This window comes from Vigna umbellata, chromosome 11 (genome assembly GCF_029865625.1).
Source record: "Vigna umbellata cultivar VRB3 chromosome 11, Vumbellata_1.0, whole genome shotgun sequence".
NCBI classification, from domain to species: Eukaryota; Viridiplantae; Streptophyta; class Magnoliopsida; order Fabales; family Fabaceae; genus Vigna; species Vigna umbellata.
Genome location: NC_142175.1, coordinates 26,941,436 through 27,085,614, shown reverse-complemented (window position 1 = coordinate 27,085,614; position 144,179 = coordinate 26,941,436). Strand labels below are relative to the sequence as shown.

The following is a 144,179-nucleotide window of genomic DNA, read 5'->3' as shown; positions in this document are numbered from 1 at the left end:
TAAAGTTAAGAGAATTATTATTTTTTAACCTACTTAAAAACATACCAGGCTCATTTCCTATAAAAGAAATATCAGACATAATTTGCAATTCTTAATAAATTTTAATTTACAATAAATATGATCTAGTAGATAATTAGACATCGTTAAAATTTCATGCCCCTTTTTATCTAAACAAAAAACAAAATTTAAAAGAACTAATTCGGACCGTCGTTTTAAAAATTAATGACATTTTTATTTTTTTAATTAGACATTTAGGTATTTTTTATTTTAAAGTCTAAAACTCCGAGATGATTTTATTTTTAAAAACGTTAAAAATGAAAGAAAAAAAAATATTTAAACTATATTTGAAAAATGTTGAACTATTAAATGTGGTAGAACTAGTTTTTTTATATATATTTGAGAAAAAAAATCGACTTCACCATCATGGGTGTGGTAAAAAAAAGTTAATTTAAAAGTAAAGCAACTTTCTGGGATGTAATATTTGACACCAATTTTCAACATCTGTCTATAAAATAATCATTTTAGTATTGTATCTATGAAAATGTTCTTTTCACACAGAAAAAAGACCAAGTGGCTGGTACACATAGTGCATTATGCGAAAAAAAACAAGTGATTCAATAACTATTGTGCATGTTTTTTGTCATTGTTGGAATAGTAAGAGTTTGAGTACATGGCATGCTTCCTATAATGGAGACAAATCTTATATAAACAAATAGTAATGTGGTTATATATACGATCCATTTTGTTTTGTAGGGTGCTAAACCATATGACAATGAGCATAAGTTGAAACATTAGGATTTATTTTATATGACCGAAAAAGGTTGATAATGGATACAAATCATTGAGTATTAGTTTTACATTGGATTCTCTAGAATCATAGTTAAAAAAGAGTGATTGATGTAATTAATATTATTCACTTTCTGCTTGTTAATTATAAGTTTGTGTTTAAATTTAAAACTAAATGAGTTAACATAAATCTCCAAGCATACACTCAAGACAGTATTTGAAATAAACGTTGTTTGAGTTTTTGACTCAATTTTCGGTTACTTTTGAGTTTGGAGTGAAGGGATTTATAAAGGTTTAATTTCTCCTTAGGTTTTTATTTTCGCCCAAAATCTCGTATAAGTTCCTTTTTTTTCGGCGTTTAAATTGAGTCTTTATTTTTGTAAATTGAATCAAATAAAGATTTTTCATCAAATTGATCAAACGTTGTTAAGGAGGGTGTGACGTGACAGTGTAATTTTTTATTACGTTGGCATGCTGACACCCTGGTGGTCGGTCACTCAGTCTGGTGATCGGCCACTCACCAAACCGACCATCCAGCCGACTGATCGACCACCAAACTGAGTGGTCGACCACCAGGCTGACTGACCATCAAACCGAGTGGCCAACCACAAAACCGAGTGGCCGACCACAAAACCGAATGGCCGACCATCAGGCTGGTCGACCCACCAGGCCGACCACCCACCAGGGTATCAGCATGTCACGTCAGCATGTCAACTTCCCTTCCACATGTATATTGTCAGCATGTAACACTCTCCTTAACAACGTTTGATCAATTTAACGAAAAATCTTTATTTGATTTAGTTTTACAAAAATAAAAATCCAATTGAAACGTCGAAAAAAAAAAAGAGATCTATTTAAAATTTTGAACAAAAATACAAATTTAAAGAGAAATTAAATCGATTTATAAATAATGTTTGAGTTTAAGGCATGTTATTCTTAGTATTTTGTGTCACCAAAGTGATGTCACTGTCGAGAAAAAACTTTGTTGAGACACAGCGTAATTAAAGGGATGTGCTAAAATTCTTGATTGAGATATCTCTATCTTTTCAGTTCATAAGTTATGTTAAAATACATTAAGTTCACACTTGTCAAATATCATACAACCTCCTCTTTATTCACACCAACTTTATGTACTGCTATGACTTAGACATTTATCATTGTCGATATGAATACGAAATCAACCTGAGTCATAAGTCAATTGATTTCGTACATTCTAATCTTAAGATTCTAATTGTAATTCCTATATTCTAATGAAAATTCACAAGCTGCTTTTATAGAAGATACTTATGTAAGAATTATTTTAACATGAAGTTAGTAATTCAATTGATAAGATATTATCATGATAAAAATTACTAGTTTAAAATTTAAGAAGATATCTAATTATGATATTAATGTGTAAAATTTTTAATATCTTTTATATTTATTTTATTAGAAAAAAAAACATTCATATTAGTAATGGAAGTTTTGTTTTGTTAGTATTTATATTTGATTGATGAGATATGGTACAGGTTTGTAGTCATAGTTTAATTTGATTTTATTTTTAGTTTATGTGATGTCTTCAGGACACTTCTCATACAAAGTAGACGAAGTTTTGTGTAGGTTGGGAGTTTTGTTTTCTCCAATTTTTCATTGTATATTTATATATTTATATATAAATAAAAATAATTTAATTTAATTTTAATATATATATTTTATTTGGTATTCTTAAAATTTTGTATATTAATCTTGTTTTTCACAAAATATTTTCTAAAGATATGTTGGTGACATGAAGAACTAGACATCAATTACGAGATTTCATAGCAACTTAAAAGGAACATATACAAAAAATTAGTATAAATATATATATATATATTAAGTTTTAGTATATTTGACTCCCTCAAATTTGTATATACTTATAAAAAAGAATTGGCACTTTAAAATATTTTTTAAAATTCCGTCACAATATCTCCAACATAAAATTAGATATTTGTGAGTGGTCGGAACAATAATATATCTAATAAATTTTGCTAGAGATGCACACTAGATTGATTGGAATGATTACTCATTTTGGATGAAAAAAAAATCTTCACAAAGGTTTCAAATATATCACAAAATACAATTATAGAGGTTTTCACAAATTATTTTATAGAAGGAAATTTCTAAAAATAAAATATGTTTAAAGTTATACCAGTCTTCTCATATTAAAGAGAAGTGATTTATAAGTGTACAAACTTAATTGTTTTAGTCAAAGTTTGCCCTAACCACTTTCGTAAACTTTCACAATAAAAACCTCAAAAATATTTTTGGAAGTGTGTGAATTTGCAAAGACTCTAAAGGACCAAAGGAAGGTCTATATTGGAATTTAGGGAAACTCTCCAATTTGTCACAAGAGTTAGAGAAGAAAAATAAAGGAAAGCTTTTAAGAAAAACAATAAAAGTGAAAAAAAAAAAAGTAAACTAGACGTGATCCTAACTTGAACTTCAAGTGAAACTTACAATTCTTGGAACATTTTCACAAGTCTAACGCACAAATTATTACAATGTTTAGTTTAAGAGATTAGATTGCACCAAATATATTTTTCCAATACAATGCAAAATTTATAAAATAAAAATGGCAACACAATGTGTTTGTTTGGTCTTCTTAGTGCAGGCTTCACAAGTTTCTTTTTCTCTCAAATGTTTGAAATCTTCACAAGGAATTCTTCTTACTATCCAAAGTCTTCAAATATGAGAGAGGTCAAAATCTTCTTTTAATCTTGCTCCAACACCTAAAATACTACTCTAAAGAGATAAGTACTTTAAGAAAAAAATTATAATCAATTTCAACAAAGAATAAGAAAAATACAATTAAGAATAGACATAAATCAAATGATGGGAATAATGACAAAACTCAAAAAGTAAAAATAATAATAAAAAGAATTATTGAGAAAAAAAGGAAGTTAAAAAAACTAATGAATAGTTCAAGATCAAGAATACTAATTAATACAAAACCAAAGCTAAATTGAACCAAAAACATTTGAATACACCATGACAATTGCAATATAATGATTAATTTCACTTTTAAAACTTTGAATTTAACTTAACCTAACAAAACTAATTTAAAATATGATATTTTCACTTAGTATAGTTTGATCTCTATTCTTACAAGGTCTAGTGTATCCTGTGAAGACTCTTCAAATACTTTCTAGCAAAGACTCTTTAATCTTCAAATCGAGATGTTAAAAGTCCACACCTCTTCAAGACGGAGAGGGGGTGTGCCTACAGAAGATAATTTGACATCCAAGTTAGTCGAGTGCATTAGATAAATGAACACAAACTGTTTACCTCAATGATTGTGCTATTTATAGGATAATTAAAATGTTTGTGAGTCATCACTTATATGGGCCTAGGTAGGTCTAATGACTCATTTATCTCATGAGTTAGTTGTTTGATCTAGATTATGCTAAGTTACATAGTAATATGCCATTAACTTTGTTAGTTTGAAAGGTAGTTAGACAGGTCAACTGGTGGTCGAGTAGATCACCATTAGCTTCGGTAGACGATACATGATACTGGTAGAAGACATGCAGTCCGACAGGTGGCACCTAGTTATCAACATACAACACTCAGTCCTGGTTGGTAACACATAGTCCTTAGCAAGTGACACATGACACTCAGTAGGCAACACATAACCTTCGACATGTAACAATCGTCCTTTGACATGCAACACATTACCCTTAGTAGGCAGTGCTTAACCTTTGGCATGTGACACATGACCCTTAACAAACAATGCTTAACTTTTGGCAAGTAACACTCGACCCTCGACAAGTGGTATACAAGCCTCAATACGCAATATATAGGTCTCGACAAGCGACATGTAAGCTCGACAAGCGATATATAAGTCTTGGTAAATAACATATAGATGAGACATGATATATTTTGTACTAAGTCATCTTAGAACAAGATCAAATTTAGACTGAAGAATAATTCACCTATAGTAAAATCTTATTTAAAATCAGTTATATATATTTGATGAACTAGTTTTTTCTCCCATAAAATCAACTCTGTGAAAAGAAAAACATATTCAAACATAACCCACACTTAAAAAAGAAATAGTAGAATCAATTAAAGTAAATAACCAAGAACGAAACCATTCTCATTGATCTTATGGACGGTCGAATTTGGAGCTATTAGATGCTTTGGTGCATGGAATGGGAATCTATATTATCTTTCTCTTAGCTCCTGAAAAAACCAACTTTCTAGGATGCCCCAAAAGTGCAAAAAGAAAAGAAATCAAGATAAAAAAAAGCTGAAAATAATTATTGGTCCCTATAACAAATCTTCTGGCGTAAAAGCTACGAAATAAACTATATAACTTGGGCCAAAGTGTCTCATCTAAAGCTGAAATTAAATTCCCAGAAATTCCACGATTCATCAATTTATCATAAGTAGGGTTATCATGTGGGTGTTTATTTCTTCAAAAAAACAAAGGTAAGGCATACCAATTAATAAATATGTATTATTAATATTATTTTTTTATTCTTATTAATTACTAATTTGAATAATCAATTGTCCACCAAAATCAACCAACAAAAAGCAGATTTTTTTCTTGGTGCCATGACCTACTTTTCATTGTGCAGCATAATGGTCCCTTTCCTACTCTAAAATTCCATTTTTTTTATAAAATTATTATATTACATAAGTGGTGTTTGCCAAAAGAAAAAAAAAATCTACACTTTTCTCAACAGCTGGCCCTTATATCTTTATAATTTGTCCTATACATTAGAACATCACTCTTGTGAGGGAAAAACCACATGGAAAGAGATGGCGAACAATGCCTAATTATTTTTGCATTATGCAGCAAAAGACAATTGTTTTCAAGGATTCAATACACATCTTTTGTCATCACCTGCACCGTTAGATTTAGATACATGCAAGAAAAGGGTCAAACTAATTTTATATTCTATTAATCCAACACACCGTTAACATGAATGAATAATTACTCTATTTTCTTACTATTATTATTAAATAAGAAAATGAGATACAACTTTGGTAAGATTAAAGTTAAACAACAAAATAAACCAGCTTTACTTATTTCTAGAATGAAATACACATTAAAGAACATTTGGGCAAAAAACTTATTCAATGTTATAAAAACTTTTTGTTAAAGGGTGAAGGAAAGCAAAGGTAAGTAAGTATATTGTTTGCCTCAAACATCCAAAAGCACACAATTGACAGAATATTCTATATCCCAAAATCACCCACTTGCCACATGCAAAACCAAGTGCCAACATTTCTCAAAAGGGTAGCTTTAAGAGGAGCATGGGCAAAGATAATGCTTGTAGAAAAATTAAAAAAACATAAATTGTTCACAAAAGATATACTGATTTATCACATGAATTCAATACCAATTAGATATGAGTCAAATAGACTGAAAAAACCAATTATTCTTAATCCAAAACTTTAACATAAAAGATTTATGAGTTATATATATATATATTTTTTAATTCTTATGAGATTTAAACTCATTTGAATTCTTAATAATATTTCTGAAAAATAAATTTTGAATTTAAAATGAACCGTACATGAACATTTAAAAACACAGGTTGTTCTAAACAAAGTTACTTCTAGAATTGGATAAAATTGCATACACTTTTTCATGCTCATTATTAAGGGTTCAAACTAATCATAAGTTCTCAACTACCAATTCTTCACATATGATGCAAAATCTTGAGCACTTTACTTGCTAAATAATTCAACTTTGGAATCATTTGGATTATAGTGAACATTACTAACCTATGAAATTATGATGCCTAATATACCCACCAGAAAAAGTATGATGCCTAGGGTTATTAGCATGAGTTATGTTTTGGTAGCCTTGGTTAGTCAAATGTCTGTATTTCAATTTCAAGACAAGTGTGTTAGGGAAGATCTTAAACAAATTATTTTTTTATTAATTCATTTTGATTCAATTATTTCAAAAAAATCATAAATTGAACCAAATGAATCGAATCAAGAGAGGGTTGATTTGATTTACAAAATTGAATCCTTGTTCTCATATAAATGTATGAAATAATATGTTAAAAAATGAATTTATTAAAAACAATATATTATGCTAAAATTCTTTTATATCTGCTTAATAATGACAAAATAATTTTGAAAAATAATTATTAAATCGTAAAACTCCGTATATAATAGTTAATAATAAAATTAATTAATATAATTGATTTAGCGTATACTCATCTGTTAGATACAAACCTAATTTTCAAACCCACACGTTTTATTGATTTTATTAAAATTTTAATCGATTTAACTAATTTTATTTGAATTTTTAAATTAACTATACTAATTCAAATTGATAAATATTCTAATTATAGTCTCACACCTAAAAAAATACATTAAAAAACATCAAGTTAAAAATCTTTGAAATGGGCACTGTCCATCCAATTTGGTCTTTGTCATTAAGAACAAGCAAATTTAATCCTTAATTTTGATAACTAAAAGTTAGTTTAGTAAATGATGTTGTGAAAATTAGTTGTTAGAACAGTTAATGTAGCAGTTTAAAACTGAATTTTCTCCTTTTGAAACATTAAAGGCAGAAACAGTGCGGATTTCATTAGCCAATGTTTTACCCATGAGGGAGGTTTTGGGCCACTTAACAAGGCGAAGTCCATTAACTGAGAAAAGTAAGTTTAGGATTTCTATTAGCACACCCTCTTTCTCTATTTTTAAATTTTCATCCATCAAAATTACCCTTTCTATTTGTGCCATGTCAAGGTTAGTAGTAGTTTCTTTATTTACTTAGAAATTTGCTGCCTTTATTCATTCAATGACTTTTTTTTAATTAGATTGATTTTTTTTTATTTGATTAATTCGTGAATTTCAATTCCAATACATTTGATCCAACCTATTTAATATTTTCGTAAATAAGATAATGACATTTTTTTTATTTGACTATATTATGAACAATCACTTTTTTTTCAATTCCCAAAATGATAATTATATACAAAATAATACGTTACTGATAAAAGTGCAACATATATATATATATATATATATATATATATATATATATATATATATATATATATATATATATATATATTGTTTACAAATATGAAGTAATATTAAAAGGTATTTATCATGAAAAAAAATTACCTTTAAAAAGTATATTTTAAGATATTTTCAATTCAATAATTCAACTCGCCCCAGATAAAATTGCTAAATAAAAAAGATAAGTTAAACCCAACCCATTTGAATAGGTTTCTGAGTAAGCGTTATTGAATTTCTTTTTGTCACCCTTTGTTTATTCTGAAACCAAAAAATACAATTACAAAAATTCAACCCTAAATAATTAAGAAACGCCCCCAACAAATTTAATCTCGCATATCAGTTTTGATTTGCCAACAGCATTGTTCAATTAATCTGCCATTTGTTCACCAAATGTCCCAAAGCTAGTTTAGGCATATACAACAGTTTATACACAATTGTTTGTCTATCTTTCTCTACCATTCAAACATAACGAATTATGTGTAGCAAAGTGGTAGATAAACAAAATTATTGTCCGAATTGTTCCATAAATTGTTATAAACATAACATTTCTCAAAACTAAAAATGGTGAAGAGGTTGCTTTGAAGCAGTTGTCAGATAGTGCTGTCATAGGTACAGACTTAAAGAGACAAAAGGAGTGTGTTAACATTTGCCATTCTTTGGAAAGGCACATCCAATCTGATTCAAAGGTACTTAATGGATTAACCTTGTACTGTTGTACAATGATCAACATACACAATAGTGGATTTGCTAGAGGCTAAGGCAAAACATTCAAATGTACGTAACATTAGATTAGATACATGATATGGGGGAACGCAATCAATGTACGTAATCCCCATAGTTAATTCGTTATCCTAAACAAAAAGACTGAAAACTCTAGTTTGTTTGAACTACAGATTGATTAAGAACACTACTAAAATACTTTAAAAGACCAAAATAATGTATACATGTTGAGATATCCAGTGCTCCAATAGACTGGGAAAAGGAAGAGGAAAGTTTTGCAGAGTACTGGCAACTATATAAGGTAACTGTTATTGTACAAAAGAAAAAAGATTGTCTTCATAAAATTTTACCTGCACCCTTTTTCTTCATCAGGTGAATTCACCATCATGAAATCTTTAGTCAGATCACTAGCTACCCTGAAAGAAAATACAAGATATTATTACCAGATGCCACAGAGCTGTCAACTATGCCAGAAGATAAATTGAAGATTGTGGTAGATGTAATGAAGTACCTCATGAAATTTGATAATGTCAATTGAAGGCCCCTCCAACTTTTAACAAATGACAACAACCAATTGAGGAAAAGAAATGAACTACAGTATGACAACACTTAGCCAGCGACCTTAATTGCTCCCAATTCATCAATTTTTGAGCTCTTGTGCTGCAATGATATTAAGAAAATCAATAGAGAAGTTCACGTGAGATTGGACATGATCAACCACAGAGAAGAGATGGACATTTCAGAAATGTATAGAAAAGAAAAAGAAGAAAATAAAGGTTGAAAGCTTAATCTCCAGACAAAGTGTTTTCCTTTATTACCTTACTCCTTTTGTGTTTGTGCACATCATTAACATCATCATCTCCATCATGCTTCCTTTTCTGAAATATAGTGAGTTAAAAAAGATTAATAAATACAACCAAGTTTTTGCAACATGTCCAGGTAAAATGTGGAGCAAATCCCCTTTTAAAATGCTAACATCAGTTGAGACAGATGTCAATAATCAGATCGTAAATCACAAAACAATTTAATGACCTTTAATCATCACTATGAAAAATTGTTGAGTTAATTTGCAAGGTTATGGAAGGACTTTTAGAACCATTTTTATTCTCAATTTGAACACGAGGCCATCTAAAATTTCTCAACCTTTTCATGGTGTTTCTTTGAGTGATCAGCACTGGAATCACGATGTCCACTTTTATCTTTCTTTTTGTCCCTATCCTTGTCCTTGTCTTTGTCTTTGCTTCGGTCTTTATGACGATGCTTGTGCTTCTTATGCTCCTTGTCCTTATCTTTGTCCTTGTCTTTGTGCTTTTTATGCTTCTTCTCCTTGTCTTTGTTTTCACTTTTTGATTTTCCTGAAATAGTAGGAATCCCTTTCTCCGCCTATTAGGGGGAAAAACAAGGAATAAGTGCATGTATATGTCAATAAAGGACAAACTCAGCTGCTTTTTAGAAGAAGAAATGGTAGCATATCAATTAATTTTATGCAACAAAAGCAGATTAATTAGGATAAAAATCAGAGAAAACTTCTTACAGCGGGCAAGTCAACGGGAGCTGTTTCCCTTAGTTGAAAAGCCTCCTTGAGAACATCTAGGTCAAAAGGCTGAATACGAGCATTTGTATCTCTAAAGGAGGATGTATACTGAATAAGTTGATCCAATTGCATCCCATCTCCTTTTCTTATTTCTGTGTCTCCTACAACATTGTGAAGGTAGTGTGTGTCCGCAATAGGAACAGGGAGAGGCCTCTTGCAGAAAAACTCATAGTGGGGTAGTAATTTGAAATGACTTATAAGATCCACAGCACCTGTCAATTCTCTTGGTCCTAATGGTTCAAAAGACAATATTATAGGACAAAAAGAAACACATGAAAGCTTACGGTAAAAGTTGAAAACGGGATGCTTGCATGGTAATTTTTGTAAGACAACGGTACAAATTCTGAATAGATGTCTAGAGCATTATATGTCCACACTTTCTAATTTCTTTTCATCAAATAAATTCGGCCATAACAGTAAATAAACCCATTTGAGCACTTACAAAAAAACATGGCAAATTTTGGGTTCCTATAAACATAACATAGTTTTGGGTTCACAGATACAAAGTTGAAAATTAGAGTAGAAGAGTTTATCTTTCTTGGGAAAAAATATATAATCAATGTACATGCCGATTTCAGTTTTTATGCTATAAGAGAAAAACTTTTATGACAAATATATATCCATGTCCAAAAGTCCAAACCAAAAAGAAAAGCATACACCAATTTCACAAAAATTGAAGATGAAAATAATTCATCATCATCATACTATCCTTCAGCTGAACAGGAAATCAACCATCTCATCAGTCTGATTACTTAATGCATTCTACTTTTTCCTTTCAATTTCAAAACTGTCAACAAACACTAATTGACAAAATAAAAACTCTGTCAAATGGGCAAATGAATATACTGTTAAAAGTTATAAATACTAACTGTTTGAAATTTTACTTAAGTTTCATCAAATGGACAACTCTTACACTCAATGTTACATCAATAGGGTCTGCTTCGATAAACTTCTTCTTAAGCATTTCTAGGAGAAGAAAATAAGAAGGAAAAATGAAATAGACTTCCGTATAAGCTAAAACTAATTTATGCATGAGTTAAAGTTCATCTTTTAGAGAAGCTAATATGAGCGAGCTAATGCAAATTTAGCACACATAAAATAATTTCAGTTTAGGAGAAGCTCATTTAATTTCTTTCTTCATATTTTTCTTTCTTAAAAGTGATTATAGATGAGTTTTACCCAAATAAACCATACTAATATAATATTACACAACAAACAAAGATTTATATAAAATAATATAATGAATAACACTAATGTAACAAGCTTTTTACCTCCTCCAAACTTTTTGCCTTCAGGATCCATAATTCAATCTTGCATGAGTTGTTGAACCATTACCAACTGCAATTTATTATATGACACAAGGCATCTCATCCATAAATGTCAAAATAGGTTTCAATTGCAAGATATCAAAATGAATACAGGTTCTGCATACAAGGGCAGAGATTTTCTGATAAAGAGGTAACATTGTATTAAAGAAAAAAAAACTAGGGAAGTTAAATAAGAGTGTGAATAAGGTATCCGCAGAACCATTTAAAAGGTAAATTGCAATAACTACTTCTAAAGTTCATGAAATTACACAAACTCCCCATGTTTTCTTAACATTTACAACAGCCTCCCTTCATTGGGGAACAAAGTGAAATGTTCTTTAAGCAATTAAAAAAGGGGGTTAGTGTAACGTATAAGAAGAATCTAGGAAGTTACACAGTGTTCTTGCCTTGAAGGCAAAGATTATGGGAACCATGTTGGCAATTGAGTTAGCTGTGGTGAAAGGATGGTCATCCATTTGGTTGGAAGATTCTATGCTATTAGTTGAAGCCTTCAAGAAACCTGTTATTGTTCCCCGAACTTTGAGGGGGTGATGACATTGTTGTTTGATTATTTGTAGTATTTTTAAATTTTTTAAGGTAATAAGAGTGCTGACAAACTAGCAAATTTAGTGATTGATTCTAGGAAATATTTTGTTTGGTTTGAAGACTTGCCCACTAGTATTAGGCAAGATTAATTAGAAACTGGTTTGGACTTCCAGAGTTTAGGTTTTCATGATTGTATCATGGGTTTGGTTTGGTCAACCATGTTTGTACTATTTCTATTCCTTTCTTTCTTTTCAATAATACAATTTTCTTTAAGAGCAAATGATTGGTGAACTTTGGGGGGAGAACCTAATCGGGAGGCCAGAGTTTCGTAGTGATGCCTAGAAGAGAATAACCTTTCACAAAACGAAAAAATTATAGGAGGTTAGTGTAAAACAATATGGAGAATTTTTATAATTTCACAAAACCTCAAGGCTAGTTAGTGTAATTTACTCTTCAAAAAAAGGCAGAAATGAAAAAGCAGAAAACTAAAATTGCAACAAAGACACTGCAAACACGCTGTATTTTTATATTTGTATTGCGAAGTGGCCATTGGCAGAATAACTCATTGCATGGTTAGAATTTCAAATGATCTATAAGATCCAGAATTGTCATTTTAGTTAGAAACTGTGCACCCATCACCCAAAGTCAGTGTTTTCATGGCCAAAAATGACATAGAAACTGTGCACCCATCACCCATGCAGTACCAAACCGAATTATGTATATCTATGGAGGTGATCAACCATGAATTCCGCTGGCTATCATAGCTCTTTACCATCACAGAACTCTAAAACAGTTAACACAAAAGCTAAAAATGTATTGCAACTTATCAATATCATAAAGTAAAAGCACGTGTCTCTTCATATATCCTCAGTAACCATTCACCGCATTCACAGACATACCAAGCAAATATATATAAATCACTCTGCCTCAAATTACTTTCTGCTAAATTACTGTGAATAAGCTTCTGAGACATTTGAAAAAGCAATAGTATTCCGACAAAACATCATTTTACTTGCGCCATAAAACTTAATATTTATAATATGACTGAAAAAAACCCTAGCCAGTAAAAGTTTATTTAGAATGAACATTCTACACCAACATCTATTAAATATTAATGTGATTTAAATACTAAGGATTGCAACCTATTTCACCTAGCTTTCCCACAACACATCATTCGACCTGAGTCAAAATCCCCAATGTGTGTACAACATCAATTAACAAAAAGTAAAGATTATTCTTTGCCCACAGTCAAAAATCTGCACATAGAAAATGCACCTATATAATTTATTCTCCTTGTTAGTTTATTTTATATTTTTCCCTATTTACAGACATTTAATTTTCAAACCACATAGGTAAGAAAATCTTGCAAGAGAATTCCCTATGGCACAAAAAATCATCATCCAATAAGGGATCTTTAAAATTTTTAATGCAAAGAGAACTCTCACATTTACTCGTATCTCCCATCCCCAAATGCCATTCTGAGGGCATAAATAAGTTTATTTGAAAGGGGTGCTACACTGCTAGTCCAAATTTTGGAGCAGCCCTTGACGGATCTACACAACTATTGACAGCTATCTAAAAGAACAAAAAATTATGCGACTGGAAGTAACTTATATATTAGAGACAAATTCACTTGGATACTAGGCTCGTTTAAATCCAATTCTGAAATGAAGCAAAAACAATGAATTGTCAAAAACTAAACTAGGGTTCTAGAAAGCTGCACTTGAGCATCCAAATGAGTAGCTCGTATTTTTCAAAAAGATAATATGCAGATTTCTCATTTGCTCATTACATGGAAATAAATAACCTTAAAACTACAATTATCAATCTCTTATTGCATTTAACTCTGAAAATGGTATGGCAATGATGACCGTTATTTTAAATATTATATAAAGTAAATAATTTATACTACATATCTATATACTCAAAATCAACACAAAAAACATAAAACTGAAGAAATTTTGTGGAAAATAGTATGTAACAGTTTACACATACAATCACCATCAATCTAGGAGCAACAACATAGCAATGAAGAAGATGGTGAAAAATAAATGTCAAAACAGAGGCAACTTTTTGTGGAATAACAAATCTTGATGTACCAGGTTAAAAATTGGTTATTTTGGTGGTACCACTATAGCATGTGAAAAGCCGTCATCTCCGGTAATTACAACCCAAGGCTGCTCCATTCCACTATCCCACTATAGAGACACTATATGGCACCATTAACTACTAGGCTTAAGACTTGGATAATTAGCCATAATTACTTTAATTTTGTTGATACTAATAACCAAATTTGGCTATTTTGGTAGTGCCAGCATAACGCACCAAAATCCGTTGTCTTGGTAGCATTATTTTAGCACAAAAAAGGCGTTATATTGGTTGTTATAGCTGTTACCTTGGTAGCATTATTTTGGTCGTTATAGCTGTTATCTTAGCATTATTTTGGTCGTTATTTATAGCTGTTATGGGAAATCACTTTGTTATTTGAATCCCATAGCAAACCAAGGCTGCTCCACTTGGCATCACACTATGGTGGCCTATGAACTAATATGCTTAAAACTTAGAAAATTAGCTTAATTACTTTAATTTAGGCTATACTAATAACTATTTTGCAATTTTCTCTTCTGTTTTTTGAAGGCGACCTGATCTTGATTGGTTAGGCTTTGAAAAGATTAAGTCCCTGCTTTCAGAAAAGGGAAAGCTCAACCATGACCAGCATATGAAGTGGACAGTAACCCTACACGAATTTTACTAGAAGAAGCAAAAATTCAAACCCTAGAATCATCAATCTTAACCCCCACACCAGGTTAGTCCTCTAAGAGCACAAAAGCAAAGGGGGCAAGGGGATCCAAGAATGTAAACAGTTCAACGCACACAGCCTCATCTGAATTTTGAAATACTAACACTAATTTCTAATCGGTTTTCAATACTTAGCATCTCTTCAGTCAAAACCGCTTTCCAATTCCCCTTCTCCCAGTTTTCAAATTTTGGGATCACTAAATATTCAAACGTAACGTTCAAAAAAAAAAAACAATAACAAAAAATTAGAAGAACTTCTCAGACAGTATCGTTGAGCAGAATACTGGTAAAAATAAACACCACCACACACACCCCAGAAGAAACAAACCACCCTCCTCACCTGAGTTGATAATAACAATAATAAGAAGAAAAAATATGCAGGAATTGAAACAGTGAAGAAAACTCACATGAAGTGAGGCAATTTTGGCTTTGAAAGCAAACAAAAAACCCAATTCTGAAGAACCAGAGCAACGCCAATCTAGAACCTTCTCGCCCTTCGACCACCCGACAAATATCTCCGGAAAGCTGCGCAAAATTGGAATTGGTAAAGCGAAAAAAGCCAAAATCCGCAAAAGGGTACTCGAGTTTGCGAGGAAAAGAGGAACCTTTTTTCCGTGCAGGAAAAACCAGCGCGAGAATTAGAATTGACCCGTGAAGGAGTTGGCGTGCGAGAATGGAAGAAAGGCCGAAAAGTGCAGATCCAAGCAGTGGGAGAAGAAGAAGAAGATTTGGGTCCTCACAACAACACGTAAAGAGAAGATCTTTGGGTTCAGTTCTGGAACAAACTGTTTTTCCTTCGCAACTCGCTCGTGTTTGTGTTTCTCTGTTTTTTCTTTCTTCCTTCCTCTTTCTTTCAGTGTAAAAAAAACAGCAAAACCCAAAATTCTCTTCTATTGCCGATGCCAGTTGCCACCTCTGAATTTATATTTAGCCCTAAGTATGGGTAAATTATCGATCTTACCCTTGGCCAGTGCTTCTGCTATTGGATCAGGTCTTTATTTAATTACAGCAATTGCCACCTTATTTGGGAAAATAGAGTGAGTGCCATGAATGTGCATAGGAAAGATTTTCTCTTTTTTGTTTTTGGTACAATAGTATCATAGTAGACATGTTGAAATTGGGACATTATCCACCCAATTTTCTAAATGCCCTTATTCTTAAGGTACCAATCATTTCACACTAGGGTACATATCACCAAACTATGTAAAATTATCACAATAAAGTCCTTTCTCAATAAAATGGCATCATTTTTTCTCCTTTACAAACTTTGTTTTGTTTGAGTTGGTTTGATATGGAGTGAGAAAGAAATTCAATCAAATCATTCAAGCCTTTGTTTTATGTTCGTTTTGCTTGGATTGTTAAGTTTAAATCAAGTTGGTTAAAGAGTAATAATGTATTGGATTAGGCTCTTTTAATTACAATAACTATGGATAACCAAAATAGAATTTAAGGAAAACCCTAAACTTAGAAACTAAACACCATTGACATCAATCATCAATCATCATGAGAGTGATATTAATGTCATAATGCAAATTCCCGTTTATATTCTCTAACATGATAAGTTTTACATTTTGGAAATACTTGTATTTTTAATGGAATTTTTATTGCATTTTGTTTGTATGTGTAGTACTTAAATTTTTTTATATTTTTTAATTAATTTTTGTTGTTTAGTTTTGTTTGTTAATTAAGTGATGTAATTATTTTTTTCTTTTGTCATTTTATTTCATTGTCTTTATAAATTAAAAAATATAAGTTTTTTTTGTTAATAAAATAATATTAAAGTTAATATAAATAGATAAATCATTTTATTACTTTAACCACAAAACCTCACAAACTAAACCATAATTGTCCAATAAATTTGTAATGATAAATGATTTGTATATTTTCATATAATAATATCTAAATAAATTTAATAAAGACTCAATTGAAAATATATAAATTTATAAAAGATTCAAAACTTAATCAAGTCAAAAAAAATTATAAAATTAACTTAAAAAATTGGAAATCAAAAGTTGACCTAAATAGATTCAATAATCAAAATGTGATAATATATTATTTTAAATTTTTCTTATAAAATTTAAATTAATTTAATTTTTTACTTTACATGTAGATTTAATATTAACAATAAATATCAATTTATATTATTGAAAATTTAACTTAAGCATGAACAAATATTTTATTCTATATTTTTTATATGTATTTTAAATGCTAAAAATGTATAAATTTGTGTATAATATATATTAGTTGTTATAATTGTGATTTAATACTTTCTTTTATTAGCATGATTTAATTATTTATAATATTTTTTTAACATTCATTCAATTGTATTTTAATTACAATTGAGTTATATATTCTTGAATTAGTGTCTTGTCTAGCTTTTCTTCTTTAAAAACATTATATTTTTATTGTTAAAAAGGCTTCCATTAAAGATGAGATAAGTAGTGATTATGTATTAAAATAAACACTACTAAATAATATTAAAAAATAATATTAAAATAAACACATTATAATTAATTTTTTTAAGATTAATAAGTTTCACCGTTACAATAATATATTAAAAAAATAAATGGAAAGCATGGTCAATTAAAATGTTAAAGGGTTATATTACAATGTAGTATGTGACTTATATTACGTTACTATTATTATGAACTATTAAATTAATTTAATTTTTATAATACAATTATATGATATTTACATCATAATACAATTTTTCCTTCTTTCTTTTTTTCATGAGTCTATTCATCAACTATTATCCATAGTTGACGATTCTTTATTTTTTTTATATCGTTGTGTCTATTACATCATTTCTTTCCTCCTTGATAATCCTTATAAGATCATTCACCATCATCATAAAAAAGTCAAAAAAAACTTAGTGACTCATTTTTTTCATCTCAAACCAATAAATTATACTCAATAAATGCAATCACTTACTCTATCAACAAACAATAACCTAACTAAAAAACATATATATGAGAAAAAAAATGGAAAATCAAACTAACGGTGAAACATTCTCTAAAAAACCTGTGACTTTTATGACAAACTCTTTGTCATTCTAGTGAAAAGACTTTTAACTTTGAACATTATAAGAAAAAATTATAAAATAATGTAGGGGCTTGACGAGGTGATATCTCTAACGTATGTTTGTTTTGCCCTTGCTTGGCATGTATGTAATAGGTGAATCTTCCATGGTTCCTACAACAAAAGTGAACAACAAGCTAAAGCAAAGGATATTAACAAAACTCAAAGCAAAATTTTGACTTAAAAAAACAACTTTCTAGGTGTTTTGCCACTTTAATAAAAAATTGTTCTGAATTATTTTATATATTTTAATATTTTTTTAATAAAATTAAAACTTAAGTTTATGTTTTTATTCAAACTTTGCAAAGTGATAATGATTGTGAATATTTTTCTCATTCTTTTAAACAATTTATGACTTCTCATGATATTGTCTACCAAACTTATGTATTCATACAATCCAACAAAATGGGCTAACGGAAATAAAAATATATATCTTACTAAAACAACTTACATTCTTTTAATTCATGATGAGGTTTCTCAATATTTTTGGGGTGATGTTATTTTTACTTCATGTTATCTCATCAATCACATCTCTCTTTAGTTTTAGATAATAAAATACTTCATTCTATTTTATTTTTTCATGTACATCATCATCCCTTCCTTTAAAAGTTTTTGAGTCTTTATGTTTTGTTCATAATTTTAGTTCCCGTCTTGATAAGTTATCTCCTCGATTACACAAATGTGTTTTTTTATGATTTCCTATATCACAAAAGGGATGTAAGTGCTAATGCAAATGTCACATTCAACGAGTCTTCTTCTTTTTACCTTAAATGTTTTTCTTCTTCTTATATGTATATGTCTAATCCAATCAATATTCATAATACAATTCATATTCCTATTATTTGTGCTCCTAAAGTTGTGCCTAGTCCATTATAAGCCTCAACAACCATCAAGTGACTCAATTTAAGTGTCAACTACCATGTCTCCTTTGACTCTAACAACTAAGTCAGACCTCCCAATTTCTCTCTGTAAAGGTATACATTCTACTCGTAATCCATCTACCTTTTATACATGTCTTTTCATTTATTTTTATATTTAACCATTCCTAAACCTATCAGTGATGCCTTAGCTCATCTTGGTTGACATTATACCATGGTAGGTGAATTAAATGCTTTAAAAAATAGTAAAACTTGAGAGCTCACCCCATTACTGTTTGAAGAAATTTTTGTTTAGATGGACTTTTCTATCAAAGTTGGTCATAATATTACTATTGATCGCCTCAAAGCTCATCTTGTACTCAAAGGTTACACACAAAATTTTTGGTTGGACTATTGTGATACTTTTTCTCTAGTGGCAAAGATGACTTCTATTAGTTTATTTATACCCATGGTTGTTGTTCTTCAACAATGATCTCTTTGTCAATTGGATGACAAAAATGTGTTCCTTAATGGAGATTTGCAGGAAAAGATTTATATGGAGCAACCTCTAAGATTTGTCACTCAAGGGAAGTCTTTTGAATTGGTATGTCGTCTTCGTAAATCTATATATGGCCTAAAACAATCTCATATGGTCTGGTTTGGAAAATTTAACAATGTTGTTCAACAATTTGGTATGACGCAGTGTGAGGTAGACCATTTAGTCTTTCATTGTCACTCGAGTGTTGGATGTGTCTATTTGATAGTTTATGTTGATGACATTGTTCTTATAATAATTGATAACCATGACATCTCCTAGATGAAACAAAATCTTTGTCACCATTTTCAAACCAAAGATTATGGCAAACTCAGATATTTCTTGAGTATTGAGGTTGCACAATCCAACGATGATATTGTTATATCTCAAAGGAAATATGCATTGGATATTTTGGAAGAAATTGGGTTGATGAATTCAAAATTTGTTGACACAACCACGGATCATAATACCAAACTCCTACCAAATCAGAGGGAGCTTATGTAACACCCTGATCGGGGTGTCACTGTTTATTCATAAAACATTCATTTACTTTCCAAAATTTTGAAATTTCAATTTCTTCGATAAAAACTATTTTTAATACATCATAAATATTGAAAATCGAGTGCACATCCTAAAATAACATTGATTTAAAATTACAATCCTTAAGAAAATTCTCAAATATTTTACCCAGAATATCTCTCATATATACGTATGTCAAACTTCTTCTACGATATCATATGCTCTCGTATAACAACATGAGTTATACAATCATCGCACAAACACAAAATACAAACAAGCAAGGGTGAGCTAACTAGAAACACAGAAGAGTATACAACAAAACACACTCACCACGCTACTTAAAATAATTCATTTCAACATACATCATCAAATTTCATATACATGACCACATAATTGGCATCAATTTAATTTTGTTGTTATGTCTTTCATTTCCCCATATCATATCGTTACTCTGGCCTCTCTCAAAGCCACTCTATTTAAGCCCAAAGCCTTACTAAGGAAACCAACAACAATCACGGCTTTACAGTTACAACAATAAAGATATAACAAACAAAAATCATCTACCTCAATAGATCATCACTCAATCATGCTCATTCTTGATTTAACATCTAACATTAACCTAAATCATCCAACTTATCAATAACTCACAACTCAGTCAATACACATACTCATCATATAGATATATCCATCACATTCACATCATACTCAATCATGATTCCAACAATCAACATGATAACACATCATATAGAATCATTCCTCAATAACAACTGAAAAGACATTTCACTCTCATTGTCCTATTGTTAATCACAACAACATCCATAAACATAGTTTCACATAGGCATATATCATTGTCGCAACCGGAATTGCGACGGGACGACGATCCGAAAAAAATAATGTAACAAAAGATTTGAAAAAGAGATTTTGGAGTCGCCACCATAGTTTATTCTAGAAAAATACGGAAAAACCATAAAATGATAAGACATGGTCTATTAGAACCAGATTCTTGGTTCGGGAGTCGGTTACGTGTAGGGAAGGTATTAGCACCCTACAACGCCTGCCTTAAGGCAGTACCTTTAATTAAATATGCAAATATGATGTGGTTTTCAAAATGTTTAACTTTCCCTTGAAATAAAACTTGAAAGAAACAAACAATATTTTTTTAGTTTTTTTGGCCCGACAAGGATTGACCTTGCTCCTACGTATTCTCATTCAGAATGAGAAATTAGGGTTTCGTAGTTCTTTTTGAAATTGTTTGAGAAATTTGCTTGAAGAAATTGATTTTGGATTTTTGGGGAAATGAACCTGACAAGGACTGGCCTTGCTCCTACGTATCTCCACTTTTGATGGAGAATCAAGGATCACGTAGTTCTGACTAGGAAGATTGTTTGTTGTTTAAAAGTGTTGATGTTTTTGGTTTTTTGAAGATTTTATATTTTTTTGGTATTTTTGATGTAATATTTAGATTTTTTTGCGTAATGAGCACTAGGCTGATGCGTACGATCGCACGAGCACTCACACGGCTTTTTCTTTGTTTTTTATTGTTTTGCGTAATGAGCACTAGGCTGATGCGTACAATCGCACGAGTACTCATACAACTTTTTTTTGTTTATTTTATATTTTGGGTAATGAGTACTAGGCTGATGCGTACGATCGCACAAGTACTCATACCGATATTTATATCATTATATGTTTTTTAAAGTTTTATATTTTATATTTTCTTTTTATTAAGAAGAGAGGTGAGTTGAAATATCTATAACATAAATATGTGAAAAAAGCATAGGATAAAATTGTGGTAGAAAATAGGATAAATTTATAAACTAAAAAAAATTATCAAAATGCATATAAATAGAATGAAAAGAAAATGTGTACCTTGTTGAAGATTTGAATGATGAAGCAAGACTTTGCTTGTAATAAGTTGTGAGAAGAGATAGATTGATGGTGAAGAAGATGAATTTATAGTAAAAATGTGGTATGGGATTTACTATGTATAGAGGGATTAGGAAATTGTAAAATGTGAGAGAAAAATGAAGTAGAGTTTTGGGATGGAATGAAGAGGTTTTTGAGAGAGAAGAGATGGATATTAAGTAATTGTGTGTGTGTATGTGTGTAAAAATGGAGTGAAGATAATGTGGGTATTTATAGAGATGTGGATGGAGAAAGTTGATGAAGAAAAGTAATATAATAAGTGGGTGGAAAAATTAGATGAAATGAAATATAATAAAAAAAGTAAATAGTAAAAGTTGGTGTGGAAAATAAGTGAAAGAAATAATATAAAAAGTGGGTGGAAAAATTAAGTGAAGAAAGTGGATGGAGGAAATAATAAAAAATGTTAATGAGAAAATTATGTGGAGAAAGTTGGTAAAGAAAAATAATATAAAATGTGAGTGGAGAGAGTAGATGAAGAAAATAGATGAAAGAAATAATAAAATAAAGTTGGTGGAGAAGGTGGTGAAGAAAGTGGATGGAGGAAATAATAAAAAATGTTTAATGAGGAAATTATGTGGAGAAAGTTGGTAAAGAAAAATAATATAAAATGTGAGTGGAGAGAGTAGATGAAGAAAATAGATGAAACAAATAATAAAATAACGTTGGTGGAGAAGGTGGTGAAGAAAGTGGATGGAGGAAATAATAATAAAAAAAGTTAATGAGGAAATTATGTGGAGAAAGTTGGTAAAGAAAAATAATATAAAATATGAGTGGAGAGAGTAGATGAAGAAAATAGATGAAAGAAATAATAAAATAAAGTTGGTGGAGAAGGTGGTGGATAAAATATAATTTAGAAAAGTTGGTGGAATAAATAAAAGTTAGTAAGAGAAATTAATATAAAAGTGGGGTGGAAAAGTGGATGGAGAAAATGGATAAAGAATAATATAAAATATGAGTGGAGAGAGTAGATGAAGAAAATAGATGAAAGAAATAATAAAATAAAGTTGGTGGAGAAGGTGGTGGATAAAATATAATTTAGAAAAGTTGGAATAATTAGAAAAGTTGGTATATGAAAAATAAAATGGAAATGAGGTGGAAAAAGTGAATGAAAAAAGGTAAATGATGTGGAATGTGATGTGGAGGGTGATGTGGAGGGTGATGTGGAGAGTGGGGTGTGGTAAGAGAAAAAAGGTGGTGAGGAAGTAAAAAGTTTGGGATTATTTTGGGCCATTGGATTAAGTGCTTAAAAGAAAATTTGGAGGTGCAAAAAGTAAAATAAATAGTATTTTTTCATTTTTGTGTTTTTATGTTTTTTTTTATTTATTTTACCGGACGAAATTGGGTATTGACAATCATCTATAGTCATTTCCATGTTAATCCAAGATAATTGTCCAAATAACACACAAGTATTCTCAAAGAGTCCATTTTTATTAAAACATCCAACTTACCAAAGATTATTAACATTGGTTATGCCAAACATTCAACAGAAAACACTCAAGGTTGGAATCGTTTCCAACACCACAATAGATACATCACTTATTAAAAAAAATGAACAACTTTTCATTTAAATAACATACCAACAAGGAGATATTAGCCTCTCACTTACATATCTTCAATTCATGGACAAAGTAATAGGAATCTAACATTTATCACATAGAAAAATGTTTATTTAACATTACTACTTTGGCAAAGAAAAATACTTATCACATGAACACACCAAATCCACGACTCTCACAGGTAATTATTCAATCATTTAGTTGTTCAAAACACACTCATATTCAACATTTCTAACATCAATTGAAACTCATTCCTTCTTAAGCTTCTCATGAAAACATTATAATGACTTCATTCATTCATATTCATACTCATAATTGTCCAGGCATATATAAATAATCATTCAGTTTAACAAAGATGAAAGGTAATACACATTCTATAATTAAAATTTATAAACGCTCGAGAGTATATTTCAATCCATTAACAACCCAAATCCTCACTTTTCAAGTCTCTTATAATATACATGAATTGGGGACCAAAGACTTGACTTACTGACTTAATAAATGGCAACAAAAGTAACGTTACTAATAATCAATTTAATTTAGCTATATATTTCCTATTTCGAACTCATCTTGTATGACCATTACGTGACTAAGCTTCTACACAATTGCTTTTATTTATCAAACATACTACTTCCCTAAACTTATTTTTATACATTAAACCACCAAAAATTACTACATGAATACAATAAATATTCCTACTAAAAATATACACCAAAAACACCATATAACAATCTTTCAAAAACAAAATAGCAAGTCATAATACAACAAGTATTTATGCTCTAAAATCTGCACCAAAAAAGCATGTAACAATTATTTTTCTGAACAAAAGCAGCAAGTTAAATACAACAATCAACTTCACATTTAATTCTGCATCAAGACAACATGTACTCTTTATTTCTTGAAAAGATATAAGTTGAAATCATTTTGAGTAGACTTCCAAGAAAAAGAAGTGTGTCTTAATGGACAACTTAAGTACCTTATCTTTTCTTTTTCCTAACAAGTTTCACAAATCTGACATCCATTTGCACACATCATGTTTCTAACAAAACTTAATAACTTACACTTTAAAACACTCCATATATCATCACTATATTTGCCAACAATCAACAAAATTTCATACTTAACAGAACAACAATTGCTCAAGAAGTATATTTTCCAAACAACAATCAACATTCATGTCCAACCAACAAGTTCATATCATTATCTTTTCACAAAAATAAAGAGACATGGTTTAACTCCCTTTACCTTTTGATGAACTACTTTGATCCTTTCTTTACAAAATTTGAGCAGCACCTACCTTCTCTATCCTTCAAAACCTTCTACACTCACAAAGACAACCCCTATCTACAAACAACTTTATCTACAACTCAATCTAAACACCCTTTTAGAAGATCTCACAACCTTCTCTACAACTCAGATCCTAACCCTCAAATCTCCTTATCTGTTACTAAATTCTTGTTCTCTCTTCACAAATTTCACTCCAATGATGAAAAAATTCATTTTCTCACCCATATTTATAGTTGAAGTTATGGTTAGTGTAGCAGTAATGTAGATGTACTACATTGTTACTATAGCAGTATTGTAGTTGCACTACATTGTTATTGTAGTTGTACTACATTTTACTGTAGCAACACACTTTTCATGAGATATTTTCATTGTAGCACCATACGTATTTATTGTAGCTTAGTACGTATTTTATTCTAGCATTATATGTATTTTACTGTAGCATTATACATATTTTCTGTAGCATTGTACATAATTTTTTTGTATTTAAAAAAAAAAAATCTAACATCTCAAATGCAACTATTTTCAAGGGTCTTACAGCTTATGTCAGATCCTTAGCAGTATAGAAGATTAGTTGGAAAATTGAATTATCTTATAGTTACTCGTCCTGACATTTTCTTTATAGTTAGTGTGGTAAGCCAATTTCTTAGTTCCCCATGTGGAGATCATTGGAACGTAGTCATCCTTATATTAAAGTACATTAAAGGATCTTTTGGAAGAGGGTTGTTATATGGTTCCAATAATCATACAAGAGTCGTTAATTATTCAAATGTTAATTGGATAGAGTCTCTTTTTGATAAAAGATTACTTCTGAATATTGTGTCTCCATTTGAGGTAACTTGATTTATTGGAAAAGAAAGAAATAAAGTGTTGTGGCAAGATCTAGTGCAGAAGCATAATACAAAGTTGTGACATCAACCATTTGTGAACTTGTTTGACTTAAACAATTGATTATAAAGTTATAATTTAAAGATATCACTTAAATGACATTTTTATGTGTCAATCAGGTTGCTCTTCATATTGGTTATAATTATGTATTTCATGAGAGGATCAAACACATTGAGATTGATTGTCATTTCATTAGAGAAAAGATTGTATATGAAAATATTAAGATTGAGTTTGTTAACTCAAGTGACAAATTAGCAAATATTTTTACTAAGTTTTTACGGGGACCGATAATTGATTTTGTAACAAGCTTGATACATGCAATTTATATGCATTAGCTTGATAAGGAGTGTTAAATAACTTATTTTTATCTTTTATATTCAATTATTTATCTTTTGTTACTTTGTTATTATTTTTTAATTTGTATTTTGAATTTAATTCATATTTCCTTCATTATAAATAAAGTACCCTATTGTATTTTTTACAGAAGGAAGTTTAGTCTCATACATAGTTTTCCACTGTATTCAATGGTTTTTAAACACACATTTGACTCTTTTTTAATATTTTTATTTGTTTTTTATTTTTATCAGATAGAATATTGTTTTGATGTTTTTTATATAATTATTTTTATTTTTTAACTCATCATTATAAATGTAATTCTATCACTATAAATGTATAAAAAAATTATTTTGTTATAATATAATAATTTAATGTCATTGTCACATGAATCTTATTTATCATTATCTAATATATGTCAAAGTTCAAAAGATTTAGGTTAAATTTCAATCATTATTAGTTTATTATTTTTAGATAAAGAAATTTAATTAGAATTTAAAGTACGAGAGTAAAAAAATTTAAAATATTTTTATATTTAATTATCTAATTGTTTTTGTACTATTTTTATAATATTGTTAAATTTTATCAACTTTGTTTCATTAACTTTGCAAATTTAATAAATGTTTGGATCTCATGAATTTTATTTGATAATTTAATTTGAAATGTATACCATTATAATTTATTTTTATATGTTTGATATTGAAGAACGATAATACATCCTTTTAATATTAAATATTTGATAATATTATGGTCTTTTTGTAAGATGTTTTTTATTTTATAAAAATTATTAAAATAAAAAGAAAATAGGTATGAGTACAAATTCAGAGTGTATATCCGTTAATCGGTAAGGATAAGGATGAAACACAAATTTCATACCACTTAAGCTTAGATATGAGATAATGAAACTCATCTTCGTCTCTTCCATTATCATCTTTAAAGAGTACACCTAGGTTAGCTCCTACCTCCACTCCTATGGAGCTTTCTTTGAAGCGGATCAAATGACTGCTTGACCAAAACAAACATTGAGGAAACCGATTTCAATCAGTGATAAATGAAGAAAAAGGCAAAACAATTGGTCAAAAGGTGAGGAGATGAAGATATGAAGAAACCCTAGCAGGTAAGGGTGAAAGATACAAGTGAGAGGCTGAGAGGTATAAGAAATTGCTTACGACTTGAATTGTGATTCAACAAGATGATATTAGGGTGGAGACGAGAGAAACACTCTCGTGAAGCTACACGAATGAGAAATGTGGTGGATGAACGAATGATTGAATGATAGTGAACAAGAGTGAAGAAGAGAGGAAGAATGGTTCAATGGAGAGGAAGAGAGAAACGAGAGGGAGGGAAGAGACATTAGGGTAATGTGAAATTAGAGATAGTGGACTGAAGGGAAATGGGAAAATCAAAGAGAAAGAGATATTATGACTAGTTTCTAAAAACTAGTGAGAATACATTACAAAATTTTCCACCTTATGACATGTGTCCATAACTACATAATAATAGGTTTTCAACTTATTTGCAAGTTTGTCATCGCATTTCATATTATGATAGATGTCCATAACTACCTAATAATATGTTTTAAACTTATTTACAAGTCCAACGTTTCATATTATAATAGAGATACAAAATTACGTCATAATATTTCTTATTTTTATTACAATTATACCACTGGTCAACCTATTATGATGAATGGTTTTCACCCGTCATAATAAATCGTCATAATATGCTATTTTTCACTAGTGTTTAATGGCATCCATTAAATCATTCACAACTTTCTTAAATTATTATTTCAAATCTTTTTCATTTAAAACAAATAACATAACATGATAATCTTCTTTATTTTTCTTTATATACGTTCATTTATTCTCTCACAAATCTCATTAAAACAAAGTGTGTAAATCAATTATAAGATTAGAAAGAATAACTTATATATCGCAAGATTGAAACTTATCTTTAGTATTAGTTAAGCAAGACAAATAAAAAAAATATGTTTTAAAAAATAATATAAGTATGTCTTTTATAAAAAAATTTTTGTCTGAGAAAATTGAGAGGCAGGATGTTTATGATAAAAGTAACTTTAACGATCATAGTTAGTTGGATCATAGTTAGTTGTTTTATTTGTTGACAAATTTAAATATGTTTTTATTAAGTCAAGGAGTATTGTAATTTCATTTGGATATTTGATCTTCTACTTTGATATCATTATTCACTATGAGTATTTATGACACCTGTGATTTGTTGTTAGAAGTTATAAATTTCATATTACTAAAAAATATGTACTGACTTATTATTACTGTTATAAATATTATTATCATCACATATGTTCATGTCATTGTTGTGGAGCAATTAAAAAAAAACATGACTAGACATTACGTTAATTTGTTTTAACTGTTAAAGAAATTCAAAGTACAATATTATTTTTTGTCTATAACAAAACCATGCATTTGAAAACTTAGTGTAAATTGATAAATTATATCACAATTTTGTAAAAGACCTAAAATTTCACCTCAAAAAGTTTGAAACAAAAATTCGTATCAAAGTGTGTAACAAATCACAACTAAAATAAGTGTCATGGATTGAGACAGTATGAATTAAAATTTTTAGGTTGAAGATAATATCATTTCACATATACAAAGTTATTAAAATTTACCTTTTATCTTTGTACTTTATTTATTTATTTATCTTTAATTACTAATTATCTCCAAACTTACTGTATTATATGGACATTCGATTTTAATATACATATAGTTATAAATGTATATATATATATATATATATATATATATATATATATATATATATATATATATATATATATATATATATATATATATAAAAGTGGATGTTCTTTACTTTCAATAGTATGAGTAGTTGTATTTTTTATTATATTATTTTGAAATTTTGTTATTATTTATAAATGGATATATATTTTTTGTCATATACAATATTTCAAACTTATCTCTGGTGTTTGTATTTTTAAATAAACGAATTCAATCTTTAAAACTTACCATCATAAAATTTATAGAAAATGTTAGACTAATATAATATGTAATCTTTATATATAATTATAACATTTAATGATATTTATTTACCATAAAAATTTCATTAAAAAATTAAATTCGTATATATTTTAAATTGAAAGACTAGTTAACTAAATTTCAAGATAAAAATTTAAAATAAAATTTGATAGAATATTCAATAAAAGTTAACACTCTAATTTTTCTCTTACTAAAATATATAATTAACACTAATTAAATAATTAAAATAAAACTTCATTTTTCTCTTGTTTAAAATTTAATAAAAAATATGTTATATAAACATCTACTTTGTTGAAAGGAAAAACCTAATAGTGAAATATTCCAAACATTTGTTCATATTAACTATTTTTCCTATGCATCTTTCTTAACTTCTCTGTTATCATATACTTCTGTAGAGACCTATCATTTGAACCTCATGTCGATAGGTTGGTCCTAACCTCATTTAAAATTAAGCCCTTTATTTTTGGCCCATTCAATAAGGGGTTTTTCTGAAACCCTAACCCCCAAAGCCCATAAGAAATGGGTGGAGGTTGGGTTAGGGTGAGACTCACCCCTAAGTCTGAAATTTCTTCTTCTCACTCAACTATCTTTCGAGGATTCTCGTTCTTCCACGACTCAATCAAGTTTCTTCATTCTCTCCCTTCCACGAGGCCAAAGGGCTTACCTCTTCCATCATCTTCGAGGGCATTAACAACTAAAGAATTGGTTCGTGATTCACCGATGGTGTGTACTCCCTTTCCTTCTTCAACGTTCTTCACTTATGTTCTTCGTTGTTACAACAGGTTGGTCCTTTATTATCATCTTTACTCGTGTATTAAACTGTCACCTTATTTTATTTTTCCTCTAAAATTTTATATATCATTTTCTGATTTTGTATATACATTTGTACAAATTTAAAGTTTGTAGACATGATTTGTCTTCTTTGCAACTGACAGATTAGACGTTATCTAGGTTATTAATATTTGTATAATAAATATCAATTGTAAAGCTATCTTGTTTATATATATATATATATATATATATATATATATATATATATATATATATATATATATATATATATATATATATATCACCTTAAAAAAGAGTTATCTCGAGAGAAGGTTATCTAAGTATGACCTCACTAACAACATCAACCAAACATACAGAGTCACACATAAATAAAATAAATGTGAATTAACATACAAACAATCATCTTTATAGTCACAATTCACAATTAAACAATATAAAAATCATATCATATCACTTGACCAACATATGTTATCAAAGTAACTATGTAACCACTCGTGATCTCACACACCAATTCAACACACAAATGGGCAATGCAAGATATTGACTCATACAAAACTACTTGATAAACTACTTTCGTGTTACGTCCTTTCACAGAGTTTTCAACCATTCATTCTCCAAAATATTAGGTTCTCAACTACAAACTATAATTCCTTACTACTCCTAGAGTCTTATAAATAAAGTTCACTCCTCTATACTCTCTCAAAGAAACTTACACAATTCTTATATAAAGTCTACTAAGAACATAAGACGTCACCTGCTGTTGACAAAGACACATTCAAATATGTCAATAACCACTTCTTACCCATACAATGTTTCTCATGCAACATCATTACAACATCAAAACTCCTTACATATTCACAATTAACAAATAAGATACAAAACACAAACTAAAACATTAAAATATTTAAAAGAGTTAGCTCGAATTTACATTGAATTGTTTATTCCTACTCTCATCCTTAATATTTTTGTGTTTCCTTTTATCCTACCAATTTCTAAATACTTCCATATACTATCCAAATATTCTAATCAAATAAATTATTTAACTTGTTTTATCATTTTATTTATACCAAAAATTATAATTTAAACTTACTTCATATTTTCATTATTTAAATTTATTAATTTTTCTAAAGTTTTTCAGAATCAAAAGCCATCTTCAATCCTTAAATATTTTCAAGAAAAGTTCTCTTAAACTACAAGGAAAGGTAAATGTTGATCAAATTATCTCAGTAATTTTTTCTTATTCTTGAACAAGTGTGTAAATTGCAAAAAAATTTAAAAATATGATTTCTGTACTTTGCATTATTTGTTTGTTCAAAAATGATCATTTTGAATTATTTTTTTAGTCATATTCTAACACTGCACAAAAACTATTTAGTGATGAAGTTGTATTATTAATTGATTTATCTTAAATATTTAATAATTGTCTTAACAGTAATAAATAAACCGGACCGATCATTTAATAATTCTGTATTTTGCATCTGTGTTTGTTCAAACATGGTCATTTTGAATTATTTTTTTAGTCATATTCTAACACTGCATAAAACTATTTAGTGACTAAGTTGTATTATTAATTGATTTTTAGTAAATATTTAATAATTGTGTGAACAGAAATAAATAAACCGCACTCATGAATTAATAATTCTCGGCTCCTTATTATTGTATTAATTAATACGAAGTATACGTCTACTTAAAATTTGTTGACCACTGATCCATCCAGTTTGATAAGATACATCCAAATTTTCCTTTATTTATTTATTTATCATGATAATTAATTTGTGTTAATACTTTTACATAGAATAATAAATATATTAAATTAAAAACTGAATACAAAAAATAATATAAAGCAGTGATAGTATGATGCATGATTATTATATATTACAAAAAAATGGTATAAAACAATAAAATAGTAAAATATTAATTAAATATAAATATAAGTGCATTACTGTTTTTTTTTATAAATAAAATTAAGTTATTCTGGTAATTTATAAATTTTAGTTTTATATGTACTGGGAGTTAGACTTTAACTATAAAAATTAAACTTAACCAAATAATTAACACTGCACTTAATATTAAAATTGAATGTAATTATCGTAGTTAATGCTGTTCTGACAAACTAAAAAAAAACAAAACATTGCACATAATATTTAAATTACCATAATTTATAAGAGAACATTTTAAACAAAATATATTTTTAAATATGAATAGTTAGATTTTAAATTGGTGTGACACAAATTTAATCGTATTATTATCCAATAGTAACACCTGAATATTAATAGTAAAACCTATAAATATAATAAAAAAGAAAAAAAATCAATAAATTTTAAAAATATTTTACATAAAACATTTCAAAAAAAATTTTATATTTAAAAAATATATTTTTAAAAAATTCAGTTAATAATATATATTTTTTAGTATAAAATTATTTTTTTATATATAAATATAAATTTATATTTATATTTTTTATTTTTTAAAAACAACGCACATAGTCTTAAATAATGTCAGGTTAAAATAAAAAAAATAACTAATTTTGTTTTAAAAAGTATCTTAAAACATATTAAACCTATTAACATATATATTATTTCTTCAATCAGTAATATGTAAATTAAAATATATAGAAAATGTAAATAATATTTTTGTGTCTCTGCCAACCCTAACCCGAGATAATGTGGGTAACGGGTCCTATAAATCTGGATGCAACCCGTCAATAAACAAATTAAACAAACATAATAATACTATATATATATATAATATATATATATATATATATTATTATTTTTTCTTTCCTTTCCCTCTTTTCTTACAGAACGGAAGAGAAAAGGAGGAACTATCTTTTGACGCCGCAGCACACATAATTTTTTTTGAGGTTGCTTCTCTTCCGCCGCACCCGTGTTCACTGTCTCTGAGGTTGCAGGGTTTCACGACTCCAATGGCGGCTTTCGACCACTTCGGAAACATGTACGAAGTCGCATTCAAGCCCCGCCTGCTTCTCTCACTCATAAGAGACCATCTTCCCGACGAGAATAGTACCTTCTCCGACCCCTCTAAACTCTCAAAGGCCGTGTCACTCGTAAAAACGCACTCTCTTCTATCCGAGTCTTTCCTCGCAGACTCCACGTCCGCCAAAGTAATCGAAGCCTGGAAGTCCGCATTTTCTTCATGGCTCAACCGCATATTCTCCCTCCTCTCCACCTCCATGGTGTGAATCAAAAGCAGCAAGCTTTTAAATTTTCTTCATTTTTTTCTTTCTTGTTTTGAATGATTTTTGTAGTTGAAATGGGTGTGTTGTTCTTTTCTAGCCTGATAAATGCTGGGCGGGGATCTCTCTGCTCGGGGTGACATGTGAAGAGTGCAGCTCTGAGCGATTTCTGGAGTCTTACTCTGCGTGGTTCAACAAGTTGCTGGCTTTTCTACAGGTACAGAGATGTTTTGCCTTTCATGCTGATGATTATTGTCAGACTTTTTGGGTTTAGGAATACAAAGTGCTGTTCACTGTAGATATACAGTTGCCTAGGGTAGTAGTTGTTTGGATGAACATTTACATAAGTCTAGGAAAAGAAAGTAAGGCTTTAGGAAATAAATTTCTTCATTAGCCAAGATTAACTTATTTATTAGTTTAAAGTAATCTTTTAGAGAAATTGGAATGAGAGAATTTCTATAAATTAATGTATGCATAAACTAGTTTTAGTTTATAGAGAAACTCATTTAATTTTTTCTTATTCATCTTCTTTTTCTTTGTGTTTATGGAGAACTTTATCCTCATAGATCCTAGATGAATTTAGACCTCAGTGAAGCTCACATGTGGCTAGTACATTGGTTCTTTTAAGCATATGACACGGGTTTGATCTCTTATCTGTAGTCTGTAGTGAGAATATCTCTGGTCCAATTCTGGATCTAAAACATAATGATTCTTTTTAACTGTAATGCTTGGTATGCTATCCTGCACATATTTTAGCATACAAGCCAATGCTGGTGCTTGAAAGAGAAGTTAATGCATTTGATACCATTTATATCTAATCTGCTTGTACTACTCACCTTTACAGATTTCAGGCATCCCTCCTGTAAATTGTTGTAAATAGGCAGTCTATCTTTTGCGGATGCCTTTTGGAATTACAACATGTGCTTGTTCCTTCTGTATGTCATTAAAGAGCTCACAAAGCTTCCTTTCTTGTATTCTATGAGGATGCCATCTTTTTCTACATGATATGTTACTGATTAACACTATACATCATTTATGTTATACTGTCTATTTCCTTTGACTTTCTTATGAATCTTTTAAAGTACGAGCACACTCAAAAAGATGTCCTTGTTTGCATTCATCTTTGTACAAATCTCTGAAATGAATTTTGTATGGTCAAATGTGACGAGCTCCTTGATCTTTGTTTGAAACAGTCACCAGCAGATTCACATCTAGTGAGGGTAGCGGCTTGTGCTTCATTGTCTGATATATTTATAAGGTTAGATATTTTTTTTCCTACCTTGAGACTATTAGTTGGTACAAATATTGGTCTGCAATGTAGAGTGCTCATGCTTGATGCATCTGATTTCTCTCTCTCTCTCTCTCTCTCTCTCTCTCTCTCTTTCTGCATGCTACTGCATGGTTGTCACCTATGTCAGCAATAATTTTTTCTTTCTCTGTTATGCATAATACTCAATAGGACGAGGTCAAGGTTGTTGGACTTGAGCTTGCAAAAACTTGTCAAACAAACCTGCCAGAGTTTACTTGATTAAAAAACAGTATTAATCTGTTTTTTGCAGTATCTAAAATAAATGAATACCATAAATTAATAAAAAGAAATTCCATGCCCCAAGTTTCAATATATTACCAGTCTTATTTTTAGGGCATTCCTCCTTGTTTTGAAAATGAGCCTAGCAACTGTATTGCTTGAGCACCTCGACCACCCTCTAATGTGAGATATCTTTTGGACTACAAACCAAACAAATTGGTGATATTAATTACACAATCCACTCTTTAACAGTGATCTCAGTTCTCAACTAATACTGCAAGATCAGAAAGAAAAAAGAAACAGAGACACCTTGTTCACAATTTAGGCTTCATAATGGCAGTCAACCAACTAGATAGAGGCCAGTAGTAGTTGCTCAAGTCCAAGTGTGTTAGTGAGGTGACTTGATTGGTGAGCCCACTCGGGATTAAAACCAGAGAAATATAATTTTAGAGGGCTTAATAGACCCTTCTCATGTTCTACTATGTCCTAGACTGCCAGGTACCATAAATAGAGATAACCCACACACTCCTCCCTACTTTAGTGCTTTCGACTTCACTAACATAAAGAGACTTAATAATTATTCCAACACTCCTCCTCAAGTTGGAGCATACAGATTGTAAGTACCAAGCTTGGAACAAATAAATTCAATCTGAGGTTCCCTTAAAGACTTGGCCAACACATCTGTGAGTTGGTCATTTGATCAAACAAACTTTGTACATATTTCTCTTGTCAACAACTTTTCACGAATAAAATGACAATCAATTTCTATATATTTAGTTCTCTCATGTAACACTCGATTTGATGCAAATGGAAAGCAACTTGATTATCACATACATCTTCATAGTCTGGATGTCACAGAAGTTAAGTTCTTGGAAGAACTGCTTCACCCATATAAGTTCATACATTAGTGATGCCATTGTCCTATATTTAGCTTTAGTTGTTGATCGAGGAGCTACATTATGTTTCTTACTTTTCCATGAATAATGTTTTTTTCAAGGAAAACACAATATCCAGTAGTAAACTGTTTGTCAATAGGCGAACCTACCCAATTTGCATCACAATACCTAGAGACCTGAATGCCTCCTCTATCTTCATATAACAACCCTTTTTCGAGAGCCTTTTTGAGGTACCTTAGAATGTGAATGATAGCATTCCAATTGCCAATACATGGAACCTGCATGAACTAACTAACCAGTCTACTGTATTGTATCTCTCTGAATCAGAAAATAATTCACCTTCTTTTGTCAATAATTTCTGATTTAGGTCCATAAGACTATCTAGTGATCTACAATCAATCATACCTTTTTCTTGTAATATATCAAGATCATACTTCATTGAGAGATTACAACTCCATCTTTTGACTGAGCTACATCAATGCCCAAGAAGTATTTAAAGCTTCCAAGATCCTTGGTTTGAAAATGTCTACACAAGTGCTCCTTCAGTTGAGATATTCTAGCATTATCATTTCTGTAATGACTATATCATGAACATATACTATTAAGTAAACATATTTCCCGAGAGATGTATGAAGTAAAAGACCGAATAATTTGCTTCATTGTGTCTTAGCCCAAATTTTTGAACAATGGAGTTGAATTTTCCAAACCAAGCATGTGGTGATTGCTTCAGGCCATATAGAGTGCGATGCAATTTGTATACTATACTAGACTCCCCTTGAGCAACAAACCGTTGCTCCATATAAGTTTCTTCCGCAAGATCATCATGGAGGAAGACATTTCTGATATCCAATTGATGAAGTGACCAATGATGAATTGTTCCCATTTCAAAGAAAAGACCAATTGTAGTCATCTTGGCCATTGGAGAGAAAGTGTCACAATAATCAAAGCCATAAACCTGAGTGTACCCTTTTGCAACTAACTGGGCTTTGAGTCGATAAACTTCACCATCGGGGCCGACTTGAACTGCATATACCCATTGGCAACCAACTGCCTTTTTGCCTAGTGGAAGGGCCATGGCTCCCAAGTATTATTGTGGTCAAGAGTTTGCATTTCTGCAATCATGGCTTGTTGCCATCAAAGAGGACCAAGTGTTTCATTCACATTTTTTTGGGTATAACCATAGAAGACACTGAGGATAAAAGAGAACAATAGGAAAGCAATAGCTAAGAAAATTATAAACATGATGTGGGTTTCGAGTGGAACAAGTACCTTTTCTGAGAGCAATGGGCCATCCTGAATCATCTTCACTAGGAGTCGTGGTATTAAGTGACAAGGGAGAAGAATTTGAAGTAGGGGATTCACCATTTTCTTAGAGTCGGAGGATATCGATATGTGGAGATGATGGTTGAGGAGGACTTTGATCAATATTTGAATTGACAAAGACATTAGAAATATTGGAATCAACCACTGGAATAGGAAGGACCTTCTGTATGACATGAACATCTCGAACTGAGGGGGAGAAGTAAGGAGTCTATTCAAAGAATGTAACATTGGCAAACATGTAGTACTTGGTTTCAGAGAATAACACCGGTACCCTTTTTGAAGTCGGGAATAGTCTAAGAAGACACATTTGATAGCACAAGCAGAAAACTTGTCTAACCCTGGAGACATGTCATGAACAAAACATACACAATCAAAACTCGAGGAGAAGTGTGAAAGAGAGGATTATTTGGAAATAGAATGGAGAAAGGAGCCTTATGATTGGAGAGGAGGACATCCTCTTAATGAGGAAACATGCAGTTAAGATGACATCTCTAGTGATGAATAGGAATATGGGCACCTAGTAAAAGGGTACAAACAATTTCAACCAAGTGTCTATTTTTTCTTCCTGCTATACTATTTTGTTGTGGCATATGGGGATAATTGGACTGATGTGATATATCATGTGAACTCAAAACTGCAAAAAAAGTGCATGAGAAGTACTCTTTGACATTGTCACTTCTTAAGATTTTGATTTCTTGATCGAATTGATTCTTGATTTTATTCAAAAAAGATGTGAAGATGGGTAACAATTCGGAATGATCTTTCATAAGATAAACCCAAATACATCTCGAATATTCATCAATAAACGTAACAAAAATACTTAAAACCAAAAGATGAGATGCGACTAGGTCCCCAAATATTAGAATGGATAATAGAGAAACTAGAATCACACTTTGATTGAAATTAATTTCACTAACATAAATAGACTTAATAATTATTCCAACAAGTCCAAATTTGTAATCTTAAACTTACAAGTTTACGGGTGAGTTTGAGAACAATGGATGGTCCTATTAAGTTGCTTAGATTTGAAATTCCATCTACTTAACTCCTTATTAAGTTTAATAGCTTGCAGGATCTCTACAGAAACAAAAATTAATATAGACATGCACTTATTCTATATGTTTAAATGTTTCCAATATTTTGTTTGTAGTATATTTTCTGTCACTTATTGTGTGAGTCAAACTAGTAAATCTTGGAACCAGTCTTAGTCCTATCGCTGGTGAGATCTGTCTTCATTAAAATAGCTTGCAGATTCCTGTACTAACTTTCTGTTACAAAATAGGTTAAGTAGATATCCTAAGATCAAGAAAGAATCATCTTCCTGTGCTGTTAAAGTTGTTCAGCCTACATTGAAGATGTTGACTGATGAGAACTCAGAGGCAATATGGGTAAGTTGGTTTTGGCAGTTCCTAGATTTGCATTTGGAATCAGTATATTTGAAGGTATTTTATATGTGCAATGTGTTAAGAGATGTAATGTCTTTTTGTTTTAAACTTATCTAATGTGGAAGATAGAATGTTTTGGTTGAGTGCAGACAAATGTTTAAATATAAGTTCTGTTTGCTGTTGACATTAGATACCCTACTTTTATTTGTCAATTCTCATATGCCTGTTATTCTTTTTTTTTTCCAGAAATTATATGCTTATTTGCTTACAGCGTTTTAATATTTGAATTGTGGTGAATGCAGGATGCTGCAGTTCATTTGTTATGCACCATAGCAACCTCATTTCCATTTTCGATTCGTAGTCATTATGATGGTGTAAGCTTCTCTTTTTTTGGAAGTCCTTAGTTTCTGTTTGCATGAGTAGAATTTTGCTTTAGACAAATTCCACTGCCTCCTTCTATACTTTTACCAGAGCAAGAATTTCAAACTCAAGTGGTATTTTTGATATGTTCCTTTGCTTTTAATTTCACCGGATCTTTCATTTTATGACTTCATTACTATGTTCCTGTTGCTCTTATTATTAGGCTGGTAGATATTGACATGCTGTAGGTAGAGTTTGGCATGTTGTGCTGTATGCCTCATTCTCAAGTTTATGTTATTTTCTCTTACATATTTTTTTGGTGTAGAAGGATTTATTATTGTCATCGCTTTGTATTTATCCTCACTTTCTCATTGAAATTCTTTTCCATTAAAATAAATACTCGGGATATACCCATGTTTATTCAATGGTTCTAATGGGGTTTTATTTTGTATATTTACTTTAATAATCTTAAAAGTTAGTCATAAAACAAACAAAGGATGGACATTTGTTCTGAGATTTACATAATTGGGATGTTAATGCTTTTACACAATGTATCCGCATTTGCACTCGTATTGACACAGATTTTCTTATTATAGTCCTCTGATGTCTCTCTGTGCATGTTTGGAAGATGACGAGCATGCCACTTTTGCATGTGATTAATACCAGTTATTAATTTTTTGTTTCTTTTACGAGGGAAACTGTTGAGAAAAGAAAAACTATTTCCCTTGGTGCCCGGATTCACATTTTGACGAGTGATTCTGATTTATGCAGGTTGAATCTGCTATCGCTTTAAAACTTTTGTCTGGAGGATGCAGTCTTGATATGTCGCAGGTAATATGCTCATAAAATTTTGTTTGGATCATTGGTATAAGAAGGGTGAAAGGGCATTATTTGTCTGCCTCTATATGTTAGCAGCAGCTACAATTTTCTTAAAAAATAATTTCACTATTTTACTTTTATTTTTGTTTTATACTTTTTATCGGAATGGATCAATGTCATTGTAAATGTATATTCTACCTGTTTCATTCCATTTCTTATAAAACTTCCAAACATAGTAGTTGAATCGGGATATAAACTATGTTTCAGAGAGTTTATTTTTTGTATCATGAATCCTTTCGTAACGGGAATCATAAGATTCATAAACATTTAAAAAATGTAACATATAAGACATATAAACATGTAAGATGTAATTAATAATAACCACATTCAAAAATAGTGGTTGTGTTAGGGGCTGGAAAGTATATGAGAGAAGGAGGTATAGGGGAGAGAGAGAAGGAGTTGGCCGAATGGTAGACGAGGGGGAGTGACCAGGCCGAGAGGTAGACGAGGGGGAGCGACCAGGCCGAACGGTAGAAGGCAGGGAGCGAGTTGGCCGAACGGTAGAAGGCAGGGAGCGAGTTGGCCGAACGGTAGACGAGGGGGAGCGACCAAGCCGAGCGGTAGACTAGGGGAGCGACCAGGACGAGCAGTAGAAGAGGGGGAGTGAGTTGGTCGACCAATAGAGAAGGGGGAGCGACCGGGCCGAGCAGTAGACAAGGGGGAGTGACCCGGACGAGCGGTAGAAGAGGGCGAGCGACCAGGTCGAACAGTAGACAAGGGGGAGCAACCAGTAAAAGAGGAGGAGCGACCAGGGCGAGCGATAGATGAGGGGGGAGCGACCAGGTCGAACGGTGGAAGCAATGAGGAAGCATGCTAACTGCCGCAACAGTTAGGATGGACGGAAAATTAATTAGAGTAATAAGAGAGTTATTCTGAGAAGATATTCAGCAAAGGATAATTAGAGTAACAAAGCCATATCTTAGTATATTATTCAGTATAAATTAAATATAGTAAATAGGGCTAAATATATTCGTATCAGATAATTATAGTAAATAGGATTATTTCCTAATATTCAGTACTTTTTGGGAGGGAATTAATTAGTATAAATAAAGGGGAAGACTAGAGTTAATAGTATGCTTTTGATTTGTAAGTTTTGTAAGAGAGGTTATGGACGGAGATCTTACTCTCAGTTATTGTTTATTTTCTTTGATTCAGTATTTCTTTCAATAAAAGAGGTTTATTTCAGCTATTTTACATGGTTCCTTGTTTGTGAGAGTGTGTGAGGAAACATTCTAGTTACGGTCCATACTCGGAGACGTAACAGGTTGTATAAGAGAACACAATCCTAATTTTGTCCCTTTTCGTTCCTCCTGTGGTTCAATTCTTTGGGCAGATAAATGTTTGGTCCAAGGAGAATAAGAAAGGATACAAAATCAGGGTTGTCTTCTCTCATCTGTGCCATTGTCTCTTCATTTTCCACTCCTCCTGCAGTCGGCTCTTGGAGCTATTCCGCTCTTGCAGCTGTTTTGCTCCTCCCACAGTCTGCTCTTCCCCACTGTTTGATCCTTTTGTTGTTGTGATCGTCGTGCTCTTTCACTAAGTTTGTGGTAATGGCATATAGAAGAAGCAAATAAACCATTACAACACATTTCTATTGTGTTTAGAGTGGAAAAATAAAACAAATTTAGGGCTTTTATCAAACCGGGTTGCGTGACATGGTCCAATTCAAGGTAGAACCCAAATACATATTTAGTATGATTCAGGGCATGATACCCACCAAAATCATGGTTCATGCGATTCTAAGAGTGAATCACATGATACAATAGTGATAATGAAGTAAAAACAAGTGTTTCCGCGATTCTTATTGTGAGGGAGAAGAATCGTATTGTATCATACATACGATTTATATCATGTATCGCACGATACTTACTACCATGCTTCCAAACAAGGTAAAACAATTCTACCAGCACCCACATTTTGCTTGGTCATTATTCAACATGCGGGGGCATCATTTATGATTTTTTAATTCTCTTATTTTTAACAGTTTAGAATAATTCCTAATCTTTTATGTTTAACTCAGTTTTGTATGGATATATTTTCTGATAAATAGAAAGAATACCCTCATAGTCTTAATCTGATGTGTTATGTTATCTTCTTGGGTACATCTAGAAACTCGCTCATTGCCTTGCACTGCTTCCAAAATCAAAAGGAGACAATGAAAGCTGGTCTGTGATGATGCAGAAAATTTTGGTGTTAATAAATGATCAATTAAATCTAGCTTTTCATGGTCTAGAAGAAGGTAAATGTTGATAATATCTGTTTCATAAATGCCTCCATTAAAAGCAGTGTGATAATCTTTTTCCATGTCTTGCAGAAACCATGCGTGATGGGGTTACTAGGCTTTTGGTTTTACCAGGAAAACATCCTCCACCACCGTTAGGAGGCTACATATTGGCAGAAGAAGTTAGAAACAAGGGATCACAAATGACTGAGCAATCACTGATGTCGAATGTCTCTACCCTTATGTCTGTCTGTTGTCTAATGCTTACAAATTCATATCCTGTTAAGGTACTTTTTAGTTCATACAATGTGTTCCTACAATTGACTGTCAGTTCTGTGTACTTAGTTTGGAAAAAAAATGACGAAATGCAATTACATTATTAGGTAAATGTTCCTGTTCGCCTGTTATTGGTCTTGGTTGAGAGAGTTCTGAAGGTAAATGGTTCTTTGCCACAAATGTCAATGCCATTCGTGACTGCCAAGCAGCAAGAGAACATTTGTTCAGAACTTCCAGCTTTGCACTTGAGTAGCCTGGAATTGCTCACAGCTATCATAAAGTCTCTGGGCAGGTATAACTACATGATAGCTTCTCTCTCCCTTCAAAAGAAAATGAAAAAAGATAAACATAAAAAAACTGTGGTTGCGATAAATTAAATCTAACATTCTTCAAACCTTAACACTTTAGAATAATGGTTGTCTTTACTTTTAATGCCATTGTTAATGATCCCTGTTCTCATCAAAGAGTTTACCCTTCACTGTTTTGGTGTTCTGTTCCTGTTTCTATGCATGACTTTCAAGTTCTTTCCTCTGATATGCTTTCATGTATTTATTTCTTGCTAGAGGAAGAACTCTACTTATTGCCAATATTTGTATTGCAGTCAACTATTACCACATGCTGCCTATATTGTACTTATCATTACAAAGTACTTCAAGACATGTGAATTGCCGGAGTTAAGGATTAAGGTCTATTCAGTGACAAAGAATTTGCTCATAACCATGGGTGTTGGTATGTAAATTTCTCATTTTAATTGCTTTTCCGCTTACGCTGGTATGATCTTGTATTGGAATGTCTTTCTTTATTCTTTTCATACTCCTTGTTATGCTTTTTTTATATTTTGGGTAGATATATTATACTTTTCTAGAGGAAGGGCCCTGGCTCAATGATAAGGTTTGTTGCCTTCTAACTTAGAGGGCTCTGAATTAAATCTTGGCTACTTGTGGTAAATCTGTATGCATCTACTCTCTCCATTATATACCAAGTGAGAGTCTTGTGTATGATCGTCTTATTTTCTCTTATATTGTGTCCCAATTTCTCATCCATCAACCGTTATGTGCAACCACTACTTTGAACATCAATATCAGCATATTTGGGTAAGTATTGTGGGGCACCAGAGTCAAATTTGAAGTAAGAAAACACGACTCTGGGGAAAACATGATGTTTGGTTGTTTATTTGTCATTAAAAGTGCTTTTTGCTTCTAAAATCAAATGCTAAAAATTGTAGCTTTTGAGTGGGGCTTAAGATTTTATACTAAGGTAGTGCTTGATCCAACTTTTTGGGCTTTTCTCTTAAAAGAATAATCTCCTCTGATTAGATTTTGAAGAGGATATTTGATTTTGCGGTTTTTCCAAAAGCTACATGTATGATTTTGAGCTTTGTGGATATTTTTTTTGCCTAACTTCTTTTAAGGAAGGAAGCCCGAAAGTGTTGAGCCAAACACTACCTTAAAATACTCGCTTGCTTTGAAATTAAATAACTTCAAACCTTAAAATACAGGCAGAAAGGGGAGAGGAAGAGTGAATGGCAAAGCTGGAAAGGGAAATGCTTGAGCTTAAGTGTATTAGGCTTAGTTCCATGTCCTCTCTTCTGTTGTCATCTTGTATCTGATTTTATGCAATACTATTATTAGGCTGCATGGGAAATTCTTTCCTTTTTCAGCTTATCTTTGTTGACACATGATTTCTTCTGTTTCCCTTATCTTGATGTACGTTTACGATACATTTAATTTGACGATGCATACTGGCCTTTACTAATCATTCATCTTGAGCAGGAATGGCTTTATACCTTGCACAGGAAGTTATCAACAATGCTTTTACTGATTTAAGTAGTATTGAGCATACGAATGGTGACATATTAAATGGTTCAAATTCAAACGCCCCTGCTGGAGCAAAGAAACCATCCAGTCATAGAAAAAGGAAGCACATCAATGCAACGGGATCCCTTCAGGAGCATGATCAAGGTGGTGGTTTGGGCTTGGAAGTTCCCAAGAATCGTGCATTGACTCCAATTTCTCTGAGAATAGCTGCACTGGAGACATTAGAGGCTCTTATTACCGTGGTATGCATGTTTCTGAGTAACTTTATTATAAAAATAGCTATTTGTTTCTTCATCAACCTTTCCCTACCTTCAGTGGTTATTCTTGTTCATAATTTGTGTTGTAATTTTAGGTTTAGATGGAAAAGGATAAAAACCATATTTAACGTGACTTTATAGCTGTGATGCAAAAGATGGCTTGTGACTCTTGTTATTTGCACAGATATTTTAGGTAAAATATACCTAGTACGAGCCCATCACAGTTACTCCATATATAATAAGAATCCCAACAAGGTAACCTTCAAAGGGGCTGAATCCAAGGTGGGCTAAGGGTAGCCACAATTTTAGTGTCTTTCCAACAAAACTACACACAGATGAGAGCATGAAAAACAGATAAATGTACAGTGAACCTGCTCTATAAACTACATACCAGAGATACTGACCTCTTTAAACAGCTATAATCAGAATAATAAAGAGAATCTAAATGGAGTAAAATATTGTTGTGCTTACTTACAGCAGTTTTTGTTTTGTACCTGTGGAATACGTTTGGTGTCTCCCTTCTGAAACATTTGGGGATGAATTTTTCACATAAAAGCCATCCCTTAAATTGTCCTCTTAAGTTAAAGGGGACATCAAAGTGACCCTTGAGATCTCAATTTTAAGAGATCTGTATGATTTTTTTTCATAATTTTCTGCAGGCGGGTGCTTTAAAATCTGAACCCTGGAGATCAAAAATTGATAGCCTTTTGATAGTCATTGCAACGGATTCTTTTAAGGAAGGAACAGTTGGTGAAGAATTCAGTGTGCTTCATCTAAAGGAACCTGCTGCTACTGCCACAGATTTGCAGCTAGCTGCATTGCGGGCTTTACTAGCATCTTTTCTTTCATTTGCCCGAGGGCGACCTCCATATTTATCCGAGGGGCTTGAACTTTTCCGTAGAGGTACTTCAATATATATATCAATTTGAATTTTGTTTCATTCTTACTTATTATGATACCAAGTATTGGTATTTTAGCAGGTTGTAAAATATTGGGTTTATGTGTCTAAATACGAGATTTTGGTGACAGTCGTTGTCATTGATGCTTTTAATTATGCAAAAAATGGTGAATATGGTTGCAAGATGCTTAGGATTTTATAATCTGCATATTTGGTGATATTGTTGGAAGTATATCCTATTACATGGTGTATTTGCTGTTAATAATTAAAACCTGATTTTCATATTTCAATTTATGCCTGTTTTTGTGGACAAAAAGGGAGAGAAGATTTCTGAATTGCTTGAGAAAATCCTTAACATGGTACGTTTTGTAGGGAAGCAGATTGCAAATCAAATCCAAATTTTCAGCAGCAAATATACAACCCTTAAATAGGGGATATTTTCCAACATTCCACCATAAGTCAAAGCATACAAATTATATGCACTAAACATTTTACATAGCGGTTACGGCACCCACAAGAAGACCATGTAGCACTCTAATCACTAAAGTTAACAGACTTAAGTAATTTCCTTTGAAGGAATTTTTTTCTTGAATAAAGTTACTATCAATTTCTATACATTTGGTCTTGTCGTGAAAGATCGGGTTTGAGGCGCCCTATACATTGTAAAGCTGCTTGACGACCCAGTATAGCTTCATATAATCTACATTTCCTAACTGTAATATGCATTAACTATTTATGTTTAACTTTTGCATTAGATCTAGCGGCATTCTTACTTTTTCAGGATACAAGGTATCTACTACAAAAACATAGTATTGAATATAGACTCTGATAAAGTAAAATAGCATTTATGTTTCCTTGTACCTACAATTTCATGAATTTTTTTTTATCCTGCATGGCTTTTGCTTGAACATGGAATCTTTGTTTGCAGGGAAGCAACAAACTTCTATAACAAAGCTAGCTGAGTTCTGTGCCCATGCTCTGTTAACCTTGGAAGTGCTTATACATCCTAGGGCACTTCCATTGGTAGATTACACCTATGATGATAACAATTCTTTCGGTGAAGCCCATAGTAATCTCCAACATGAATATTTTGGCCGAAGCAACAAAACCCCATATGGTTTACCTCAAGTTTCTCCTGACTATGATGACGATGTTTATGCTGAATGGCTTGAAAATGGCAATGAAGCTGATGTGTCAATGGATAAAGATACAAAAAACAACCAAGAGCCTTCTGAAGCTTGCAGAGATAATGATCCTGAAGTGCTTCCTGTGCATGTATCTTCTGACACAAATATACAGGAGAGGGCCCAAATGGATTCTGAGGCAGCCACTTCTGCAGATGTTGAAATGAAAACTGTTGGGGATGAAACCAATTTCAAGTCATATCAACCTGGAGAATCTGTAGTGCAATTTCAGGATCCTGGATCTTTCACCCTGATGGAAGATCACAATGATATAATGTCTGAGAAGATTCTTCCAGACAGTACTGTTCCTCATAATGAAGCTAGTCATATGGAATCAGACCAAGGAAACTCTGTTAATAAAGACTTTGAATTTGCTTCTCAGAGTAATAGCTTATGGCAAACAACCACAGGCTCTAATATTTTTCAGGAGTTTTCTTTTAAAGTGGATCGTGACAATTCACTGGCTGATGAAGATGATTTTCCTGATATTGTGGATGGAGACCCAGATTCTGATTCCGAATAAAGGGGAGATTTTGTAATTCTTTTTATCCATAGGAATCATAAGAAATACATAGGATAGTTCAAATTCATTCTCTTTTTCTATCTTTTTTCCCAAAGTATTTGAAGTTTTGACCTCTGCGAAAAATGAAATGGTTTTCAAACTTGAGTTCAGTTTGTTAGAACATGGTAAATTTGTCTGTTATAGTTTTATCATTTCTTTAAAATCAACAGTTTGTTAGAACATAGTAAATTTCTTTTTAATCAAACTGATGTGTCTTCTTTTGGTATTTTCAAATTTATGTCTTCTTTTCGTATTCTTTTTCTAACTTGATTTTAGTATTGTTGACTTAACTAATACCATCATATTCTTGAAATGATTTTTTTTAGTGATGTCAGTTAAAATAATTTTTTAGTTTATTTTGAAAAGAGTTTTTTCTTTCTTTCAGTGGTTAAAATTATTTTGTTGTAAATTGTTTTTCATAATCAAGCCTAATGTTATTATTTGTTGATAATTTTATTATGATTATTTTTCTAATGCTAATTAGAATTCTGCTTTCTAATGTTGACTACAGAAATTTTTTAATTGATATGGATGGAAAATCTAAATAACAAGCTTCAACCAATGTGGTAAAAATAATTTCATTTTATTTATATAGTCTAAATAATTGTGGATATAAAAAAAAGTAATATTAGTTACAATATATTAAAAATAAGTTTCATCAATATGAAAAAAATTACAATGATCTTTGACGGAAAAAAGAACATAAGAGTTAATTAATATTAACATTTTTTAATTATTAATAATAATTCAACACTTAAATCATTTTCTACACGTACTTATAATTAAAATACTTTATTTAAACAAAAAAAGTTAAAATTCAATAAACTTGAATTATTTCATCAAACAAAATATTTAAAAAATAAATAATTTAAAATAAAATTAATTTAAATATTTCATCCAAATAAAATATTTAAAAAATCCAACCTTATGAAAAACTAAAAAGAGTAGTGTAAGGTTTTTCCTTATAGGTGTAATAGTAATATTTGTTTAGTAAAATAAAATGAAAAGTAAACTGGAAACAAAATCTCAGTATTAATTAATAACACTAAATTAACTTGTTCACAAATTTTATATAAGACTTTCAATTCAAATAAAAACTTAAATTTTTTATTTTTCATTTTGTTAAAAAAAACACAGGTCCTCCACCCAGAACTACATTTACTGATACGAGATTATTATTTTGAGGAAGAGATAGTGAAGCACAGAAGTCCAAGTCAACCATGAAAAATAAGCAAAAGAAGATCAAAGATGCAACTCAAATCATCCCATCGTCATACTCATTTTCTATTACTTTTTCATTATTTGTAGCATTGCAAGACAACCATGCTTTGCCCAATCTAATTTAGATTTGGTAAAAAAGACAGGTAAAAAGGTTCCTAAAAAATCTCATTTTACCATCTATACTCAGAAAACATGAATGCAGAAGTGAACCTATAAAAAAAACCAGGTCTTCAATCAGTAACGATAAATGGATCCACATCTCCTAGCTCAGCAACCAATGGTTTCAAATTATGAGTATCTTGGTCTTCTGGGGCAAAGTAAGTTGGGAAAGGAAGTAGAGATATGTCAGGTTTTTCGTATACAGCATCTTTTATAAAAACAAAGTTCCCTGTAGCTCCTGGAACCTGTTGTGCACATCATACAAACACAAATAAACCTCTAGCCTCTAATCTCAATGTCATCAAAATAGAAAAAGAATTTACCTGGCCTTTCACCCACATCAAATTCCTTGCTGGATCAATCTTGTAGACCCATACATTTTTAACTGTTCTTTGATCTCCACCCATTCTCCCAGGCATCTTTTTACCTTTAAAAACCTGAAGGAGAAAAAATTATTGTAAGCAAATTACAACTTATTCAAAGAACTAAACAAACATACCCAACTAAAAGAGTACAACTTACCCTTCCAGGACCAGTTATATGACCAGTAGAACCAAGGCTTCGGTGGGACAATGAAGCACCATGGGATGCTGGCATTCCCTTAAATCCATGCCGCTTCATCACACCCTGGAAACAAAAATCATATTTAAAATTCACGCTCATGATTTGAAGAGATCCACAAAACTGGAGCATCCTTTTGGTGCCCTTTTTATTCACATTGAAGGATTCTTCGCAAGTATACAGAAAATATAAATAAAAGGAAAACATCACAGGATAGATACATGTACAAAGTAATTGACTTCCAACAAGAAAGGTAAAAGCAATATTGAACATGAAGGAAGGGGAAAAACACCTGAAAACCTTTTCCTTTGGTTATTCCCGTGATATCAACATACTGGCCGGGAACAAAATGGCGAACATTAAGTGTTGTTCCTGCAGGAAGTAGTGCATCCTCTGTCACTGGGAACTCCTTAAGCTTTCTCTTCAGTGGAACTCCTTGCGCCCTAAAATGACCAACTTCAGGCTTGGTCAAATGTTTTTCCTTCTTCTGTCCACAACCAATCTAACAAGAAACAAAACACCAAAAAAGTCTATAATTAGATACACCCAAACGCTTTAAAGCATAACACCGTAAAACCAAGGCATAGCTAAATGAACCACACCACAAAACATTCAAATTGTTTAAACAGTTTAATAACCCAAACCCATTTTCTTAAACCAGTTCAGTAAATTGAGCCAACTTTCAATCCAGTTTGTTTATTTGGTTCTAAGTTGCAATCAAACCCAAAACAATCTAAAGATCTTTAATGAAGGGACTCCGCTATTTTAACAACAATTTTTTAACCCTCTTTTGACAATGCCACTTGTCATGATTCCATTAGTCCGTTTTGAATTTAATTTTTTTTAAAAGTCTGGTTGAAACTGATTAGGGTTTCTCAAATTTGAGATTCCAAATATACTCCTGACCCTGTTTCATTCGGAATCAACGTTCTCTCTTATTCCCCTCGTTGTCGTATGAAGACGTATATGAGGGTTGGATCACGAAGGCATTACAAGAGCAGAGCGCTTAATCCGTACATTGGAAATGGAGTGTTTAGAATAAAAAATGAGTGATAATTGTAATGATTTGTTAAAAGAAAGTTATGCAACAATGTACTTAGATGAACAAAGGAGTGTAATGTAATCTATTTTGTTCAATGTTATAAAAGATGCATCTTTGCTTCCGTTAAATATTGTTAATGTTAATTGAAATGTTATTCCCTTCGTTATTGTCATTCTGAAATGAGGTTTTGTTTGGAATGTTAATGAATAAAGTGGCCACTTTGATTGAGTATTCATGTTTGTGATGGATAAATGAAACAATGCTTGTAACATAATGAACTTAACAGAAGTTCTGAAACTTCTGCACCAAAAAACACACTTGTAATCGTTTACAAGTGCTTGATAAACGATTACACGAACAAAATCTGGGTTTTGTACAGAAACTTGTACTGTAGGAGCCAATTGTGGTAACCTAGGTGACCATAGTCAAAATTTTTAATTTTTTGGCATAAGTCCAATGGTTTTCACTTGATTTTGTAGTTTAAGTGTGAGTAGAGGTTGGGAAGTCTTTATTGGGCACCCCCATGATTGAGAAAAGGAACAATGTTTATGAGATGAGCAACTTAGGTGATGTCCTGAAACTTCTACACCAAAAAACACACTTGTAATCGTTTACAGGTGTTTGGTAAACGATTACACGAACAAAATCTGAAATTTGTACAAAAACTTGTACTGCAGGAGCCAGTTGTGATAACCTAGGTGACCATAGTCTAAATTTGTAATTTTTGGGCATAAATCCAATGGTTTTCACTTGATTTTGTAGTTTGAGTGTGAGTAGAGGTAGGGAAGTCTTTATTGGACACCCCATGATTGAAGAAAGGAACAATGTTTATGAAATGAGCAACTTAGGTGATGTCCTGAAACTTCTGCACCAAAAAACACACTTGTAATCGTTTACAGGTGCTTGATAAACGATTACACGAACATAATATGGGTTTTGTACATAAACTTGTACTGTAGGAGCCAGCTGTGGTAACCTAGGTGACCATAGTAAAAAAATTTAATTTTTTGGCATAAGTCTAGTTATTTTCAGTTGATTTTGTTGTTTAAGTGTGAGTAAAGGCTGAGAAGTCATGTTTAGGCACCCCATGATTGAGGAAAGGAACAATGTTTGGGCACCACCTAGGTTACAAGTGTGTTTTTTGGTGTAAAAGTTTCAGGATTTCACTTAACTTGGTAAACCATTAGATTAATTTAAAAGAGTTATTAGTATTGTGCGTTCCTTTGTCATCAAAACACACACAACGTAAATAAAATAACATTACACATAAAGTAATCATGAAAGCTATGATCTTATTGCAATAATATATATATATATATATATATATATCATTATTTGTTACAATCTGTACATATAACAATCTTAATTGAAAAAATCCATCTTTCTCTAAAAACAAACAAAATTTGTACAAATGGAAACAATCCTAACATCATGCCCAGCCCAGTGTTGGACCATCACCTTCAATAATTTTAAATTCACCTCCAAATGGCTCAGAATATGCAAACATCACCTAAATGAATTCATCTTAATGCGCTCTACATGAGCGTGTCCTAGTAAGCTATTCATTTCAACAATGCTGGATGAATCCATCGAGATACGAAGGCGCCACTACAAAACATTAACAAAAAATTATTATTAACTAAGATTCAGAGGATAACACATCATCTATAAAAATAAAAAATTACATTTCATCTTACATTTCCTTTTTGGGTTGCCATTGGACCTGCAGTTATAACAAACAAAACAATAATCCATAATGAGAAGATGCTTAGGGTTACCAAAACACGAAAACGCCAATGCTGGAAAAGATGGTTAGGGTTCGCACACTTCTACTTACCAAAAAACACCACGACAGCGACAATACCAATGCTCCACAGGAACATCGAAGACGACTTCGATGTTGGACAAGAAGGAGGTCCGAAACACCGAGAAGGCACAAGACGCCAATAGGGTTTCAACACCACAAAGATGAGAGAACGAGATAGATGAGAGAATGAGAGAGGTGAGAGAACGAGAGAGATGAGAGAGATGAGAGAAGGCGAGAGACGAGAGAGCGTAAGTGCGAACGAAAGAAGAATAAAGAAAGCGCAAACGAAATTTCGTAAATTTTTCTTCGGATTTTACCCTCACTTGATCAATTGCATATTATTTTTTTTTTCAACTTCAACCAATAGGTAACAGCCACGTACCATTGTCAAATCTTTGGAAAAAAAAGTTGTTAAAGAAGCTTTTTCCTTAATGAAGAGTAGTATACAACTGTCAGTAATGACTGCACCGACTTGAATACTGCCTTATTTTAATTATCATTTCTTTCCTTCCTAGTGCAATGCAGTTGTTCATGTACATCGTTTCATTGAACTCCACCAAGCATGTAAACTATCTAAACAATTGAATCTTAGACTGACTATTAATTTTCCTATCATTTCTTTGAGATTATGCAGCACCACAAGTCTACCTTGCAAAATGCAAGCCTAAGGACAGAAAAATGCTGTAAATGCAAATCCGGGAAAATGTGAACCATAGTCATATGGTTGTGAACATTCTGTACAAACTTAATGTTACTCAGGTGAACCTTAAATTTCAAATGCAGTCAACAAATACAGTAGAAAAAAATTACAGGTTTTAGAAAGGTTAACTAGAAGAGAAGAGAGGTTTACCTGGAGAGAACAAAAACCTTCTTTCTCTGGGGTCTTAACCTGAGACACAATGTTATCATCCACCCAAAGCACAGTGATTGGGATTCTAGCATCCCATTTATCCCAAAGAGCGCTCATTCCACACTTTACCGCTATAAGCCCAGTTCGCTTGGAATTTGAGGTCATCAAACCGGGTTTTGGATCAATAATCCGAGTCCGAATCGCTGCATCGTAACTAAGAAATCGGAGCGGCGAGGGTGAATCGATGGCCAAACGTTGCAGACGCGAAACAAAGCCTCTCGATAATGCGAGCATGGCAGAGCTACAGAAACGGAAACAGAAACTGATCAGCGTAAAACAAAGTGAATGGAAAACATCAACATGCGAAGAATTGCATTGCGCTTACCCAGTAAGGTGAAGATGGAGAAGATTAAGAAGGAGATCGTAGAACCCAGTTGGCTCGCTCACTCTCTCACACGTGCAACGGGAAGTCTATAACCTTCTTGCCCTTCGACCACCAAATAAATATCTCCGGAAAGCTCCGCAATATTGGAATTGGTAAAGCGAAAAAAGCCAAAACCCGTAAAAGGGTACTCGAGTTTGCGGGGAAAAGTGGAACCTTTTTCCCGTGCAGGAAAAACCAGCGCGAGAATGGAAGAAAGGCCGAAAAGTGCAGCTCCAAGCAGTGGGAGAAGAAGTGTGGGGTTTTGTGGGGTCTTTCTTCATGCCCCTATAATTTTTTAGTCCAGATTTTTATTAAATTTTTTTAATATATTTTAAAATATTTAAAAGTATTCACTGTTTTGAAAACACAATAGAAAAAAAAAATCCAATATAAAATCTAAATTCATAATTTGCCCATGAACCTTTAAGTTTTAAAAAGACCATATACCTCCCTTTCTATTATAATAGATATTTTTCCAGATGTTGCGTGTCTTTTTATCACTGTTGTTTTAATTAAATGAAAGATTAATTAATATATCATCGTTTTAATTTAATAAAAATATTTTTGTTCTAAATATGCAAATACTTTATACTATATATTAAAAGAAAGAGATTTGTTTTGACTAATTTTAGTCGACTCAAAAGAATAGAATATTTTTTTAAGAGGAAGAAAATTATAGGAGTTATATAAAGAGGTAAACATAAAGAACACAGGAACCATGCCCTTAATCACAACCAGATTCATGGATAGCTTCACATGTCTGGTAGTGAAAGTTAATAGAATACATTTTTTTCTGCAAGAAAAAACACATTCAAAAGACCAAAAAGAAAAAAAATTTTAAAAAAATCAACTTGTTTCTTTTTAATGTTTGAAGGAAGATCCTTGTGACAAATTCTGTAAATTGTCTCTGCCAATATTATCATTAAGAATATTACTATCATTAAATGTTCTTAGTAAATATTTATTATTCTTAGATATATCCAAATTTATTTTAATATAAAAAATAGAATAAAATGAAAGTAAAGGACTATTTTAAAAACCAACTATCATCTTCACAATATCAGATAATACAAGAAAAGAAATGAATAATTAGATTTAAAAAAGGAACCATGTTTAACAATTTTTTTAATTTCGGAAGGAATAAGAATGATTTATTCCTATAAATAATTATGTAAAACTTGAAACAATCCTTCACTTTATTACATGAAGATTTATTAATTTTGTTAACAAATTTTATTATAAAAATATTGACTAAATTTATATAGTATCACATGTCTCTTGTCAACATTATCTTCTTTCACTAAGTTGAGAACTGACATTTATTTCCCTTGTTTTTTTCTATATTATTTAAACTTTGATAATTACATTTATAAAAAAAAAATTCTTATATAACACGTAATATATATATATATATATATATATATATATATATATATATATATATATTTTTTTTTTTTTAATTTAATGAAGCTGAAGGTGACAGGATTGCATTAGGAAACATCAAGCGAAGAACAAAGGAATATGAATGCTTTGGAAATGTGGTGATTCGTGAATACCCAACGAAGGAGTGAGTGGTTGTCTTGTCCCTCTTCGTTTCTTGGACTTTAATCTTGTTTCTCACAGTACCACACTTTTTTCACAGTTTCTCAACCGCACAAACCCCAACGCCAAACCATAATCGCAACACATCACCAAACAATGCCGACGGGGCTACCGGCGGCGAACACCGTCGTCTCGAGCGACGACGAGGGCTGGGTGTGGGCTCAGATCAAGGCGGAGGCGCGCCGCGACGCCGAGTCGGAGCCGGCGCTGGCGAGCTACCTGTACTCGACGATCCTCTCGCACTCCTCGCTCGAACGTTCTCTCTCGTTCCACCTGGGTAACAAGCTCTGTTCTTCTACGCTACTATCCACTCTCCTCTACGACCTCTTCCTCAACGCCTTCTCCTCCGACCCCTCGCTCAGTTCCGCCGCCGTCGCGGACCTCCGCGCTGCCCGCGAACGTGACCCTGCCTGCGTTTCCTACTCTCACTGTCTTCTCAATTACAAAGGCTTCCTCGCCTGCCAGGTCCAATTCCTTGTTCATCCTCAATTCTGGGGATCTGAATCCTTCCGTTCTAGGTTTTTGTGCTAATTCAGTTTAATTGCAATTCACATCATCATCCATTCAGAAATCATGTATGTATAGCTTGTGACGGACTTATTGTTCAAGTGGATAAACTTGTCGTACATAACGATTTCTGGTTTAATAATTTAAGTTTGATTAATTGACAGTTTGCGGTTTATGGTTTTGATTAGTTGAGTTTTAATATTGATTGTACTGTCATGATTTCTAAAGTAATTATTATAAAGTTCACAAATTTATCCGACATGACGATTTCTGGGTTGACTATTCATCATCGTTTCTGATTAGATTATAATTTCTGATTGTCAGACATGACAATGACAATTTCTGGGGTGACAATTTACATCAGTACAAGGACTATTTACTCTTGTTAATTATTGAATCTTAGGGTTAATTGTTTGTGTGATTGGGATTTGCAGGCGCACCGTGTGGCACACCTGTTGTGGCGGCAATCGCGGCGGCCGTTGGCATTGGCACTGCACTCTCGGATTGCTGATGTGTTTGCGGTGGATATTCACCCGGCGGCGAGGATTGGGAAGGGGATTCTGTTTGATCATGCCACTGGGGTGGTGGTGGGGGAGACAGCGGTGATTGGGAACAATGTATCCATTCTGCACCATGTCACGCTGGGCGGGACTGGCAAGGTTGGTGGTGACAGGCATCCCAAGATTGGGGATGGGGTGCTTATTGGCGCTGGTGCTACAATTCTGGGAAATATCAAGATTGGGGAAGGTGCAAAGGTTGGTGCCGGCTCGGTGGTTTTGATTGATGTGCCGCCAAGGACCACCGCGGTTGGGAACCCGGCGAGGTTGGTTGGTGGGAAGGAGACACCCTCTAAGCATGAGGATGTGCCTGGGGAGTCCATGGACCATACTTCCTTTATCTCTGAGTGGTCAGATTATATCATTTGAATTTCCAAGGTTAATCAATTAATTAATGAATACTCCAAATGAAATACTATGTTGTGCTGTTCTAAAGTTTTGTAATTTTTTTATGTTTGGATTGAGATTTTGTACTCTACACTCTGTGCAAAGTGAAACTGTAATCGGGTCAAATAAAGGTTTGATGAGCAGCTGTATGAAAAATTTGATCACTGCTTAGTATACTGTATGTATTATGAGTTGAAGTTTTGGCTTGTTTGTTTGGTTATTGTACCAGGACTCAGTTGTAAGCCCTAAATTTTCGTATCATTTCCCGTTGTATATGCTCAAGGATTATACTATACGATGGTATTTATGCAGTTATTGATATTTCCTATTACTGAAGTTTCATAACAGAGGAGACAGTCATTAGTTTTCTTCTTAGTGTTGTCTTGACGCTCTCAACTTGTGCATGTGTTCTCTATGTTTGACAAAAAAGACACCTTAGAATCAATCTTTTTGAAAATAAACTTGATTTTTGTTTGACGAACCAAACAAGCACATAGGAAAAACACGAGTAGCCAGTAAGTAGTTTCTGTTCTGTTTAGTGTGTCTCCAGCTAGCTTTAATTGATTCAATTATATCTTTTATCATTTAATTACTATTTTGTTTATCTTTATAACTACAGTTTTAATTTAAGTCTCAAAATTGTACCTTTTTATTTTTTATTAATTAATTATTAAATAACTAATGGTGTGATATACTATAAAAATTATATATATTTTATTTTTTTAATTGACTATCGAGTGTGACAAGTGACTCATGTGAGACAATTTTTACAAGAAGGGAGGGTAACGACATGCCAATGAATTACGTAAAAATTCTCTATGTTGAACTATTTTTGTTTAATTTATCCTATTGATTTTCTTACGTTAAAAAAATATCTGAATAGTGGTAAAATAACTTAAATGAGAAAATTATAGATGAATTTGAAGTACGTACAATTTTAAAACTGAGATAGTAAAATTTGAGAAATTAAAAATTCTGACAGAATTTACAAAAATATAAAATTTCATGGATGAATATGCTTTTTAAGTCTATCTAAATTTAGACAATTTATATATAAATTATTATCTTTTATATTCTAGTGCCATCCTACAAAATCTTTAAACCTCTCATAATTACATGTGTAACACCCAATGTCAACTTGTGTGTTGGAATTCAAAAACAAAACAAACCAAACCAACATTGCAACTTCCTAGTTGAGGTTAGATTTCATTTCCAAATGGGTTATGCTCTCTGGTTACATTATATTTTTCTGAAGTATCAGATCATGTTCTCATATGCCACTCAATACAAAGAAGAATATTGGAGTTTACTCTTTTCGATGTGGAGCAAATCTTCTCAACTGGAAAACTAAGACTTCAAGTGATCAATACAAAGAGCATAAAGTTATACTTACGATGGGTTTGGTTTGTGTTAATTCAGCTTGTAACAATTTCTCAGTAATCGGTATTTTATCTGCTTTCATTCACCAACTTTTGCAACACGCGAGGCTCTCAAAATAGCGAATCAAATGATCTGATTAGTATCTCCAAAAATATAGCAGTTTGGACATAAACATAGGAGAACTGTACAAAAATAGCATGCGGTCTCAATTATTGATTGCGCAGCCATAGATATCATTGCACTAAATTCTCTCCATCTTCTTCTCCCATCCCACGTAACCAAAACAAGATGAACAGGAAAATATATCAACCCCAAACACCATGAGAAAAGATGTCGTTATTCCATAACTGCATGCAACATGAACTCTCAGTCACAACAACAGCAACAAGGCAAACAGAAAAACCGAGAAGAGGAGGAGGAAGAAGAAAACCATTTGTTACATTCAGAATGCGAGTCAATACCGTTGTCTTCACCCCATGTATTACCCTCAAACTGGGAACATGCAGACAAAGAAGAAGAAGAAGAAGAAGAGAAAGACTCCGTGTATGCAGCCAAGGACAAGGTGCAGATATTTGACTTGGAGTCTTCCGGCGCAGCAGGGTCCACGGCGGTGCCGCCGTTTTCGTGGAGGAAGCTGTGGCTGTTCACGGGGCCAGGGTTGTTGATGAGCGTGGCGTTTTTGGACCCGGGGAACCTCGAAGGGGATCTTCAAGCTGGTGCGATTGCAGGGTACTCCTTGCTTTGGTTGTTGATGTGGTCCACCATCATGGGGTTGGTGATACAACTTCTGTCGGCGAGGCTCGGGGTGGCGACCGGGCGGCACCTGGCGGAGCTGTGCAGGGAGGAGTACTCCAATTGGGCAAGGTTGGTTCTGTGGATCTTGGCTGAGATGGCTCTCATTGCTGCTGATATTCAGGAGGTTATTGGCAGTGCCATTGCTTTCAAGATTCTTAGCCATGGCCTTATCCCCATTTGGGCTGGTGTGGTTATCACAGCCACGGATTGGTAAGCTTATCAGATTGAGTAATATCATATATATATATATATATATATATATATATATATATATATATATATATATATATATATATATATATATATATATATATATATATATATATATATATATATATATATATATTGGAAAATGATTCTTTTTTGTATCTTTTAAACGTACTTTAAGGTTATCTAAGCATGCACTAAATGTTTTGAAGATGAAAAAAATATTCGACAGTTACTATACAAAGGAAACAAAAGATTATAACAAGATGATGTATGATGGTTTAGAATTACTCAAACAATATTTTGCAAGACTTGTGTTAAGCTTTTTTGTATTCTTATCCTGGCTGTTAAAGTTCTCAAATCATACAATAACACCAGTTTACTATGCTTAATTTAAAGATGTGGAAAGATAAATAAATCTTGTGTTTCAATGTTTTTAATTCTGGTTTTTTTTTTTGGTGTCTGGTTGAACAGTTTCTTTTTTCTATTTCTCGAGAACTATGGAGTGAGGAAGTTGGAAGGAGTTTTCGCAGTTTTCATTGGAACTATGGGCCTTTCTTTTGCGTGGATGTTCTTTGATACAAACCCCAGTGAAGAAGAACTAATGATGGGTAGAAATTTATCAAACGACTTAGTTTGAGCACATTAATTCATTTGATCATAATCAATTCTTATTTCCAATGTCCAAAAACATGTTGCCACTAATCTTCATATGTTTCTCCATATTGGTCCTTCTTGCAGGTCTTTTAATCCCAAGACTTAGTTCAAAAACTCTTCGCCAGGCTGTGGAAATTGTGGGGTGTGTGATAACCCCACATAATGTGTTCCTCCATTCTGCATTGGTACAATCAAGGGATATTGATATCCGTAACAAAGGCCAGGTTCAAGAGGCTCTCAACTACTACTCAATTGAGTCCTCAGTTGCACTTTTAGTCACACTGTTGATCAATCTATCTGTGATAACAGTTTTTGCTAGAGTGTTCTATGGTACAGAACAGGCCAATGGCATAGGATTGGTAAATGCAGGGCAATATCTTGAGGAAAGGTATGGGGGAGGGTTGTTTCCAATTCTCTACATATGGGGTATTGGTTTATTAGCAGCTGGCCAAAGTAGTACCATAACTGGCACGTATGCTGGCCAGTTTATAACAGAGGGTTTTCTTAAGCTCAACATAAAGAAGTGGTTGAGGGCATTGATTACCAGAAGTTGTGCAATTGTTCCAACTATGATTTGTGCTATTGTTTTTAATACATCAGAAAGTTCATTGGACACCTTGAATGAATGGCTTAATGTGGTCCAGGCAATACAGATTCCTTTTGCTCTTATCCCCCTTCTTACTTTGGTGTCCAAAGAGGAGGTGATGGGAACCTTCAGAATAGGGCCTATAGTAGAGGTAAGCTCTCCATTGAACCTTTTATTTATATTTATCCAATTTGTTTTTCTTGGTAATTGTTATTATGGTGATGTAAGTTCCAAATATCAAGAATTTAATAACCTAGCAAAGCAGAATGTAAGACTGTTCATACTTAACAGTGACCTTTTTGGCTAAAATTTTATTCTTCAAAAGCTAGTATGTTTTTTTATCGATTATTCTTGGTATAAGGACTTAATGCCAAACTTGAGTTATGCATGAGAATGCTGGCAACTTTTTCCTAACAATTTTGATGTGCCCGTAATCAGTTTTCAGTGGAAAAAAAATGAAATGGCAGATTAATGAAGCTTCAGTTGGCTATTTCACATAATTTGAGGATACTTCCTTTTCCCTGAATAATTCTCTCTCATTATATTAAATCAAAGTTGGTTATGAACTCTGATTTTACTTGTTTGATAAAGGGCTCTTTCTTTTCACTCATATTATGGATTTACTAAGTTGAAGACATCAGACCTTAAAAACTCAAGGGGACATTTTGGTCAATGAGGTTGGTTTGAGAAATTCTCCTAGACATGACAGGATGATTTCAGTATAATACAGCAAATAATACAGAGTTGTTCTTGTATTGTCATTTGTTCATAAGATAAATGAAACACCAACAAGTAGAAACTCAAGAAAAGGAAAATGTAAATTAAACACCACTGTCTAGAAGCTTGTCAAAGGACAAACAGAAATTTTGTATGTAAAGCACTTCCATCATACGAAGTTTAACTTATATATTAGAAGAAAGAAACACTTCAATATGTTACTTTTACATATTTTTATTATGATTACTGAAGTTACCTTCACTGCTACTGTAGTTGACCCACCAAACTCCATTTTAGTTTCTGAAATGCATTAGTTAAATTAAAAGCTAAATTTGATTAAAACTGAAAAGTTATTCATAATTTGATCGAGAAGGAGGTTCAGTAGAAAACACAATATTAAGACATGAGGCTTACTTTAGATAAGAGATTGATATTACTTTCAATTCAAAATCTAAAACAATAATAAATTTATGAATCTTTTACCTTGAATCATGCTCAATTTTCATTTCTATTTAATGTCGGATTTAGATTCATTGTTGGATTTCCAACTCTTATTAACATAAAATCATCTCAATGATTTTGTACTGGTGTTTGAGTTAATTTCCATACTTAGCTCTAACTTTGTTCATTTACTGATGCAGAAAGTGGCTTGGAGTGTGGCTGTGCTGGTAATACTGGTTTATGGATATATGTTATTAGATTTCTTCCTGGAAGAAGTAGATGGAGTATTGTTTGGTTTTGTGGTCTGCCTTGGTGCTGCAGCATGGATTTCATTTATTGTATATTTGGTTCAACACAGTGGTGCCATTCCTTCACTCATGACCAGGTCCCCTAATTCAAGAGGTTTTTTCTCTCTTTCTGGGAACTAAGCCTGCAAATCCAAACCATTTTTGGGGGCTAAAATGTAAGGAAGACTGTTGCCAATTTTTCCAGAGTTGTAGATAATGTATTCCAAAAGGAAGCATTGTTACAACAGAACCATCTCTGAACTTGGAAATGAATGCAAGTCCATGTAGTTGACACACTATACTTTGGCACTGTCATGCACATGATTAAGGTATCATTAAGAAACTTTTACTAATTAAGCACTACAACATTCATGTGTAAAGAAGTTAGAACAAACCACTTGTTTGCAAGTTGAAACATGTTAGGGTGTAATATTTAGTCAAGTATATTTGATTTTGCAGTATATTTGGATGATCACTTTCGATTTGTACCTGTGACTATATCCAAAGAACTATAGTTGTATTGTTATTCTCTCATTTTATCTTTGCTGATAGTTATTATTTGTTAATTTTTCTCAATGATCAACACATTTTTTTTTATGTATTTTCATTTATGTTTTGCTTTAATAGGGAATGAAAGTAATGGTTATAACATATTTAAATTAAATCCCCATTTGTTTCATTTCTCAAACATTATATATTGTTTTATTTGTATATCTCTTCTAGCTTATTCATTTATTCATTTTTCTCCCTTTCTTATTTAATCTCCAAATCTAGTTGTTATAAGGAATTAGAGCCATCCACAATTATGGGATTAGTATTAATGAAAAGTTGCGTTTATTAATCTATGTTTTTGTTTATGCAATGATGTTAGTATTCATAGACATTTAAAGTGACATATAAATAGAACTAAGATGATTTCCAATATCTTAGAAAGTTGGTTTAAGGTTAAAACACGGTTTTTAACAAAATTTACTATTTAATTAACTGAAAAATTGTATTTATTATGAGATTCAATTCTCACTAATTTTAGAATAAACATCGTTTTCTCCTCTTACATTTTCAATAAAGTTATACAAGCTTTTTTTTATCTTATTTTTAAAATATTGTTTAACAAAAACTTAAATAAAACTTGTGAAAATTAAAAAATTTTAAACATAAAAAATTAAAGAATTTTTAATAAATAAAAATATAAGGGGACTAAGCATCATTTACTAAGAGGGAGGTCAATGTATGATGATTGCCTAATAAAATTAGCTTCATGCTTCAATCTGAAAAAGAAAATCATATCTTCAAAGTATAATTATTTATACTTTCTTCTACTTGTCCACACAACACACATTGTGCACTCTACTTGCATCCCTCTTTTCTGTAAATTGTTTTTCTTTGGAATTATCCTTTTATAAGAGGGAGGTCAATGTGTATTTAAACATATGGAAAATGTTTCTTGAACAACCATTTTTGACAACATTTAGACACGTACACACGTGTCAAAATCTGAGTGGTCTAGTTGGAAAAATTAAATAAAAATGGACCACTCAGATTTTGACACGTGTGCGCGTGTCTAAATGTTGTCAAAAATGATTGTTCAAGTATCATTACCCTAAACATATAGGTATGAATGCCATTTTAGTAAAAACATGAGAGAATATAAGTTTCATTTATTATAATATCAAAGAAAATAAGTGAAGGTTCTACTTGAGTAAAAAATGTGATAATATTTATATACACGTTTTTGTAACAAAAAATAAATAAATTATGCTTTGAATTTGAAAAAATAATATAAAACTTTCTTTTAAGTGTTAATTGTTGGAGATAATTCATGAGTCTAAATCAGTAAAAATAACAAAGTTAAATATCATATAACAAAAAAACTCATAAATTCGATGTTTCAAAATAAAGATCACTTATTCATTTTGGTGACTTGTTTAAAACTAAAATACATTGATTAGTATCAATGTCTTAAAGTTTGGAATTAAAAATGATGTCATTTGTTAATAAATCTGTCATTAATGTAGAGTTAAACTTACTACATGTTATTTACAAACACTTCTAGAAAAGAGAAATAAGAAGAAAGTTTGAAATTAACTTTTTTTATAAGGTAAAATAAAGTTAATTTGTAAAAAATTTCTAATATAGTTTTTCTTAAATTTTACTTTTACCTCATAATATAATCTAATTTTAACTTGTGAAAGAGTTAATAAGCTAATTTTAACTTATGAAGAAGAATAAGCTATTTTTAATTTATGAAGAAGTTAATTTTATTTTTATCTTCTTATTTTCTAAACTTAATTATTGAAACTCTTGGTTAATAAACTAGTTCTTAACATAAAAGTATCAAAATGAAGTGTGAAACTCTCAGTAAATAGCAAACTAGTTGTTCACACAGAATAGTAATTTTTTTACTCATTAATTAGATTTTTTTTTTAAATTTTGAAAGACAATGATTAAAAAAAAAAAAAACTCACCAAGATTCAATGACAATTAGAAAAGTGTCGAGAAAACGACATCTTATTTTAATACTTTTCGTGAAGAAAAATCATGCATGCAATTATTCTTCATAAATATGTTCCATGCAACCATATAATTAGTAGAAAGCCAACCCAAAAATTTAATCTCTTTTATTTTCTTATTTTCCAACTCATGTCTTTTTAGCTTCTTCATAACTTGGTCTTCAGTTTTAAATTTTTTTGTTAAGGCTGTTTCTACTTTTACATATAAGAAATTTATAACTAATTTACATTTATTAAAAAAATTAATTTAGTTTAATACATCTTATTTGTTTTTTAATTATAATATAAAACTACTCTGAATTAATGAATATAGAGATAGAATAATAGTAGTAGAGTTTTAACTTTTAGTCTATGATAAAATCTTGAATGTTTCTGATGATTTTTTTTAACCGTGCGTTCTCAATAAAAAGAAATCTATTTTGTTTTACACTATAAAAGCTCTGTTTACAAAACCTTATTTCATTATTTAAAGAGCAATCTGAAAAAAAAGAGAAACAGAAAAATTATGGAAAATGTATTAGGGAAGCAATCATAATTTTTTTATTAAGAATAAAAAATATAACTCCAACAATTTACCAAAGATAAAAAGTACATCTAAGTCTTCTCAAAATCTTCCATCTTCCGAAAAATCACATATCCTATTATTTATTATCTATGATCCAAAATAGTTAAGAATATTTTTTATTAAAATATAACTAATACAAGAGAACTAAATTAAAGGCTTATAAAAAAGAAAATTTGGCCTTGCAACCGATTTAAGAGTTTTGTTAAAAAAAAAAAATCAACATCAGATTTAAAAACATGCTTTTCAAATCGAATTTTTTCAAAATACTATTTAAAAATCCATCAATGAAATTGATTGCATTGAAATCTATTAAAATGACGACCTTTCAAATTGGTTTTCTCTAAGGTTGATTTAAAATTTGTACATTATCTAATTTGATGATAATGGAAAATATATCAAATTTGGAGATGAAGTGTTTCCATAGCTAACAAAAAAAATTAATAAAGATAATAAAAAACACTCTAAATTAATTATACTCCTTTTTGGTGCATAGTTTAAATAAGTCTTTAAATTAATTATATTCCTTTTTGTCTCGTTTCCATATTGAAACTTGTATTTGGGGATGTGGTAAATAGTTATGATACATTACAAAATATGAATGAATTTTGGATTCAAAATAAACATGTTTAAGCTAATAAGGCATCTCCACGGATTGAGGATATGACTTAGAGTCTCTTCTTGCAATGATTCTCATTCTTATCTCCAAGAACACAAAGACAATGACCAAGATAGCAATAGTGACTCCATAAGCAAGAAACCACTTAGATCCTTCTCCTCCCAAATGGAGTCCATAAAAGGTGTTAAGAATTGCAAAGATAATCAAAATCCTCCCCACATTATGATGATACCAATTCCAATACTTTCTTATCTTTGATTCTTTTCCTGGTCTTAATATAATGGCTAACACCTACCAAATCAAGTCACAAATAAATAACATGAGTGAAAATAACTTTGATTTTATATCAGAAAATGAGTTCGATATAAAACTAAAGGAGAGACAAAATGGTTAATTAATTAACCTGTAGGAAGCCAAGGATGATGATGAGGAATGCTACATTTTTGTGATGAGTGACTTCGAGATTCCTATCTAAGAGCAATCCACATAAAACTCCAAGTATGCCAGCAAGGAACCCAAATGCTTGAATTGAAGCATGCAGATAAAACCACATGGGATCCCTTTCTTTGAAGTATCGTGCAATTATGGATCCTATAATCATTAGAATGCTCCATCCCATAATGTTCAGAACTCCATGGCTTCTTCGAAGATTTAGTTTAGAATTGTTTTTAGTTGAACCTCCTGCAAGCCAAAGTTATAACATTCAGATTTAACCACACCATGAGATATATGCCAAACATGTATACATAGTTTAAGAAGTGAACTTTAAATCTAATTTAGTCTTATAAAAAAATCAGTGTATAAGATGAGATTTGTATTCACTTATATATCATAAATTTACATTATCTCTCGTATACATGATCTAACACATTCCCTCACACTGAGACATATACGTTATGAGTGTGGACTAAACATTAATGGTAGTTTAATAGTGATATGACAAGTGACATGATAGTCTTAATAAACAACAAATCTTGGTAGAATATATTTTGGAACATTTTGATATGGAGGTGAACTTTAAATCTAATTCAATCTTATAAAATTAGTTTATAAAATAAGATTTACATTCACTAGTTATATACTCTAAATTCATCTTACTAATCAAGGTGAGATTTCAACACACAATTATCATCACTTTCCAATTCATCAAAATCCTATCAGTGTTACTTAACATGAAGGCGTTGTGTTCCAAAAACTTTTTTCAACGCATGTATAACGTATTCATGTATAAAGATCTGCAGATTAATATCCAAATTGGTTCATTAAAAGGAGTAATTTCAATCTATGATAAGAAAAAACAGTAATTAATACTTTAACAGACTCATGATTTGTTATGCATGTGCCATGTATTGATGTTGATGATGAACAACAAAAGGGTTCTTCACTAACCTTTTGAATAATCAATGGTTACTGATGTCTGATCAATATGTTTGGGCAAGTCATAGCTTGGATAATCAGGAAACTGGCCATTGGGTCCAATGGCAAATATGAGATTGGAAGAAGGTTGAGTGGTCTTCAATTGGAAGATCAAGTAACCAAGTGAACCAGTTGCTGGAACAAATGATGCATTCATAATATAAAGATCACTTCTGTCTTTAATCACTTCATCTTTTGATTTTCCACCCAGATAGTAATATTTCATGCCCCCAGCACCTGGAGATGGCATCCACCCCACAATGGCACTAGAACCCACCATGCTTCCATCTTTCGAGAACCCTATCGCTGCATAAGCTTTTGGGTCTAATGGGAATGAAAATATGAAGCTCCACACATCTGATGAAGCCTTAGCATACTGATCAGAGAACCAAACAAAAACAAGAAAGATACCTGATTAAATTTTTAATGTTACACTCAAGTTCAGTTATGTATATTTCAAATACTCTAATGAATATATTTAAAGTGTTGTTATTCATATGATGAAGCTGTATAAAACCAATGCTTCTGAAAAGTTTATTCAGAGTCTGTTGACAGAAAAATGTAAGTCACATACTCTAAGGATGAAACTGTGAGCAGGCCAAACAGAACTGCAGAGGAGTGAACTTGTATCGAAAGGGATAGGAAGCTGAAGTTGCTGCAATTTAGAGGAGCATGAATCTTGAGAAGTGACAAAGGTTGATGAACTATAGAGCATAATGAACAAGATTATCTGACAGAAACTTGTTAACTTCATCTTTGTGTGGAGGAAGATAATTAAGCACCAAAGACGGCAGAAGTAACTACTCAGAGTGTGTCACTAATTATGTTCAATTTTATAGTGAAAAAGTATGATGATCCTTGAAATTATAAATGGTTGTTTTTGACAATTGGCATTGCCGGCTGGAACAAGACATGCAGGCACTGCTATTGTTTCATTCAAATGTTAGAGAAGACCAACCAGCCAACTGCGTACGGTGTTAATTTTAAGCTTCACAATCAACCAAAAGTTAGTTTGAGGAGACTTTGTTGTTGGAACTATTGTCTTGTAGCATACCTCTTATCATGGTAATAATGATATACCTTCATAATGTGACTTGAACTTCTGCTATATAAAATAAGAATATTGAACTGATAAAAAATAAAGAGTTGACATCAGTATATCTGAATAATATTTTTAATCATTTTAATTAATTTTCTTTGTTTATGCAAAATAATAATCAGGCATTCATGTATGCATGTGAAGACTCATAATTACGTGAATCTTGCATAGGAATATGCTGAAAAAAAAAACAATTCTGATGTATAAATTAGACTTAGGTTAAACTTTGACATTAACTAATGTTATTTTTACTTCATATTCTCACTCTATATGTTTCTACTTTTTTTATTTTCATCCTTAAAGTTCTTTTTCCACTTCACACTTGCACTATTCCATTAAATTGGGAAGCTATACACAGAAAGCACTCCGATACTAAAGTGAGTAAATGTCTCACAGTAATAATAATTAATGTACAAAGAATGTAACCAACCTATCACAATATCACAAATCTATGACTAGAGTTGATTTAATTACGTCTATAACTATATTTAACGTGAACTCCAGTTTTAGTTTGAGATTCGGTTTTTCAACCAGTTCCCATGAAATCGTAACCTAGTCAAGTCCAATTTTTGAGCTAACTGGACAATTTGGTTCTTGAGCTGATGGAACAATTATATTATATATTTTCATCCCCACATTTAGGAGATTCGAAAAATCTGGAGATTTAATTTCATTATAACTACTATGTGTAGAATTGTGTCTTTTGTTTATAAAAAAATTGTAAACTTCTCAAAGTATTTAGTACAACACCAGTTATTAAACGTTGGGGTGGAAATATATTTTTTAATTAATGTATGTTTACTTTATCAACGATAGAGTTTTGTACAATCTCATTTTTATATAATGTAATGGACTACTGACAGCAATTTGTTGAAGCTAGCTTTGGCATTAAGAGGAAGAGGCATGCATAATTAAAATATATGTTAAACATAAAATTAATTGATGAGAAATTCTCTTGGTACAAAAATAAGTTACAAATGGAAGTAAAGTTGCAAATAAAAGGCAGTGGTGAAAGAAATTAAAATGTATGAAGGAAAAAAATTTAGTCTTTACTGCAGAGTTGTGTCTCAAAAGTAAGTGCCATTGTAAGTAATATGGCCAGCACAATACCATAACCTATATTCCATCCACTTCCCTCCTTCCCTAATTGGATTCCATAGAAAATGTTAGCCACGGCTAGTATAATCAAAATTCTCCCCATGTTATGATGGTATAAATTCCAATACTTTCTCACTTTTGATTCCTTCTTTGGTCGACCAAGCAAAGCCATTACCTACAAAAACCATATAAAGTTTTTGAGTATTCCAAAGGATATATAGTTTGAAAAAGTTTAAGATAAAGTGCAGAATTATTTAAAATGTAAAGTATACCTGGAAGCAGGCTAGAACGAAAATGATGATTCCAAGAGCCTTGTGAAGAGTAACGTCAACATGGAGTTGATTATTCAACACAAAACCACTAATTACACCAATTACTCCAAGAACAAAACCCAAGAATTGAACTGAAGCGTGAAAATAAAACCAAAATGGATCCCATTCCCTGAAGTAACGAGCAACTATTGCTCCCATTATGATTAGGATGCCCCATCCCAAGATATTCAGCACTCCATGGCTTCTTTTCAGGTTCATATATGACTTTCCTAATGCACTTGAACCTGTTTCCAATAATATCATAAACAAACCTTTTCAATGTTTGTTCCCAACAAAAAAAAAAACCTTTTCAATGTCATCCCTAATATTCAAATATGACTACTATATCTATTCACGAACTTACTGAGGGCAAGCATGAACAATAGTAGCATTTCCCATTTTACATTAAAGTCCACAAGGAAGAGCAAAATGTCGACCTTTTGGCCAAGCTACTCAACTACATACATACATACATATATATATATATATATATATATATATATATATATATATATATATATATATGTATGTATATATACAAAAAAGAAGAACATATGTGGGTTTGGTTTGGTGGAAGGTCGAGTCAGATTTACATTTCAACTAGATTATTCTTACATGAATATGAGAAAAGAATGTCCTCTCAACAACCACAAACCACTGCAAAATAGTTTTTGACAGCAAGAATGGGCCAGGTATTGGTCCAATCATTTGTCAAAATCAACTCAACCAAAAGGTCAGTGCTAGAATAATCCTAATTGGTCTACCTGTTTTCGAAATATCATTTTTTTCAAACCTTGTCATATGCACATATAAAATCATGAGAGATGCATAATTTATGCAATATATACTACACAATTTATCTGTCCATCCATCTTCATCGTATCACTGATTTTAGCATATTTTTCCATTTCATTTTCTTCTTCTTACCTTTACTGTAAAAAGATTGTGTATCCCGGAGTAAAATTTGTGAAAAAGGGATTAATGTAATTTCTTCTCATGCATGTTCCCCTAGCCCGATTCACTCAGTTAATTTATTCACAAGAATGTGCAAAAACTCTTGCATGGCTGATTTTTTACTAACCTGTTGCGTAATTCAACGTAATGGAGACTTTGTCTTGGTGCTGTGTTAATGCAAAACTTGGTGCTGAAGGGAACACACCGTTAGGTCCAAAGGCATAAATCAACCGGGACAGAGGTTGGTTGGTCTGTAACTGGAATGCCATGTACAAACGTGAGGACTGTGATGTAATGAAGGTTGAGTTGGTTAGAACTTTTAAGTTGCCTCTATCTGGCACCACTTGGTTTGGTGCGAGTCCTGTTAGATAATACTGTTTCATGCCTCCACCTGCCCCATTGGATGCGATCCACCCCACAATGGCACTTGAACCAACCATGCCTCCATTGGGAGAGAACCCCATTGCTATATAAGAATTTGTGTTCGGTGCTGAGAGAATGAAGCTCCATATGTTTGGAGAAGTCTGAGAATACTGCACAGTTAATGCATCCATATACGGTTAGTTGGTTTGATATTAATTTATGATTGGTCACCGTTAAACTTGTTATCCAAACATTGATCTTGAAATTGGATACACAATCATATTATAATGACAATAACATAACTTTGAAGGGTTATTTTGAACTAACTTACAAAAACTGGTTAATTCAAGAATAATGCACGACTTACTCTAAGGATATACCCCTGAGCATTCCAAACAGGAAGACAATTGAGATTGGTTGTGTCGAAGAGGAGAGGAACACTGAGGTTTAGATTGGAGACACAGGAGTCTGGTGCTTGTGAAGTACTTCCATCTACTTGTGAAGAATTTCCATCCCCTTGTGAACTTCCAATGTTGGCTGAAGCATGTAAACAAATAGTGAACATGAGAAATGCTACAGATATCTTCATTTCTCTCTATTGTTTATGCTTGTGTTGTGTGTTTGCAAACGTATTCATGAGACTGTTAAAGCAAGAAAGACGTACTGCTATATGATTAAGTAAAGGAAAGGGAAAGATTGATACAATAAACAATGGTACAGGTAGCGGTGTATCAATAATCATGGTGAAAGGAAGGCTAGCTAACTTAACCCATTAAGTTTCCAATAATGATAATTTGACACACATAAATATTTTATATTCTTTTGATTTTTTTTTCATTATTTATATTCTCTTCTTTCTTAAAAAATACCAAAATTCACTATCACCATTTTATTCTTATACTTATATTATATGTAAACGAATATAAAAATGTGATATTTTATCATTATTTTTAAGTTTCCTTTATTCATAACAAAATATTGATTTTGATTATGGAAAAATCATCATGTTCTCAAAGACAATAAAGTGTTGCCAACGTAAAGTAAATTATGAAAAGGAAAATGATAGATGAGTCATTTGGGAACATACTGAGGATAAAATAATCATTTAAAAGGTCAACTTTTATATTTATAAAGAAAAAAAATTAAAAGATAACGCCAAAATGAGTATAAAAAGTTTTTTATGTCAAAATATCACTTTTCTTATAAAGAAAAAGCAATCTCTCCCTATATTTTCTTATGTTATATCTACTTTGATTTTTTTTTTTGGAAAGAGAATTTTTTTTTTTTTCAAATTTAAAGCATCCTTTGTATGGAGTCAGTGATCCTTAGTACGCTAACCCGGTATTTTAAAGAAACAGTATTTGTCTTAATAACCTCCATTTTCCAAAGAAATAATGTCAAGTTGGAAAAAAGTCTTTACAGTCCTCTATACTTCTGGTTTAATGTGGTTAAATTAATTAATAAAAAGGGTTAAATCTATATATTTTTAAAAGTTCAAAGACGCAATTATTAATACAAAATATTTTATTGGAAGAATAGAAACTGAAAGCACTTTTTTTCCTATCATGTTGATAATTTTATTAACACTACGAAACTTCAAATTTAGAATGCATGAAATGGAGTGGGTGAAGTGGAATTTGCTTTATTTTCTTTGAGATTTTCTCATGAATTTTAACTTTTGAGTCTCGTCTACGGATGATTTGAGAAAAGAGATCACAATAAAAACTTAAATTGGGAATTTCAATATCATTAAATAGAACTATAATTATTATTTTTTTCTATGTGATCTTTCCATCATTAACTCTTTGTGTCGTATATTTTATTTCTGTATCCTCTCTTTGTATATCGTATTGTATATGTATATATCTATCATTTATATTTCAACTTAGGTCCCTTAAAGCACGCAACTCTCCATAATTATTGTCCGGCTTGTTTTCCTTATTCTTTCTCTTGGGTCCTTGGGTCAGTATACTTTCCATCTACCAAAAAGTTTAAAGTCAATAAAAATTAATTGATTTTTAATTGATGTTAAAAATATACTAAAAACGCATAAAAATTAAAGTCAATAAATAAATAAATCTTATTTGATTCAACCTGCACTAAAAGTTACTAAGATTAAGATCAACAACATGAATTTATAATAATAATAAGTGTATAACCAAATGATGAGGATACGATTTTTTAAAATTAAAATACATGTTGATAATTGACTAAAGGATGTATCGTCTGAAACTTCTAAATGAGTGGGAAGAGGAAAAAAGGAGTAATACATCTTACTGAAGTTTTATTTGGACGAAAAATGGGTTCAAGGACATTTGAAGTCCTAGGCAAAAATCTAAATCGGGATCCTTTAATAGTTTGAAATATGTATTCTTTTTTTCACAAATGATTCGATTTTTATTTTACTTTTGCAGTTTAAGATAAAATATATTAAAACTTCAGGTAATAAAACATTTAGTTATTTAGTTTTTCGTTAAAAAAGATTTAAACAAAAAATTTCTTTTATTAACTTTGACTTTGATTTTCTTCACTAAAATGAGCGCAATAGAAATAGCTAAAAGATATTATATATTTGGAGAGAGAGAAACTACGGTTTTATAAATTCTAGAATAAAATTATGAACCGAAAGTTTTTAATGTAAATATATGCATATATTGACAGGGGAAATAGAAATACGGTTAAGGTTGACCCTACCTAACCTAAGGCCTAAAGTTGAAGAATCAGATTGCTTCAAATGAACTCGATCTGGTTGTTATTCCATAACTTCCAAGTCGGAGAGAACATAAAAGAACGTGTGAATCTAAGACTAAAGACTGTTGTTGCAACACAAACCAGTTTGTCGGCTGTGTTTTTTTTTCTCTCACTATGTTTCGAAAAGAGGACTCAATGTTCTAAGAAATGGAACTGTCACAACCAACACGTGAAGTTCCACTATTTACTCTTCTCTACTTGTTTTGGCTTTTACTAGTATAGTTTTTGATTGAACACTTCACCCACTCTATAATGCCCAACCAAAGAATTCTCCGGCTGAATCAATGAATTCTGAATAGTATGCCGTCAAATTTCAACCACAGGCATAATGATATATAATGACGCACACTTCAATATTAGCCACTAATCATATTTATGTAGAGGGTTCAAGTAAAGAAAAGAAAAACATATATTATTCACTACTAGTTAACTTTGTTTGTTTCAGTTATCAGAAGTTTGTTAAAAATTAAAGGAATTAATTATTTTGTATTCAATAATTTTTTATTTTATTTAATTTAGTCTTATAAATAAAAACTTAATCAGGTCTTTTCATTTTGATATCCACCAAGTTAATATTTTTACACAATTAACAATATAACCATTAATCTGCACCAAGTTAACATTAATAATTTTAATTTACAAGTAATGTAATTTATATTTATTATATAGTGACAATTTATACAACCAATAAAATTACTTCAACAAAAATAAACCATCATATTGTTGCATTTTAAAAATTAAGGAATTTTACTAAATTTGAAAACAGTTACATTATTGCATTTTTTAAATTGAGGGATATAAACTTATATTAATTGAGGTACCAGATTGAATAAAGACTAAATTAATAATAGGAAAAAGAAAAACTTAATCAAGCCAAAGCATAACTAAAAAATCTTTTTTGATTTTGCCTTAAAACTCAGTTATCGACGTAGAAAATTAAGGTTTACTGTTCAAGCAATACTTTTTCAGATCATGGCTAAAAAAAAATCACAACAGCTAAGTTATTACCGAATTGTAAGGAAAATAATCATTACATTTAGCTCATATACGATTAATAAGTCCGTAGACTGTCGTTTAGAAAATAAATTTATTTAAAAGAAAACAATCATTTAAGAGAGTATTTCTAACTAACCTTTTGAGTAGTCTATTCTTGTGGAAACCTTGTCTAGGTGTTTGGTTAGTGCAAAGCTTGGTGGTGCAGGAAATAAACCGGTGGATCCAGTGGCAAATATCAGCGAGGACAAAGGATCAGCGGTTTGTAACTGAAACACCATGAACAGACGAGAGTTCTGTAAAGTGATGAAGGTTGAATTGGCTATCACCTGTAGGTTGCCCTTATCAGGAACCACCTGATTTGGAGTGACCCCACCAAGATAATACTGCTTGATCCCTCCACTGGCTCCTCTTGATGCCACCCACCCCACCATGGCACTTGAACCAACCATGCCGCCACTGACAGAGAATCCCATGGCTATGTAAGAATTTGTGTCTGGGGTAGAAAGAATGAAACTCCAAATGTTTGCATAAGTCTGAGCATACTGCAAAGTTTACACATAGGTTAGTATATACATGCGGTGCTACTGGAATAAGGTCATATACATGAGATTGAAATTCAAAAATGGTGCACTTACTCTGAGGATGAAACTTTGAGCATCCCATACAGAAAGGCAGAGAAGGTTGGTTGTATCAAAGGGGATAGAAACATTGAGGCTTAGATTGCTGGTACACGAGTCTGCTTCCGGGCTTGGAAGAAAGAATGAACAAAGAAAAGTAATCACGAAGAGAAGTTTTAGAGCCTTCATTTGTCTCTATTATTATGCAAGTGGTGTCACTTTGAAAGATGTGGTAAGCATGAGTAAGTCTTACTAATCTTATTGAAGCCGGGCTTATTATTCCTACTGAAGCTAGAAAGGGGGAAAATAAACGATGTAATGATTGTCATTTTGTAACTAACATGGTGCAGGGCCTATTCTCAATTATGATCATAAATTGAAAACGAAGATTGAAGTACATGAATGATTAAAAAACGAAAAATAAAAATGGCAAGTTTTTGTCGACTGAAGTCTGGCTGGTGTTTCACTCACCTAATTAAAGGCAACACGAACTCGTACATGAATTCATACGTGATGCAAATGTATGCAAAGAAACAGAGATGTAGGGTAAATTATAGGAAAAGTAAATATATTCATAGTTCCATATATGATACAACATATTCCATTATACGGATGTACACTCTTCCAATAATAAAGAAAATGATAAAAACCCAGACTCCAAATACATGGCAATAGGCTCGGGACAGCTCCCAATTCCCAAATAATACTTTCAAGCATCACTTCATTTTTCTCGGCCAGACTTTAGCACGTCTAGATCCCAATCCACATGTCCAGGTCTTCATTCAATTCACTTGTCTCCAAATTGATAAATGGTACAACATCTAAATAATTTTATTCGTGTGCCTTTGTTCTTGCGCAAGATACAGAAATTTACAGATAGAATTACAGTACCATAACCTTATATAGCTGCATCATCAGAGGCTTGACTTTGAAGTCCGTCGCGCCCTACAAACGCATAGATAATTGTGGCATTAATAAATTGCAATGGATTTCCTAATATGTAATGATCAACGTTTTCACACAACTTTGTGCCGAATTCACGAGATAAAAAAATTTCATATTAAAAGGTATGTTTAAATCAAAGAAATTTCATCCACTAGGTAATAATACTTGACAATAGAGACAGCAATAAAATAGCAGCAGATAACAGTTACAGATTGCCTAGTATCTCAACATAAACCTGGACAAAAGCAGCTCCTTCTAAAGGAAAGACCCACCCCTTTCCACTCTCACAATAATTTTGAAATTTGAGGTAAATTTTTGGAACAAATTAGCAATTAAGTTGAACACCGTCTAAGAATGCTGGGTATATGATGCATGGATATTTAGGAATATTTTGTTTTACATCAACTGTTAGTCCCCTTACTCTTTTGGGCCTGTGTTATGCCCTGGCTTTGGTATGCCTCGCAATTTTTAAACATTCATTTCTAGGGTATTGATAGGAACCCAGAATTTAAAAGAGACAAAAGAGTAATATTCTTTATTGTATAGAGTGTATAGAACACAAAGAATAGGAGAGCACTCTCTCCTCCAAGGGTTTCCCCTTCACAAAGAGCCAAAGCTCAATCTACAAGATTATCCAAAAGTGACTTCACACAAGAGCTCCCTGCCTTCTTATACAGGCCCCCCAACTAACTAACCAAAACTCCCAACTAATTCCTAAACTGTTTCGTTTTATTCTGCACACATTACCCATTATAACCTATTACATTATATCCTATCAGGTATACTTTCACAAGTTCTGAAAAGTCTCACATGATTACAAAAACGTTCCAAACATCGGTGATACCCTTGGAAATTCATACCGGAGGCATCTTTATTGACACTGGGATTCTCACTCAAAGCCACTACTGGGATTGAGATATTATTCACGTAATTGAGCAGTTTGCAGACTAACTACAATAGTTTATATTATACCAATAACAAAAAATTCCAATTCTATTAGTTATCTTCAGCTAGGTATGTGAGAGGGTAAGTATCTGTGGCAGTTGGAGAGGGACAAAACTGTTTTCAAGTGATTTCTTGGCCCAAAAAATACTTTCTTGGCTCCCCAGTTGTTTTAAGCCCAGGACTACCTCAAGGGTGTAGCATTAGCAATCTTGGATTAGCAAGGATTGGGAAGCCTTTGCTCATACTTAGTTCAATTAACAACCAACATGTTACTACAATTAAATCAAAAAGAGAAAAAAATAGCTAATGAACAAATCAATCTGCGCGGCCACCTACCATTGACGAAGTGTCAATAATACTCGATAGTTCAATTCACATTAAATTAATCTAACCAAACTCGTGCCTCAGGTCAATCAATTTCAGATTTTCCCACGAAGTCCAAAAATTATTAACCATTTTCCAAACAAATGCTTCATTACATGATAACTAGAACAGACTACAGACCAGCTCCTTCATCCTTAATCCACTGGTCACTAAAGTCAATATGTAAGTTATAGAAAATTAGTTTGGTGGCTAAGAGCAACTGAAACAACTAAAAATAAGAATATAAAAGATGAAATGGCAGTGAACTTACCTACTGAAACCGACTCAGGCAAGCCAACATACTTGGGACATCCTTTTGAAGTAACCATGTCAATTTTAACATCAGAACTAACAGCACAATCTCGGGGCTGCAAAACGGCAAACAATATATTCTAGAATTAATAATGGCCAAATTACTGTTTTTGAATAGAATCCCATGAAATCATAGAATTAATGGGGATTCTCTGATAATGTACATGAAAGTTTGTTTAACCAGTGGCGTATTTCTTAAATTTCTACAAATAAACCAAATTCCTACCAATTCTATACATTGAGTTAAATGTCTGTCATACAGGTCTAAAACTTCTCAATGATCTCATAACTATTACATGTGTCTTATGCAGTATTACATCAAAATTGACCAGAGTACAACACTGACATCAATAATTCAAAAGTCTAGCTAACGCAGACTAAGCTATTTATGTTAGGAATCCGAGAATAATTTCCTAACCATCTACCTCACTCACTGATACACTCACTAATACGCACTCTCACACAACAGAAAAAATCAAATAATGGATATATTATTCACTGTAACGAATAAAGAGAACACATGTAAGATGAGGGCCTAACCCCTCTCACCAGGTCCTGAAACCGGTCTATACAAATTATATCATTTTCTCTGCCCCCCACAAGTATAATGCGTTATTTCTTTTATACCCATACTTCCCGCCTTTTCCTAACTGCCTACTCTCTTTTCTTTCTTCTCTCATAAACTATTCAACTCCTAACATTACCCCCATCCTGAAAATCAACCTTGTCCCCAAGGTTGAATTCTGGAAACTGCTTGTTGCTCCATCCACCCGTCCTTCATTCCCTTCTATCAGCACTTGCTCTCTTAACTCCTCTTCAAGTTGCTGTTGTCTTCTATTCAAAACACGTATTGGCCAACAATGAAAACTTTCCATCTTGGTAATGTTTAGTATGAGGGCAACGGGAAGAAAAATTAAAACATTGAAAAGCCCAAGATATCCCAGAAACTGAGCTGTACTAGCTTCACCAGTCTTTCTGATAGGTCCTTACAATCAAGAACCTATAGAAACCCAGTAACACCCACTCACACTGAATAACCTCCTTGTATTACCAAAGAATCAAGAGCACAAGATACACTGTGTGCCCGAGAGCTTAACCTCCCTCCAAAGAACTACAAGAGTTCCCGCCAAACAATAACACTCCAAGACCCCCCCTCTCTCACCAACCAACCCACCCCTTTTACTGACTTACCTAACTGCCAGGCAGTTAGGCTGGGTAATGTTTCTTCTTCTACTAGATACAATTAGTTCCCTAACAATACTCCCCTTCCCCAACAACCTTGTCCCCAAGGTTGAAAAACTGCTCTTTTTTTTTTTTTTTTTTTTTTTTTTATATAGCCCCATCTTCCAACGGAGGCACCCTCTTCTCACCCACAGCCTTCTTTAGTTGGGGAACATGAAATATTGAGTGTATTCTTGCTGTCTCGGTTAATTGTAAATGAAAATCTACTTTCCCCACATGCTGTAACCGTGCAGGGAGCTTCAGTCAATTCACCCGTCACGTCACCTCCTGTCCCCTGCTCCACTACGCACATTTCCCAAACCTGAAAAACGTGGTAGTGCACCTGCAACACGGTTTCCAATTCTGCTTTCTGCCCCTCCTCCGTCAAATCCACTTGCCCCTCACCGTCCACCTCTTTCTCCACTTGGCCCATATCCCAAGCTATGACCCATGACTCAGCATCTGTCAATTTTAATACAGATTGAGGCTCCACCAGCTGTCGGGCTAACGCTGGGTCTCCTTGTATCTTCACCTTCTTACCTTCCACGATATACCCCATTGTCATTTCCTTCCAATTTATCATCACCTCCCCCAGTTTAGCTAGCCATTCAACCCCCAATATGATGTCTACTTCGCCCAATTCGAACAAATGGAGCCTCTCCTCAACCACGGCCTCCGCCAATCTGATCTCTACCTGCTCACAACACCCTCTCGTCTCTTTCCGCTGTCCATCCCCCAAACTCACCTGATAAGGGGGCGTATTATTTATGGGTAACTTCAGCTCTTCCGCCAGTCTCCGACTAATAAAGTTGTGGCTGGCCCCGCTGTCGATGAGGACTAGCACCTCCCTGTGCCCAATCTTCCCCCTCAATTTCATCATCTTCGGTTGGGTTAACCCTCCGACGGAACACGCTGATAGCTCCATAGGTTTTGAATTTTGATCTATCCCTTCTTCCGCTTCGTCATCCTCATCCTCCGCCAACAGCAAAACTCGCAGACTCTTCTCCGAGCATCGGTGGCCAGGAGCAAAGGGGCCTCCGCACCGGAAACAACGACCCTCTTCTCTCCTTTTAAGAAATTCCGGATACGGTAAGTTTCGCACCGTCCGTCCCCGATTATCGGCGCCTCCGGTCACACTCCCTATCGAGCTGCTCGCCGGCATCGCTCCCTCTCTCCTAGCTGATCCATTGTCTTCCGTTCCCCCTGTCCGGTTTGTGGACTGGCGTTCGGTTTCGCCACGTACTACCGAACCTACCATGCGTGACCCCGATGGGTTAATTTCCATCCCGTTCCAGCCCCCTCCTTTCGCCCTCATTATCGCATCTTCTACGTCCCGCGCGATCCTGATCGCAACCATGAATTCTTGAGGATCTTGAATGCGGACTTGTCCCCTGATGTCTTCTCGCAGTCCAGCGAGAAAAAACCCCATCACCAGCTCCTCCGATAACCCCCGAGTCTGACCTATTAATATTTCAAAGCTCCGGACGTACTCCTCCACTGATCCCTCTTGCCGTATTGTCGCAAGCTGTTCAAACACCGATCCTCTGGATCCCCCTCCAAACCGATTCACTAACGCCATTTTTAGGGCCGTCCAAGAACGAATCTTGGCTTTTTCCTTCCAAACATTAAACCAGTAACTCGCGCTGCCCTCCATACTAATATACGCCAGTTCAACCTTATCCTCCTCAGCCACCCTCTGGATGTCAAAGAATCTTTCCGCTCTGTTAATCCAACTATGCGGCTCTACCCCTTCAAACGATGGCAACTCCACCCTTTTCCGCCAGTTCTGCGGTATTCCTCCATAGTCGCGTCTTTCGGGGTTATCATTCACCGAGTTGCTACTCCCTTCCGTGCCACCCCCTTGATTATTCTGGCCTCCCCCCATCAACCTCATCATTTGTTGTAAGTCACGCCTGATCGCAGCCGTCTCATCCTTAATTCCTTCCACCGTAATCTCAAGATTATCCAATCTTCCCTCCGTTTGGTTGTTCATAGTTGATCTTGCCGCCTTCTTGATCCGGCAGGTCGGACCAAATGATAGGTCCTTACAATCAAGAACCTATAGAAACCCAGTAACACCCACTCACACTGAATAACCTCCTTGTATTACCAAAGAATCAAGAGTACAAGATACACTGTGTGCCCGAGAGCTTAACCTCCCTCCAAAGAACTACAAGAGTTCCCGCCAAACAATAACACTCCAAGACCCCCCCTCTCTCACCAACCAACCCACCCCTTTTACTGACTTACCTAACTGCCAGGCAGTTAGGCTGGGTAATGTTTCTTCTTCTACTAGATACAATTAGTTCCCTAACACTTTCCATCACTATCCGGTAATTTCATGCGAATAAGAGTTATATAAACTGCATATAATCCCAAGAATGCTAGCAGGGCCTCAGGTGCTATTACTTCCCGCGTCGGGTCCCCTCTGATTATCACTTCTCTTCCTCCTTGTTTGAAGGACATGGTCAACTTGTCCCAATTCGTCACTACCTCCCCCAACTTAGCTAGCCAATCCACTCCCAGAATCAAGTTGACAACCCCTAATTCGAAGACATGATACTGCTCTATAATCTCGACTCCTCCAATCTGTAACACTACCCCTCTATAACGACCTTGGGTTTGTTTCCTCTGTCCGTCCCCCAAATAGACCGAATGAGTCTGGCCTTTATCCACCTCCAGTTGAAACTCCTCAACCAACGCTTTGGATATAAAGTTGTGACTAGCGCCACTGTCAACCATGCAAACTCCCTTGAAGTTTCATGGTTCTCGGCTGGGTCAATCCTCCTGCCGAGAGAGAATAATTCTAGCCGCTTGTGTTCCACCTTTGCCTCGCTTTCTCCAGGGTCTTCCTCCCCATCCTCACCCAAAATCAGCACCCTCAAGCTGCTTTCCGGACAACGGTGACCAGGTCCAAATTGCCCCCCACACCTGAAACAACGTCCTTCTTCCCATCTCTTGAGATATTCGTGATATGGAAGGTTTCGCACCCCTCTGCCCATGGTGTTGTTCCCCGTAGCACTCACACCCCTCCCCGTAGTCTGTCCTGAGTTTCCATCTCTTCCCCAGAGCCTACATTCTCCGTGTCGGCCATCCGTCCCTCCGGATTGCGCATCGGTTCCACTCGGGTTATCGTCCCCAACGTTCGTCCCCCCAATACCTGTGGTCAATTCGCGCCTCCTCCCCAAGTCTTAGCTCCTCCCGGTAGAACCTCCACATCTCTCGCGATTCGCATCGCCGTCATGAGTTTTTGTGGATCATGCGGTCGCACTCGATTCCTCACGTCTTCCTGTAAACCCCCGAGGAAATAGCCTAGGAGTTGCTCGTCCGTCACCCCGCTTGTTTGCCCTATCAAAATCTCGAAGTCTCTAATGTACTCCTCGACCGTCTCAGTCTGACAGTTTGTCATGAGCCTTTCAAAAATCGAGCCCTGGTTCCTTTCCCCAAATCTTCCAATCATCACACATTTTAGCCCTTCCCATGTGCGGATTGTCGCTTTTTCCTGCCAGAACCGATACCAATAGCCAGCACTCCCTTCCATGCTGACATATGCGATGTTGACCCTCTCTTCCTCCGTCACTCCTTGTAACTCGAAGAAACGCTTCGCCCGGTTGATCCAGTTCAGAGGATCCACTCCATCAAATACGGGAAGCTCCACCTTCTTCCTCCAATGGAACTGTCCCTCCGTTCGATCCGCCTCGCGCCCTCCGTTCTCACCCTCTCGCCTCGCCTCGTCCTTCGCATACCGTTCACCGATACTTGACTCCCATCCGATCCATCTTCATGTTCGCGATTGCGATTCCCCAACATCCGCATGATTTCCTGAAGATCTTGGCAAATGGCCGCCAAGTCTTGTCTTATCGCTACGTTTTCAGCCTTCAGTCCGTCTACTGCAATCTCTATCGCTTTGAGCTGGTTGTCCACCACGTTTAGACGTCCTTCATTTCTTCCCTCCATTACTCCGATCTCTCTCCGCAAGGATCCGGCAGGTCGGACCACTCTGTTAGGAATCCGAGAATAATTTCCTAACTGTCTACCTCACTCACTGATACACACTCTCACACAACAGAAAGAATCAAATAATGGGTATATTATTCACTGTAACGAATAAAGAGAACACATGTAAGACGAGGGCCTAACCCCTCTCACCAGGTCCTGAAACCGGTCTATACAAATTATATCATTTTTTCTGCCCCCCACAATATAATGCGTTATTTCTTTTATACCCATACTTCCCGGCTTTTCCTAACTGCCTACTCTCTTTTCTTTCTTCTCTCATAAACTATCCAACTCCTAACAATTTATCTCTCAATTCATCAAATGAAATCTAAATATGCCAATCTCCCACCATAAATAAGACAAATATTTGCACATATCTTTGTTTCTTGTGTGCTAAACATATATTACAGAGTAGAGCAGATTTCATACCTGGAAATCCTTGTAAAAGCATAGACGAAGTTCCTCAATAGAATCTTTTGAGCAAATTATTAAAGGAGAGGCATGAAAAGCATTCTCAATGGCAGAGATAATGCCTCCAAGGGGATACCTTTCTGTATTAGAGGCAACATATCCAGCTTCATTTAGAACACTCTGGAGAAGTGTTGAAAAAAACAATATTCAGAGTGTGTCCCAATGCAGGCAAGCATTAGTTCTAACAATGAAAAAGTTTTGCAAACACAACTAGTAATCATTCTGAAAATAGAGTAAGCACCAAACCAATTAAGCAGTTTTTCAACAATTGAGAACCTGTGACCAAGATTTTAAGTCTTCAATGCCAATCGATAAGATGGCAGCCCAAGTTACCAACAATTTTTTTTTGGTATAATTCAGGCTCTATGCATGTATTTGGACCACACTAGCAACAGACTAATTGGAGTGGTTCAGCAGATAGGAAAAAGAAAAATGAAAATGTAATAGGTGCAGAACAGAGAAAAAAATGACTATATTCAGTAGAGCCAATTTGGGAGAACTTAGACGCAGAATTGAAAAGAATAAAGCACTCCCAGAGTACTTGAGAAACGCTAAAGTCTCCTCCCAATACTTCCTACTCTGAAACTATTCTCTCTCGTGGATAGCTTCTCCTTTATAGCCATGGCCTAACTCATCTCTCACATATTCTCAAATGCACCATGGCCAAAAAGACCACAAATTAATTAATTCATTAATCAACAGACAAATTCTAGCAACCGGAGGAAGGTATTATTGGTCAAATAATCCATTAATCGGCACTGAAACGTTATACCTATTGCAGAAGGAATCAGGGGATGCCTAACTTATTAATCAGTATACAATTTTAATAGTTTTTATGGATGATTGGAAGCGGGAAGATAGAAGTAAAAATTGACAGTTGCATTGAGTAATAACCTTTAGTTGTCTAATTAATAGTATTCAGTAAAGAAATTTTCATGCTATATCTATGAGGAAAAATGATAATGATCAATGGAATGGAGAAACGTACAAATTTATTTAATTATGTCAATCAATGTATTTGGATCATATTTCATATGAAGTCATTGCCTAAAGAAAAAACAGAGAAAATTCTGGTACTAAAAAAGCAAAGATTTTGCAAACTTACAGTAACATTGTATTTGAAATAGACATTCAGAACTCCCAGAAAATAATCATATTCATTTCGAAATACAGGATAAGAGCACGTGCCATGTGTCTCTGCAAATGAAATTACACTATTAGAAAATTGGTAAAAGTACAAGAAAACCATATCATTTTGCCTCAGAAAACAGCAAAAAGAGTAAAACCAAAGATGTATTAAAAACTTTGAACATTCTGTTCTGCACCAATTTAACACCGGGTACACCTCACTCGATCCACAAGTTGCAGGTTTTAGGAAAACAACGCAACTAATACTCAAGAAAAACAATGAATAAACTCATTAAACCAGGTAAGAAACCAAAAGCTATGAAAGATTATTACCCCACTGCCGATGCCAGCCAGGTTTGATAACCCAAGAAGCGCAATTGAAAAAAGAAAAATTAGTCCATGATAATTTAAGGTTGAATAGGAAGCTAACTAATTCCAACAACCACCTCATGAGCCCAAAATGTTCCTTTCCCACCATGGCATAATGATGGCTTCCCACAGCTCAATGATGGCCAATATTGCTCTAAAGCATTAGTCAAAGTCGATATCTACACACAAGATGAAACAATGGTGGAAATGAAGACACCAAATTGTAATAATATATAAAAGTAACACTAATGCAACCAACCAAAATACAAACAATTAACACTTGAAAGCATTAAAATATTGCAGTTTCAAAAGCAAAAAAGAGAACTGTCTTGGCTTTGTTCAATCAATAGTTAATTGGCTTTGAACCAATTACATAGTAAAACTACAAGAAACGGCCATAAACTTTCCAGTACAACTCTGAGAGCCAATTCACTTTCATTCTTCAGGAAATCTCTTATCAGTCAAAGCATGAAACCAGTGTATGTTATTTGTTATCAAATGACTTGCAAAATAAGGCTGGGCAATATACCTCTTTCGGATTGTAACTGGCTCTAGAACAACAGGATGGCCAGGTTCCATCATTGTAGTCAGGCCAGAGTCCATCTATCATACACGTAGACAGAACCTGTTAAGCTATTTGTTGCTAGAACCTCGTTACTCAACGGACATAAGCAAAACGATCAATATGTTTTTTACCACCCAAAACAGATTTATTTTTAACAAACAAAGTAATCTAAAAGAAAATGATTGATGAGGAAGAAATGACAGACAAAAGAACTCAGAACGAAACAAAAACCAAAAAGTCATACTTTAAGCTAATTTCTCAATGATTTAAAATATTAGTAGAATTTTACATTGCTTTTCTAGACCGGACCAGGGATTCACACCTGAGAAAAAGGTATTAACTCAGAACATAGTCAATGAAAGTAGGAAAGTTCAAGTAAAACTAGTAATAAGGATTCCACTTGGTCTTCAACATAGTGATGTTTTTGCGTACTTATTTTCATAGCAAAACAAAAGAATTCCACATGATCTAAATTTACAACAACAACCTCAAAAAAGATATTAACTCAGAACATAGTCAATGCAAGTAGGAAAGTTTAAGTAAAACTAGTAATAAGGATTCCACATGGTCTTAAACATAATGATGTTTTTGCATACTTATTTTCATAGAAAAACAAAAGAATTCCACATGGTCTAAATTTACAACAACAACCTCAAAAGAAGAAATTAAACTGGAATATAGTCAGTGCAATTAGTAAAATTCAAGAAAAACAAGTAACGGGTATTCCATGCAGACTATAATTAGAACGGCAACCTCAGAAGGAGAAATTAACTCAGAACACAGTCGAAGCAAGTAGCCAAATTGAAGAAAAACAAGTAATAAGTATTCCATGAGGTCTAGATTCACAACAACAAGCAAAAAGTATTCCACCACCACGACAATGCCGCATTTGAAACCTAATACTCACGTATGGTGAATATTTTTGGAGAATTGGAGCTGCAATCAGAAACGTAAACATGTCAGCCTCTCATCAAGTGCTTCACATAAGTTGCATAACAAAAAAACAAAAGATAAAGCTTACATAAAGTTCCTTAGCTACCTTTGCCATTATTCTGCCATCAGAATTAGAGTTTCATTTTGCTAACTCGCCTAGATTTGCATTAAAGATCCACACAAATTACCGACGTAAAATTCCAATTCTGGTTAGAGAATAACACGAAAGTAGCTGTAGAACTATAACTAAGTTTTGTCCTCTTAAAAATCCATTCCATAGAGTAATTTTATCATCAACAAAAAAAAACAGTCCAAATTCGACAAAAAAAGGCACAATACAAACGGATTAATCACTCCACGTTTTCAAGTCAAAGTAAAATTGCAAAATGATCAAACCTAAGAATTGAACCAATGGAACGTAACAAATTGAGAAATGGAAAGGAAAAAGTGGTGTAAATTACTAGATTACCCTCTGCAGCAACCGTTGGTTGGACAGCAACTGCGCGTGCGCTGGCAGTAAGTGCCGGGCCATTGCAAGGCCAACACGAAATAGTCAAACTCTCGCTGATCGTCGAACGACGCAACCGGCGCGGCGCGTGCTGGAGGCATCGCCAGCGCTGTTAGCGCCAGAATAGCGAGCAGCAGCCACGAGGTCAAAGGAGGCATCGTTCGTTTTCCGTTGTTGGCGATGGTTGCGTCCAAATAGATGGGAGGAGATCAAGGGCATTAGGCTATATATAGTAGTAGAAGAAAGGTGAGTTAGTTTGGCATGTGCATTTTAAATTACTTCCAACCTTCTCGAGTTTCATACGGAACTCAAATCAGACCGGGAATATTCTAAAATATATTCATCTAATATCAAAATAATGTTATGAAGTACAATTTTAATTTGATAGAAATAATTTCATATTTTATGGAATGCTCAATTCTAAATTATATTTTAATCTACGATAAATTATTTAAATTACTATTCAAGATTAACTTTACCTCTTCGTATAAAATCTTTCAAAATAAATTATTTCAATAATCAAATTAATATTTTGAGTAAATTTACCAAGAAAATGGTTTTACGATACCTACTTTCATTTTAAAACGGAAAAAGCCTTTACATGAGAAACAAAAATTATGTATGATATAGTTAGCTCATACAACAATAATAGTAAGAGAGAAATTTTTAATTCATCACACGACAATTTATTTTTTCCATAAAAATTTACAAAATCAAACTATTATTCTAAACATATTTTTGAAATTGTAAATATTTTTTTATCTCAAAAGTAGTTGAAATCAATAAAATAAAATTCCAAAAAATCTTCCCCGTGTATGAGATTAAATAGTTGTTAATGATCAAAAGAATATTAATATTGGTAAAATTTTGAGTCAATTTTAATTTATGTTTTTTTTTCAAAATTTATTACAAGTATCATCAATATATATATTTTAAATTAATATTGGCGAAAATTGTTTCGAATTGATATTGAATAAAATTATTTAAGTTGACACTGGAGTTATTTTTTTTATCATTGATGGTTAGATTTTGTTGGCGTTTTTTATGGATGTCAACATATAAGAATGTTATGTTATGTATTGTTATTTTCTTATTGATTAACAAATATTTAAAATTATTTTTAAATCAACTCTCATTATATTATTTAATATAATTATTAAAATTTGTTTAAAAAAATAATTTTGAAAATACTGGTTGATAAAAATATAATTTTAATAAAAATATTTATATAATATTTATATAAAAATTAAGTTTAGTTTTAATTTGAAGAAAAAAAAATTAAAAAAATTGTAATGGTAAACATCCATAAAATGGTCCGAGTAGTACAAATAGAAGTTTTATAAGACGAAATTCATTATTTCAAATCTTACTATTCCTCTAAAAGCATTTCATATTGAGATTTTCCTTCTCTAGGTGTTCTACCTATTGGGTCATCTGTTTGAAAATTAGAAGGTGTCAAAGTGATCACTACGACAAGGTCTTCTAGTCTAGCCAAAGAGTTCTTGCAAAATAGTAAGTTAGTTTCTATTATTTTCTCTAGTTTTCATATTTTTTAATGCATGTGAGCAATTTTTCACTACGTGTCATCTAAGCTTTTCCTTTAAGTTCTCTATTAATCAGTTGTTCTAACTGTGTACCCTGATCATGTTTTCGTGGTTTGTAGGTACAGATAGAGATCTCTGAACCGAGGACGCAGTTTTAGATTTTTTTAGGATCGTTTGATCCTTTAACCGGTAAGGGAAGTTAAATAACTCTTTTCTATTATGTTAATGCTTTGATAATCTGAATTTGTATGTTAGAGTTTGATTTAAAGAGATTTAGCTTGTGGAGATTTTGTTGGGTTGTGGTGAAATTGCTTGGACTTGACCTATATGTGTGATATTTGATATTGGGAGATGATTACGACGAATACTTGTTGTATATTTCCTATTTTGATCACTTGAGCTATTGTAATTAGTTACGAACTATTGTTTAACCTTGAAGTAGTTGAAAGTAAAAGTTTTGTAGTTTTGGATCTAATTTAGGGTTTTAATAGGTGATTTTCTTGAGGAGTGGTTTTGGAGAGAAACCTGATGTTTGAGTTGGTTTTAAGGCCATTTAAGACTTGTGTAGCTTTTTAGTTCAACAAATTTTGATGTAAATTGCGTAGAATTTGGTATATGAGCTTTTAGGGTTTTGGTTTGTCAATAAGACAATGTATGAATCAGTTTTAGCCAAGAAATAAGGCTTTTATCATGTGAAATCTTGGAGGAAGGGTCTTATTAGCAAAACGATTGTTTGGTGTTTACTTTGAGGCCATTTAGGACTTAGTTTGCTAGTTAGTGCATTGGAAAATCTTGTTTAAAGCATTAGAATTGTGATTCATGAGTTGTGGGTTGTAAATTGTTTGGTTGAACCTTCATTCCTAACCAAGTCACCAAATTGGTATCTAATTTAAGTTGTAAATTTGTTTTTGAATAAATTCTATTGTCTAGGATGTCATTTTGATCATTTGGATGGGTGCAAGGTTCATCTAAAGAGCAAGTTGTTCTCTTTTGATATAGTGTTGAGTGGTTTTGTATGATGCTTAGCTCTCTTAAACCCGAGAGCAATTGCTCTCGTTGGCGCTAAGCGCCAGGATAGTTGTGTTAAGCGCCACTATTCTTATAGCGTTGGGGCTTAACGCCAGAGTAGTTGTGCTGAGTGTAACTTTTAATGGGTTAAGTTCTTTTGATTCTTTTCTTTTATTCTTATGGATGGGAGGTATGTTTGATACTGCAATGTTTGTTTAGTGATCAATACTGCATGTTATGATGGTTGTGCATGAGGTTATGTATGAATTTTTAGTATGTGTTATATGTGTGGTGATAGTCAAATGAAATGGAAAGTGTGGATTTACGTATGACGTGAAAAGGATTCCATGGAGAAATCCTTTTGGTTGTAATGTTGTGTAATTGAAATAGGGACTCCAAGATTGGGGGATGATTCTAAAACTCTCAATAATTCTCAATCTCAAGTAGAGATGAGGAAGTATGTCGTGGAGAGTACCAAGAGGTCTTAGTCTATAGTCACTGATTTTGGCCAAAGATGTTTAACGAATTAACCTTAGTGTGTGGTAGTTTGATGGAGTGGTATATTGATATTGGGCAATTTGTTTCACCACACACGAGGCAGGTCCCCCATGAATCTGACATCAATACATGTATCCGGATGGTTAAAGTTTAAGGTTGATGGATTATTTTTGTATTGCTTGATTTATATTATGAATGTAATATTAATGTTTTAAAATGCATGTATGTTCTTTTGGTACTTTAACTTATCTTCTATTTTTGCCGGTTCGTCTGTGTGTCTGTCATCTCGTTCGTAATGATTATCTTAATGGTGTGACTTAGAAAATGTCTCTAGTGAGCATGAGCTAGTTGGTGACGGAGCTCGAGCTTATAATAAGATATTTTGTTATTCCTTCTTGATTTGTAAAGTTTATAATACACTTTTGATTCGGTGTAGTATATTTTTTTATAATATAGAACCATGTATATAAATATATCTTACTATTTCATATTATTTTAAATAATTGTAATGACAATTATATATCTTTTATTTTTATTTGATTAATTGTTGTGTTTTATTAAAAATGTTTTATATCTTATAATAATTGAAAATTATTAAAATTGGGATGAATAAAATAAAAATAACAAATAGAAAAACTGAATGAAAAAATTAAAAATAAAATAAAATAAAGTAAAAAGTAACATTTTTAAAGAAAATAAAATATGAAAAAAATTATACTTGACATAGTTTATATTTATATGCTGTAAACAAAACTGTTACTAAAAAAGGATTTAATGGAATAAAATTAAATTTGATTTAAAAGAAATTACAAAAATTAAAAGAAAATCAAGATTAAACCTTTTAATTGTAATAAAATTATTATTTATTAAGGGTAAAATTGAAAAAATGTCTAATACAAAATTGTGAATTTTCTTGTTCATACATATTTTTTTATATATCTAAAGTTAATATTTATATTTATCTGTCCATCTTTCTCATCACTCCGCTCCAAATTTGTCCAGGCTAAGAATTGCGAAAAAGAAGAAAAAATGTCGCGAAGTCGATTGTTATGGTTCTCTTTTGGATTCGCATCAGTATATGCCGTGTTTTCCCAAACCGTTTTGAAGGACTTGTTGGTTCAGCGTTATGCGCTTCCCTCTTACTTGGAACATGAGTTTCGCGTTCTCGAAAACAGAATCTCCCAAATCGAATCCTCTTCTGCAAAACCTTCTTCTATTCCCGTCTCCCCTTCGACTTCCGATTAGGTAATTCATTTCTCTCTCTGTTTTTTTTTTTTAATTTCACGCCAAACCCGTCCTGTTTTGTAATATTTTTTTTCAATGGAGAAAATTTTCACATTTAGGGTTTGCAATTCGTGGTTATTAAATATTGTAGTCTGGAACCAACAATTTCTGTATTAATTAGATTTTTTTTTTGTTTTTGCGTATTTATGTTATTATAATTGTTGCAACTAAATACATAGGTTTATTACTGTATATAAATGATTGAATGAGAAAAATGAGGGAATTGAATTAGATTGTATTATGTTTCTATCAATCTTGAATCAATTTCTGGAATGTACATCCTCTGTGTTTGTATTCTTCGAGGACTTCTTAAAAGTGCTAGTTTGATATTAAGATCAGGATAGTGCAGTTGTCTTGTAGTTATAACTAGACTGGTTACGCCTGTCAGCGAGGTTGTGGATTGATTAAATTTAATTTGGCATTGTTTTGTTGTGCATCTGTTGAAGGAACAGTGATCTTTACTTCATAGAATGAATATAGAAAATGAGCTTTGTACATACTCTTTTTGCTTGAGATCTCATGTTCACTGATGTTATCGTAAAAATATTGGGGTAACCTCATATTCAGAGTTAACGTTTTGGTTCAAATCCAATTTCTAAGTGCATCTGGCGGAGGAACAAGTGATGTTTGATAAATTTGAACTTCACCGATCCTAGCACTTGAACTTCTATAGGTAAACCTCAACATTACATTTGATAGAAGACAACATTGGATATGTTTTTTCTGTTGCTAGAGATTTTTCAATTGCAGTTACTTTTAATTCTTTCATGATCACTCACATTTAGGCGAGTGTCCGTTGAAAAACTTTTATTGTCTTTGGCAGGTTGAAGGTTAGATAACGTTCCGGTGAAATTATTTCTTTTTGGTCCTATGGGATTTATGCTTTTGACTTAATGTTGGGAGAAGAAATGGCCATAATAAAACAGGCCCGAGGCAACCGTAATTTTTTTTCATGCTTTTTTGTTTTCCTGGGAAATTAATCAACTGTATGAACGAAGTGATGTTTAGTCTGTTGTGTTACTAAATATCGTGCTTTAGCTGTACAGTTCCGAGACTATTTTGATGAAATTTCATATGTCCAGTTTGTTTAAAACCTGGATTCATGTCTCAGTACACTAAAATCAATCAATCAACACCACCATTAAATATACTCTTGTATAAAGTAGATATTTATCATCAGTGAGATAAATATAATTACATTTTGACGTGGTACATCAATGTCATTTTTGTTTTTTTTCTTCTTCTATGCATTCCTGAGGTAGTGGTAATTGTCATTAGCGACAATGTAGAGGATTTCCAAGGGTGTATCTCATTTTTTTGCAGTTAGGCCATGGAAAATGTGAAATGAACTTTTAAAAGAAAGTGCTCTATATAAAATAGAAATGAATGTACATTGGTGAAACAAAATGTTCTATCATAGAAGCCAAGTACAATGACATTCCAAGTACAATAACATTTAGAATCAAATAGGTGTAAGTTAGTTAGTTTACTTACTTCCATGAGGAGATATGCGATTAAAAGTTTCAAAACCAATGAATATAATGTTCGCTCAGAGCATTTCCAATAAGCAAAATAGAAATTTGGTTGGTGGTGTCATGTAAAAATGATAAAGAAATTCATAATTTTTTCTCCTAATATTATTGTTTAATTAATTATTATCTTAGATTTTCAATCAATTAACATAAAATTTCAACTAATTTCTTAGCATTTTTTACTATTAATTAAAATACAGTTTCAATTAAAAGTGATAATTTTTTATATTATTTATAGTAAATTCAAGGAAAGTACTGTTTCAATCAAATTCTATTATATTTAATTATATATATTCTTTTATCACTTCAACCCAAGTAAAGTATTGTAAAGTCTTAATCAATTCTTGTTAAGGTTTTTATTTTTAATTAAGGTATAGTCTCAATTATTAATAAAAGCTTATTCAATCATACGAAAATTTAAAAAACTTTAATTAAAATAAAAAATCTTTTCACTCATTTGCATGTAGATTAAACATTATGTTAATAAGCTATAATGTAAAAATGATTAGTTTTATTTGATTAGAAGATAAAAGACGTATATACAAATAAATAACAACAAACAATTAATTTCATAAGCTTAACACTTTGTGTATTACAAAAATAACATAAAAAATAGAAGAAAAAATAGAAAAAAAAACGTGAAAGAGGAGGGAGAAGACAAAATTAGGTTTTCCAAAAGGTTTCCAAAAACTATAATGAGGATTATTATATTAGTTTCTTTACATGTTGAAACAATCATACTCAATTCATAAAAGTCTATGTTTAGTTAAAATTAAGAAAAATATTTTTTTAAAAAAATTATATAATAATATTATAACTTAAAATATTATATTTATAAATTAAATTTTAATTATTAGTCATGCTAACTAATTTAATATAAAAAATATTAGTTTTTTAATTTATTCAATTGAATATATTAAATAATACACTGAATGCTTGAAAAATATTTATATAATTAAGTGAATTAAAAAAATAATGTAACACACCTTTAACATTGTTTCTAATGTATTAACAAAAATTATCTAATTGAATTAATTTTTCAAAAATTGAAACTTGATTAAAACAAAAATAAAAGTGAAAACTTATTTGTAATTTTTCAACTAAAATGAGAACAAAATGAGTAATTGAGTCTTATTTATTAGTATGTTGGTGATGACAGTCTAAACAATTGTTTTAGTGAGCCATTGTTCTCTAAGCATATCTCTTACCTTACACCTTTGTTTTAAATGTTTTGAGAATTCTCCATTAATTTTAGAAAAACCTTCTTTCTTGGTATTTATAGTTTGTTTCTTAAAAAAGCTTATTTTTGTAGAATTTATAATTCCTGGAGGTAATAAATATTTGTGAGAGGGTAAACTTTTGTCAATTTTATTCATTATAAATAATAACATATTAAAAGCATTGTTTTTGAATTGTCAAAATAAACAAACATCCTTTGTTACTTTTATTTGATGATAGGATGCATTGAGGACGAAAATTATCCACAGATTATGGTCCATCTATAATACCAACAGATGTTAAGTGGTGGAAAATTACCCATCAAAGTTTATTAATGGGAAATTATTGATGAATGGTGCGTATGCATTATTCATAAAAGCTAAACAATAAAAAATCACTCAGAATTGATATTTTCCACAATTCAAAAATTCATTCAAAATTTACCAACATCAAGATTATCTATGAAATTTTAACTGTTGGTAATACGTGAGTAATTAGTGATTAACTAGATATTTTTCTCATTTCTCACGTATTTTTGTCATAGATAAATGTAATTTTTTTATGTTAAATTTTGTTTTCAAATATTGAAAATTAGGTAGAGTTATTAGTTTTAGGAATGACAAAACCCTTTTGTTAATAAAAGACAGTACTCAAAATATATATTAATTATCTCTAAATTAACGAGTAAATGATTTATATTTATTAATTATAAATCTAAATAACACTTTTTCTAAATCTAAGGTAGAAAGGTGTAATTGGGTATCTAGGTTTAATTTCTCTGCAAATAACATTCTTTCTGGCTTTCTAAATTCAAAACTCAAAAGCAGAAAAAAGAAAGAATGGGGAAAACTAGAATGTTATGGGCATCCTTCGCATCCTTTGCATTGGTGGCGCCTGCATTTGCGGTTGAGTATTATGTCCGGAAGAATCAGGATCTCAATTTTTCAAACCCTAATTCTTCTTCTTCGCCTTCAAGTCTTCGCTCTGGTATTTTTTTCTTCTTCTTATTATTATATTTTAGATTAAAGGTGTTTTCAATTTCTTATACTTTCACTCAATTCTCATTGTTATTATCTCTTCTGGTGAATCTTTTCCAAAGAGTTATCAATATTTAGGTTGATTACTATACCTTCGAGCAATGAATGATTTCAGATTCAGTTGCTTTTGATTGTTTTGAAGATTTCTCACAAAAAAATGTTTGTTTCTATTTTCCAGGTGGATTTTCTTGGGCAGACTTGATAGATATCATTGTGAGCTGAATCAATCTTCAATTTCTTTTTCCTTCTTTTGTTTTTTGTTTTCATCCAAGATTTGCCCTTTTCTTTTAGGAATATACGGTATCATGTTATCGAATAATATTAATAGTTATTGCAGTAATTGTGTTATTCTTTTATATATCTCTATTACTTACATTGCTCTTTTTGTTATTATCTTTACCATCTTTTTTTGTTATTATTTTTATCATCTTTATATTTTTGGAGAATAAAAACAATTTATAATTGTCTTTCTTATAAATAAAATCTTAAATTTTTCTGATTAAGGCCCTGTTCTTTTGAGTGGATTTGAGAGGATGGATTTGAGGGGATTTGAAGATAATTTTTTTTGTCGTTTATTTGAGTGAATTTGAAGGTAAATAAAAGTGAATTTGAAAATAATTTTTTTAATTTGTCATGTCAATACAATTCTATACTAATTCTCAGAAATTTTATTTCCAAATTTACTCTCATTTACCTCCAAATTTACTCAAATAAACGACAAAAAAAATTATCTTCAAATCCTCTCAAATCCATCATCTCAAATCCACTCAAAAGAACAGGACCTAAGAGACGTAATAAATTTGATCTTAGTGTTATCAACTCAAAGCTAAGATAATTCTACATATGTTTTGTTTTGATTCAAGACTCTTAGCTTTTTATTGAAAAAAAGAAGACTAAACTTCAATAGCCTTTCCACATTCATAACAACATCTCATCTCATTCAACTTTAACCACCACTAACACACACATAGATTTAACAACTCATTGAACATCAAACATCATAATAAGCATCACTAAGATAGTCAACACAATCACAAGAAAGGAGCTAAAGAACAACATATCACACTTAACTTATTTATCAATTTCTCATATAATCTTAAATCATCAACATGCCATGTATATGTAATTTTCCTCAATACAAACTCGTTTCATAACATAATTCACCTATTATTTATTTCAAATTAAATGTTAATAATTCATTATTAATTTTCTATTACATTAGCATAATATTTAATTATCAGGTTTCCATTAAATACAACAAAAATGTAAGATGCATTAATCTATCCATAAACCTCTAAATAAAGATGTCAATGGTCAAAGTGAATAATCACGCGTCTAGGATTAGTTGTCAAAATTTCAGTTTGATCTAACAATTAACGAAATGGAAAACCTAATTTTACTAAGGTGACTTAGAATAGAAAAATAGTGTGACACCAAACGTTGGGTAAGTGGTGCTTGATGCTAAAACCCCATGGGAAAACATTTATTTCAAATGTCTAATGGTCCAAAAGTGGTTCCCAACACCTACAAGTTCACTAACTTTGTTATGCCCAACAATATTACACGAGTATCTAACACATATCAAAGCTTGAACTTTCTATATGGGTTTTAATTAATCAAATTGATTCTTCTTGAGTTATTCACCAATTAATGAGTCTCTGAGTTTAGTAAAGTTAGGATGACTTCACAATATGGACTCATACTCAATGCATATCACTAGATTAACAATATGATATTCTTCCATAGGAAAGACATATATTCATACATTGCACTCAACATCTCTATCCATAGAATTGGTAATCTACCTAAAATTTCCAAAATTTCAAACATATTTCTCTGTAAACAATCATATACTCATTAAATGAGTCCACTTGTTCGCTTAACGAGTTATCGTTGGGATGTACTTGCTAAGCAAATAGGTTACTCGTCTAGCAAGTCAAGCACTAGAACTAAAATCATATAAATTCATCCAACAAAGGAAGACTAGAATGACCAAACCTCCTTTGTCTCTCGAACTTTTTCAAAATTTACACTTATTCACTTATCGAATGAATTAGACTTTGGGAGCTTGTTTAAATCAAGTTCACCCAGCAAACTCTAAGTTACCTTGTGAGTGTAAGGTCTTGAAGCTCTCTATGATTCTTTTTTTAAGGGCGCATCAACTTAATTTAGCCTATCTAACTCCTCTTACATGTTCCTTTGTTCTTAAAACATAGATACAAGATTAAACTTCGAGAGATGGAATAATTTGACCAATATGATGCCCCTTGATAGTTCATTTCACCATACTATATATGAACCACATAGATTTCAATCAATTCAACCAATTACACATATCCTTATGATCATAGACAAACAAAAATTCACTTTGAGTTATTTTGAGTTACATGTGTTAAACCATAAGCCACATGCAACTCAAAACTCTCATTTACCTTTGAAAGGAGTAAATAGCAAACTTGCTTACTTTATTCTTAACTCTGATTGAATGGATTTGTAGACTTCTTTGCGAGGATCACTCTATGATCTCTAATCTTTAAAATGATGAAGAAGAAGAAGGTCAAAATTCTATAAAGAAGATAAAGAAAAGCTTTAAGTAAAAATTCTAGAGTGATGGTGATATTTATAAAATGAAGCTCTATTAATAGAAATTTTATTTATAGTCTTGATCTTTTATTAATAAAATAATCGAGTATTATTTTTAAAAGTCATCAATACTCCTGGATTATTTTATAGGTCTTTACATTCTCTTCAACAACAAAAATTCTGATCCTGAAAATTCCCTTATTAGGAAAAAGGTGATGATAAGACTTTCTCATGTTCTCTTCTAACTCCCATTTAGAATCATCCTAACATCTCATAGAATCCATTCTTCTTAGTTGTTTGGTATGATAATCTTCTATTCTTATCAGTTCAATAACATGTACATGAATCTCATCAACTTCCAACACATAAAACGAGTTTAACATATACTTTCTTAAGAGAAATGTAAAATACATTATGAAGATTTGTCATATGAGGAAATAAAACAATATCATAAGCTATTAAATCAATCCTCTCAAAATTTGATAAGGTCCAATAAATTTTAAAAACAACTTTTAATAATTATTATAATACTTAATTTTTTAAATTATATGTTTATATTTTGCTATTATAAAGAAGTGAATAGTGTTATCAAATAAGACGTAGATTTATAATAAATAATTGGGTTAAATATGTTTTTAGTCCTTGAACTATCAGGCGATTTTGTTTTTAGTCCCTGCTCAGAACTTTGATGGTTTTTAGTCCTTATAGTTTTGAAACTCTGAGTATTAGTCCTTAAAAATGGACGGTGTTAAGTTTTTGTGGATCTGGCAAACGGCGATGCCACGTGAGCAGTGATCTCTGCCTTCACTCTCTGCCACGTGGAATGTTTAACTGTTGAACTGAGATTAAGTCAGTTAAGCACTTCGTGATCTTTTATAAATGATATTTGAAGAAGTTTGGTTGTTCTTCGTGGCTGCAGCTGACGAGAAAGAAGTTGGGTTCATCTGAAGGTTGAAGTTGGTATTCTTGAGGTAAGTTCGTATGTTTTGGTTTTGGTCTTCTTCTGTTCTTCGTGTGAATATGACGATTTGGGATTTAGGGTTTCTGTGGGCACCAAAGCTGATGAAGGGATTGTTTTGTTGTAGTGAAATGAAAGGTGACAGTGGAGGAAATGGTTGGACGCGAAGGTCAATTGGTTCGTCTAAGTCGCAAAGCTGTGGATCATCTTCACGGCTACCTTCTAAATTGTGTGGTTGTGGTGAAGCATTGTTGGTTTTGAAGGCAACTACTGTGAAGAACAAAGGAAGATTGTTTTATAGATGTAGAAATTGGGCAGTAAGTGATTAAATATTTCATTTCATTTGCTGAATTTTGAATTAATCCTGTGTTGTTTTGATTGCAGAGTAATTCAAGTTGTAATTACTTTGAATGGCATGATGAAGGAGTTTCTGAAACTGAAGGAAGCTTTGAAAGAAAACGTGAAGAACTTCAAATGTGTTTGGAAAATGAAAAACTCGTATTGGATCTAAGGAAGAAGAACGACAAGTTGAAAAGGAAGTTAGAAGAAGAGAAGAAAGTTGGAAAAATGATGTTGTTGTTGTTTATCTTGTCATGGGCGTTAACAATTTTCTTTTGTATTATGTTTTTGTTAAAGATGAATTGTAACTAAGAATTATGGTGTTGAATAAAATGAGGATTGTCTGGAAATTGTTTATGTTGTTGTTTGTTTTCCCTTTAACATTCGACTGTTACTGTTACTGGTGTATTCATTTATGTTGATAAAGAAAACAGTTCACAGCATAAGAAAGCACAGGCAGAGTATCTGTAAATGTGGACTTGGAATAAATAAAGTTAACTTGCCATTATGCAAAGATGGAATACAACTCAAAGTTTAGCGGTCCCTTTGAAAATGAAGTGGTCACATACTATTAAATAACATAAGTTTAGTGGTCCCTTTCCACTACAAAAAATATTAAAAGCAACCACACCAACCACTGTAGCCAGTACTATAATTGTTCCCTTAGTGGGTCACTTTCAATTACAAAATTCAATACAATAAAGGGTTGGAACAAAGGCATCTTCAATTGGTACTAGCTTGGGACCCTAGATGTTGTGCAGCCAGTCTTGAGGATGTTCTTCTTCCAGCTTCGTGCCCTGATGCAGGTCCTGCTCCACTGGCACTTCTTCTTCCCCTTGAGGATGTTCCTCCTCCTTGGTGACTTGATGCAGCTCCTGCTTCACTACCAGTTGTTCTTCCCCTTGTTGATGTTGGTCCTCCTTCTGACGTTGATGGAGGTGGTTGTGGTTGAGAACCTCCTGCACTGGAAGTGGCCCTTGTGCTGCCAAATCCTCCTGTACTGGAAGTGGCCCTTGTGTTCTGTAAATGGAAGTAAGCAACATTGCAATTGTAAGATTGTAAATAAGTTTGAATGTGTAAATAAGTGAAGTTGTAAAAGATTGATTTTGTACCTTTTTGTTTGCCCTTTTACATGTTCTTACATTATGACCAAATTCATTGCAGCTGCTACACTTCATAAGAAGATTCTTCTTTGATAATTTTGTATGAGTGACATATTCATCAGCCTCCCTTCTTCTTAGTTTTTTAGGCCTCCCAGGGGGTGTTTTATAAATTGGAGGCAGTAGGGAACCAAATTCAGAAGTAGACCACAGTTGTTGTCCATTGATTGGAACAATCTCAGGGCCATAACAAGTGTCATAAGCCTCTCTCTTGTAATAAGGATGTACATAGTCTTCAGGGTTTTCTTGTTTGTAATTGATGGCAGCCACAGCGTGCCTACAAGGAATTCCTACCAAATCCCAAAAGTAACAACTACATGAATGGTTACTAAGGTCAACTACAAATTTATCCATAGTAAACCCGTGAGTGATTTCAAATTTTGCTCCCCCTGCCCAAGTTGGAATCCAATTTCCACTCTTCTCAACTTCCCCAGCAAGCCTATTTCGTGGTTTAGGCATCACAACCCCTGTATATGTCTTTGCTTTTTCTCTAAGTGTTGCAAACCTCCTCATAATGTAAGTTCTAATCCATTCCATCATAGTTATGATAGGTTTGTCTCTAGCTAGTAAAATTGTACTATTAAATGACTCAGACAAATTATTTAACAAGACATCGCATCTAGGATAACTACTAAATGCATGTTTACACCAACGATTAGTTGGAATAGATAGCAACCAATTGTAAGCATCAGTGTTAACATTGGACAACTCACCCATTTTCTTTTCCCAATCCTGCTTGAATGTGGCCTTTGCAGCCCCCATCATAAGATCTCTAATAAGCACTCCTCCACCAAACTTCTTCTTGTAATTGTTATACAAGTGCCTTAAGCACAATCTATGTTCCACTCCTTCCAAGATCTCATCAAAAACTGTCATTAGTCCCTGGAAATCATAAAACTTTGTCATTAGTCCCTGCAATTCAGAAAAGGTCTTGCTCAAGAGTAAGTATTCCAATTGCTACTGTATAAAAATAGGGAAATATTAAAATGAAGATACCTTTTGTTGATCAGAGATGAAAACCCAACGTTGACAATCAATTACTCCAATATCTTCCAGTAGTAGTGTCAAAAACCATCTCCAACTCTCTTTGCATTCATTTTCAACCACAGCAAAAGCTAGTGGGAAGTATTGGTCATTCGGGTCTCTGCCCACTGCCACCAACAGCTGACCCCCATATGTTGTCTTCAGATGACAACCATCTACCCCTATGAAGGGCCTACAACTTCCTAAAAAGTCTTGCTTACAGCCCTCTAAACACATATAGAATGAGCCAAATCTTGGAGGCAAACTTGGTTGGGGTTGATTGACTTTAATTTTAAATGTTCCAGCCTTCACTCTTACCAATTCACCCACATAATCATATACACGACCATATTGTCGCTCTCCATCACCAACCAAAGAATCCAAGGCAATTTGCTTTGCCTTTCCAGCTTTCCAAGCAGTGATTCCAACACTGAATGACTTCTTAATGTCATCAATTATTTGGTTGACAGTCATGTTAGCCACATTTACAAACCTATCTACTAATACTTGTGCAATCCAGTTCACACTTGCACTTTTGTTTCCAAAGGTCCTTCCACAATTGTGTCGTCCAACCAAGGTTTTCACCCTAAATGTTTCCTTCCCTCCTACCTTGCTAGCCATAATCAGAAAACCACATTTGTTTTTACAAACTGCCCTTACTCTGTTCAGGTCATTCTTCACAAACTTAACCTCTTTTCCATTTAATATACTATGGTCCAATAGTGCATTTTTGAATTCCTTTAAAGAACAGAACTCCATCCCCAATTGAAATCTGAACTTCTTGTTCATATCATCTTTTCTAAACTTTTTAAATTTCCCCTTTGATAACCTCACATCCTCATCACTATCTACATTTGAATCCAATTCATCACTGTTGTATTCTTCATTGATCTCATGATCTCCAACTTCTTCATTCAGTAAAAATGAACCTTCCCCAACATTGCCTCTTTTACGCACACATTTCTTCTTCTTTTTCATTCTATTCCACCTATCCAAAACTGGATTAATGTTTCTCCGAAATTGGTCCACCCTATCATTCTGAACATCAAACCCATCATCTTCATTACCCATTCTGTCTTCTTCACTGTCATCCATACATTCTTCAGCTGAAGCTTCTACTTCCCCCTCAACAACATTCCCCCCTTCCTCTTCTTCCCCAAGATAATCATATTCATCACCAACAACAAACTCTTGTTCTTCCTCACTCATTTGAACCTCTTGCTGTTCATGACCACCACCAAACTCTGCTTCTTCCTCACCCATTTGAACCTCTTGCTGTTCCTCACCACTATCACACTCTTCCTCCTCACCCTTTTCAACCTCTTGCTGTTCATGACCACCATCACAGTCTTCCTCACCCTTATCAACCTCCTGCTGTTCATGACCACCATCACAGTCTTCCTCACCCTCTTCTAGACCCATTCCACCCTCTTGTACAACTAACAAAGTGAACTTCCACTGCCTCACTAGGAACATGTTCAACATAAATTTCTACCTCTTCGTTATTCTCCTCTGCATAATTAGCCAAGTACAGTGCTTCTCTGTCATCACTCAATAATCTGACATTATTCATCAGCCTTTGTTTGGACCCCTTCCACCAAAGTTTGAAGTCTGCATCATACTTAAATTCTCTAACTATTCCAACCGCTTCAAAATATGACCAACGATCCGGATCAACTCCTTTGATCACGTGTATCTCTCCTCCAACATACTGTAACCCCTTATTACTAACAAACTTCCCCATGTGATGCAAACAAATGTCGAAAACCATTTCTAGACCTACATTCACACATCAACGCTTTACGCACAAATTGGAACAACCATAACCGAAACACAAAAACAATAGCTTAACTTACCTTTAAGCTTGTCTTTACGCTTGTCTTTGACGACCACCGGAACGACCACCGCAACCACAACCGCAAGGACAACCAAGATACAATGCTTCCTGTCAAAGGTTTCCACTACAATGCTTCCAGTAAAACTACGTTTTCCCCCCAATTGAAATATTTACTTTTGACAAATTCTGAACCCTATATCTAATTTCAATCAACAACGTAATTAACTGACTTAATCTCAGTTCAACAGTTAAACATTCCACGTGGCAGAGAGTGAAGGCAGAGATCACTGCTCACGTGGCATCGCCGTTTGCCAGATCCACAAAAACTTAACACCGTCCATTTTTAAGGACTAATACTCAGAGTTTCAAAACTATAAGGACTAAAACCATCAAAGTTCTGAGCAGGGACTAAAAACAAAATCGCCTGATAGTTCAGGGACTAAAAACATATTTAACCCTAAATAATTTAATATATAATCTACCATTATAAGGATTTAATTTTTTTTAACTATTTCTAACCGCCATTTTGGTGTACGCATTGCACTACAAATTTTATCTCTAAGAATATAAATCATTTTGATTTTGAAATTGGTTTTTAAAATTTAATAACTACTTTTAAAAAACTACTAATTTGTAATAAAATTGTTCATTTTATATTTACTTTCTATTTTTATACCTTTTTTTATACATTTAATAATAAAAATATTTTTTTTATTACCATGAAATAAAAGAGTGCACACATAAAACCCAATAGAGAATACAAAATTTAAAAAGTATACATGTGTTTTCGCTAATAATTTATACTTTTATATTTTACTCTTAATTATATATTTAAAATATTATATTTTATATTCATATTTTATCATTAATTATGTTTTAAATCTATATAGAAGATATATGCTTCAATATACATTCAATATTTAACCACCATTACTAATATTCTTTTTCTAAAAATAAGTAAAAGTGACTGTTATCTTAAAGATAATTTTGTTATATTAACACATGATGATAAAATTATTTTCTCTTAGGTTATTAATATTTTATTTTTAATTCCATTGAAATACTTAATTTTAGTATAATAGTATAAATATATATTTGATTCTTTATGCTAGGAAGTAGATTTTATAATTTAAAAACTCACCCGTATTAATGCTAGGAATACTTTGAGCAAATCAAATTGAATTATTCAAATCATAAATTTATATTCAAAACCGAAAAAATCATGATTATATTATAAATAAATTTAGTTTGATAAAAATAGTAACAATATATTAAAAAACGACATTACATCCTGAAAGTAGCATCAAGAAAATATCTTTTTATTTTATATACTCAACTAAATAACGAAATAACCATATTTTTAAAGGAAAAACATATTTATATCTGTTATCTGTATATCTTAATATGTGTTATCTGTATATCTTAATATCTCTAAAAATTATCTTAATATAAAAGGAAGCTTTGGGAGAGGTAGAACATGCTTAGGTTTAATTTCTCTGCACAGAATACTCTTTTTGTGACTCTAAATTTAGAAGCAGAAGCAAGAATGTCGAAAACTGGAATGTTATGGATATCCTTTGGAAACTTTGCGTCTGCATTTGCTGTTTATAAGTATTGTGTTTGGAAGAATCAGGAACTCAGTTTCTCCAAACCTGAATCTTCTTTAACTCATCCTTCTTCTTTAATCCAAAGTTTTCAACTTCGTAAGTGGAATTTCTGTTCTCTGTTGAGTTTTCATACTATCTTACTGTTATCATTTCAGAATACGCTAATGAAAACTTTTAAAATATATTATGTTGACAGCTGGACTTTCTATGGAAGACTTGATAGATATCGCTATAAGCTGAAGCAAACTTCGATTTCTGGTTTTCATGTAACATCTTTCCTTTTTAGGAATGTACATAGTTTTTGTTTTTGATCTCATTATATGCAATTAAGGTTTTGAACACTGTTTGACACAGAATTGTTATTGCAGTAATAGTGTTATTCTTTATATCTCTAAAACTTAAATTTTAAACTGTAATCTCTTACTTTGTTTCGTATAATATTAAGGATTGTCTTTTATTGTAAAAAGCTTTTACTGTTATTTGATATTGTCTTTTATTATTTTTCACTCGATTTTTTTTATAAATGTCAAAAAGTTTATTTTTAGTAAAATCATTTTGTTTTTATAATAGATTGTTAAATGGTAGTTTTTCGTGTGAAAGAATAATGTTCTTTCAATTTATATTAGGAGAGGTGACTTATTTAAGTTAAGAAATATGATTTCGAGAAAAAAAAATTCCAAAATCCATCTTATTAAAAGAACTTCAAAATTCTCAATTTTATCACAATTAAAATTCTCATTGAAAATATCCTTTAAGAACTTTTTGATATTAATTATAATTTGTGATTTGAAGAAAATGAAAAAAAAATTAGTAGAAAAATTTATAAATGTGTTAAGAAAATATTAATGACTAATATTTATCGATAGAAAAAAATAATAATTTTGATCTAAGTTGAAAACAAAGCGGGAAAATCGATTATTTTGGTTCCCACTTATAAGTAGTTGACACCACTCTTTACCTAAAACCTTAAAGCAATGAGTTAATGGGTCTTCCCACTTATAAACCACTCTACTTTCTCATTTTCTTCCAATGTGGGACTTAGACTCACACTTAGATTCCCAACAGTTTGGTGTAAGGATGTTTTGAAGGAGGTGGTGATCTCTCACATAGCTTCAGATTCGCTATATTGAAGAAACTTTTTTAAAAATACATATTTAATGAATAAACTGTTTTTTTTTATTATCATCAAATATAAATAATTTCGATTTATATTACAATATTTTTTAAAACGTTTACAAACTATACTTATGCATATATCCCACTATTTTTTTAAAGTCTTACTTATTATCATTTGATTAGCTCATGTTAGTCTAAGTCTTTGGAACCATGGAAAAAAAATTAATAAGTTTTTTTGTTTTAATATTTGGTAGAATCAGCTAATGTGGTCTAGTACTTTTGTTGTTTTCAATGTAATTCTTATTTATGATAAAAATGAGTCAATATGGTTCATTTTGTTATACCAAATATTTATGATAAAAATGATTCTACTAGGCTCTATGGGGTTTTTCCCTTTTTCCTAATTTTCTGAGATTTTTCTTTTATTCAAAAATTTATACAGCAATTCTGGGATTTTGTCTCTTACTTTTTTTTTACCCAATTTAGGAAAAATTAATATAATAAAGCAAAGTTTACTCTACTATGTTACTAAATATTATGCTTTTTGCTTTAGTTTATTCTGTAACGAGATTGCAACTGTATCAGCCGCAATTTTGCTTAATATTAAGAAATTACAGTAGTTTGAAAATTTACATGCGATATTTAGGACATTCAATTTTATGTATGAGGGAATTAACTTCTCAACACTTTTTAAAATCAAAAGTAGGGATTTTCAATTTTAAAGAAATAAAAAAAAAGTTTTACAACAAGAAATTTTAATTACTTTATGTAAACTAAAACGAATTTAAGTGAATTATAACTATTATCATCCAAACTAAATTAAATTAATTATTTGGTTTGGTTCGCTAGTTTTAAATTTAAAAACGAATTAGTAATTAATATCAAATGAGAATATAAAATTTAATAATTAATTCTCTCATCATAAAATCTAGGAATTGACATTTACATGAATAAATAACATAATCAGAAACAAAAAGTAACAAAAACCTTATGCTCTCATGTTCTGTTAGTATAGTTTTGTATTGAAGAAAACTCGTTTACTAAAATTGACTTCAATTATAAAATTGAAAATTACATTGTGCTTGATAAAATTGACTTTGATTCTTTTTCTTCTTCCAGAAGCCATATACCTTGAAAACAACTTTAATTTTCTATTAATATATTAAAGACATACATATCAAAAATGATTTCTAATATTTTTAAATAAAGTCAAGAGTTGTTTTATTTGTATAATGAATCATGCATTAGATTCAATATTTCAATTAAAAGTAAGACAATTTGTGTATCACTTCACTTAAAAAAATAAAAATAAAAACCATTATGCACAATTTTAACACATTAGTAGAGAATTAATCAAATTAAAGTCATTCTTATCATGAACATGTGTGCAGTGACGCATTGATGAACATTATCATTTTGTATACCAGTCATTAATGAAAGGAACAAGAGAATATTGAATTGTATGCTACACATCATTAGCAACCAAACTATAATTTCATCTTTTAGAGATTAATCTTTCCATATAGGAAGAATCCCCTGTGCTGCCAAACGTTTTTCCACCCAAAAGATTATGTGTTTTGCTGTGACCTTCTTTTCATCAACAAGAAATGGCTCAACAGTGCTTGCTCCTCCGTTATACGATGACAGAGAAAACCCCTTTGGACCTGTTCAACGGAAACACAATCTCATGCTATCATTTCTTTACATGAGCCATCTAATTCAAGATTTTTTGTTAGATTTTTTTGGTGCTGTCCACAGATGTTTGTATACTAAAGACACAACAGAAGAACAGCACAGAGAAATCCAACAGAGAATCTAAATTCCTAACTCAATAAATGTATTGTGATACCACTTTCTCAAGCAAACTAAAAAAATGGTGCATACCAATGAGTCCTGTGGGAAAGAAGGCCCAAAATGAGTAGGGGTTGCCTTTCTTCAAAAGAGAACCTTCTAACTGTCAATCACAACCCAATGAATTGTTCAATAATGTAAAAGCTTTGTGAGATGAATAATAATTCTATACAGTAATCACTTTCTTATATTCTTCTGAAACATTTTTACTTTTAATATAGTACTTCATCAAATATTTGAAGTTTTAACAGAAAAACACTTTCAAAGGATGTTCATGTCAGAAAGAGCAAGCTTATGAAGACACACTTAATTAATTGAGTTCTTCTAATGTTATATATTTCACATGTATTCAAGATTTTCTATTAGTGAAAAAAGAGTTAATAACACTCAATTAATTACTTATGTGATACAGATTTTAGAGTAATGGTACCATGACACACTTTTACATTCATTTGACACATAACACAAGGTAAAACGATCATAAAAGTTTAAGCTTTTTGTATTTTTTCAAAAAAAAAAAAAGTAAAAAGTAAGAAAAGATAATATCAAATGAATGTACAAAATTTAGGTGTGTCAAAAAATCAATAGTCTATATATTAATGACATGAACTGCATAATAGTTTCTCATTGTATATCTGCATTACTAACCCTATTATCCTTAAAGACTAGCTCAATGTTTGATAAATCTTCTTGGGCTTCAAATATATCTTTCAGGGAAGGGATCACATCCTCCTCCATCATCTGAGGTAGAGGCTTAACAGGTGCTTTAGCTGGAGGTTTTTTTGCCGGTGCAGCTTTTGGAGCTTCCTTTACCTCCTCTTTTGTTTCAGCAGTAGCTAAGACCAGAAATTTCAGTAACAGTTTCAATTAGACTAATCACAGTCACCCCCAATGAAAAATTTTAGCAAATAAAACAATCAAACCAAAGAGTTTTAAAACTTTTCATTATGTTAATGCAGAAATTCACCTGCTGTTGTGCTAGGAGACGACTCTTGAACAGCAGAGCAGGTGATTCTGTTTCTGCTGGATGTTTTATATTTACTTGCAATCTGCAACACAGGAAGAACAAATATTGAAAAGAATCTTCACATCACTTTATATTTCCGTTGTGTTAGTTCATTACAATATTATCTCATCCAATACTTACAGGTGAAAGCTATAACTAAAAGTTAGTCCTTGGATAATATTACAAGTGAAAATTTTCTTAATGGATTAAATTTGAGGTTAAGTTGAACAATCAGAGAGACATACCAAAGGTAGTATTGGTGATGATGATGATGATGAGGTGGGTATGGCAACATTCTGAGAGACATGCAAAGAAGAAGTTGATGGTAATGAACACAAACGAAAGCTAGAATCACCAAGTGCTCCACCTCTTAACAAAGTTGCCATTTGCATTCTTTCTCTCTTGATGCTTTGATTGTGTTCTTTTACTTTTCTTTTCTTCTCTTCTTTTTTTCTGTTTAGTCACCAACCATTTTTTTTTCTTTCAGTGGTTTGTTAATGGTTTTAGTCAGAAATATGCGTGGGAGGAACAAAATGAGAGAACTCTCTGATCCACACGGTCTTGGGACAATATGTACCACTGATTTTGAAGCCTTTTCTTCTATCTATCTATTTAAGAATAATAAATAAATAAACACATAAACTGGGAACACTAGAGTACAAAACTAAGAGTGGCATAAATAGTGACCACAAGTGGCAATGAATCTATGAACAATAAAATTGCTTTACGCAAATCAAATACAACTTAGCTTGTTTTTTTCTTTCTATTTTTTCCGAATTTCTCCAATCATTTCTCACCACTAGAGTTTCTTTTAGAGAAAAATAGAAAGAGGTAAAAAAAAAATTATAAACATTTTCTATGTGTAGATATAAGGAAGGATACTTTCCTAATGTAGAGAATCCTTTACGTAAATTTCAATCATAGATTACAAATGTTGAACATAGCTTTGATAATAAACAAAGAAAAACATTAAAAAGGCTTATTTCTTTTATTTTTAAGTTGATTCTTTTTACATTACACATATATTTTTAGATTATAATTATAATTATTTGCGAGAAGTTTATAATTAAATTGTAATCTTGTTTAATAAATTTATATGTAAAAAATTATGAGAAAAAGTAAAAAGAAAAGGAGAAATGAATTTTATTTTGCTAACTCTGCACTATTTACAACTCTAAACCTCAAAACTCAAAATTAAATTTTGACTATTAATTTACTGTGTAGGATAATAAATTGAACCGGGGAGATTGAATCAGTTGCAACTTATAACAGCAGAAGATTGATTTTCATAAATTAAATATATTGGCACCTTAAAATTATGGAGAAGCATACCAGTTGTAGCAAAGATATGCAAGGCTATAGATATTACATATTCCAATGCATAAATATAAAGAAGGTAAAAGTACCTTCAACAATTAACAACGCAGTCAAATAAGAATAAATGCAATAAAAGTGTTACACCGTTTAAAATATGTAATTAATTAATGAGCACGATGAGGGAAATCTGATCCACGAGGCTAGCTTCTTTGTGCAGTTCTACTTCTCTTTTTGGTTGGCACATGTTTAGAAGGAAGAGCTTTCTGCTTGAAGTTTTGAACCATGTTGTACACCTGCAGCAGCACCATGGCAATTTTAATAACAAAATATGGTGTAAAACCAGATGAATAAAAGAAACTTCAAATTTTATCCTTGACTAAGAAAGAATACTACCTTTCTTACACTTGTTGTCAGTCCCATACCAGAAAGTGCATTGCTGTAAACGCACTTCCAAGTTAGTTTATTATCTGGGCTTTTGAACAAATCATGTTCTCCTTCTGGAAGAAAAAAAAGTTCAAAAAACAAGCATGTGTAAGCAAGTGTGATCTGGAAGAACCAAAAAACTTAGGAGAAAACTATTTCATAAGCAAGTTGCAATGCCATATAGAAATAGGCTATCACCTTTAGATTGTAACACTAGCAATTCAACATACAACTTGAGGCGAATGTGGCTGAAAATGTGAACAAATTCCCCAATATCTTCCCTCAAAACTATATTGCAAGTCTTTCTGACATCAATTTTGAAATTTGCTTTCAAGAAGCGATTCATTGCTTCTCTTCTAGTCGATGGAACTGTTTCTCCATCCAGTAAGACAGATGGAAACTCCCAGAGACCAGCAAGCAACCCTTCTTCAGGCCTTTTGACAAGAATAAACTTGCTAATAGACTGGCTTTTGTCTAACAATGCTTCAGCTCCAAGTAACTCAACAACACATACAGCAGAGAAATCACATCTTTGTTTGACCTTCACACCCTTAACGGGATAATCTGTAACTGCTACTGCACTATTGTGTTTAGCATTTGATAGTGCTTGACAAAATTCTGATGCTGGACATGAGGAACAACTTGGGTTCAAAGGGGTGCATACAGTTGCCCCAAGTTCCATGAGAGCCTGATTGAAGTCCCCAGGACGAACAGGATCAACCAACTGAGCTGCTAATTTCCTTAATCTCCAATTCCAACCCAACAAGAAAGAGTAAATGAAAAGAAATACAAAATTGATTATAAAATAAATATATAGTGCCAGTAAGAAATTAGCAAAACTAACTATTGTTAGGCACAACCAATTAAAAAAAGCCACCTCTTTTAGGTTTTAGAGACACATCATATCTGATAAGAAACTCAGAGATTCCACTCTACTCAATTATCTGTGCCGTACATGTGTATCCCCATTAGTTGTGGAAAAGAATGCAAGATAGATTTAGAATGTGTAATTTGATGCAAAAAAAAAAAAAAAGAAAAAAGCTTCTTTCCTTCCCATTGTTTCTTAACTGGGTAAAAGATTTGCTGAGAACTGAAATATGAAAACTATAATTTGTTCCAAAAGTTGACATAAACTCACCAAAATCTCTTAACAGTCGCTGAGTCTTTTGGATTTGCAGAAACAGCCCTTAGTCTAGCAATCACCCTTACCACATTTCCATCAACAACAGGTACCACCTGATAACGTAAAGCATGAGAAATAACAATTTTTTATGGAAGCACAATCACAGAAACTGCCCACCTCTTTAAATGCAATAGAAGCAATTGCTCCAGATGTGTAGTCTCCAATTCCAGGAATCTTTCGTAGCATGGAAGCCACTTTAGGAATTTTGCCACCTTCTGCAACTACTTTCTTTGCCCCCTGACAGCAGATATGGAAAGAATCTGGTCAAACCTTGCAGCATATATTGGTAAAAACTAAATTATCCCTTGTTGATGTACACTTTTACTTTCTTCAAGTAGGACTTTCATTCTCATTATCATTACACAACAACATCAGATTGAAGGTCTTTCACATATATCAAATTCAGAAACAAAGTTCTTCAACAAGACATTAAAGATCTTGACATGAAAGGCTTCAGATACTCTATGTTTGCAATATCCAGTTCATGAACTATGAGATTGTGATGCATGCATTCAATGACTTGCCTTTTTCTGCTTTTACAAAGAAGGCAGAAACTACATAATGAAGAAGGTTTAACACCATAATTAACTATTTCAAAAACAATCTCAAATTGACCATTAGGGTAACTTGTAGGATCTAGTAAAAGATAAACAGGAGAAGGAGATGAAAACACAAGTTAATTGTCATGAAGGACCTCTAGAAGAAAACGAGCTCTTCGGTAGTAGCCCAAACCTGCCCACATCTCATTTACTTCCTGCACAAAAATGGCAATAATCACATGGTGAGTATACAATTAGTCTTCAAATCACAATAACGGCTTTTAGTTTTTAATAAGTTCACACAAAGAAAACAAAATTTCAGAAAAAAAAAAAAACAGAGAGAACAAAGAAATCAGAAGAAATAATATGGTACTGCTATCTACAGTGGTCCAAAACACATAGGGTTTCAGAGGCTCCTAAATGTATGGAGTGGGTGCCTGCAGCCCATTCTGCCTTCAGAAACCTTCAACAGCCTTGCTTGCAAAACTGTAATGCAAAGCTCCCTTTCTTCTCTTACGAAGCCCTAAAACATTGGCTCCAATAATAATATACAACCGAGCAACAGTAAACAAAATAAAGATCAACCACCTTGAAGCAGAGGCAACTCAACTACCATCAACTTATTTTGTCAAATTTTAGTAAAACAGACATTAAACAAAATTCAAAAACTATCAACTAGAATGTGAAATCATGGGATCAAGTTACCTGCCCCAAAGAACGTAACTTGTTAAAACCAGAACATCAAAGCATAAATAAAATCTTGCCCATTTTAATGACAATCCCCCAAACTCTAAAAGAAAGGAACTTGATAACGGATTAACATTAAAAGTTGCATTGATGTTCAAGAGTATCACAACATCCCATCAAAATTCACATTAAAAAAACACTTTTTTGAAAGAAAAAATGAAAAGAGGGAGTGGAAAAGCAAAGGAAACAAAACCTCGAGAGAAGCTTGTGCAAGATGGTAAATGGTGGGCCATTTTTGCATCCAACGATTGTAATACGTAATAACAGTCTGAACCCTTGTTTGCTGAAGCATAACCTCCGAGACCCACACCCCATAAGCTCTTCTTTCGACTTCTTCTTCTTCTTGTTTTTCTTCATCTTCACATAGATGTGATCTCCAAGGAAGGTCCCTACGGTTGAGGTCGTACCAGTTCAAAAGGGACTGTCTCAGTTTGTGAGTCTCGTCTTTGGAGAATGACATAACGTCCTCTATGTCCACTTCCACCAAAGGTTGAGGCTTTTTGCTCGCCCCAACGGTTCTCCTTCCACGCATATTCTTCTTCTTCTCTGACATGTTGGAACTTAGTGGCGATGGTGATAATGAAAAACTGAAATTAACTCCATCAGAATAGAAAGAGTTGGGTAAGAAAAAAGAAATACACAACGGAAGTTTAGCCTCCAGGTCAAAATTTTGAAAAGACGTGCAAGTACATGTTTCGTCTCAAGAGAACATTTATGTAACAAGGAAAAAACACTATGTTAAATTGATAAATCAATTCCAATTTTTTTTATCTTCAATTTGGTTTTCAACTTTTTATTTTAGAATTATTTTCTATCTGCTTAGTTGCACATATTTTCTAATGTGAAGTAATTATTCGGTCTGGTGTAAAATGTATGTTATGCTTTAAATTACATAATTTATTTTTATTTTCTATAATTTTTATGAAATTTATTGCCAAAGTTGAATATGTGAGGAATTTTTGTTCTCATGACTTATATTTGATTCATTATATATTGAAAAATGTTTTTTTGTAATTTAGGATTGAAATAAAATATTAAAAGAAACTTGTATTTTAAAATAGAGCTTAATTAATTCATTAGTTGTTTTAATTTTTAGTTGTTAAAAAAATTTATTTGTTAAGAGTTCAAAGAATTCACTCTTAACAAAGCACAAGTTCATTCTATTTAGATTTTGGATTTGAATAAATTTATGGATTGATTTGACATTAAAATAAAAGGAAATTAGTAAGTATATGAGACATCATTGCAAAAAAAAGTTTTTGATGTTTGTTATTTTAAACATTCAAAGTTCAATTTAGCCTTCATATCTTACTGGGAGACGTCAATTTAACATCAGCTCCGAAACAACTGATGTTAACTCACGCTAAGCGTGCTCCTACATTGATGAGCGTGAAATTCTTGGTTGGCCACTCGAAGCATTTAGAAATTGGACTATGCATTACCAAACTTCAATCGACGTTGGTTTTGACACTAACTGACATCCATTTTGTTTTTTTTAAATAACCTTTTTTTACAATAAAACTATATCTAAAATACATAAAATGATTTCACCACATCACAAAATTATATATATTGTGTTTCAAGTAATTATAATAAACAATCTAAAAAGTAATCCAAAACTTAAACTATCAAAAGTAAGCTAATTAATGTATTCAACAACAATAAAATTGTTCATAAAGTTATGGCCATGGGTCCTAAGTCCATCCCTATAGAAGATAAGTTGTTCATTCTGGTCGTATCTTCCTAATTGTGTTATCTGCTATAGGTAATGTGTTCTTAAAACGCTGCAAAATTAAGTCAAATTCATTACGTTTGCATACAAATGTTCAAAGTTGAAATTTGATTTGTAATGTATGGAAGGTAAGTATCATTACCTCAATCCAGTCATATGTAATTTCTACTTTTGAATATGGTTTTAATCTAAGACATGACATAGTAGCCACATTCTCATGAATCTAATTGTTTATTCACTAAAATGACAAACTAAATAGTCACACATGTAGATCATTAGGGATGAGAAAAAAATTCACACTCGCGGATAAAATCTCTCTGACAAGTAATTACTATCTGCGCATATTTATTACTCGCAGGTAACGGGTAGCAGGTATTTTAATATTCGTCTTTAAACGGATTGGGTGCAGATATTATACTATCCGACCCGCGAATACTCATTGTTCGCAAAAAAATAATAATAATAAGATTTAAACCCTCATTTGGTCCTCATATTTGTTGATTGAATCTCAAGTGGGTCATTATTTTTTTTCAGTCTTAATTGGGTCCATAAACTTTTAAATTATCTTAATTAGATCCAAATATTTGAAAAAGCCATGTCTGCTAAATTTTCATAAACGACGTTAAAATTGAGTTACATGATTTACACTTGCTGACGTAAAACTATTTAACGTTTATTTCATCCCTTCTAATATTCTCATGTAAACCTCTAATGGTAGTTCATTGGTTACCTGGAAAAAAATATGCCCGACCCGAGCGACTCGACCCGTTAGTATATACTGATGAGTTGGTTTTGCAATAAAGCTAGGAAAAAGTAGAAGGTGCAGGCGCAAAAAATTGGAAGTGAAGAAGATGCTTGCGTGGGCTTGGAGGACTATCACTTTGAAGAACATGAAGGGGATACAGAAACTCCTGCTCCTAAGTAACTCAAGGTTAAACATCACATGTAATTATTATAAGCTACACACAAATAACATATGATGATGTGTCGTGTCGTGATTTGTTTCTGCTTTGAATTTCGATTGCCATATGTACTCCGTCTGTATACGTATAATATCTTTTTATCATGTAATATCTTCAAAATGTTATACTTCAACCATTATTAAAGAAAAGATGCATAGAAAAGTCTCTATTTTCCCGTTAATATGAGTGGATATCGTTTATTTGTCTATGTGATTAATATAAAAATATAATTTAGTTAATAAAAAATAATAATTAATTTTTATTGTTCTTATTAAAAACATATTGGTTAATATATGAAAGCTACGTTGGTATGCGGAAGTAGTTCGAGTTCTCAAATCAATGCGTATTTGAAAAGTCTTATAAATTAAAGTTTAATATTGCTAAGCATGTGTTGGTAAATCACTTAAGCATGTTTATTAAATCACTTAACATTTGAAAAGTTTAATATTGTACGTGTTTGAGGAGAGTGAATGGAAAGGATTTTAGAGAGGATGAAAAAATGTCAAATGTGTTGGAAAATATGATTATTATTATTATTATTATTATTATTAGTGTTAATATGATTATTAGTGTTTATCATTGTGATTAAAAGTAGGAAAATAGATCACTTACTGCATGGATTAAACAACACAAAAAAGTAAAATAAAACCACAGAAAACAGTACCACGTAAATATCTATTCAGTTACATGCTTATCAGAATCAAATATATATTTTTTCGTATTCGATTCCAAAAATAATCATTGATAAAATCAAGAAGCAATTATCTTTTTTTGCAATTTCACATTGAACAATGATAATGAGTTAATATTATAAAAAGCTTCTTTTCTCTGCAAATGTTTTTACTTGAGAGGGGTAGGATTTTCAATTGATCCCGCAAATCTGCGTCTTCGTTTCCTCTTAAATCATCGTATCTGAACACGATACTTACTCACAAAGCCAAATCTAGTGAACAAAATAATGTAATAAGGTGAGGGTAAAATGGGAATCAAGGGAAAACTTGAAGATACAAGAAAGCACGAAGAAGCCCATAAAACTTTCTCTCTTTTTTTTTAAAAGATGGGTCAAACAAAATGTGCCTAGATTTTTTGTTTATATCTTTTCTTTTTCTTTTTTTCTTCTTTTTCTTTTCATTTTTTTGTTAATTTATTATATTAATATTATTATTTATCTAATTATTTAAAAATAATAATTTTCTAAATTGTTTTAATTTAATTCAATTTATAATTTAAAAAAATATTTCGATTCTTCTTTTAAAAATTATTTAAACACCTAGTTTTTAGATATTTTTTTTTCACTAAAACTAAAATTCATTTACCTATATGAAATGGGGTATTATTAATTAAAATTCTACAAATGTATCATTATGATGAAATTTTTTGTAAGAAAAAAATCACAAGTTACAATTAATTAAATTTTCATTCTGATATGTTTTTTTGTAAGGAAAAAACATTGAATTTTTTAACACAATCACTACAACCCAATCGACCATGCAATATAAATTATTGTTACTGTGAAATTTGTCAATGTTGTGGAAACTAAGGATTTATCATTATAAGCAAATTGTTCAATAAAAAAAATCTTAAATTGTAATCAATTAAATTTTTATTTCAATATGTTGAAGTTTAAAAACGCCTTCCAGATGAAAAGTATTAAATATGATAAGGATGAATAGCATGATTTAACTCAAAAACATTCGAAATTTTTTCTCAGCAAATTAAATTAACATTATTTTCAATTAATCGTTAGTTTTAACTATATAACTTTATTCTATACCATATAAAATAATTTAATTCATTGTTATAATGTTTAATAATATGTTTTATATTCATTATAATTTTAAGATGTATTGCATTAATGACACAAAAGGAAAATATAAATTTCGAATACATTAAATTTGTACTCATTTTATTGTAACTTTTAGTCTAAAACAAATAATAATAATAATAATAATAATAATAATAATATATAATAAAATTTTATAATTTTCTACTATCTTTCATTAAAATTTTATGCAAACCATTATAATTATAATAATTAACATTCTAAATTAAATTAAAAAATCCAATTTAAAATTATACTCATGTTTCTTATAATTTATTTAGATTTAAATTATTATTTCTCTTTCTTTCAACCCTGATTAAAATTAATCTCAAATAAAAATCCAATTCATTTAAATATTAATCTCTATAATAAAATTGTTGAATAATTTAATTCATCGTAAACAAAATTCAAATATATTTTTTTATAATTAATATGTTATAAATATTTTTTAATCGTTATATTTTGGATATTTATTATACTTATAAATACTTAAGTGATAATTTTATTGTATTATCCTTATCGCATACAACTTTTACGCCTCATTAAACTTTATACATTTGGCCATAATTTTGTACATGTCTCTTTTATGTGTCTTTGAATTTTTATGTAAGTTATCACATTAATAATAGTAATAATAATTTTTATTGCAAATTAAATTACAAAATCCGAATACAAATTATACTTAAAACTTTCTATTGACTTAAAATTAGGGTGAGCAAAAATTAACTTATCAACCAAAAATAGTTTGTAAAAATTAGTTTAGACAAATTAAACTATATTTTAATTTTATCAAACTGTACTGAATTATGATATGAATTGAACTGCGTTTCTTAATTGATTTTTAAATTAATTAATTTTGAATTAAATTACAATATTTTTTATTTTTTAACTTGAATTGTACTAATTTTAAATTAAATTGTATTAATTTTGAATGATATCATGATATTTTTAGGTTTTAAAAAAGAAAAGATATAAAATTAAATAGATAAGAAATATTTGTCTTTATAAATTCTTTCCTAAACAATAAATTACTTAAAGGTCTTGCTCTCATGAGATTATCTCTATGAAAATAAAATAAAATATTTCATATTTTTTAAAACTTAAAATATAAATTTAAAGAATATATAATTTTTTTATATAAACTTGCTCAAATTTATCATGTTGTTATAGAAACAAATATCTCTTAGGAACTAATTTTGTGTGCGAATTAAATTATATAATTCAGTTTTGATAAAAAATAGTTTAAATTATATAAACTTGAATTATCAGTTTGCACAAACTCGTCAAAATCACACCCCTTTAGTTATTGTATGCAGGAAAACGCGTTCAAAAACAAAACACACACTTCTAGATCTTGCACTTCAGCGATACAGAAGTCTTATTGTGTACCGTCTGCAAATTTTTTTTCCATCTAAATCTTAACTGTTGATTAATAATAACAAGAACTGTAAAAAGAGAAAAAATGTGTGATGGACGGTTGACTTTGTGGTGTAGAAAACGTTCTGCTGCATAGGATCTTTTATTTCCTTTTAGCAATGTTGATAGTGAAATGGAGGTAATTAGAAGACTTTTAGCAGTGCCGGTTTTGATAGTGATATGGTGTAATTAGAAGAATTTTATTTCCTTTCGAGGAATAAATATAGGAATAGAATGGCAGCAATACCTGCAAACTCCTCTCAATTTTCAACATTCTTCCTGGGTTCATATGGCAGGTGGTTATAATGGACGACGGAGGCATCTTTCAGGCAGTGAGACGAAGAATAATGAGGTGAGTTCTAAGGTTTATTTAACTATTTCTAATTATAGCTATGGTGTTAATTCATTTCCAACATCACCTTGTGACTATTATACTGATGAGTTGTTTTTGCAATGAAGATAGGAAAAAGTGGAAGGCAGAAGAAATGGGTGCTGAAGAAGATGCTTTCGTGGGTGTGGAGGAAGATAACTTTGAACAACACCAAGAAGCACGAAGCTCCTCCTCCGTTTATGTCTTATAGTGTCTTGTAATTCATTTGTTTCCCTTTTTGAATCTGGATTGCTATGTACACCCTATTATTTATATACAATCTCATTGTTTGATTATAGATCATGTTATTGTTTAATTTATTCATTTTTTTCTTGTATCTCCCAACTTTCTCTTAATGTTTAAAGTACCATTTTAATAAGGATATACTTTTCTTTTCTTTTCTATAATTATTCTATCCGGATTTTCTTAACCTATACTCTCTTTTTCACTTAATCAGATTTTAAAATATGATTTAAGATATTATTAAATTTTGAAATTCAGTGTAAAAATTCATGTGAAATCTAATTTACGAATTCACAATATTTTAAAATATAATTAAAAAATTCATCATATTTCAAAATCGTGATTGAATAATATTATACTGTACGAATTAATATTTTGTTTGAGTATATAACTGGTTAAAATTTTACTATTATGTTATATTTTTTCACATGTAATAATACTATGTTATATGTAAATGTAGAATAATGCATAAATTCAAAAAGGTCAACGAGCCCGCGTAAGTTTTATGAACTTACTCATGTATAAAATAATATATCAGACCTTGTATATATTATTGTATACATCAAACTACCCACCACAGAAGCATAAGGAACATTGTTCATATCCATCTTCTCAGCTTCATTTGAAGGACTTTGTTTAACACTCAACTTAAAATGAGTAGCAAGAGGAGTACTTATAACTTTAGCATTTTCCATTTGTAATCTTTGCAACACCTTCTGAATGTAGTGCTCCTGTGATAGCCAAAATTTCTTCTCTTTTCTATCAAGAGTGATACTTATACCAAGAATCTTCTTCGCAGCTCCCATGTCTTTCATGGCAAATGACTCGCCCAGTTGCTTCTTCAACCTATCAATTTTGGATACATCTTTCCCAACAATAAGCATATCATCAACATATAACAACAATATAATGAAATCATTCTCAGAAAATTTCCTTACAAAAACACAATGGTCAGAAGTAGTCTTCTTGTAGCCTTGCTCACACATAACAGACTCAAACTTCTTATACCACTGCCTTGGAGCTTGCTTCAAACCATATAGGCTTTTTTGTAGCCTACACACATAGTCTTCCTTGCCTTCAACAAGAAAACCATCTGGTTGCTTCATGTAAATCTCTTTCTCCAAATCACCATGAAGGAAAGTTGTCTTCACATTCATCTGCTCAACCTCCAAATCTCGAGTAGCAGCTAAACTTAACATAGTTCTGATGGATGTCATCCTCACCACAGGTGAGAAAATCTCATTGAAGTCAACACCCTTTCTTTGTCTGAAGCCTTTCACCACTAATATGGCTTTATATCTGGTAGATGTAGAATTGCTCTCTTGCTTCACCTTGAAAATCCACTTGTTCTCTAAGGCTCTCTTACCCTTAAGCAACTTCACCAAGTCATAAGTGTGATTATCATGTAGAGATTTCATCTCATCCTGCATTGCATCCAACCACTTTTGCTTTTCTTCACTTTCAATGGCCTCTTCATAACATTCAGGTTCTCCCTCATCAGTCAACATTACATACTCATTGATAGAGTACTTCATAGAAGGTTGTTTTGGCCTGTCAAATGTCATGGGTTGAGCTTCTGCTAACTCAGGTATATCACCAAGACTCTCATCTTATGACACATCATCTTCCTCTTCATCAACATTATCAATAGGAACATCCAAGTCATCTCCAATCTGCTGATTATCAATATCACCATGTTGTTCATCATCATGAACATCAATATCCAAATTATTAATAGACAACCGAATTGGATCAAAATCAGTCACATTACCATCTTCCTTAGGTGTAGACTTCTCCACCTTATCAATATGTTCAATGGGTTGATCTTCCATGAATTGCACATCACGACTTCTAACAACTTTCTTTTCAACAGGATCATACAACTTGTAGCCAAATTCATCCTGTCCAAAGCCAATGAAGATGCATTGCCTTGTCTTCACATCCAACTTGGATCTTTCATCCTTTGGAACATGAACAAATGCTTTACAACCGAAGACACGCAAATAATCATAAGTAGCATTCTTGTCAAACCAAATCTTGTCTGGCACCTCAGAGTTCAAAGCAACTGCAGGACTTAGATTAATAACATGCACTGCGGTAAACAATGCCTCACCCCAGAAATGCTTAGGCAATTTTGCTTCAGAAAACATACACCTAACTCTTTCAATCAATGTCATGTTCAATCTGGAGCATGTTTAACTCCTCTAAGAAACAACTGCATCCCCATGTTGGTTTGCAAGTGAACATCACCAACACCAATAACCTTAGACACTCCATTATTACCCATCTTCAATACTCCTAAATCACCAGGTATATAAGATGTGAAGAACTCTTTCCTGGATGTAACATGCAGTGTAGCATCAGTATCAATCATCCACATGCTCTCATCATATACAAAATTAATAGTGTCATAATCACGAAGACAAATAAGGTCACCACATGTAGTACTAGTAACACGATCACCATCATCGGTATCTTTTTCTCATTGCTTACCCTTTTTGTCTTTGCTCTCTTTCTTCAACAAAAAACAATTCTTCTGTTTTGTGACAATAGTGACACTGCACATTCTTGTACCGAGACCTGGACTTGCTTCTGCTTTTATCTCTACCATTATTTTGTTCTTTCTTCTGGCTTCTCCCCCTATTCTCTGTAATAAGCACTTCTGAATGAGATGAAGTACCCTGTGTCTTCCTTCTCATCTTCTCATTAAGAGCACCACTCTTTGCCATTTGCAAAGAAATATCACCATTAGGGGTAGCACTTATCCATGGAAACCTACAATGTCTCCCACGAATCCGGTAAAGAGTTTAATAAGAATAGGCCTAATAAATCATCATCAAATTTTATACCCACTCCTACTAATTGATCATAGCGTCCTTGAAATTCACTTTTGAATATAAAAGAAAATGGTTTTTTTATGAATGAGATCAGAAAATAAAAATTGATACATAACCAATCAATATTGCTTTTTTATTAAAAAACTTTGTTCATTCCAATTATAACAGCAACTGTCAATATATGTAAACCCTAAAATATCCATTTGATCTGTTACACAGATATTATCTAATCGAGTATCTTATCCATATCTATATAGATATAGAATACCGATACTTTACGGTATTTTCAATAAATTATCGTGCTTATCCTTTTTTTTTACAATTTTCAATAGAAAATTTGTAAAAATTCACACAACATGTTATGTGTTTGTTATCCTGAACAAATATGACTGCAATAAAGTTAGAGACAGATCTATAGCTGCAGTTAAATATATGCATGTTTCAAAAATACAAGCCTTATTACATTACACATTACATACTCTAATCATATTCTCCCCAATTCTCCCCAAAATACTTCACTTCAAAATATCTCTTTTCTTGACAATCTCGAATGGATTTTTTTTGTATCCAATTGAATTTAAATATGTAATATCATAATAATGATAGAAATGAAATGCATTTTTTTATATTCCTAAAAAAAATATTGAAAAGTGATTTGAAACAGGAGTTCCTTCCTTGTAGTTCAACTCCACAAAATTTTTCAGCAAGTTCAATTTATTAGTCCCTGACTTAGAAACATACAAGGACTCAAGCTTATCCCATAGGCTTCTTGCATGTGTCTTATTAGCATCAAAATTATAAACATTATCATCAACAAAGTGCCTTATAAATCCATATACCTGTTGATGTTCAAAATTTCATTCTTCATCTGACTTGGATTCCGGTTTATTGGAAGCAAAAACAGGAAGATGCAAATTTTTCACAAATAGAAAGTCCTTCATCTTGCCTTTCCATAGGTGATAATTTTCTCCATTAAAAGGAATCAATTTTGTATGTGCCTCCATCACTCACACAAAGTAAACAGTCCCTTAACCAAAGAGCTATGATGTCACTCTGATGGGGAAAGGGCCAAAATATATAACAACATGGAAAAAGTAATAACGCAGCAGAAATTCAATTCCCCTTCTTGCGAGAATCTGTGAGGAGCACCAAACAAATAGAACAAAAATAGAATCCAAAGCACAAAGAGACACCAACGTGAAAAACCCCTCAATGCAAGGGTAAAAACCACGAGTCGTCCAGACCAAAGAAAAATTCACTATGATCAATAATAGGGTACAAAAGAGTCTCCAATAATAACACAAATGATGTGTTCAATAAGCCAATTTAAATAAGCACAAATGCTTACAAATGAGAACAAAGAAGATAAAAATTCTCCAAAATAAGGCTGCTGGTGCAGGACCGATGTCTCCCAATCTAAACCTCCGATTGACGATTCGAACGGTCAGAATGAAGAACCATATGTCTGGAACTTACTGTCCCAATATCAGCTCGATCCAACAGTGAACGACGACATAGCGACCAAAAAACCAGTGCAGGTTTAGGGTTATACGGGAATGACTTTTTCTCTTTCTTTTTCTCTCACTTGATTTTTGTCTCTCTTCGAATGACTCTCATGTGTCCTACTAATTTGACCCATCTCTATTTAACCTAGTGAGACATAAATGTCCACTTTATTTAGACCTATTCTCCACATAAGAAGGGAGCCCAATAACCCAAAATAAATAAATAAATAAATATATATATATATATATATATATATATATATATATATATATATATATTTATTTATTTATGAAACGACTTAATAATATGAGATTGCTAACTGCATCATTACACGGGTGGTGGAAAAGGATATAGTCTATGCATAACAATAATTAATTTTCTATTAGCATTTTCTACTAGAATGCATATATATATATATACTCACATAATAATTACTTTTACAATATTATATGAGTGGTGATTTCATCAATGGGTTGATATATATAGAATAATTATAATAAAAATGCATAGTTATTTTATAAGGAAAATATCTTTTTAATAATTTTTTTTAATAATATATATGGTCTTATTTCAAATATACAAACTAATAAAATAATAATACGTAATAGTCTGTTATAAAAAAATTATTAAAGGAATTACTAAAATGTCATGATTAATTTTATAATTATTAAATGACGGATAGGTTACTTTTGTTATTGTCCGTCTATATATCTATATTTGTATATCATTTCATGTTTTATATATTTTTAGAAAAATTGATGGATTTTGGTAATTATGAAAATTAAAAGACCATTGAGATTGATTTTTATCTGTCATCATTTTAATGTAAAAATAATTGTATTTTATTAATTGACGAATCGTGATTAAGAGGTGGGGACATGCTCTTCAGTTTATGAAATTCTAAAATTTATGAACGTATCTATCTTAAGTTGACTTTTAAGAACGCTACTGGAAAAGATTAAGAAGGGTTAACGATATTTTGACAGTAAGCTTTTAAAAATTTTAAATGTCTCCAGAAAAAAAAATTTATTTTGATTGCTCTAAATTTTAAATATATCTTTTAGATCTTAGTAATAATACCAATGGAAGAAAAGTGAATATGAATGTTAGGGATACCAATGAGAGCACATTGTTTTTGTTACTAAAAGTTGTTTTGATTTCGTTAAATTGTATGAAGACAGTAATCTAAGTAAACCTTTTGCTTATAGTCATTATTAAAGAAGATAACGAGGTTCAAGCTTTAAGAAGCTATCGAATCAATTAGGATGAGATGGTATGTAGTTTAAGAAATAGGTCTAAGTGAAGGAATATAATAATATATTTAAATTAAAAGACGCTTACTATAAAGTTGACTTGGCCAAGTTAATGTCCTCAACTCAATTCCTTAAAAGATCACATTCCTATAAAAATAGATATTATAAATTTTATTTTGGTAATCATGGCCATGGAAATAAAAATTAAAAGCAGAAACAAATTACAACACACACATCATGACTTATTATTTGACTATAGCTGTTAATTTCATGTGACGTTGACTTAGTAGCAGGAGCAGCTGCATCCCTCTTCGTGTTCTTCAAAGTTATCATCTTCTACACCCAGGCAATCATCTTCTTCGCCACCCATTTCTTGCGCCTGCTACTTCCACTCTTTCCTATCTTCATTGCAAAAATAACTCATATCAATATATAGCAACTCTATAAATTAACCCAACGAATCGCCTATTACTAAAACACAGGCTTATACGTAATAGGCTCTCCTTGAAGAGGGTTCAAAACTGATGAAATACGAAAAGATGAATGTAAACTCATCTTCATATCCATGCAAACCCTTCACTTTGTACACAACGTACGTTATGTTCCAAAGCATAGGTATTCACTAACTACCACCACAGGTTTAAATGAGAGTATCAGAAACATTAGAACTCACCTCATTGTTCTTCGTCTCACTGCCGGAAACATGCCTCCGTCGTCCATTATCACCACCTGCCATATGTGCCAACGAGGACTCTAGAGAATAGAGAGCGGTTTCTGTTAGGAATTTGTGTTATATATATATATATATATATATATATATATATATATATATATATATATATATATATATATATATATATATATATATATATATATATATATATATATATATATATATATATATATATATATATATATATATATATATATAGTATATAATTAAATGCGTTAGAGTTGATTATATTTTATATTAAATGTGTGTTGAGTTGATTATATTTTATTAGTTAATTTATTAAAAAAAGTTAATTAAAAAAATTATGATTAAAGATATATATTTTATGAAAAATTAATTATATATAAACTATAAATAATATTTTAATTGGATGAAAAGTTAAATAATTAGAAATATTAAAACTTAAGATGAGTAATTGATAAAAAAAAAGTAACCATTAAAAAATAAATAAAAGAAAGTTATAATTCTATATACACATTATGACCGTTTGATTTTTTTTATCCTCATAAAAAAAAGACTCAAAATGTTCTATAGTTAAAAAATCAAATACTTTTAATTTATATTATTGAAATAATTAATTTAGGTATATTTTTGCATATTATTCTATAAAATATCAGGACTTGATTCTTTAATTAAAGGGTTAAATTATTTTTATTTATAATTGATGTGCTTTGGATAGATAATCTAACAGTTTCACGCTTCATTGTGCTCCTTTATCTATTGCTACAACAAAATAAAGGGTGGCCGTCCCCAGAGAGGCTGTTGTTGTCACTTTTGTGGATCTACAACCATATTAGTTCTATTCAACCATTACTGTTTACAAATAACCTCCATCACACCTACATTTTTTTTAAATAAAATATTATATTATAATAAAATATAATTTATTTAATTTTAGAGTAAAAATAGAAAGAAAACAAAAGTGTCAACTTATTTCTTCCAATTATTACATAATTGTGTTTGTTTCATGAACGTCTATAGTAATAAAATAGCAAATCAAGTTATTTAATTAAAATATTAATTAAATTATTGAATAAAAAATTGATAAAAATAATTGCAAAAGAGAAGAATAAATTTTGAATAGTATCAATCTATACTTTCTCGTTATTTACTTTTAAAAATGATATTTTAATATTTCCTTTCATCAATTACAGACCTCGGAAATTTAACTCAAAATCCCTGTTCAGATTCATTTAAAATGCACCCAAAACTCTGTAAACTGACGCCAGGTGTCAAGAATGGAAGATTCGAAAATCAGTTAGTGGATGACAGGTGTCGACAGGAGAGTGCACGACCGTTTGGACGTGGGGTAAACAAAAATAATTTTCTGAAAACCCTGCCCACTCTCTTCTGCATGCACCTTCTCCTTCCCAACCTCTGACTTTCCATTTCTCCTTCTTCTCTCTAGAAACTTTTCTTTCTCTCTACTGTAACTTATCGTTCTTTACTCCGATCACCGTTCAGGCACCGTGGAAGCATTCCCGGCGTCCCAAACTTCATCTTGAACCGATTGAGTTTCAAGTTTGAGCTGGTAAGTCTTCTCCCCTTAGCCGTTCGTTCTTTTGTTACATGCAAAGCCAAGTTCTGGTTGCATGTAGGGGTATAGTCTAAGTTATTTGGATTTTTAGGTGGTTTGTTTTAGTTGGAAGAGTTAAGCGATCGTTGAGGATAGAAAGCTGTAGTCGGGCGAATCAAAATCTTACGTTTAGGACGTTCTTTCATAGATCTAGGTAAGGAAATCTTATTTGATTTAATTTGTATGTGGTGTATTGTATGAACGTTCGTTAAATGAATGCATGTTGCTGAATGAGTGAATGTATGTATCAAGTATGAGTATGATGCATGATGGTTGATATGTATGAAGTGTATGAATGTGAATATGAGTAATCGTTTTGGAGTATGAATTATTAATATGGATTTTATGAAGTATGTATTTCCATATGAAAATTTACGTTCGTCTATGAAGGTCATTGACCATTTGTCTTTCTTTTGTGTCCTTGTTTGTTTCTTGTGGACTCGGTGGAAATGGATTCTTTTATTTGGAGAGACTTTCAGTTGAAGAACGAGCGTTTTCATTTTTGGTTATATCTATAAATAAGCGTCAACCGAGGATAAGTCATTCCTTGGTATTTGGTTATGAACCGAAGTATATCTATGTACTTGTATATTCGTTCATCCTTGAAAACTAGTTAAAGTGTATCTTATTTATCAAATTGTATTCTATCAGTTTAGTAGTGCTTGGTCTTATACCTAGCGCTCGTAATTGTTTATTGTAAAAATCTCTCGATGAAAATAGTGTTGTCTAACTTCGATAGTGTTTTCCTCTACTGTGCTGGGTCATTTACTAGCATTGGATTTCTGTATGTGAACTGTACCGACCGGTCCTTCCGACATGTTGGCCAACCTTACATTTCATGAATCGAACACCCATGTCGTCCATCTTTGTTGACAGACAATGTCAAACACCCATGTTGTCCATCTATGTTGACCGATAATGTCGAACACCCATGTCGTTCATCTATGTTGACCAACAATGTCGAACACCCATGTTGTCCATCTATGTTGACCAACAATGTCGAACACCCATGTCGTCCATATATGTTGATCGACAATGTCGAACATCCATGTTAACACTGTCCGACTACACATGAACCAAATGATCCTCCAAGGGTTGACATTTCATGAACCGAACACCCATTCAAATTGACATTCCGTGTCGACCATCCTTCCCAACCGACCCGAACTATAAAAGGTTCTTTAAAGTGTCTACATTCCTTGGATCCGGCTTAGAGCCTCTGTACTTGAATTATTGTTGGAGTATGAGTTTGGAACTCCCGAGGGTCAGTTCATTTAACTGATTCACGATGTAAATAACGTTCGTTACGTATTATATATACACATTTACCCGAGATTATTCTCAAATCTAAAAAGTCACCCTCTTGGTCTTATTCTGTTATGAAACGGGAGAATTATTGATTTCGTTCTTATCGTTTGTCCTCATTCTAAAGAGGTCTGAACGTTCGGTATTTTATGCTCTTAGAGCAAAATGATTAAATTTAACACATTGGAAATGAAAGATGAAATCGAGAATGATTATGAATGAAATGATGTGAAGTTAAACGAGCGTTCCGGGGAGGAACAACTCATGCATTGAATATTGAATTACTGTAAGGTATGACTGTGGGCATGCTAATGCTGGCCGTTCATCCTGATATTTCGTGGGTACTCATCTTCACGTAGAAGAGAGTAGCTCATGCGTGGGAATGGCAGGAGGTCCTAGTCCTTAGGGGTACTTTGGATAGGGCTAACCTCGGGTGGCAGCTGATGAGATTATTCCAGTTACTACATCACCCGGGTGCACGAACGCTTGTAGCTACGCAGATTCATACAATCCGGACGGTCAGTCTAGTAATAGTTTTCGTATGGTTATATGTGATGAGAAGTTTCTTGTTGTTGAAATGCTTAATTTATATGTTGATGTATGAATTAAATTACATAAGCTTACCCTGTGTTTTTCCTTGTGTTGTCTCGTCCTTGTACGTCCGTCTTGTCAATTGCAATGATCATCCGTGTGGATGTGAGCAGAAGGAGACGCATTGTTGGAAGATGTAATTGAAGAGGAGAATTTGGTGGACGTTGAAGTTAAGGCCGAACCTTAGGTCGTTCGGTTAATTTTAGATGTTAGTTATTTCATTTTGATCGTTCGGTATTTGGTTTTGTAAAACCGTTCGATCATGACTTTTCTTATTCTGTTAAATTGTAATTAACTCTGTACTTTTCGCTGTTCGGCTTTTGAACATTATTATTAGTGTAAGACTGCATTGTTTACTATAAAATGTAATCAACTCTATTATATGATTTTCTTACTGTATTTTTGGGATGTTACACTTACCTAGTTTTAGAGATAATACAGTCATTAACAAAAATTATATTTATGAAGAGAAAATAAAAAATAAGTTATAATTGTAAAATGAATATAAAAGTTTAACATTCATTTAAAAACTCCCAATACTATTATTTTATTAATTTTTTACGTCACTTAATTACAGCTTTTATTATATATTTCTTTTTAAAATAAGCACGGTTGTATACAGTTCTACAACCCATGGCTGTTTTTTAAGATATATTTTTTCAAGTTTATCGTCCACGACGTGATTTTCGTTGTTCTTTCCTTCCCAGTTTTCACTGACATGAATATGATTTTCTTTGCCTACATCCCCTCACTCTATGCTCTGCATGCGCCACGTGGCAAAAAAGAGATAGTTTTATAGTTTAAGATTCTTGAAATATAAAATAATTACTTTACTATTTAATCTAATAATATAATATAAAAAATACTTAAAATATTAGTATAACAATTATCACGTAACTGCCGCGTGGTTTATGATCAAAAGCATTATCAGTGGCAATCCAATGTAATTTCTCCCACAACCCTTTGACCACTTCCTTTTTTTTCTCTTTTAGTATCATTGATATATTATTAATCAATGGTTGAGATTTAGCTGATAAAAAAATATGCAAAAAAATATAAAACATGACCTTTCGTTATATTTATCTTTATGATTCTTGACATATCTCTATCATTTATACAACCTTGCAGCAACTACATATAATATTATTTATCTGAAAAAAAAATATTTATTTTTGTAATTATTGTTTAAATATAATATTTTATTATTAAAAAATTGTAAAATAGTTGTTTCCTAAATATATAGTAGATATATATATGTAAAAACATCATCCATTTATAATATTAGAAAGCAGTTAAGAGATGTATTTAAAATATTATAAGATTACAGTCTTTCAGAATTTACTAAGAAATTAAAACTTCAAACACTAGAGTATTCCAAAATATGTTCAGAATTTGAAACTTAAAACATAATAGGTTCTTCAAAATAACATAAGAGAACTAAGAATTCCTAGTGAGTCTAAGCTGCAGCAACATCTTCATTTCTCTCCAATGTTGCCGCCAAAGAAACTTCATCTTCCTCTTCTCACATCCAAGTGGAAGATCATTGCAAAAGAAAACACATACAACAAGCACACAAACAAGCAAGGGTGAGCTAATTATATAAAAGCATGCATCATATCAAGCACATAACATACAAGAGTTAACTTAAATCAAAGCAGTTTAAGGCATACATCCTAGCATGTTATCTTCTAGACTTGACTCGTCCGGACTTTAGAATGATAGTCGAGCTATGGCGGATCCTGCACTTGTGGTGACTTATGAAACTTTGGTTCCCCACCCTGCCACACTCACGAGGTTAGCCTGTTCCGGGCCTTGAGGCATACTGGAAGCCCCCAAGACTAAGACCTCATGCTACTCCTCACCACATGGATTAATCCCTCTACTTGAGTATGATTAGCCATTGGAGTTTCAGAATGACCCCAAGACTGAGCTCCTACTTTCATTCTAAAACACTAAGAATCTCACTAAGAGATCCTACACAGATGGAACTTGATTTACAACTTGGATCATACTTTCATCACTTTGTAATCATATACTTTCTGCCACAATCAACATATACACAATCTCAACAATATACATTACTCACCACTCACAAATTATAAAAATAACATCTCCACAATTGAATCTAAGTTAATCAATACCAAGAACCAAACAGCTCCAACTAACCTATAACAGCTCATAAAATGCATAAATTTATACATACCTACAAGTAATATAATTATTGATTAACACTTACTTTTCAATAAGAAACAAGTATCCTTACTTTATTATATATACATATGATACGTGCAGTATCTTGTAAATATACATATTTATATTATATTAGAAGCATATCAAACTCTCACGTGTTTTGCTGCAATCAAGGCTACTATAGATTATAAATTAATCATAACTAACTGCCTACCTTAAAAATCATAAAGTGCAAAATGGATATTGGAGTTATTGTTTGGAAATACCAACGCACCATTAATCTAATATATATAGTACGTATTTTATCTTATAAATATATATATTTACATTATATTATTATACATACATATATATATATATATATATATATATATATATATATGTATATATATATGGATCCTTACTTTAAATTCCAAACACACAGTGGTTGATTTTCTAAAATTATAATTGACTAGAAATTAACACATGATAACTTTATGCATCTACAATCAACTTGTTTTATTTTATTTTCATCCTAGTAGAGATATTTCTTTACCCCAATTGGTCACCGGAGAGGACCCAAATGTCTGAACGCATCAAACTCACCTTCGACGCCAGCACATATGACTAGTCACAACTGACTGGACCAGGCCAAGGCTGCTCTATGATCAGGGATGTGCCAACTCAGGTTTTTAAGGTTCCTCTATCGTAAGAAAGACTCTCAACAATTAACAATTAATTTATTTAAATTATCTACCCTCAGGTTTTTAAGGTTCTCTATCCTATCAACAAAGAAAGACTCTCTATAATTAACAATTAATTTATTTAAATTATCTATCATGTTCTCTTATGCTCTAAATCTGAAATGCCTAATTTTAATATTTTCACTTCCTCTCATAGCAACCTCAAACAGTACCAGTACATCTATTTAATACCCATATACATGTTATTACAGAACCCTTACTCCAGATCTTCCAACAAGATCAATTCCAGCCAACAAACTCATTCAAAACAAATTAAATTCATCACATCACAACATGTACAATTTCACAGTTTCAGTTATAACACCTAATACAATAAAAGTCATAAAACAGTTTCACAAGAGCACACCAGTTCAACATTCATATGCATATATTTTTATAAAATAAATTCATACAAAAATAATTAGCTCCCTGGAAAGCTTAACAGTACCACTCCTAGGCACGCTCTAGCAATACGTCCTCACAGAGGCGAGTTTGACAGCATCTATAAGCCACCAAAAATTGGTGCAGAGCACATTTCTTAGAGTTAGAAGGGACAGAGAAACTAAAGGAAAAGCTACCAGTAACAGGCAACCAGCAAGTTGCATGGCTTAGGTTCAAGAACGCGTTGAAGAAAAGGGAAAAAAACACTTACCGATCGGAATGGAAAAAAGTTCGGTTCAAACTGAAGCCCTTAGTGCAGCGAACGCGGAAACACCTTCAAATCAAAATTTGATCGGTTCAGTGAACAGAAAATCTAGAGAGAAGACAGAGATAATTTTAGGGCAAGAATTTTAGAGAGAGAAAAAAAGCTGGCAAAATGAAAGAATTCTACTTTTTAGAAAACTCCTTCCTAAGGTTATGAATCCTTAGCTTATGGGCTGACTGCCTCAACATAAGGCCCAATAGCCTCATTATTTTCAGGCTCTTACATTTCCTAAATAGACAGTTATCAAAATATATTTTTCATTCTACCAGAGTTATTATGATAGTTAACCATCTTAATCATTTAAAAAAACTATTTAGTAATTACTTAAATACATAGTTTTTAATAAATAGTATTTAACTTTATAAAAATATTTTTTTATTGGCATTTTAAAAATATTGGATATATCCCTCTTAATTTACATACTCTCTAAATGATATATAGCTTGACTAAAAGCAACATTCAATGTAAAAAATTTATGAATTTTACTTTTCAATTATACTGTACTTAAATTTAGGTTTAACAAAATTTAAGCTCTCATAAATTCAGATAATTTTATGAATTTTTTACAAATATTTTAAAAAAGTATATTTTTAATTAAAGTTGAATTATGTCATTTTACTTTTTTATTCTAGTATTAACGTATGTGGGGATATTTTTCTTTTTTTTTACAATATACTACTTTTTCATTTTAAAAGAATAAAGTAAATTTTTATAATAAACATTCAAATACAATTTATTAAAGAGAAAAAAAAGAAATATCATATATTGAAGATGAGAAAACATGAAGAATGAGAATATGATAAACCTTAACCTTAGAAATCTCCATCACACAAACAAGACACAAGACGTTTTGGTGATAGAATGAGAAAAGAGAGAATTAGAAAGTGGTCTGTTGTATATGCTTGATTTGGAGTGAAAGGGTTATTGGCCAAATAATTATGTTTTAAGTGAGACTGGGAAAGAGAGAGGGGTGCATTGCACTCACCACCAATTCAAATTTTAACGAAAAAATTACTATATTTTATTATTACTAAAAAAATTTGTAGATAATAAAAGTTTAAAATTATTGACGAATTTTATTAATAAAATTTGTTGATAATCAAAATATAGGTTATTGACAGAAAAAATGAAAAAATATTTAAAATTGAAATATTTTCTATTTTCCAAGGGTTTTGAAATAAATATGTTATATTTTTCTTAGTTTTGAAATAAATCTTTAAAACTTAACTAAGGTTAAAAACCTCCATTAGTTAAATTCATTTTTTGAGGTTTAATTAATCTCATGAAAATATCCTCCTTCAAATATTAATTTTTTGTGTGTATTTTTTAGTCCGAGAAAAAAAAGTATTCGTTCTAATGAAATTTGAATATTGTAATATTGTTTTTTAAGCCTAAAATCCTTTACTTAAGAAAAAAATCTAGAATAAGAACTAAATCTTTGTCATGGAACAAAAATCTATGTTGATATAAAAATCTTTACTTTTGTGTTAAGAAGTGGACTTTAAATCTAACTTCAACTCCAAATTTCTCTTCTTCTTCTCTCTCTTTTCCTCCCTTAAAACACAACTCTTAAAACACAACTCTCTCTCTTTTCCTCCCTTAAAACACAACTCTTAAAACACAACTCTTTTACGGAACACACTTCTTCTCTCTCTTCCTCCTTCAAACACATAACACAAACACAAACACATAACACAAACACAAAATCTCACATTGCTCACGTACACACTTCCTGCCCGCCCGTCCCCACCCCCCCCCTCCCTGCCCGCCCGTCCCCACCCCCCCTCCCCCCTGCCCGCCCCGGCCCCACCCCCCCCTTCACTCTCTCTTACCACCCCATACAGCTTTAAACCCAAAAACCCCTTTCTTCTTTTTATTTAAATAATTTCCTTTTCATGTTTTCCTTTCAACACACATACACAAACTACCACTTTTCCTCTTTCTTTTCTCCTCAAATATTATTTTATTCTTTTTACTATTTATATAAAATATAAAATTCTTGAAATAGAAAATAATTACTTTACTATTTAATCTAATAATATAATATAAAAAATACTTAAAATATTAGTATAACAATTATCACGTAACTGCCGCGTGGTTTATGATCAAAAGCATTATCAGTGGCAATCCAATGTAATTTCTCCCACAACCCTTTGACCACTTCCTTTTTTTTCTCTTTGAAAACTCTAAGGGAAATGGTTTCACTCTGTGTGTGTGAGTGAAGAGAGAGGAAAATTTTAATAAGACTCCACAACACTGCACATTGATAAGCAGACAAGAGAGGCCCACTCCACGATACTCCTAGGGCAAAAACGCGATAAAAGCAAAGGGTACTATGGTATTTTACCACTACCACAACGGCATGCACTCGTCCTCCTATAAATATAGCAAGAGCCATTTGTTTTTCCTTACTAACAATTACCTCTCCCTCTGTCTTGTATTCTGGACATAGTGGTGGCACACATGGCAGGTGGCGGTAATGGAAAGAAACAGGTTTGCAGCCGCGAGACGAAGAATGAGGTGACTTCTAACGTTTATTTCATCACCTTCTAATATTCTCATGTAAACCTCTCATCTCATGCATGCTAGTTCATTCGTTACCTATGAACATCACCATTATTTTGTTTCTTTTTTATGAACAAGTAGGTGCCGTGGAAGAGTTAAATCCATAATCTCACCTATTCTCTTATAAATTTATTAAACTAACTTTATAATTTCTAAATGTTATTGAAAAGAGTTAAACTCAATTATTCTTCTTTTCTTGTTCAACTTTTACTAAGTCACCTTATAACTCCTAAATCACCATTATTTGTTGGGTTAAATTAGTTACTATATATACCGATGAGTTATTTTTGCAATGAAGATAGGGAAAAGTGGAAGGCAGAAGAAATGGGTGGTGAAGAAGATGCTTGCGTGGTTGTGGAGGAAGATAACTTTGAACAACACCAAGAAGCACGCACCTGCTCCTCCTATTAAGTGACTGAAGGTTTATCGGTTACCTATGAACATCACCAGTATTGTTTTTTTTTATCTATAAATATTAATCGTTAGTATTTTTGTTAATGGGAAACCTCTCCTATCCTTCTTTCTAAATTTTCCTACTATATCATATAACTCTTAGATCGCCCTTATTGTTGGGTTATAGATGAGTTGGTGTGTGAGAGAGAGTGAGTTTGTGTATGCGTCAGAGAGAGAGAGTGATCGTGATTGTTTGTATCCATACACAATATATCATTTAGTCTTCTAAATTTTAAATATATCTTTTAGTTGTTATTGATTGTGGATTTCTTACAGTAGGTAAAATCTCATCACATTTATTTTTGCTACTAAAAGTGATTTTGATTTCCTTAAACTGTGTTATAAGATGGTATGAGTAAACTTTTGCGTACAGTGATTATTAAGAAAGAATTCAATGATATATATAAATTTTAAGAAATGAAAATAATGTTGAAAACGCATTAAAAGGAAAGAACGTTTATCGTAATTAAAGTTGACTTGTTACAGAACATTTATCTTCACCTTTCTCCCTCTTCTTTCTCTTGAATACGTGATGTTCAAAGCATATTGCAGCAGAGGATCACATGAGATACTAGAAGTGACTTTCGTTTTATCGTCGGAAACATGCCTCCGTCCATTACCGTCACCCGCCATTTGTGCGACAGAGAGGGGTTGCATGTATTGCTACGATTACATCCTATTTATTAGCTAAGACCCTGGTTACCATCGTGGTTAAGACCCTTGTTAACGAAAGGATACGTGAAAGTCACCAATATTACGGTTCTCGACCACCGCCTTTCCCACGGAATTTTCCCAGTCCTTTCACGAATGGGGAAATGAGCGGGGTTTTACAATTATTTCTTATCTATCTTTTTTAATTTAAAATAATTAATTGAAATTAATAGTAGATATAAAAAAAAGCATTCATGTATTCTACTTTAAAATTACAATGAACTGTTAATAAAATAAATGGTATTTTATATTTATGAACAAATTTTCATATTTTTAAATTGTGTATTAGTTTTTATTGAAATTAAGTATTTGTTTTGGAAATTCAATTTAATAAAAGAGATTACAGTTCAAACTTAAATTTAAGGTTTAAATACTTATTTAATTTCTTGTTGAGTTTATTTAATTTAACTTTTTTTTCAATGTATTTTCAGTTTTTGTCAATTTTGTTTAATTTATTTATTTTATTGATGAAAATAATTAATAAACAGTGAATAATATTTGTTATAGATCAGTTTATAGTTTTTTACTTTTTTAAATTTTATAAAAATTGTTCACGTATCAATCAATGTTATGTATTCAATTTAATTTCATAATTTATATTCAATTTAATCTAATTTTTTAAAATAGGATCATTTATCTTTTTAATTTGAAATTAAATTAAATTTTTATATAAATATTATACTGATATTTTTATTAACTATTTTTCGTTTAAGATTGCAGTTAATTTAAAATTAAAATAAAACATGAAGAATAACACCATTGATTTAAAAATATTTTAATTTTAAACCAATTCTAACCCTAAATTAAAAATATTTTTCAAATTTTTAACTCCTTTTCAAATTTTGTTTCTAGCTTTTTATTAAAATATTTTTTGCTTTTTCCTTTTTGTTTTTGTGTGTATTAGGAAGATTTCTATTTTTTGTTTGTCATGCCCATTTAATCATGAATCGGTACAATATTAGTATGGAATGTATTTGATCGATCAATTGTGAATTTTAACAAGAAAACTCTACATTTCGGAAGAAGTTGCATTTTAGAATTATACTTTAACACTCAAATTAATGAGAGAATAAAATAATATAAATTGTAGTATAAAATATAAAGTGAGTATATGAGTTGAAGTTTGAGTAATTGTTTGAGTTGCTATTATAAAGCGTGTGGAGCCCTTATATTAGGATTAATAATATACTAATTATTTTCTAGAAAATTTGTTATGATTAATACTAAATACAACATAAGATAACAATGGTTCATTGGACTTCAGCTTTTGTCATTAGGTTTTGAGTAACATTATTTCTGCACTCTTTAGGTTTTGTCATTAGGTATTGCTATGGTTTGAAAGGGAAACAATAAGAGAGCGGAAAGGGGACAGCGAGGAATGCTTAGCGAGGAAAGGGGACATCGTCTTGGACTACAATATCACTATCAGTAAATAAAGACCCTCTTCGGCAGAACGTTTTCTCTACCCGAAACTCAAGCTTCCATCAAATTTTTTTCTTTTTTGCAATTATATATTGTTATTATTAATCAACGGTTAAGATTTAGATGGAACACAAATGATGCAAAACGGTACACAATAAGACTTGGCTATATAATAGACAGACCCACATGGTTATATTATCACGACTCTTTACCAATGATGACAAAGTAACCATGGCCTAACCAAAAGACATTTAATTCTAGACCATGTGAGTAGTATATTCACATTCAAACATTAATCTCTTCTCTGTGATAAGATATATATTTTATTTATGAGATTTTTTTTTTCTGAGTTTTAGACATAAATTTCGACTTTTTGTTTTATGTGAATCTAATACTAACATAATCAAAACTTTTATCTCTCTCTCACTTAATACACCACTTAATAATCATATCAGCGTAATATTTCCTTTTTAAGAGTCATTATATTCATTCAAACAAAGCACATACCTCATCCATTATACATACCTTTATCTTAATTTATTTTTCAAATACCATCATATGCAAAAATATTCAATTCCAAATATATATATATATATATATATATATATATATATATAATAATAATAATAATCATTTGTGGAACAACTTAATTAGTGATATGAGATTGCTAACTGGATCGTTACTGGTGGTGGAGAAGAACATAGTCTATGCATAACAATAATTAATTTTCTATTAGCATCGGGCTTACCATGTAAGGTTGAATACCATAAGTAAGGTTTCTTTTTTTCCAATAGCATGTTATTCAACAAATTGATATTATGAAACAAATAACAGTATCATATGTTGTCGAAGAACCTAAATCATATTTGTGATATGAGGTTCTCTTTTTATCCTCCTTTAAAATTATAAAATTACAAAATCATAAAATTATACGAAAGTAAAAATGATAATGTAAAATATAAATAGTAAATACTCAATTGGGCTTTTTTAATATTTAATAATAATTACTTAATATTCATAGGTTTATCGGTTACCTATGAACATCACCAGTATTGTTTTTTTTTTATCTATAAATATTAATCGTTAGTATTTTTGTTAATGGGAAACCTCTCCTATCCTTCTTTCTAAATTTTCCTACTATATCATATAACTCTTAGATCACCTTATTGTTGGGTTATAGATGAGTTGGTGTGTGAGAGAGAGTGAGTTTGTGTATGTGTCAGAGAGAGAGAGTGATCGTGATTGTTTGTTTCCATACACGATCTTTTAGTCTTCTAAATTTTAAATATATCTTTTAGTTGTTATTGATTGTTGATTTCTTACAGTAGGTAAAATCTCATCACATTTATTTTTGCTACTAAAAGTGATTTTGATTTCCTTAAACTGTGTTATAAGATGGTATGAGTAAACTTTTGCGTACAGTGATTATTAAGAAAGAATTCAATGATATATATATACATTTTAAGAAATGAAAATAATGTTGAAAAGAAATACATATTTAAATGTTAAAAGTTTCACATGTACATATAATAATAATTTTGATCGAAATAAAAAAAAAAACGCAAAGGAAGAACGTTTATCAGAATTAAAGTTGACTTGTTACAGAACATTTATCTTCACCTTTCTCCCTCTTCTTTCTCTTAACCCTTAAATTTGAATACGTGATGTTCAAAGCATATAGCAGCAGAGGATTACATGAGATATTAGAAGTGACCTTCGTTTTATCGTCGGAAACATGCCTTCGTCCATTACCGTCACCCGCCATTTGTGCGACAGAGAGGGGTTGCATGTATTGCTACGATTACATCTTATTTATTAGCTAAGACCCTGGTTACCATCGTGGTTAAGACACTGGTTACCATCGTGGTTAAGACCCTTATTAACGAAAGGATACGTGAAAGTCACTAATATTACGTTTCTCGACCACCGCCTTTCCCACGGAATTTTCCCAGTCCTTTTCACGAATGGGGAAATGAGCGGGGTTTTACAATTATTTGTTATCTATCTTTTTTAATTTAAAATAATTAATTGAAATTAATAGTAGATATAAAAAAAAGTATTTATGTATTCTACTTTTAAATTACAATGAACTGTTAATAAAATAAATGGTATTTTATATTTATGAACAAATTTTCATATTTTTAAATTGTGTATTAGTTTTTATTGAAATTAAGTATTTGTTTTGGAAATTCAATTTAATAAAAGAGATTACAGTTCAAACTTAAATTTAAGGTTTAAATACTTATTTAATTTCTATTTTTGTTGAGTTTATTTAATTTGACTTTTTTTTCTCAATGTATTTTCAGTTTTTGTCAATTTTGTTTAATTTAGTTTTTTTATTGATGAAAATAATTAATAAACAGTGAATAATATTTGTTATAGATCAGTTTATAGTTTTTTACTTTTTTTAATTTTATAAAAATTGTTCACGTATCAATCAATGTTATATATTCAATTTAATTTCATAATTTATATTCAATTTAATCTAATTTTTTAAAATAGGATAATTTATTTTTTTAATTTAAAATTAAATTAAATTTTTATATAAATATTATACTAATATTTTTATTAAATATTTTTCGTTTATGATTGCAGTTAATTTAAAATTAAAATGAAACATGAAGAATAACACCATTGATTTAAAAATATTTTAATTTTAAACCAATTCTAACCCTAAATTAAAAATATTTAATAAAGTTGTAAATTTTAACAAAACTATTACTATTATATTTATATAAAAATTAAATTTGGTTTCTAGATAAAGACAAAATTATTCTATTTTATTGAAAATGAAATTAATTTAAATAAAGATTAAAAAAAAATATAAAAATCACATTAAATATAAAATATGTGAGACATATTGAATTGATACTAATTTTTAAATTAAACAAAATAAAAATAAAAAATCACAAACTAATACGTAGTCAACATTGTTTACTTTCGTTAGATATTTATACAAGTAAAAAGAACCAAATTAAGAAAATAGACAAAAATTAAAATTAAATTAAAAAAAAAAAATATAACTAAATTAATATTTAAGCCTAAATTTAAAGTTATTAATATAGTAATGTAATGGTAACTCTTTATTCTTTGTTTTGATAGGAAAGGTTAACAGTATATATCATTTAATGCCTAACCATAACTTTGCTTTTTCATGGCGGAATACATTATTTTTGTTGTTAATTTGCTGCCACAAAATAAATATGAAAGTGATTTTCTTCTTGCCACGAAAGTGGTTTTCTTCACCGTCCTAAAGTGGTTTTCCCTCCTGACATCTTCACCGTTCTTTCAACCCATTATCAAATTTCTGACACTGTTACTCTTCGTTCATGGATATTGTATGAAACCTGATCAGATGCTTGAACCGGTATGCATATTCAGAGACTGACATATTTCCCTGAACCAATTGAAGAAACTCAATTTCCTTGGCAAATTTGACACTCTCAGGAAAATATTCAGCATAAAACTTTCCCTTGAACAACTCCCAAGTGATAGGAGTATTACTGCCCTCTACTAATGACTAGCTTCCCCGGATAGTAAATATTTCGTGAAAGTCAATCTATTCTCATATGAACACCTCTTTTTAGCGTTGAAGATATGCTCCATATCTTTGAACCATCTATCCGCTTCATCCGGGCTAACCTGGCCATTAAACTTAGTTGGACGGTGTTGCAAGAAACTCTCAAGGCTCCATTCTTGAGGTTGAGTAGAAGAAGAAGATGAGGTCCAATTAAAGTCCTACCACTATTCAACAGATCCAAATACTGCCTCTGAGAGGCCTCAGCAGAAACCTGAGCAGACTCCAATTGTTGCATTGCCGCAGAATTTTGTTGGACCAAAGCAGTATTTTGCTGTTGCATCGCACTAATCACCGATTCCATCATCCTCATCATATCAGGTGCATCAGGATTAGTGGGTGGGGGAGGAGGAGGCCTAGGTGCCATCTTCTGCTTACAGAGAGAAAAGACATCAGTCCAACTCAAAGAGACAAGGATTACTATTAGACATAACTAAGAGTACACAAGCACAAGCAAGACACACTCAAAACCTACAGGATTCCTAAGGAAAGAACTACTATGATATCATTAATGTGACATCCCAAAATATAGTATGAACTATAGCAGAGAGTCATCACATACATGATAAGATAGAACAGTTATCCAACTAAAATATAAAGTATTAACTTTACAGTTATCCAAAAACAACTACAAATGTAAAGCTTTATATACATACTAAAGGATACTCAAAACTAAATACAAAATTATACCAAACTAACTACTCCGCAGCATCACCTCCATCCAATGTCTGCTCTAGAGATACCTCTTATTCCGCTGCTCTCACCCAAAGGATGGTCATTGTAGAAGAAAGAACATTAATACATAAAAAACACAAGCACACAACATGGTAAGCTAGTTTAAATAAAGATTAATCATATACTCATTTACTAAGATTCATAGAATAATACTCATTCCTTCACATCACATAAACTCTTCACACATGACACCACACTAACTTTGACTGTTCGGACTTAGAATGATTGTCGAGCTATGGCGGGTTGTGCACTCGTGGTAGCTTCTACTGCTTTGCAAAGCCATTGCCAATGGGTTTCACCCTACCACACTCACGAGGTTAGTCCGTTATCACTCACCTTGGGTCATATTCGAAGCACCCAAGACTAGGACCTCCTGCTACTCCTCACGACATGGATCAATCCTCTCTACTTGAGAATGAAAGACCATTGGATCAATTCTCACGACATGGATCAATTCGAAGCACCCAAGCACCCAAGACTAAGCTCCTACATTCATTCTAAACTTACTTGAATCTCAACAAGAGATTTCACTTTGAATCACAACATAGGTCACCACCATGTATCATCTCCTTGAGGATCATGGAATTACATCCATTAAACATACTTTGAACTTTACACTTTGAAATCACCAACTTTCACTTTGAAACACAACTTACAACAATAACCAAAGATTTAACATAATACAAATCCAACATACTTCATAAGGCACTCAATGTTTCATTTAAAACAACTTAAGATCAAAAGAAAAAGAGTGAACTAAACATATACCATTGGCACAACGCACACATTCAGATAGCAAAACCAGAGGCTTCTCGCACAGCGACCCAACTCGTTGTGTGAATCCCCGGACAGAGACCAACCCGTCAAAAATTTTCACACAGTTGTTGAACTCGTTATGCGAATAAACTCTTAATTGTATCAAACCCCAAACCCCTCGTATAGCACCCCATATCGCTATGCGAGAGTCCCAGGCAGTGGCTCAAACTTCCTAAACACTCGTAGAGCGAACATAATCGCTATTCGAATAAAATTAGCAGTAGTTCCAGACCCCAACTAGTCGTATAGCGCCTCTATTTGCTATGCGGATCATCAAACAGAGAGCAACCCTCTCAAACCATTCACACAACGAGCCCATTCGCTATGGGAATGCCCTAGCAGAGAACATCTCGCCAGGGTGACTCGCTATGCGAATCCATTCGCACAACGAGTCTGCATAATCTGTACAACGAAATTCTGCAGAATTATGCAACTCAATCAGCCATTACAAATTTTAACCATTTTTCACAACTTCTAACACCCCTAGATTGTTGTATATACTTAATTAGACTTGACTAAGTGATTCTAAACCTTACTAACATCCATATAAAGTGTTTATGATCCAATTCCTACTCTAAAACATCAATTTCATCAACTTAGGAACCCAAATTCTAATCTACTACTTTGAACCTATTTTTGACCATTTTGATGACTCCAACAAGTCATATATAACTTATCTAGACTGCCCCAACAGACCATATCAGCACTTGACCTCTAATTCTCAAATTCACTACCTCACTTCCTCTAAAATGACTCTAAACAAGCACAATTCACTTCACTTACCATTTGATCACTACTATAACAGATTACTCCCATTTAATATGTTCAATTACAGCTGCACACACCATCCAATTCAGTTCACAATCATCAGTTCACAGTTTTCATGATTTTGCATTCAAAGACATACAATTAAATCTGCTCAAAACCTAAGATTCAACTCAAACAACACCATAACACAAAATTTCTCAGACACATGTCATACTATTAATTAAAACAAAAAATCTAGCTCCCCTTACCTCAGAGATATACTGTCCAGCTTACAAGATCACTCCAACAGTACCTTGCACCGCAAGGAAACTCAACAGAAACCTACAACTCACCAATTGGTGATAGAAAACAACTCTTAGAACCTAAATTGAGCTGAAAATTGAAGAAGGAAACTGAGAGACACATGCAACAACACTACTTGAATGATCAAGAATCAAGAACAAGAGGAGAAAGAGGACAAACAACTTACCAGCTAGAATCACGAAATTGATCGGTTAAGATCGAAGCCTTTAACGCTAGGATCGCCTAGGCACCTCCTGATCATCGAACAGATAACACTGAAGTGAGAGATGATAGAGAGAAGTCAGAGAACTCAGAGGAATAATGTTCTAGAGAGATGAAGTATTCTTAGAATAATGAGACGTGTTTATAAAAATTCTATTTATATTATAAGATTATTTTAAAGTAAAATAATCTGTCTCATTATTTTAATACACCTATATGCTTTAATACTCTATTTTCTAGGTCCTTACAATAATAATTTTGATGTTTTAAATATATTAAAAAGAAATTTCATATCATATTTTATTACATAGTTGAAGGCATATTTTGTAAACTTTAACAATTTTATGAATGTTTTTAGCTTTTGATTTCCAAAGTATTTGTATTTGGTAAGATGAACGAGGTGGTAATTGTAGAAAAAAATATGACATATAACTTAGTCTTTTACGTCAATAGAATATTAAATGTGTAATTAATAAGATTGTAAATAATGTAAGATTGTACTATTTATAATATAAATTATATTATTTGTGGAACCTTACCTGAATGAACCTTTTGTAACACATTTATCTTATCAGAGCAAGTGTTTGATCACTTGATATTCTAGTAATAATCACATATAACCGTAGATTGAACATTGAACATGTTTAAATACAAATACTTAAAATACATTTACTTATAACATGTGCAATAATCTAAAGATGAGATTAATACTAATATAACTAAGGAGTACTCGAACATATATATATATATATATATATATATATATATATATATATATATATATATATATATATATATATATCGTATATTTTGAAGAATCTTACTCTCATTTGTATTTACAAAATCAAATTATTTGTCCAAGCATAAATCCACCCTTTAAATAATAATAATAATAATAATACAAAGTGATATTAAATCAAACATCTCAATTATGCATTAAATAATATCAATTTTTAGGAATGAAATATTTTAATATAATGACATCACTATTGTTTGACTACTAATAATATTATATATAAAAGAATGTTTGCATGAAAATGAAAATAGTTACTAAAGTCTACGATTGAAAATAATTTATGCCATGAAAGTGCATATTTTCATCCGAGTAATATCCAAAATTCATATATAATTGTTATTTATTGAAATGTCTAAGACAAAATTTCGGGAAACATGAAAATGTATCAACACATTCTTTTTGTGTTTTCAAAATTTTCAGGGTTTATAAATTAACATATTTTGAAACAATTAAAACTAAAAATTT

General features: G+C 31.9%; 11 protein-coding genes and 4 long non-coding RNA genes across 16 annotated transcripts; 6 read left to right on the top strand and 9 right to left on the bottom strand.

The window, feature by feature from the left end:
- Positions 1–8,552: 8,552 nt before the first annotated feature.
- MED19A (mediator of RNA polymerase II transcription subunit 19a-like protein) lies at positions 8,553–15,649 on the bottom strand. The gene is made up of 8 exons (XM_088102161.1): positions 15,369–15,649; positions 15,171–15,288; positions 11,383–11,449; positions 10,052–10,341; positions 9,661–9,900; positions 9,336–9,395; positions 9,029–9,177; positions 8,553–8,933 (listed from the first exon to the last, which is right to left on the bottom strand). Exons 3-7 carry the CDS (start codon positions 11,411–11,413, stop codon positions 9,127–9,129), a joined length of 672 nt encoding a protein of 223 aa, XP_087958287.1. The 5' UTR covers positions 11,414–11,449; positions 15,171–15,288; positions 15,369–15,649; the 3' UTR covers positions 8,553–8,933; positions 9,029–9,126.
- Positions 15,650–32,377: 16,728 nt separating this feature from the next.
- LOC124826603 (proline-, glutamic acid/leucine-rich protein) lies at positions 32,378–46,456 on the top strand. Its single transcript, XM_088102404.1, has 13 exons — positions 32,378–32,765; positions 32,866–32,982; positions 33,959–34,023; positions 37,795–37,900; positions 38,200–38,271; positions 39,029–39,088; positions 41,246–41,375; positions 41,451–41,644; positions 41,741–41,925; positions 42,235–42,362; positions 43,406–43,692; positions 44,367–44,610; positions 45,534–46,456. The coding sequence occupies exons 1-13, from the start codon at positions 32,496–32,498 to the stop codon at positions 46,310–46,312; spliced, it is 2,637 nt and encodes an 878-aa protein (XP_087958530.1). The 5' UTR covers positions 32,378–32,495; the 3' UTR covers positions 46,313–46,456.
- A 1,144-nt stretch (positions 46,457–47,600) lies between these two features.
- On the bottom strand, positions 47,601–52,654 carry LOC148191391 (large ribosomal subunit protein uL3m-like). The gene is made up of 6 exons (XM_088102302.1): positions 52,377–52,654; positions 51,992–52,292; positions 48,585–48,794; positions 48,254–48,358; positions 48,055–48,168; positions 47,601–47,976 (listed from the first exon to the last, which is right to left on the bottom strand). The coding sequence occupies exons 2-6, from the start codon at positions 52,283–52,285 to the stop codon at positions 47,803–47,805; spliced, it is 897 nt and encodes a 298-aa protein (XP_087958428.1). The 5' UTR covers positions 52,286–52,292; positions 52,377–52,654; the 3' UTR covers positions 47,601–47,802.
- On the bottom strand, positions 50,685–51,983 carry LOC148191392 (uncharacterized). Its single transcript, XR_015783032.1, has 3 exons — positions 51,172–51,983; positions 51,032–51,057; positions 50,685–50,942 (listed from the first exon to the last, which is right to left on the bottom strand). It is a non-coding gene; the product is annotated as an uncharacterized LOC148191392 (long non-coding RNA).
- A 1,241-nt stretch (positions 52,655–53,895) lies between the features above and the next one.
- SERAT1;1 (serine acetyltransferase 1;1) lies at positions 53,896–55,665 on the top strand. The gene is made up of 3 exons (XM_047315707.2): positions 53,896–53,982; positions 54,058–54,482; positions 54,959–55,665. Exons 2-3 carry the CDS (start codon positions 54,114–54,116, stop codon positions 55,448–55,450), a joined length of 861 nt encoding a protein of 286 aa, XP_047171663.2. The 5' UTR covers positions 53,896–53,982; positions 54,058–54,113; the 3' UTR covers positions 55,451–55,665.
- Positions 55,666–56,964: 1,299 nt separating this feature from the next.
- LOC148191390 (uncharacterized) lies at positions 56,965–57,428 on the bottom strand. The gene is made up of 2 exons (XR_015783003.1): positions 57,289–57,428; positions 56,965–57,195 (listed from the first exon to the last, which is right to left on the bottom strand). It is a non-coding gene; the product is annotated as an uncharacterized LOC148191390 (long non-coding RNA).
- LOC124839779 (metal transporter Nramp3.1-like) lies at positions 57,186–61,058 on the top strand. The gene is made up of 4 exons (XM_088102190.1): positions 57,186–57,853; positions 58,325–58,461; positions 58,592–59,244; positions 60,452–61,058. The coding sequence occupies exons 1-4, from the start codon at positions 57,207–57,209 to the stop codon at positions 60,677–60,679; spliced, it is 1,665 nt and encodes a 554-aa protein (XP_087958316.1). The 5' UTR covers positions 57,186–57,206; the 3' UTR covers positions 60,680–61,058.
- Positions 61,059–64,183: 3,125 nt separating this feature from the next.
- LOC124839782 (Cytochrome b561/ferric reductase transmembrane with DOMON related domain-containing protein) lies at positions 64,184–66,399 on the bottom strand. The gene is made up of 4 exons (XM_047315708.2): positions 66,220–66,399; positions 65,619–66,021; positions 64,633–64,910; positions 64,184–64,520 (listed from the first exon to the last, which is right to left on the bottom strand). The coding sequence occupies exons 1-4, from the start codon at positions 66,397–66,399 to the stop codon at positions 64,245–64,247; spliced, it is 1,137 nt and encodes a 378-aa protein (XP_047171664.2). The 3' UTR covers positions 64,184–64,244.
- Positions 66,400–67,652: 1,253 nt separating this feature from the next.
- LOC124839784 (cytochrome b561 and DOMON domain-containing protein At3g07570-like) lies at positions 67,653–74,230 on the bottom strand. The gene is made up of 6 exons (XM_088101495.1): positions 73,853–74,230; positions 73,354–73,759; positions 69,838–70,007; positions 69,235–69,640; positions 68,115–68,398; positions 67,653–68,017 (listed from the first exon to the last, which is right to left on the bottom strand). Exons 1-6 carry the CDS (start codon positions 74,021–74,023, stop codon positions 67,787–67,789), a joined length of 1,668 nt encoding a protein of 555 aa, XP_087957621.1. The 5' UTR covers positions 74,024–74,230; the 3' UTR covers positions 67,653–67,786.
- Positions 74,231–74,376: 146 nt separating this feature from the next.
- On the bottom strand, positions 74,377–85,850 carry RNS2 (ribonuclease 2). Its single transcript, XM_088101496.1, has 9 exons — positions 85,555–85,850; positions 85,060–85,088; positions 84,117–84,190; positions 83,665–83,766; positions 83,552–83,555; positions 83,196–83,287; positions 82,049–82,210; positions 76,359–76,455; positions 74,377–74,779 (listed from the first exon to the last, which is right to left on the bottom strand). Exons 1-9 carry the CDS (start codon positions 85,749–85,751, stop codon positions 74,733–74,735), a joined length of 804 nt encoding a protein of 267 aa, XP_087957622.1. The 5' UTR covers positions 85,752–85,850; the 3' UTR covers positions 74,377–74,732.
- Positions 85,851–89,601: 3,751 nt separating this feature from the next.
- Positions 89,602–91,139, top strand: LOC148191389 (fanconi anemia group D2 protein). Of its 2 annotated transcripts, XR_015783054.1 has the most exons (3): positions 89,602–89,888; positions 90,495–90,600; positions 90,751–91,139. XR_015783054.1 is itself a non-coding variant. In XM_088102399.1 (2 exons), exon 1 carries the CDS (start codon positions 89,673–89,675, stop codon positions 89,886–89,888), a length of 216 nt encoding a protein of 71 aa, XP_087958525.1. In that variant the 5' UTR covers positions 89,606–89,672; the 3' UTR covers positions 90,751–91,139. The 2 variants fall into 2 exon arrangements, 1 of the variants encoding a protein (XP_087958525.1); XM_088102399.1 differs by lacking the exon at positions 90,495–90,600 and having other exon boundaries at positions 89,606–89,888.
- Positions 91,140–93,426: 2,287 nt separating this feature from the next.
- Positions 93,427–94,087, top strand: LOC148191388 (uncharacterized). Its single transcript, XR_015782900.1, has 2 exons — positions 93,427–93,664; positions 93,893–94,087. It is a non-coding gene; the product is annotated as an uncharacterized LOC148191388 (long non-coding RNA).
- An 11,599-nt stretch (positions 94,088–105,686) lies between these two features.
- On the bottom strand, positions 105,687–107,724 carry LOC124821678 (DUF2996 family protein). Its single transcript, XM_088101642.1, has 5 exons — positions 107,440–107,724; positions 107,156–107,237; positions 106,837–107,024; positions 106,222–106,291; positions 105,687–106,001 (listed from the first exon to the last, which is right to left on the bottom strand). The coding sequence occupies exons 1-5, from the start codon at positions 107,584–107,586 to the stop codon at positions 105,847–105,849; spliced, it is 642 nt and encodes a 213-aa protein (XP_087957768.1). The 5' UTR covers positions 107,587–107,724; the 3' UTR covers positions 105,687–105,846.
- A 726-nt stretch (positions 107,725–108,450) lies between these two features.
- LOC124839323 (HhH-GPD base excision DNA repair family protein) lies at positions 108,451–112,095 on the bottom strand. The gene is made up of 7 exons (XM_088101504.1): positions 111,597–112,095; positions 110,812–110,871; positions 110,235–110,354; positions 110,073–110,170; positions 109,133–109,674; positions 108,905–109,008; positions 108,451–108,804 (listed from the first exon to the last, which is right to left on the bottom strand). The coding sequence occupies exons 1-7, from the start codon at positions 111,954–111,956 to the stop codon at positions 108,712–108,714; spliced, it is 1,377 nt and encodes a 458-aa protein (XP_087957630.1). The 5' UTR covers positions 111,957–112,095; the 3' UTR covers positions 108,451–108,711.
- A 5,458-nt stretch (positions 112,096–117,553) lies between these two features.
- LOC148191387 (uncharacterized) lies at positions 117,554–118,003 on the top strand. Its single transcript, XR_015782958.1, has 2 exons — positions 117,554–117,687; positions 117,795–118,003. It is a non-coding gene; the product is annotated as an uncharacterized LOC148191387 (long non-coding RNA).
- The last annotated feature ends 26,176 nt before the right edge of the window (positions 118,004–144,179 follow it).

Bases quoted from the DNA above. Each gene is read 5' to 3' on its own strand.
- MED19A (XM_088102161.1), bottom strand. From the start codon at position 11,413: ATGGATCCTGAAGGCAAAAAGTTTGGAGGAG. The intron at 9,396-9,660 runs GTTGAGAAATTT...ACTATATTTCAG, and splicing joins CAAAGAAACACCATGAAAAG to AAAAGGAAGCATGATGGAGA. The intron at 9,178-9,335 runs GTAATAAAGGAA...ATATCATTGCAG, and splicing joins ACAAACACAAAAGGAGTAAG to CACAAGAGCTCAAAAATTGA.
- LOC124826603 (XM_088102404.1), top strand. From the start codon at position 32,496: ATGGCGGCTTTCGACCACTTCGGAAACATGTACGAAGTCGCATTCAAG. The intron at 32,766-32,865 runs GTGTGAATCAAA...GTTCTTTTCTAG, and splicing joins CCCTCCTCTCCACCTCCATG to CCTGATAAATGCTGGGCGGG. The intron at 38,272-39,028 runs GTAAGCTTCTCT...TGATTTATGCAG, and splicing joins TTCGTAGTCATTATGATGGT to GTTGAATCTGCTATCGCTTT.
- LOC148191391 (XM_088102302.1), bottom strand. From the start codon at position 52,285: ATGCTCGCATTATCGAGAGGCTTTGTTTCGCGTCTGCAACGTTTGGCC. The intron at 48,795-51,991 runs GTAAACCTCTCT...GTTTCTTGTTAG, and splicing joins AAGGTTTTTGTTCTCTCCAG to ATTGGTTGTGGACAGAAGAA. The intron at 48,359-48,584 runs GTGTTTTTCCCC...TTTTGTTTCCAG, and splicing joins CCAAAGGAAAAGGTTTTCAG to GGTGTGATGAAGCGGCATGG.
- LOC124839779 (XM_088102190.1), top strand. From the start codon at position 57,207: ATGAACTCTCAGTCACAACAACAGCAACAAGGCAAACAGAAAAACCGA. The intron at 57,854-58,324 runs GTAAGCTTATCA...CTGGTTGAACAG, and splicing joins GTTATCACAGCCACGGATTG to TTTCTTTTTTCTATTTCTCG. The intron at 58,462-58,591 runs GTAGAAATTTAT...TCCTTCTTGCAG, and splicing joins TGAAGAAGAACTAATGATGG to GTCTTTTAATCCCAAGACTT.
- LOC124839782 (XM_047315708.2), bottom strand. From the start codon at position 66,399: ATGAAGTTAACAAGTTTCTGTCAGATAATCTTGTTCATTATGCTCTAT. The intron at 64,911-65,618 runs GTTAGTGAAGAA...TTTGGCTTGCAG, and splicing joins AACCATTGATTATTCAAAAG to GAGGTTCAACTAAAAACAAT. The intron at 64,521-64,632 runs GTTAATTAATTA...TTGATTTGGTAG, and splicing joins TCATCCTTGGCTTCCTACAG to GTGTTAGCCATTATATTAAG.
- LOC124839784 (XM_088101495.1), bottom strand. From the start codon at position 74,023: ATGAAGGCTCTAAAACTTCTCTTCGTGATTACTTTTCTTTGTTCATTC. The intron at 70,008-73,353 runs GTTAGTTAGAAA...TACATGCTTCAG, and splicing joins AAGAATAGACTACTCAAAAG to CCAACATTGGAAGTTCACAA. The intron at 69,641-69,837 runs GTAAGTCGTGCA...TTAACTGTGCAG, and splicing joins CTCAGGGGTATATCCTTAGA to TATTCTCAGACTTCTCCAAA.
- RNS2 (XM_088101496.1), bottom strand. From the start codon at position 85,751: ATGCCTCCTTTGACCTCGTGGCTGCTGCTCGCTATTCTGGCGCTAACA. The intron at 83,767-84,116 runs GTATATTGCCCA...TCTTGTGTGTAG, and splicing joins CCAGTTACAATCCGAAAGAG to ATATCGACTTTGACTAATGC. The intron at 82,211-83,195 runs GTAAGTTTGCAA...ACACTTCTCCAG, and splicing joins ATTTCAAATACAATGTTACT to AGTGTTCTAAATGAAGCTGG.
- LOC148191389 (XM_088102399.1), top strand. From the start codon at position 89,673: ATGTCGCGAAGTCGATTGTTATGGTTCTCTTTTGGATTCGCATCAGTA.
- LOC124821678 (XM_088101642.1), bottom strand. From the start codon at position 107,586: ATGCAAATGGCAACTTTGTTAAGAGGTGGAGCACTTGGTGATTCTAGC. The intron at 107,238-107,439 runs GTATGTCTCTCT...CCTGTGTTGCAG, and splicing joins CATCACCAATACTACCTTTG to ATTGCAAGTAAATATAAAAC. The intron at 106,292-106,836 runs GTTAGTAATGCA...TGTGATTGACAG, and splicing joins TAGTCTTTAAGGATAATAGG to TTAGAAGGTTCTCTTTTGAA.
- LOC124839323 (XM_088101504.1), bottom strand. From the start codon at position 111,956: ATGTCAGAGAAGAAGAAGAATATGCGTGGAAGGAGAACCGTTGGGGCG. The intron at 110,872-111,596 runs GTTTTGTTTCCT...ATTTTTGTGCAG, and splicing joins TTGCACAAGCTTCTCTCGAG to GAAGTAAATGAGATGTGGGC. The intron at 110,355-110,811 runs GTCCTTCATGAC...ATCTGCTGTCAG, and splicing joins GAGCTCGTTTTCTTCTAGAG to GGGGCAAAGAAAGTAGTTGC.